This window comes from Hippocampus guttulatus, chromosome 10, assembly GCF_054856545.1.
Source record: "Hippocampus guttulatus isolate MCC_2025c chromosome 10, RoL_Hgut_1.0, whole genome shotgun sequence".
NCBI lineage: Eukaryota > Metazoa > Chordata > Actinopteri > Syngnathiformes > Syngnathidae > Hippocampus > Hippocampus guttulatus.
This window is the reverse complement of record NC_141270.1, coordinates 15,310,989-15,415,984: the sequence shown is the minus strand read 5'-3', so window position 1 is coordinate 15,415,984 and position 104,996 is coordinate 15,310,989. Positions and strand designations below refer to the sequence as shown.

Below are 104,996 nucleotides of genomic sequence, written 5' to 3'. Positions count from 1 at the left end.
TCAAGCATAAGGAAGTTTTTTCCCCTTTCAAAATTGCAAAAACATATCCAGATATCAAAGCTTCTCTTTCAACTGGGCCTCGTGCAAACCATGGCCATTTAAAGTGTTTACTTCTATCCCGTGACTGGCAACTTCCCACCTAGCATTATTTTGCTGTGAATTACATGAGAACTTGGTTGAAGAGCAGTAATCGAAGTCAAGAAATCATAATTTTCATCTTGTCTTTGCTCGTGAACTAAAATGTCCACAGATCTACAACTGTCATGGGAGCGGTTTGCAAGTGTGAAGCAGTTGGGATGAAAATCAACTCTTGAAAATCTGAGACTATGGACCTCAGTTGGAAAAGGATGGGGTGAAGTATCGGGGGTGATATCCTGCCTCAGGTAGAGGTATCTTGGGATCTTGTTCACAAGTAAGGGTAGGATGGAGCGTGAGATCAACAGGCAGTGCAGCATTTGCTGTGATGCGGAATCTATATCGATCTGATCTGGTGAAGAGTAAGCTCTTTGTTTCTACCATCACTCATGGTCGTGAGTTTTGGGTCGTGACTAAAAGGACAAGATCCCAGATACAAGTGGCCAATATAAGTTTCCTCTGCCTGGTGTCTGGGCTCTCCATTAGACATAGGGTGAGAAGCTTGGTCATCCAAGAGGGATTTGGAGTTGAGTCGCTGCTTCTCCAAGTTGAGAGGGGCCAGATGAGGTGGCCCGGGAGTCTGTAGGATGCCTCCTGGACGCCTCCCCCGGTGAGGTGTTCCAGGCCCATCCTATCAATAGGAAGGCCTGGGACGACCCAGGACACATTGGAGAAACTATGCCTCTTAGCTGGCCTGGAAACACCATGGGATCTCATGGGTTGGAATAAGTGGCTGAAGAGACGGAAGTCTGGCTTTCCATGCAAAAGCTGCTGACCCCACGACCCAAATTAATGGTAGAAAATTGGTGGATAATTAATGCAGCAGTCATTCTGACACTCATGTATTTACTCTTTACAGGACATCATCTGCCAGAATGATCACTTTGAAAATGTTCACCGTTGTCCTTCTGCTTGTTAGTAAGTCAGCACACTCCCAATTAACATGGAACAAACAGTAAGTAAAAAGTCAGTATATAACACTGCTGTCAACACATTAACACAGGGAGCATCAGCCTTCCAACAAGGAGAAAACGGTCAAGCCTGACTGAGGAGAATTTAGGACCAGAAGCCAACCATTGGAGCCAAGGACAGCCTGACATTCAAGCAGACGACCGAGATGCGACATTTTTATCATCTGAAGCAATCCAGCGTATTCTTAAATTTCCCTCAGAGACTCCAAACCACTACGACACAACAAATAGAAGGTATACCGATGACACGCTAAACCATGACATCACAGGAAAGAAACTTCCCCCTTGCTCACACACACAAGACCCCACACATGAAGAAAATATCTCTTGGCCGCATACTGAAGACTCGACCCATGAAGAAGAAATGCCATGCCGGCATGTCCGTGACTCCACACATGAAGCACAAACTCCTTGCCGGCATACCCCTGACTTCACTCATGAAGAACAAGCTCTTTGCCGGCATAGTCGTGACTCCACCCATGAAGAACAAACCCCCTGCCAGCATAAAACAGACTCTAGTAAAAAAGAACAAAAACCTTGCGAACATACTCCTGAATTCAAACATGAAGAACGAATGCCTTGCCGGCATAACCATGGCGACAAAGATGAAGATAATGACTCAGTTTATTATGAAATTAAGCCTTGCCCGCCTAAACATTACACAACACATACGACTCCATATACCAGTGACACCACAAAAACGACACTTTCTAGTGATGCTACAGAGAGCAGTGAAAGCACATTTTCAAGTGAGAGCACGCTCTCCAGCGAAAGCACGCAAAGTAGTGATAACACCCCCTCGAGCGATAGCACCCTTTCCAGTGACAGCACCCTCTCAAGTGATAGCACCCTTTCCAGCGATACTACGCTGAGCAGTGGCAGCACCCTCTCAAGCGATAGCACCCTTTCCAGCGACATCACACTGAGCAGTGACAGCACCCTCTCGAGTGATAGCACACTGAGCAGTGACAGCACACTCTCGAGCGATAGCACACTGAGCAGTGACATCACCCTTTCAAGTGACAGCACCCTTTCCAGCGATACTACGCTGAGCAGTGGCAGCACCCCATCAAGCGATAGCACAATGAGCAGTGACAGCACCCTCTCGAGTGATAATACACTGAGCAGTGGCAGCACACTTTCGAGCGAAAGCACGCTTTTCAGTGATAGCACACTGAGCAGTGGGAGCACACTTTCAAGTGATAGCACCCTTTTCAGCGATACTACGCTGAGCAGTAGCAGCACCCTCTCAAGCGATAGCACACTGAGCAGTGACATCACACTTTCAAGCGATAGCACATTCTCGAGCGAAAGCACACAAAGAAGTGACAGCACCCTTTCAAGTGATAGCACCATTTCCAGTGACAGCACACTGAGCAGTGACAGCACCCTTTCAAGTGATAGCACCATTTCCAGCGATACTACGCTGAGCAGTAGCACCACCCTCTCAAGCGATAGCACACTGAGCAGTGACAGCACACTTTCAAGCGATAGCACCCTTTCCAGTGACAGCACACTGAGCAGTGAGAGCACACTCTCGAGCGAAAGCACACAAAGCAGTGACATCACCCTTTCAAGTGATAGCACCCTTTCCAGCGATACTACACTGAGTAGTGACAGCACACTTTCAAGCGATAGCACCCTTTCCAGTGACAGCACACCGAGCAGTGACAGCACCCTTTCAAGTGATAGCACCCTTTCCAGCGACAGCACACTGAGCAGTGACAGCACCCTTTCAAGTGATAGCACCCTTTCCAGTGACAGCACACTGAGCAGTGACAGCACACTCTCGAGCGATAGCACACTTTCCAGTGATAGTACATTGAGCAGTGGCAGCACACTTTCAAGCGATAGCACCCTTTCCAGCGACAGAACACGAAGCAGTGACAGCACACTCTCGAGCGATAGCACACTGAGCAGTGACAGCTCCCTTTCAAGTGATAGCACCCTTTCCAGTGACAGCACACCGAGCAGTGACAGCACCCTTGCAAGTGATAGCACCCTTTCCAGCGACAGCACACTGAGCAGTGACAGCACACTCTCGAGCGATAGCACACTGAGCAGTGACAGCTCCCTTTCAAGTGATAGCACCCTTTCCAGCGACAGCACACTGAGCAGTGACAGCACACTCTCGAGCGAAAGCACGCAAAGCAGTGACAGCACCCTTTCAAGTGATAGCACCCTTTCCAGCGATATTACGCTGAGCAGTGGCAGCACCCTCTCAAGCGATAGCACCCTTTCCAGCGACATCACACTGAGCAGTGGCAGCACCCTCTCAAGCGATAGCACCCTTTCCAGCGACATCACACTGAGCAGTGACAGCACCCTCTCGAGTGACAGCACACTGAGCAGTGACAGCATCCTCTCAAGCGATAGCACCCTTTCCAGCGACAGCACACTGAGCAGTGACAGCACCCTTTCAAGTGATAGCACCCTTTCCAGCGATACTACGCTAAGCAGTGACAGCACACTTTCAAGCGATAGCACCCTTTCCAGCGACAGCACACTGAGCAGTGTCAGCACACTCTCGAGCGATAGCACACTGAGCAGTGACAGCACCTTCTCAAGCGATAGCACCCTTTCCAGCGACAGCACACTGAGCAGTGACAGCACCTTTTCAAGTGATAGCACCCTTTCCAGCGACAGCACACAGAGCAGTGACAGCACCCTTTCAAGTGATAGCACCCTTTCCAGTGACATCACACTCAGCAGTGACAGCACCCTCTCGAGTGACAGCACACTGAGCAGTGACAGCACACCCTCGAGCGATAGCACACTGATTAGTGACATCACCCTTTCCAGCGATACCACACTGAGCAGTGACAGCACCCTCTCAAGCGATAGCACCCTTTCCAGCGACAGCACACTGAGCAGTGACAGCACACTCTCGAGCGAAAGCACACAAAGCAGTGACAGCACCCTTTCAAGTGATAGCACCCTTTCCAGCGATATTACGCTAAGCAGTGGCAGCACCCTCTCAAGCGATAGCACCCTTTCCAGCGACATCACACTGAGCAGTGACAGCACCCTCTCGAGCGATAGCACACTGAGCAGTGACAGCACCCTCTCGAGTGATAGCACCCTTTCCAGCGATATTACGCTGAGCAGTGGCAGCACCCTCTCAAGCGATAGCACCCTTTCCAGCGACATCACACTGAGCAGTGACAGCACCCTCTCGAGCGATAGCACACTGAGCAGTGACAGCACCCTCTCGAGTGACAGCACACTGAGCAGTGACAGCACCCTTTCAAGTGATAGCACCCTTTCCAGCGACAGCACACCGAGCAGTGACAGCACCCTTTCAAGTGATAGCACCCTTTCCAGCGATATTACGCTGAGCAGTGGCAGCACCCTCTCAAGCGATAGCACCCTTTCCAGCGACATCACACTGAGGAGTGGCAGCACCCTCTCGAGTGATAGCACACTGAGCAGTGACAGCACACTCTCGAGCGATAGCACACTGAGCAGTGACATCACCCTTTCAAGTGACAGCACCCTTTCCAGCGATACTACGCTGAGCAGTGGCAGCACCCCATCAAGCGATAGCACACTGAGCAGTGACAGCACCCTCTCGAGTGATAACACACTGAGCAGTGGCAGCACACTTTCGAGCGAAAGCACGCCTTCCAGTGATAGCACACTGAGCAGTGGGAGCACACTTTCAAGTGATAGCACCCTTTTCAGCGATACTACGCTGAGCAGTAGCAGCACACTCTCGAGCGATAGCACACTGAGCAGTGATAGCACCCTTTCCAGCGATACTACGTTGAGCAGTGACAGCTCACTTTCAAGCGATAGCACACTTTCCAGTGATAGTACATTGAGCAGTGGCAGCACACTTTCAAGCGTTAGCACCCTTTCCAGCGACAGCACACAAAGCAGTGACAGCACCCTCTCAAGCGATAGCACCCTTTCCAGTGACAGCACACCGAGCAGTGACAGCACCCTTTCAAGTGATAGCACCCTTTCCAGCGACATCACACTGAGCAGTGACAGCACCCTCTCGAGTGACAGCACACTGAGCAGTGACAGCATCCTCTCAAGCGATAGCACCCTTTCCAGCGACAGCACACTGAGCAGTGACAGCACCCTTTCAAGTGATAGCACCCTTTCCAGCGATACTACGCTGAGCAGTGACAGCACACTTTCAAGCGATAGCACCCTTTCCAGCGACAGCACACTGAGCAGTGTCAGCACACTCTCGAGCGATAGCACACTGAGCAGTGACAGCACCTTCTCAAGCGATAGCACCCTTTCCAGCGACAGCACACTGAGCAGTGACAGCACCTTTTCAAGTGATAGCACCCTTTCCAGCGACAGCACACAGAGCAGTGACAGCACCCTTTCAAGTGATAGCACCCTTTCCAGTGACATCACACTCAGCAGTGACAGCACCCTCTCGAGTCACAGCACACTGAGCAGTGACAGCACACCCTCGAGCGATAGCACACTGATTAGTGACATCACCCTTTCCAGCGATACCACACTGAGCAGTGACAGCACCCTCTCAAGCGATAGCACCCTTTCCAGCGACAGCACACTGAGCAGTGACAGCACACTCTCGAGCGAAAGCACACAAAGCAGTGACAGCACCCTTTCAAGTGATAGCACCCTTTCCAGCGATATTACGCTGAGCAGTGGCAGCACCCTCTCAAGCGATAGCACCCTTTCCAGCGACATCACACTGAGCAGTGACAGCACCCTCTCGAGCGATAGCACACTGAGCAGTGACAGCACCCTCTCGAGTGATAGCACCCTTTCCAGTGACAGCACACCGAGCAGTGACAGCACCCTTTCAAGTGATAGCACCCTTTCCAGCGACATCACACTGAGCAGTGACAGCACCCTCTCGAGTGACAGCACACTGAGCAGTGACAGCACGCTCTCAAGCGATAGCACCCTTTCCAGCGACAGCACACTGAGCAGTGACAGCACCCTCTCGAGCGATAGCACACTGAGCAGTGACAGCACCCTCTCGAGTGATAGCACCCTTTCCAGCGATATTACGCTGAGCAGTGGCAGCACCCTCTCAAGCGATAGCACCCTTTCCAGCGACATCACACTGAGCAGTGACAGCACCCTCTCGAGCGATAGCACACTGAGCAGTGACAGCACCCTCTCGAGTGACAGCACACTGAGCAGTGACAGCACCCTTTCAAGTGATAGCACCCTTTCCAGCGACAGCACACCGAGCAGTGACAGCACCCTTTCAAGTGATAGCACCCTTTCCAGCGATATTACGCTGAGCAGTGGCAGCACCCTCTCAAGCGATAGCACCCTTTCCAGCGACATCACACTGAGCAGTGACAGCACCCTCTCGAGTGATAGCACACTGAGCAGTGACAGCACACTCTCGAGCGATAGCACACTGAGCAGTGACATCACCCTTTCAAGTGACAGCACCCTTTCCAGCGATACTACGCTGAGCAGTGGCAGCACCCCATCAAGCGATAGCACACTGAGCAGTGACAGCACCCTCTCGAGTGATAACACACTGAGCAGTGGCAGCACACTTTCGAGCGAAAGCACCCCTTCCAGTGATAGCACACTGAGCAGTGGGAGCACACTTTCAAGTGATAGCACCCTTTTCAGCGATACTACGCTGAGCAGTAGCAGCACACTCTCGAGCGATAGCACACTGAGCAGTGATAGCACCCTTTCCAGCGATACTACGCTGAGCAGTGACAGCTCACTTTCAAGCGATAGCACACTTTCCAGTGATAGTACATTGAGCAGTGGCAGCACACTTTCAAGCGTTAGCACCCTTTCCAGCGACAGCACACAAAGCAGTGACAGCACCCTCTCAAGCGATAGCACCCTTTCCAGTGACAGCACACCGAGCAGTGACAGCACCCTTTCAAGTGATAGCACCCTTTCCAGCGACATCACACTGAGCAGTGACAGCACCCTCTCGAGTGACAGCACACTGAGCAGTGACAGCACCCTCTCAAGCGATAGCACCCTTTCCAGCGACAGCACACTGAGCAGTGACAGCACCCTCTCGAGCGATAGCACACTGAGCAGTGACAGCACCCTCTCGAGTGATAGCACCCTTTCCAGCGATATTACGCTGAGCAGTGGCAGCACCCTCTCAAGCGATAGCACCCTTTCCAGCGACATCACACTGAGCAGTGACAGCACCCTCTCGAGCGATAGCACACTGAGCAGTGACAGCACCCTCTCGAGTGACAGCACACTGAGCAGTGACAGCACCCTTTCAAGTGATAGCACCCTTTCCAGCGACAGCACACCGAGCAGTGATAGCACCCTTTCCAGCGATACTACGCTGAGCAGTGACAGCTCACTTTCAAGCGATAGCACACTTTCCAGTGATAGTACATTGAGCAGTGGCAGCACACTTTCAAGCGTTAGCACCCTTTCCAGCGACAGCACACAAAGCAGTGACAGCACCCTCTCAAGCGATAGCACCCTTTCCAGTGACAGCACACCGAGCAGTGACAGCACCCTTTCAAGTGATAGCACCCTTTCCAGCGACATCACACTGAGCAGTGACAGCACCCTCTCGAGTGACAGCACACTGAGCAGTGACAGCACGCTCTCAAGCGATAGCACCCTTTCCAGCGACAGCACACTGAGCAGTGACAGCACCCTCTCGAGCGATAGCACACTGAGCAGTGACAGCACCCTCTCGAATGATAGCACCCTTTCCAGCGATATTACGCTGAGCAGTGGCAGCACCCTCTCAAGCGATAGCACCCTTTCCAGCGACATCACACTGAGCAGTGACAGCACCCTCTCGAGCGATAGCACACTGAGCAGTGACAGCACCCTCTCGAGTGACAGCACACTGAGCAGTGACAGCACCCTTTCAAGTGATAGCACCCTTTCCAGCGACAGCACACCGAGCAGTGACAGCACCCTTTCAAGTGATAGCACCCTTTCCAGCGATATTACGCTGAGCAGTGGCAGCACCCTCTCAAGCGATAGCACCCTTTCCAGCGACATCACACTGAGCAGTGACAGCACCCTCTCGAGTGATAGCACACTGAGCAGTGACAGCACACTCTCGAGCGATAGCACACTGAGCAGTGACATCACCCTTTCAAGTGACAGCACCCTTTCCAGCGATACTACGCTGAGCAGTGGCAGCACCCCATCAAGCGATAGCACACTGAGCAGTGACAGCACCCTCTCGAGTGATAACACACTGAGCAGTGGCAGCACACTTTCGAGCGAAAGCACCCCTTCCAGTGATAGCACACTGAGCAGTGGGAGCACACTTTCAAGTGATAGCACCCTTTTCAGCGATACTACGCTGAGCAGTAGCAGCACACTCTCGAGCGATAGCACACTGAGCAGTGATAGCACCCTTTCCAGCGATACTACGCTGAGCAGTGACAGCTCACTTTCAAGCGATAGCACACTTTCCAGTGATAGTACATTGAGCAGTGGCAGCACACTTTCAAGCGTTAGCACCCTTTCCAGCGACAGCACACAAAGCAGTGACAGCACCCTCTCAAGCGATAGCACCCTTTCCAGTGACAGCACACCGAGCAGTGACAGCACCCTTTCAAGTGATAGCACCCTTTCCAGCGACATCACACTGAGCAGTGACAGCACCCTCTCGAGTGACAGCACACTGAGCAGTGACAGCACCCTCTCAAGCGATAGCACCCTTTCCAGCGACAGCACACTGAGCAGTGACAGCACCCTCTCGAGCGATAGCACACTGAGCAGTGACAGCACCCTCTCGAGTGATAGCACCCTTTCCAGCGATATTACGCTGAGCAGTGGCAGCACCCTCTCAAGCGATAGCACCCTTTCCAGCGACATCACACTGAGCAGTGACAGCACCCTCTCGAGCGATAGCACACTGAGCAGTGACAGCACCCTCTCGAGTGACAGCACACTGAGCAGTGACAGCACCCTTTCAAGTGATAGCACCCTTTCCAGCGACAGCACACCGAGCAGTGACAGCACCCTTTCAAGTGATAGCACCCTTTCCAGCGATATTACGCTGAGCAGTGGCAGCACCATCTCAAGCGCTAGCACCCTTTCCAGCGACATCACACTGAGCAGTGACAGCACCCTCTCGAGTGATAGCACACTGAGCAGTGACAGCACACTCTCGAGCGATAGCACACTGAGCAGTGACATCACCCTTTCAAGTGACAGCACCCTTTCCAGCGATACTACGCTGAGCAGTGGCAGCACCCCATCAAGCGATAGCACACTGAGCAGTGACAGCACCCTCTCGAGTGATAACACACTGAGCAGTGGCAGCACACTTTCGAGCGAAAGCACCCCTTCCAGTGATAGCACACTGAGCAGTGGGAGCACACTTTCAAGTGATAGCACCCTTTTCAGCGATACTACGCTGAGCAGTAGCAGCACACTCTCGAGCGATAGCACACTGAGCAGTGATAGCACCCTTTCCAGCGATACTACGCTGAGCAGTGACAGCTCACTTTCAAGCGATAGCACACTTTCCAGTGATAGTACATTGAGCAGTGGCAGCACACTTTCAAGCGTTAGCACCCTTTCCAGCGACAGCACACAAAGCAGTGACAGCACCCTCTCAAGCGATAGCACCCTTTCCAGTGACAGCACACCGAGCAGTGACAGCACCCTTTCAAGTGATAGCACCCTTTCCAGCGACATCACACTGAGCAGTGACAGCACCCTCTCGAGTGACAGCACACTGAGCAGTGACAGCACCCTCTCAAGCGATAGCACCCTTTCCAGCGACAGCACACTGAGCAGTGACAGCACCCTCTCGAGCGATAGCACACTGAGCAGTGACAGCACCCTCTCGAGTGATAGCACCCTTTCCAGCGATATTACGCTGAGCAGTGGCAGCACCCTCTCAAGCGATAGCACCCTTTCCAGCGACATCACACTGAGCAGTGACAGCACCCTCTCGAGCGATAGCACACTGAGCAGTGACAGCACCCTCTCGAGTGACAGCACACTGAGCAGTGACAGCACCCTTTCAAGTGATAGCACCCTTTCCAGCGACAGCACACCGAGCAGTGATAGCACCCTTTCCAGCGATACTACGCTGAGCAGTGACAGCTCACTTTCAAGCGATAGCACACTTTCCAGTGATAGTACATTGAGCAGTGGCAGCACACTTTCAAGCGTTAGCACCCTTTCCAGCGACAGCACACAAAGCAGTGACAGCACCCTCTCAAGCGATAGCACCCTTTCCAGTGACAGCACACCGAGCAGTGACAGCACCCTTTCAAGTGATAGCACCCTTTCCAGCGACATCACACTGAGCAGTGACAGCACCCTCTCGAGTGACAGCACACTGAGCAGTGACAGCACCCTCTCAAGCGATAGCACCCTTTCCAGCGACAGCACACTGAGCAGTGACAGCACCCTCTCGAGCGATAGCACACTGAGCAGTGACAGCACCCTCTCGAGTGATAGCACCCTTTCCAGCGATATTACGCTGAGCAGTGGCAGCACCCTCTCAAGCGATAGCACCCTTTCCAGCGACATCACACTGAGCAGTGACAGCACCCTCTCGAGCGATAGCACACTGAGCAGTGACAGCACCCTCTCGAGTGACAGCACACTGAGCAGTGACAGCACCCTTTCAAGTGATAGCACCCTTTCCAGCGACAGCACACCGAGCAGTGACAGCACCCTTTCAAGTGATAGCACCCTTTCCAGCGATATTACGCTGAGCAGTGGCAGCACCATCTCAAGCGCTAGCACCCTTTCCAGCGACATCACACTGAGCAGTGACAGCACCCTCTCGAGTGATAGCACACTGAGCAGTGACAGCACACTCTCGAGCGATAGCACACTGAGCAGTGACATCACCCTTTCAAGTGACAGCACCCTTTCCAGCGATACTACGCTGAGCAGTGGCAGCACCCCATCAAGCGATAGCACACTGAGCAGTGACAGCACCCTCTCGAGTGATAACACACTGAGCAGTGGCAGCACACTTTCGAGCGAAAGCCCGCCTTCCAGTGATAGCACACTGAGCAGTGGGAGCACACTTTCAAGTGATAGCACCCCTTTCAGCGATACTACGCTGAGCAGTAGCAGCACACTCTCGAGCGATAGCACACTGAGCAGTGATAGCACCCTTTCCAGCGATACTACGCTGAGCAGTGACAGCTCACTTTCAAGCGATAGCACACTTTCCAGTGATAGTACATTGAGCAGTGGCAGCACACTTTCAAGCGTTAGCACCCTTTCCAGCGACAGCACACCGAGCAGTGACAGCACCCTTTCAAGTGATAGCACCCTTTCCAGCGACATCACACTGAGCAGTGACAGCACCCTCTCGAGTGACAGCACACTGAGCAGTGACAGCACCCTCTCAAGCGATAGCACCCTTTCCAGCGACAGCACACCGAGCAGTGACAGCACCCTTTCAAGTGATAGCACCCTTTCCAGCGACATCACACTGAGCAGTGACAGCACCCTCTCGAGTGACAGCACACTGAGCAGTGACAGCACCCTCTCAAGCGATAGCACCCTTTCCAGCGACAGCACACTGAGCAGTGACAGCACCCTCTCGAGCGATAGCACACTGAGCAGTGACAGCACCCTCTCGAGTGATAGCACCCTTTCCAGCGATATTACGCTGAGCAGTGGCAGCACCCTCTCAAGCGATAGCACCCTTTCCAGCGACATCACACTGAGCAGTGACAGCACCCTCTCGAGCGATAGCACACTGAGCAGTGACAGCACCCTCTCGAGTGACAGCACCCTTTCCAGCGATATTACGCTGAGCAGTGGCAGCACCCTCTCAAGCGATAGCACCCTTTCCAGCGACATCACACTGAGCAGTGACAGCACCCTCTCGAGCGATAGCACACTGAGCAGTGACAGCACCCTCTCGAGTGACAGCACACTGAGCAGTGACAGCACCCTTTCCAGCGATATTACGCTGAGCAGTGGCAGCACCCTCTCAAGCGATAGCACCCTTTCCAGCGACATCACACTGAGCAGTGACAGCACCCTCTCGAGCGATAGCACACTGAGCAGTGACAGCACCCTCTCGAGTGACAGCACACTGAGCAGTGACAGCACCCTTTCAAGTGATAGCACCCTTTCCAGCGACAGCACACCGAGCAGTGACAGCACCCTTTCAAGTGATAGCACCCTTTCCAGCGATATTACGCTGAGCAGTGGCAGCACCCTCTCAAGCGATAGCACCCTTTCCAGCGACATCACACTGAGCAGTGACAGCACCCTCTCGAGTGATAGCACACTGAGCAGTGACAGCACACTCTCGAGCGATAGCACACTGAGCAGTGACATCACCCTTTCAAGTGACAGCACCCTTTCCAGCGATACTACGCTGAGCAGTGGCAGCACCCCATCAAGCGATAGCACACTGAGCAGTGACAGCACCCTCTCGAGTGGTAACACACTGAGCAGTGGCAGCACACTTTCGAGCGAAAGCACCCCTTCCAGTGATAGCACACTGAGCAGTGGGAGCACACTTTCAAGTGATAGCACCCTTTTCAGCGATACTACGCTGAGCAGTAGCAGCACACTCTCGAGCGATAGCACACTGAGCAGTGATAGCACCCTTTCCAGCGATACTACGCTGAGCAGTGACAGCTCACTTTCAAGCGATAGCACACTTTCCAGTGATAGTACATTGAGCAGTGGCAGCACACTTTCAAGCGTTAGCACCCTTTCCAGCGACAGCACACAAAGCAGTGACAGCACCCTCTCAAGCGATAGCACCCTTTCCAGTGACAGCACACTGAGCAGTGACAGCACCCTTTCAAGTGATAGCACCCTTTCCAGCGACATCACACTGAGCAGTGACAGCACCCTCTCGAGTGACAGCACCCTCTCGAGTGACAGCACACTGAGCAGTGATAGCACCCTTTCCAGCGACAGCACACTGAGCAGTGACAGCACCCTCTCGAGCGATAGCACACTGAGCAGTGACAGCACCCTCTCGAGTGATAGCACCCTTTCCAGCGATATTACGCTGAGCAGTGGCAGCACCCTCTCAAGCGATAGCACCCTTTCCAGCGACATCACACTGAGCAGTGACAGCACCCTCTCGAGCGATAGCACACTGAGCAGTGACAGCACCCTCTCGAGTGACAGCACACTGAGCAGTGACAGCACCCTTTCAAGTGATAGCACCCTTTCCAGCGACAGCACACCGAGCAGTGACAGCACCCTTTCAAGTGATAGCACCCTTTCCAGCGATATTACGCTGAGCAGTGGCAGCACCATCTCAAGCGCTAGCACCCTTTCCAGCGACATCACACTGAGCAGTGACAGCACCCTCTCGAGTGATAGCACACTGAGCAGTGACAGCACACTCTCGAGCGATAGCACACTGAGCAGTGACATCACCCTTTCAAGTGACAGCACCCTTTCCAGCGATACTACGCTGAGCAGTGGCAGCACCCCATCAAGCGATAGCACACTGAGCAGTGACAGCACCCTCTCGAGTGATAACACACTGAGCAGTGGCAGCACACTTTCGAGCGAAAGCCCGCCTTCCAGTGATAGCACACTGAGCAGTGGGAGCACACTTTCAAGTGATAGCACCCCTTTCAGCGATACTACGCTGAGCAGTAGCAGCACACTCTCGAGCGATAGCACACTGAGCAGTGATAGCACCCTTTCCAGCGATACTACGCTGAGCAGTGACAGCTCACTTTCAAGCGATAGCACACTTTCCAGTGATAGTACATTGAGCAGTGGCAGCACACTTTCAAGCGTTAGCACCCTTTCCAGCGACAGCACACCGAGCAGTGACAGCACCCTTTCAAGTGATAGCACCCTTTCCAGCGACATCACACTGAGCAGTGACAGCACCCTCTCGAGTGACAGCACACTGAGCAGTGACAGCACCCTCTCAAGCGATAGCACCCTTTCCAGCGACAGCACACCGAGCAGTGACAGCACCCTTTCAAGTGATAGCACCCTTTCCAGCGACATCACACTGAGCAGTGACAGCACCCTCTCGAGTGACAGCACACTGAGCAGTGACAGCACCCTCTCAAGCGATAGCACCCTTTCCAGCGACAGCACACTGAGCAGTGACAGCACCCTCTCGAGCGATAGCACACTGAGCAGTGACAGCACCCTCTCGAGTGATAGCACCCTTTCCAGCGATATTACGCTGAGCAGTGGCAGCACCCTCTCAAGCGATAGCACCCTTTCCAGCGACATCACACTGAGCAGTGACAGCACCCTCTCGAGCGATAGCACACTGAGCAGTGACAGCACCCTCTCGAGTGACAGCACCCTTTCCAGCGATATTACGCTGAGCAGTGGCAGCACCCTCTCAAGCGATAGCACCCTTTCCAGCGACATCACACTGAGCAGTGACAGCACCCTCTCGAGCGATAGCACACTGAGCAGTGACAGCACCCTCTCGAGTGACAGCACACTGAGCAGTGACAGCACCCTTTCCAGCGATATTACGCTGAGCAGTGGCAGCACCCTCTCAAGCGATAGCACCCTTTCCAGCGACATCACACTGAGCAGTGACAGCACCCTCTCGAGCGATAGCACACTGAGCAGTGACAGCACCCTCTCGAGTGACAGCACACTGAGCAGTGACAGCACCCTTTCAAGTGATAGCACCCTTTCCAGCGACAGCACACCGAGCAGTGACAGCACCCTTTCAAGTGATAGCACCCTTTCCAGCGATATTACGCTGAGCAGTGGCAGCACCCTCTCAAGCGATAGCACCCTTTCCAGCGACATCACACTGAGCAGTGACAGCACCCTCTCGAGTGATAGCACACTGAGCAGTGACAGCACACTCTCGAGCGATAGCACACTGAGCAGTGACATCACCCTTTCAAGTGACAGCACCCTTTCCAGCGATACTACGCTGAGCAGTGGCAGCACCCCATCAAGCGATAGCACACTGAGCAGTGACAGCACCCTCTCGAGTGGTAACACACTGAGCAGTGGCAGCACACTTTCGAGCGAAAGCACCCCTTCCAGTGATAGCACACTGAGCAGTGGGAGCACACTTTCAAGTGATAGCACCCTTTTCAGCGATACTACGCTGAGCAGTAGCAGCACACTCTCGAGCGATAGCACACTGAGCAGTGATAGCACCCTTTCCAGCGATACTACGCTGAGCAGTGACAGCTCACTTTCAAGCGATAGCACACTTTCCAGTGATAGTACATTGAGCAGTGGCAGCACACTTTCAAGCGTTAGCACCCTTTCCAGCGACAGCACACAAAGCAGTGACAGCACCCTCTCAAGCGATAGCACCCTTTCCAGTGACAGCACACTGAGCAGTGACAGCACCCTTTCAAGTGATAGCACCCTTTCCAGCGACATCACACTGAGCAGTGACAGCACCCTCTCGAGTGACAGCACCCTCTCGAGTGACAGCACACTGAGCAGTGATAGCACCCTTTCCAGCGACAGCACACTGAGCAGTGACAGCACCCTCTCGAGCGATAGCACACTGAGCAGTGACAGCACCCTCTCGAGTGATAGCACCCTTTCCAGCGATATTACGCTGAGCAGTGGCAGCACCCTCTCAAGCGATAGCACCCTTTCCAGCGACATCACACTGAGCAGTGACAGCACCCTCTCGAGCGATAGCACACTGAGCAGTGACAGCACCCTCTCGAGTGACAGCACACTGAGCAGTGACAGCACCCTTTCAAGTGATAGCACCCTTTCCAGCGACAGCACACCGAGCAGTGACAGCACCCTTTCAAGTGATAGCACCCTTTCCAGCGATATTACGCTGAGCAGTGGCAGCACCATCTCAAGCGCTAGCACCCTTTCCAGCGACATCACACTGAGCAGTGACAGCACCCTCTCGAGTGATAGCACACTGAGCAGTGACAGCACACTCTCGAGCGATAGCACACTGAGCAGTGACATCACCCTTTCAAGTGACAGCACCCTTTCCAGCGATACTACGCTGAGCAGTGGCAGCACCCCATCAAGCGATAGCACACTGAGCAGTGACAGCACCCTCTCGAGTGATAACACACTGAGCAGTGGCAGCACACTTTCAAGCGAAAGCACGCCTTCCAGTGATAGCACACTGAGCAGTGGGAGCACACTTTCAAGTGATAGCACCCTTTTCAGCGATTCTACGCTGAGCAGTAGCAGCACACTCTCGAGCGATAGCACACTGAGCAGTGATAGCACCCTTTCCAGCGATACTACGCTGAGCAGTGACAGCTCACTTTCAAGCGATAGCACACTTTCCAGTGATAGTACATTGAGCAGTGGCAGCACACTTTCAAGCGTTAGCACCCTTTCCAGCGACAGCACACAAAGCAGTGACAGCACCCTCTCAAGCGATAGCACCCTTTCCAGTGACAGCACACCGAGCAGTGACAGCACCCTTTCAAGTGATAGCACCCTTTCCAGCGACATCACACTGAGCAGTGACAGCACCCTCTCGAGTGACAGCACACTGAGCAGTGACAGCACCCTCTCAAGCGAGAGCACCCTTTCCAGCGATATTACGCTGAGCAGTGGCAGCACCCTCTCAAGCGATAGCACCCTTTCCAGCGACATCACACTGAGCAGTGACAGCACCCTCTCGAGCGATAGCACACTGAGCAGTGACAGCACCCTCTCGAGTGACAGCACCCTTTCCAGCGATATTACGCTGAGCAGTGGCAGCACCCTCTCAAGCGATAGCACCCTTTCCAGCGACATCACACTGAGCAGTGACAGCACCCTCTCGAGCGATAGCACACTGAGCAGTGACAGCACCCTCTCGAGTGACAGCACACTGAGCAGTGACAGCACCCTTTCAAGTGATAGCACCCTTTCCAGCGACAGCACACCGAGCAGTGAGAGCACCCTTTCAAGTGATAGCACCCTTTCCAGCGATATTACGCTGAGCAGTGGCAGCACCCTCTCAAGCGATAGCACCCTTTCCAGCGACATCACACTGAGCAGTGACAGCACCCTCTCGAGCGATAGCACACTGAGCAGTGACAGCACCCTCTCGAGTGACAGCACACTGAGCAGTGACAGCACCCTTTCAAGTGATAGCACCCTTTCCAGCGACAGCACACCGAGCAGTGACAGCACCCTTTCAAGTGATAGCACCCTTTCCAGCGATATTACGCTGAGCAGTGGCAGCACCATCTCAAGCGCTAGCACCCTTTCCAGCGACATCACACTGAGCAGTGACAGCACCCTCTCGAGTGATAGCACACTGAGCAGTGACAGCACACTCTCGAGCGATAGCACACTGAGCAGTGACATCACCCTTTCAAGTGACAGCACCCTTTCCAGCGATACTACGCTGAGCAGTGGCAGCACCCCATCAAGCGATAGCACACTGAGCAGTGACAGCACCCTCTCGAGTGATAACACACTGAGCAGTGGCAGCACACTTTCGAGCGAAAGCACGCCTTCCAGTGATAGCACACTGAGCAGTGGGAGCACACTTTCAAGTGATAGCACCCTTTTCAGCGATACTACGCTGAGCAGTAGCAGCACACTCTCGAGCGATAGCACACTGAGCAGTGATAGCACCCTTTCCAGCGATACTACGCTGAGCAGTGACAGCTCACTTTCAAGCGATAGCACACTTTCCAGTGATAGTACATTGAGCAGTGGCAGCACACTTTCAAGCGTTAGCACCCTTTCCAGCGACAGCACACAAAGCAGTGACAGCACCCTCTCAAGCGATAGCACCCTTTCCAGTGACAGCACACCGAGCAGTGACAGCACCCTCTCAAGCGATAGCACCCTTTCCAGCGACATCACACTGAGCAGTGACAGCACCCTCTCGAGTGACAGCACACTGAGCAGTGACAGCATCCTCTCAAGCGATAGCACCCTTTCCAGCGACAGCACACTGAGCAGTGACAGCACCCTTTCAAGTGATAGCACCCTTTCCAGCGATACTACGCTAAGCAGTGACAGCACACTTTCAAGCGATAGCACCCTTTCCAGCGACAGCACACTGAGCAGTGTCAGCACACTCTCGAGCGATAGCACACTGAGCAGTGACAGCACCTTCTCAAGCGATAGCACCCTTTCCAGCGACAGCACACTGAGCAGTGACAGCACCTTTTCAAGTGATAGCACCCTTTCCAGCGACAGCACACAGAGCAGTGACAGCACCCTTTCAAGTGATAGCACCCTTTCCAGTGACATCACACTCAGCAGTGACAGCACCCTCTCGAGTGACAGCACACTGATTAGTGACATCACCCTTTCCAGCGATACCACACTGAGCAGTGACAGCACCCTCTCAAGCGATAGCACCCTTTCCAGCGACAGCACACTGAGCAGTGACAGCACACTCTCGAGCGAAAGCACACAAAGCAGTGACAGCACCCTTTCAAGTGATAGCACCCTTTCCAGCGATATTACGCTGAGCAGTGGCAGCACCCTCTCAAGCGATAGCACCCTTTCCAGCGACATCACACTGAGCAGTGACAGCACCCTCTCGAGTGATAGCACCCTTTCCAGCGATATTACGCTGAGCAGTGGCAGCACGCTCTCAAGCGATAGCACCCTTTCCAGCGACATCACACTGAGCAGTGACAGCACCCTCTCGAGCGATAGCACACTGAGCAGTGACAGCACCCTCTCGAGTGACAGCACACTGAGCAGTGACAGCACCCTTTCAAGTGATAGCACCCTTTCCAGCGACAGCACACCGAGCAGTGACAGCACCCTTTCAAGTGATAGCACCCTTTCCAGCGATATTACGCTGAGCAGTGGCAGCACCCTCTCGAGCGATAGCACACTGAGCAGTGATAGCACCCTTTCCAGCGATACTACGCTGAGCAGTGACAGCTCACTTTCAAGCGATAGCACACTTTCCAGTGATAGTACATTGAGCAGTGGCAGCACACTTTCAAGCGTTAGCACCCTTTCCAGCGACAGCACACAAAGCAGTGACAGCACCCTCTCAAGCGATAGCACCCTTTCCAGTGACAGCACACCGAGCAGTGACAGCACCCTTTCAAGTGATAGCACCCTTTCCAGCGACATCACACTGAGCAGTGACAGCACCCTCTCGAGTGACAGCACACTGAGCAGTGACAGCACCCTCTCAAGCGATAGCACCCTTTCCAGCGACAGCACACTGAGCAGTGACAGCACCCTCTCGAGCGATAGCACACTGAGCAGTGACAGCACCCTCTCGAGTGATAGCACCCTTTCCAGCGATATTACGCTGAGCAGTGGCAGCACCCTCTCAAGCGATAGCACCCTTTCCAGCGACATCACACTGAGCAGTGACAGCACCCTCTCGAGCGATAGCACACTGAGCAGTGACAGCACCCTCTCGAGTGACAGCACACTGAGCAGTGACAGCACCCTTTCAAGTGATAGCACCCTTTCCAGCGACAGCACACCGAGCAGTGAGAGCACCCTTTCAAGTGATAGCACCCTTTCCAGCGATATTACGCTGAGCAGTGGCAGCACCCTCTCAAGCGATAGCACCCTTTCCAGCGACATCACACTGATCAGTGACAGCACCCTCTCGAGTGATAGCACACTGAGCAGTGACAGCACACTCTCGAGTGATAGCACACTGAGCAGTGACATCACCCTTTCAAGTGACAGCACCCTTTCCAGCGATACTACGCTGAGCAGTGGCAGCACCCCATCAAGCGATAGCACACTGAGCAGTGACAGCACCCTCTCGAGTGATAACACACTGAGCAGTGGCAGCACACTTTCGAGCGAAAGCACGCCTTCCAGTGATAGCACACTGAGCAGTGGGAGCACACTTTCAAGTGATAGCACCCTTTTCAGCGATACTACGCTGAGCAGTAGCAGCACACTCTCGAGCGATAGCACACTGAGCAGTGATAGCACCCTTTCCAGCGATACTACGCTGAGCAGTGACAGCTCACTTTCAAGCGATAGCACACTTTCCAGTGATAGTACATTGAGCAGTGGCAGCACACTTTCAAGCGTTAGCACCCTTTCCAGCGACAGCACACAAAGCAGTGACAGCACCCTCTCAAGCGATAGCACCCTTTCCAGTGACAGCACACCGAGCAGTGACAGCACCCTTTCAAGTGATAGCACCCTTTCCAGCGACATCACACTGAGCAGTGACAGCACCCTCTCGAGTGACAGCACACTGAGCAGTGACAGCACCCTCTCAAGCGATAGCACCCTTTCCAGCGACAGCACACTGAGCAGTGACAGCACCCTCTCGAGCGATAGCACACTGAGCAGTGACAGCACCCTCTCGAGTGATAGCACCCTTTCCAGCGATATTACGCTGAGCAGTGGCAGCACCCTCTCAAGCGATAGCACCCTTTCCAGCGACATCACACTGAGCAGTGACAGCACCCTCTCGAGCGATAGCACACTGAGCAGTGACAGCACCCTCTCGAGTGACAGCACACTGAGCAGTGACAGCACCCTTTCAAGTGATAGCACCCTTTCCAGCGACAGCACACCGAGCAGTGACAGCACCCTTTCAAGTGATAGCACCCTTTCCAGCGATATTACGCTGAGCAGTGGCAGCACCCTCTCAAGCGATAGCACCCTTTCCAGCGACATCACACTGAGCAGTGACAGCACCCTCTCGAGTGATAGCACACTGAGCAGTGACAGCACACTCTCGAGCGATAGCACACTGAGCAGTGACATCACCCTTTCAAGTGACAGCACCCTTTCCAGCGATACTACGCTGAGCAGTGGCAGCACCCCATCAAGCGATAGCACACTGAGCAGTGACAGCACCCTCTCGAGTGATAACACACTGAGCAGTGGCAGCACACTTTCGAGCGAAAGCACACCTTCCAGTGATAGCACACTGAGCAGTGGGAGCACACTTTCAAGTGATAGCACCCTTTTCAGCGATACTACGCTGAGCAGTAGCAGCACACTCTCGAGCGATAGCACACTGAGCAGTGATAGCACCCTTTCCAGCGATACTACGCTGAGCAGTGACAGCTCACTTTCAAGCGATAGCACACTTTCCAGTGATAGTACATTGAGCAGTGGCAGCACACTTTCAAGCGTTAGCACCCTTTCCAGCGACAGCACACAAAGCAGTGACAGCACCCTCTCAAGCGATAGCACCCTTTCCAGTGACAGCACACCGAGCAGTGACAGCACCCTTTCAAGTGATAGCACCCTTTCCAGCGACATCACACTGAGCAGTGACAGCACCCTCTCGAGTGACAGCACACTGAGCAGTGATAGCACCCTTTCCAGCGACAGCACACTGAGCAGTGACAGCACCCTCTCGAGCGATAGCACACTGAGCAGTGACAGCACCCTCTCGAGTGATAGCACCCTTTCCAGCGATATTACGCTGAGCAGTGGCAGCACCCTCTCAAGCGATAGCACCCTTTCCAGCGACATCACACTGAGCAGTGACAGCACCCTCTCGAGCGATAGCACACTGAGCAGTGACAGCACCCTCTCGAGTGACAGCACACTGAGCAGTGACAGCACCCTTTCAAGTGATAGCACCCTTTCCAGCGACAGCACACCGAGCAGTGACAGCACCCTTTCAAGTGATAGCACCCTTTCCAGCGACATCACACTGAGCAGTGACAGCACCCTCTCGAGTGACAGCACACTGAGCAGTGACAGCATCCTCTCAAGCGATAGCACCCTTTCCAGCGACAGCACACTGAGCAGTGACAGCACCCTTTCAAGTGATAGCACCCTTTCCAGCGATACTACGCTGAGCAGTGACAGCACACTTTCAAGCGATAGCACCCTTTCCAGCGACAGCACACTGAGCAGTGTCAGGACACTCTCGAGCAATAGCACACTGAGCAGTGACAGCACCTTTTCAAGTGATAGCACCCTTTCCAGCGACAGCACACAGAGCAGTGACAGCACCCTTTCAAGTGATAGCACCCTTTCCAGTGACATCACACTCAGCAGTGACAGCACCCTCTCGAGTGACAGCACACTGAGCAGTGACAGCACACCCTCGAGCGATAGCACACTGATTAGTGACATCACCCTTTCCAGCGATACCACACTGAGCAGTGACAGCACCCTCTCAAGCGATAGCACCCTTTCCAGCGACAGCACACTGAGCAGTGACAGCACACTCTCGAGCGAAAGCACACAAAGCAGTGACAGCACCCTTTCAAGTGATAGCACCCTTTCCAGCGATATTACGCTGAGCAGTGGCAGCACCCTCTCAAGCGATAGCACCCTTTCCAGCGACATCGCACTGAGCAGTGACAGCACCCTCTCGAGCGATAGCACACTGAGCAGTGACAGCACCCTCTCGAGTGATAGCACCCTTTCCAGCGATATTATGCTGAGCAGTGGCAGCACCCTCTCAAGCGATAGCACCCTTTCCAGCGACATCACACTGAGCAGTGACAGCACCCTCTCGAGTGATAGCACACTGAGCAGTGACAGCACCCTCTCGAGTGACAGCACACTGAGCAGTGACAGCACCCTTTCAAGTGATAGCACCCTTTCCAGCGACAGCACACCGAGCAGTGACAGCACCCTTTCAAGTGATAGCACCCTTTCCAGTGACATCACACTCAGCAGTGACACCACCCTCTCGAGTGACAGCACACTGAGCAGTGACAGCACACCCTCGAGCGATAGCACACTGATTAGTGACATCACCCTTTCAAGCGATAGCACCATTTCCAGTGACAGCACACTGAGCAGTGGCAGCACTCTCCCGAGCGATAGCACCCTTTCCAGTGACAGCACACAGAGCATTGATAGCGCCCTTTCCAGCGACAGCACACTGAGCAGTGACAGCACACTTTCAAGCGATAGCACGCTTTCCAGTGATAGCACACTGAGCAGTGGCAGCACCCTCTCAACCGATAGCGCCCTTTCCAGCGACAGCACACTCAGCAATGACAGCACCCTTTCAAGTGATAGCACCCTTTCCAGCGAGAGTCCGCTGAGTAGTGGCAGCACCCTCTCAAGCGATAGCACCCTTTCCAGTGACAGCACACAGAGCAGTGATAGCGACCTTTCGAGTGATAGCACCCTGAGCAGTGACAGCACCCTCTCAAGCGATACCACTCTCAGCAGTGACAGCACCCTTTCAAGTGATAGCACAGTCACTGAAACAGTAGCAGAAGTTGCAATCCGAAGATCAGCAGAGACCGCCGTGGCAGCATCCACAACTGCTGCATCAGCAGCAGCATCATTGGCGAGCTCAGCTTCAGCAGCAACAGCTGCGTTATCAGGAGGATCAACACAAACAGAAGTAGCTGCAAAAGATGCTTCATTTCTTGCAAACGAGGCAGCCACTGCTGCATCTTTATTTTCACAAGGCAAAATAAGTGCAGCTGCAGCAGCAGCCGCAGCAAACAGTGCAGCAGAGGCGTCTGAAATTTCTGCAAAAAGAGCACAAGAAGCTGCGGAGGGAGCAAGCGGGATGTTGGCCCTGATTGCACTCCAATTCTCTGAAGCTGCGCAAAATGCAGCTACCATCGCGAGTTCAGCTGCAACTACAACTGCCTTAGCAGTGAATATTACAGCTTGTTGTGCTGCTGCAGAAAATGCAGCATCTATCATAGAAGATGCAAGAATTGCAAACCAAGAGGCTGAGATGGCAGCACGAGAACTACAAGCTTTACTCAATTCAGGGGACTTTCCGGTAGATGTAGAGGCCAGCATAAGACAAGCTATTGAGGCAGTCAAAAGCTCAGCTTTGTTGGCAGAACAAACAGCATCTCAGGCTCGAGCGGCACTCGACACAGCAGAACGAGCTGCGGCACCAACTGATGGCGATACAGAAGCTGAATTAGCTGGTGAATTATCTCTCCTACAAGTACAAATTGCAGCACAAAGCGCAGGCGCAGCGGCAGAAGTTGCGGGAGCACCAACAGCAGCTATCCAAGCTTCAAGAGGAGCCTCCCTGGCAGCTGCGGCGGTGTCCCTCGCAGCCTCAGCCGCAACAGTTACCCGGGCAGGGAGTGGAGCGGATCTCGACGATCTTATCAACATCGCCTTTGACATCGCAGAGGGAGCAAATCGTGCGGCTATATCAGTTTCAAATGGAGAGGCAGAGCCGCAAGAGGCTAGAGATGCCGCAGCAAGAGCGGCAGACGTGGCAGAAGCATTGGCTGAAGCGGCAGAAGCAGCATCATCGTCAGGAAGCATTGATTTGGAAGCGGCACAAGTGTCGCTTAAATCGGCGGCGGTGGCCAGACGAGCAGTGATGGCAGGACCAGATGAATTTTCCAACACCGCGACACAATTTGTGGTGACATCCAGAAATGCTGCAGAATTGTTTGCACGTCAGATGTCATCTATGCTGACACCTGAAATGTTTGCAGCAATTCAGTCTGCAGAAGAGGTTGCCTTGCTGGCAGAAGCAACAGGAATTGTAGCAGGAACTACAGACAATTTTGAAGCCACAAGACTCTTAGCGAGATCTGCAAGTACAACCACACAAACAGCGAAAGAAATGATGCGAGACCTTCCGCAAAGAACGGCACTTAGCTTAGCACAAGACTCATTAGTGGTCGGCTTGACAGCTTCAGCTGCAGCTATAACTGCAACGAGCTCGGCAGCAGCAGCACCAGCCGGGCCAGGGGCAGAATCAGCAGCCAGAGCCGCATTAACTGCCGCAGAGGAAGCGGCGAGCGCCGCCACCTCACTGAGTAATAGTGAATTTACCCTGAACTCCACAGTGAAGGCTGGACTTGAGGCATCACTCAAAGCCAAAAATGCAGCTGACGTAGCCATCGCAGCATCACAAAATGGCTCGGCTCTGGACATGCAGTTGGCCGCCCTGGCTATGGAGGCAGCTGGAATAGCGTCCAGGGCAATAGGAGCTGCACAAAACGTCACCTCAGCAGAAGCAACGACGCAAGAAATAATGGATGCTCGCCAAATGGCCAAAGAGGTTGATGACGACTGGAGAGCATTGACGACGAGGGTGCAAAACATGCTGACAGGGACCTTGCAGGAATGCTCAGGGGGGTTAGTGCACCAACTGGCGATCTTGACTGTGGCGTCCACAGGGCAGGTGTGCACGGACTTTACCAGACAGGTGGCAGAGTTGGCTTTGACGACAAGCACGGCGGGCCAACCCCTTAACTCCGAGACGGACGCGATGCGAGCTCTGGCGTCTGCCACAGCCTCGTCCGCAAATGTTGCAGTGCGAACGGCAAACACAGCGTTGGCCACAGCTACGCAGTCAAACAGAGCTCACGTCCAGATGTTCTCACTTACCACCATTCTCGCCACCACAGTGCTCACGCTGATATTGTGAAGTGTTTAAATCATTTAAATTAAGGACTTTTGAATTTAATGAACAAAGCCATCTATTTATGCTTGTAATATAATGTATATTTCATATATGCACCTCATCATTTATTCAGTTATACTTGCTAAAGATAAATGTAATTATCTGTTGTCATGAAAGTTAGAACAAACAAAAGAGTGAAACACATGAATTGCGCTTCAACTAATGCTGTGACTCACTACAAAGAGTGTATTGCAATTGTGTATAAGATGAAAATCTTACCAAAGTCATGAGTGAAAAGTTTGACTGTTTCCAACACGTGAGCAAGCGGAAATCCACGCGGAGCTTCTTAAAAGGATTGTGTGTGTTTGCAAATAGACCACTTGAAAGGTGGATCATTGCGGTATGGTGAGATATCTGGTCTGTTTCACACGTTTGCATTTTTGGTTGCGTTGTTGCACTATTGTTCCTTTCTTGACCCAACACAATAAAAAATACTCGACTGATTGCTTCCTTCCTGCCTCTGCATCCACACCACAGCGACACTACTGTAGCTCTAGCTATACCAAGGCTTGTTAAGCTTTTGAAAAGGAGAGCTATTTCTTGAGAACCAAAGAATCCTTGCATAAGACATGGCAGAGAATTGTCAGTGAAAGTGTAAGGCTGGGAAAATACAGAAAGACAATGGGACTCTTTTTGTCCTAATTTTGCCCCTTTCTGACCAAGGATGTCAATGCCAGAGTAGCTTCTGTCTTAGATTGTCCTATGAGATGATCTTTCTGTCTTAGGTGTTTTAAGAGAGGATCTGTTCCAATAATCGTGTCTGAAATAAGGTCAGGGCCAACCATCCTATTATTACGGCTTTCAATATTTACGAGCAAAAATCTTCCTGTGTGTAGGGAAAGCCGACGACACTTGAGTCCTGATAATGAACTGTTACGTGAGTGGACTGTAGCCAGTCAAAGAACCACCTTAACTGATGAACATGGAAGCTGCGGTATATAAAATATATACACATATTAATATTCATATATGATAATATCCATCCATCCATCATCTGAGTCGCTTATCCTCACGAGGGTGGCGTCCGTGCTGAAGCCTATCCCAGCTGTCGGCGAGCAGTAGGCAGAGTACACCCTGAACTGGTTGCCAGCCAATCGCACACAGGGACGAACAACTATTCACACTCACAATCACATTTTGAGAAGATTTAGAGTGTTTAATTAACCTATGACACATTGCACCATTTATAATGGTGCAATGATTTTCTGCACCAACTACCCAACTGTTATAGTATTGTATTCTACCACTGATCACTTTAGCTCTGCTTGATACTTTGCACTTTGTCTCACAGCTGTCATTGGGTGGTACCACCGCATAACGGTACCCTTACATTGCGGAATGTCCTTCCATACTTATTTGTCATGTCCTTGTTTATGATGATACAAGTGTAGCCTGTACTACCGGAGACAAATTCCTTGTGTGTTCTACATACTTGGCCAATAAAGATGATGCTGATTGGGATGCTGATTCTGATAACAGATAGCTGGTTTTGCCTGGTCATGCTAAGGTGCAGCTGAGAGTTATTTCACTGGGATGGAAAAAGTATAAAGTGTCTTGTAATACGCCAAAGAACAGTGAACTGCCCGGCTACCACATCAAAGATCCATTCTGACCAGTAAATAGTTGTAAATTCAATTATCTGTGCTCTGTTATTAAACTCATTTGAGTACCGCAGAAAATTCATCCCCACCAATAAGTTATCTTAAAAACTGAATTTACCAGTGGTGTTTACAGCAAACAGTAGCTGTACGGACACAGCCAACCAATGGGATGCAAAATCTTTTTTTTCTTTTTTTTAATCATAAAAACGCTCCTGTGAGTGGAACTATATTACTTTGTTGAAGCTGTAATACATCCTTCCTTATAACAGACACAAGGCGATTTTAGAAATGACGGCAGCCCATTGCTCTTGTTTCTCGAGTGTTATTTTCTCGTCAAAGATTAAAGCAAAAGAAAACAAAAAGCACCATGTAATGCGAACGGAATTTGCTTGTAATGTGACATGCATGCACACAAAATAATGTCACGTGGGGCAGTATGTTTAACACGAAAGGAAGCACGGCCCCTTGTGTCCTGACGCGTTTATGGCAGTTGCGAGGATGTCATTTTGTTCACCAGATCATTTCATGCCATCTTATTTTGGCCACTGACTGTTTTCTACTTCTTCATCCACCAAACAATGGTAATTTCTGTAGACTTGATGACCTATAGTTCGGATGAGCGTGACTGCAGCAGACATACAAATCTGATTTACCGTATTGGCCCGAATATAAGACGGTGTTTTTTGCATTGAAATAAGACTGAAAAAGTGGGGGTCGTCTTATATTCGAGGTCTAGACATTATACCCATTCACGACGCCAGATGGCACCAGATATCAAGGAAGCAAATGCTGAACTTGACTCCCCAGGCCAAAGTAAACCCCTGCCACGAAGAATACAAATAAAAATAGCGGGAGCACGAAGAAGAAAAATAAAAAATAGCGGTAAGAAGGAAAAGAGAAGAAAATAATAGAAGAGATAACAGAAAATGGAGAAACGTAGTGGCAATCTGGAGAAGTGGGTCGAAGATCAGCCAGGTTAACTGGCAGCTGAGGAGAAGTTATGATGTAATTTACATTTCAAGAACCAGAAGCCATTCATTTACGAATGTGATTGCACTTTAGATTTGAATGAGGCAAAATAACATTATTTTTCTCTCAAATACTGTATATTGTTATAATCATTAGTTTCAGATGTACTGTAATTATTTTCTGTATAAAAATTAATTTGGTGTTCAAAAAGTCTTTTTCAAACTTGAGTCTTGAAAAAGAGGGGGTCGTCTTATAATCAGGGCCGTCTTATATTCGGGCCAATAATGTTTGTGTCGCCCTGCAATTGGCTGGCAACCGGTTCAGGGTGTCCCCCGCCTACTGCCCGAAGACGGCTGGGATAGGCTCCAGCACTCCCTGCAACCCTTGTGAGGATAAAGCGGACCGGAAAATGGATGGATGGATGCTTGTGTTGTGGTTTGAATGTGGAGATATGCTCAGTGCAGGTGCAGACATATTCCTGTAAGATACAGGGCCTCTGGTGGCGCACCTCAAAATCCTGGAAATTCCAACACTCTTTATCTTTATCGATTTACCGTATTTAGTTATTCCTCACTGTTTGTAGTCATGTTTTTGTTTTGTTTCGTTGCACTGACAACACTGTACATTTAGGGTCATGGGAACGTCTGTGTAAAAGTCCTAATCACATTCACAACTGTCGCTGCAATTGATTGATTTATCTATGTGCACATATGTAAGGGTCTGTGTGTGCATGTGTCCGCATGTGGGTGTGGTTGTTGCTCAACTGCATTCTATAGATTAAAATTCCATTGTTTCATGTGACGAAGCCTCAGGTACACACCCGCGAGAGCCATCAATCAGGGAACTCAACAGCCAAGATTTCAAAATGAAGAAATGCTTTTATTGTCAAACGCCAATATGGGCGAAACATACAGAGGATCGAGCAAAAAGAAGGCAAGGGAATGAACAGATTATGCGCGGGGTGCCTCGCATCGCCCGCAATTGTGGTCGCTCTTCGGATGAGGCGGGTGTTGAATGTGTCAAATGATTTTTTTCCAGCTGTGCTCACAATGCGCTGCAGGGCTTTTCTTTTGTAGTCAGTGCAGCTCCCGCTCCACAAAGTGATGCAGATGGAAAGGATGCTCTCTCTGATTTCTCTGCCGAATGTAGCGGAACCATGCTCTAACTTGTTCCTTCATTCTACAGAGGGGGCAGCATGAGCCATAGTGAACACAGCTGGAATTGAACTTGTCACTCGTGGACCATCGGTGAGATGAGTTAACCTCCACTACACACTTAATTCTTTAGTTAACAAACCCATATGATGACAAGTAGGATTTGATCACATTTTTATTGAAATGAATAAAATATTAATGTAGATGACAGACCAATAAAACAAAAACGAAAGGTTTAAAAAAAATCAGCATGTGAGTACCCCTGAGATATCTTTTAAAAAGTATTTTAAGTTGGAAAAAAAAAAGAAAAGAAATAAATAACGTTCTACGGGTGAGGCGCTTCATGGTAAGCTGATTAAAAATACCTCAAAAGGGTCCCAATATTTTAACAGGTTAAAAAGAAAACTGCGAGGAATAAAACCATCGCTGTGAACATGACGACGAGTAAAAAGTTCTTTGTCGGGTGATGTCTAGCTCCTCTACAAAAAGCTTATACAGGACTGTGACATCATTATTGAAGTTTTGCATCTCCTGTTCAACTTGAACACGAGGCTCTACCGTGAATCACAACTATGGTGACCTGTATCTCTATTACACACATTAGTTTCCAAGCATCTCCTTCTAGTGGATCCAGCCTGCTTGCTCACACATTCATATGTACTCCACCAAACACACACATGCAGGTTTCAGTCAGATCCGAGTCTTTCCGACATTCCGCTGTGGCATGGGCCCAGCGCGTGCACGCGGCCACACTCGCTCACAGTTTGGCTGCCATGAAGTTGATGTGAGGCCTGACCAGAGGGAAAAGAGGCAAGCTCCTCTTGAACTCTGTCATGTCCCGGACCAACGACGGCTGCGGAAACACATCAACAGTTCCATCTTTAAAGATCCTCTTTTCAAGCGTACTCCTGACATACTGTTGTCACCCGACATGTAATCAAAAGATTGGAGAAGGTGTTAAGAGTGCATTTTAGCTTCATCCCAAAGGTTTACCTGAAAGCCCATTATCGTTAACCACAAAGTCCCCTAACCCGAAATCTTTGCGGCACAATGAGGAGGACACACTCTAAAACCGACTTGCAAGTTAAATATTTCTCTATGTTATTGATAAATTGGCTGAAATATGAAGTTTGGTCGGCAAATTTAAATATTCAAAAATAGTATTAAAAAAAATCTGGTTGCACTGGAGCGAGTGGATGAAAATTGTAGGTGCATTGTCAAAAATTTTAAGGGGACTCTGGAGCTCTGGACAAGTTTCTTTATATGCCTCATTTCATTCACAAGGTAAACTCATTGGGCTTCACATAATTAAGAGTAAAATTGTAAAAAGCAAACAAAAGAAAATTGGACATTTCAATTCAAATTAAATAAAAAAGTAGCTTTCTAAAATTGCTAAAATAATTTACAGCGCAAGAACAAGATTTTGGAATAGATGATTGTAAAAATGCTTTTGGATGACCTTATAGTATAGTTGTGAGAAGAGAGCATCGTTTGTATCCTAGATTTAAAAGCATTTACACTTCATTCATTGACATTATTCAGTCTGATCATAAAGGATACCGGCAAATGGGCAATTCTACAAAAGTACAGAGAAAAACCTGAAGACAATTGTTTATACTGTACATCTTTCACAAGTGGACTTTGTTAGACTGTGTACTCTATTTTGGGCCTGGTGGGAGTAAATAAGCATAATACGATGAAGAAGCTTCGCATGCACTCACTCATTCATACATTGGTGTAAATAGTGTTCACCTGGGGCAAAGAGGGTGCCGGGGCCAAGTTGACATCATTCTGAGCTGGAAATTCTCCAACGAGGGGACCTAGGAGACACACGGTAAGGTGAGCCCAGACCGTGCTGTGTGGTGTTCTTCCAATTGGTCACGAGACAGCAGATACTTACAGGTGTCCATCTCTCTGGACAGCACGTGAACTGACATCTTGTGTCTTTTGGGAGCGTGCAAGGTCAGGCGCTCCTTTTGGGGGGGATACAAAGGATCAAGTTAAGTCTGATTCTGATCTATGGGGATTTTGTTGCGTAATTTGTGAAAAATACTGTATGTCCTCTGGACTGAAGAATTTTATTGGCTTCATCTAAAGTGCAGCCACAGAAAAGAACTGTCACCAAAAGCAAACAAAAAATGCATCAGAGGGCAATTTGCTATGCATTTTTTCCACTTAAAATGTGATTAAAAAAAAGACACACTGATCTTGTCCATTTTTTGGGTGACAATTTTATACCCAGTTTTCCTTTTTATTTTACTTTCCCAATTGTTAGACTGACATGCACATACAATATACTACTGCTTAATGAATGATGGGTGTAAATGTCTTACTGTATTGTGAGTCACAAATATTGCTGTTGACCCCATGATTTAGTATCTGCCCAAAATTACTGACAGAACATCCCATTTTATGGCATTACAATAAATACCAGGTTTAAAGTGTCAAACTCAAGATGATTTGAATGTTTACACCATCGTTAAGTTTGGCATTGACCAACTTCTGAAGTAAATTTGTGGCATGTGGAATAAATGCACACACACACACACGCACACACACACACACACACACACACACACACTAATCACATTTTTATTTATGCTTGAAGCCTGAAATGTGGCAATAGGTTAAACAGTTCAAGGAGGGCCAAAAATGTTCCCAACCAACAGTAGATAAAATCCTCCTGTGTAATGTTGTCATACAGTAGCCTATACTGTACGATGTCCTCTCTTTTCTCTCTATGTCATTTCAAACCGTGTTCCATCCAGAGTGCAAAAAATATTCATCTCAACACAAATGATTATAGAGGGAGGGTATCATCAATCTCGCGGCTTCCATAGTGAAAGTGTTCCAGCATGAACGAGCATACAGCTCCACCACATCGCAGCAGCCACAGGACAGAATGGATAGAATTTATAAGTAAGATTTACTTACGCGGTAGAATTGCGTGATGTCATCTTTAGTTAACGTCTTCAGGTGGGAAACCTCAATATTATCTACGGCACAACACAAATATTAGAGTGTTCATTCAGGCACAATCTTGGCGGTCCTGCAATCATTCTGTTTTACACTGGGTCAGGATTCTGTTACCAGATTATTTTGTGATTAAAGAGATACCAAAATAAATACATTTAATTTGACCTACAAAAAATAATGTGGGTGCATAAATATGCACACTCTCAAGATCATGCTGCACTTTATTGCAGCACCTTTGGCTTTTATCACAGCATGCAGTCTTAGGGCTAAGAGTCTATCATTGTTGCACATCTTGATGTGGCAACTATCTGAACACTCATCTTTGCAAAAACACCCCAAAAAAGTGAGATTGCGAGGGCGTTTCCTATTCACGGCCCTCTTTCGATCACCCCACATATATTTGACCGGATCTAGGTTTGGACCAAGACTGGGCCATTCCATAACCTCAATCTTAAAATTACAGCTCTTTTTTTTTATTTTTTTAATATGTGGGTAAACTAAAACTGACCCCTCCACCCCCCTCAAATGAACACAATCCATTTTATTTTTACACAAAAATACAGTCATACCTCGGTTTTCGACCATAATCCATTGCAGAAGGCTGTTCAAAAACTGATTTGTTCGAAAACCGAAACCACGCTTAAAAAAAAAAAAATCTTGACTGAACACGTCTGTTCACAATGGAACGCTACATGAGGAAGCGTCACTTCCTCATGTAAGGAAGGCGAGAGGAGTCAAGTGACGCATTCAAGTGCGCTCAGTTTGTTCGAGAACCGAAATTCGGTCGTCATCCGAGGCATAAAAAACTCGAAATTTTTGGTCGAGAACAGAGACGTTCGAAAACCGAGGTTTGACTGTATACAATATTTGGTACATGAAGCAACCTCGAGCCTCCCGCCTACTCGCTCCATCCACCCACCCCTCTATGCATAGCTATGTGTTGAGGAGGAAAAAAAAAAGTTAATGAGGCAATTAGAGTAACTTCAAAGACGCCGCTATTTTACTCAACTCTGCAAGCAGCTCATCATATTGTGCGCTGTTTAAAGGTCCCCTCAAAAAGAGGACAAGAGCACATTACCGGTGAGAGACAGTATTAGCACATATTGAAACAGCGGCTTTTTAAAACCACGGTAATTCGTCAATCCGGTTATCGCCCGTGCCTACTTGTCTTATTGTAACACATTGTGACACTACCTGTGAAACAACACAAATAGGTTGTTGTAACTGCGCATGAAGTAGTTCTCACAACTAAAAATAAAAAAAACTATTAATCATCGCATAAGAGGAGAGTGGCTGACTTTGTCAAACCTCTGCAGAGATGAGATCGGTGGAGAAGATCGGTTTCATTTAAGGGGTTGGCTGATTGCAGATGCCCCAATAATAAGGAAATATGGGTGCCGATCGCAACTGATTGATTGGTGCAACACAAACTCTAATACGTCAGACGAGCAACAATATCAGAGATGATGATTCTAATTCGACTACTCAAATATGAGTCAGATGTAGCCGTGAGGTGAGGAGCAGCTTTGCAGCAGCTCACCTCGATCAAAATTATACTGTTGGGAAGTGATCTCCGCCCAGTACTTGGCACACTCGGCAGACAGCTTTTTGGGCTTGTCCAGGCGGCGGATGGCCAAGGCCTGGATGTGTTTCTGGAAGGCTTCCTTGCTCATCTCCTCCACTGATCTCTCCATGGTGCAAAGGAAGGCCTCGATGCGGCTCTCCAGGTAGTGAGGCGCCTTTTCTGACTGGATGATGAAGCGAAGGCCTTGGACCCCGTTGGCCCGTCTTGGCCCGCTGAACACAATGTAGCCTTTAAGGGCGCAAAGGAGAAATTGGGTCAGGGCTCAGCGTAACGCAGTGTTATCACCAATCAAGGCCATTTTCAACCCTGATCTTGTATTTTCCCACAAGGTAGTCGAGGTGGCTGGCTGAGGTCTTTGATCGTAAATATGAAGGGTATTCAATTCACTTCCATTCCTACGGCTATGACATAACCTGAATTTTTACGCAAGGTGGCATGCATCAGTTAACCACGAACCTACGCTAACAATAGTCACGTCATAATTACAGTAAATATTGAAATGAAAATCACTTCTTGGCCAGCGGTTTGAACATTAAACATTTTGTCTTTGTACTGTACCGGTATTCAATTAAATATAGATTGAACATGATTGCAAACTATTGTATTCATTTTTTTATTTATGTTTAACACAAACTTCACTGGAATGAATACAAGAGAAAATTGACACAAGAGTGTCAGGGTGTGGAAGTATATAATCCCGATACAAACCAAAAGTTGTAAAAATATCACGGTTAAGGGTAAAGTATGAGCCTTAATGGAGACTTCTTTCTTCTTACTTTTTTCTTTTCTGATTGATATAAAAATGATTTATTAGATACAATCACATAACGGGGTAGGACTAGATAAGTTTTTTACTTCTTCCTACTCCCTTGAACATAATAACTGTGTTGAATGAAGATTGATTTCTTTCTTTTTACTTTTTTTATCTACCTTATTTTCTGTCAAATTATTACTGTATATATGTTTTATGTTCAATAAACAAACAAACAAACGAATGTACTTTGTACATATTAAATATACACACACCCGCATGCACACACTCAAATGCATAGAGGCCATTCAATGAATGGATAGCGTCTCACCCAGCTGCTCTTTAGTTCTCAGCGTGTTGAAGCACGGCTCGGAGATGATCTGACAGTATAGCTCCAGCAGCATGTTCTCATGGGTGGTCTGCATGTCAGTCTGGTAGTAGATCTCGATGCCGCAGTTGTTGTGCACTTCATTCCTCTGCTGATAAACATACCAGCCACCTGCCAGCAACATGACAATGTTCACTTTTTTTTGCACCAGTGGGACTATCAAAAAGAAGCAATATGCTCTTCAAGTTTATCGTACCTGTGTTGCTTATCAGTGCATCCGACAAGTATATAAAGCTAGCGTTTGACATTTTATGTTACAGCCTGGAAAAAATTTCAACCCTTCAAATTCTACACACAACACATGTGTGTATGACAAAGTAAAAATGTTTTTTAAATTCTTTTTAATGTTTGCAAATGTATTGGGAAAAAAAACCCCTCCAAAGCCATCACATGTACTGTAGATATGTATTCATAGCCTTTGCTCAACACTCCACTTTTGGCAGTAATTCCAGCTTCTTCAGCACTCATCAGGTTGGACGGGGAGCATCACAGCACAGCTATTTTCTCCAGAGACGTTCGATCGGATTCAAGTGTGCTGGCTGTGCCACTCAAGGACATACAAAGAGTTGACCTGAAACCACTCCATTATCTTGGCTGTCTGCTTAGGGTTGTTGTCCTGTTGGACGGTAACCCTCCCCCGGTCTGAGCAAAGCAGGTTTTCCTCCAGGACGCCTCTGTACATTGCTGCATTCATCTTTCCCGCAATCTTGACAAGTTTCCCAATTTTTCCAGCTGAAAAACATCCCCACACCATGCTACATTGTAGGCATCCCGCGCGTATTAGTCAGGTGATCAGCAGTTCCTGGTTTTCTCCAACATGATGGCTGTCATTGACATCAACAAACTAAATTTTTGCCTCATCAGATCAGAGAATTTTCTCTCTCGTCATGATCTCCATGAACTCCAGGGGGCCTGCCATGAGCCTTTTACAAAAGAGTGGCTTTTGTTTGGCCACTCTGACATAGAGGCATGATTGAATAGAGTGCTATCTGTCACTCTCGATAGAGAGAGAGAAAGTGAGGGAGAGAGAAAGAGGGAGGGAAAGAGAAGGGGGGGAGAGAGATTGTATTTGTTTACTTATTTTTTCATTTAGCTCCTTAATTTTCAGTCAGTCGCTGATGATGTAGTGCTACACACGTCGGACTCATGTGCGGGCAGTGTGGGATCGGTTCCCACTCAGTGACGGTGTGCATATGGATGTGAATGTGTTCGGTGCTTTCTACCGTCTTTGTTACCGATTTGTTTTACTGTTTATTGTTTTCTTATTGTATATGTTAAATTTCTCCATGTACAGCACTTTGTATGTAGCGATGGCTGTTCGAAAGTGCTCTATAAATACAATTGAATGGTTGTTTGTCTCTCAATGTGCCCTGCAACTGACTGGCAACCAATTCAGGGTGTAGTCTGCCTTCCGCCCAAAGTCAATTGGGAAAGGTTGAAAATGGAAAGGTTGAAAATGGATGGATGGCTCTTTACCGTTCATTTGATGGTGGCCAAGTATTTATTAATCTTTATTTTTAGCTTATTTTCTCTTGCTGACTTCTCAGCTTTCTGATTTTAAAAATGTTAAAAGTCATAACTCCAGTGTCACCTCGCGGCAGACTCCACGCCGAGAGGTGTGCTTGGTCTGCCTGCAAGGATGACATCCTGCCATCCGGGCAACTGGGTGAAGGGGCTTTTCTGGAAGCGCTTGTAAATGCATTGAAAAATGCGCTTCAGCAGTTTGTTGTGGATGCACTTTTTTATTTTTTTGAACAAACGAGGAAGTGTGGATGGAAATATTTTTCTATACGGAGAAGGGGAAGTGTATATATATTTTTAAGCCTGGCTACATATAGACCAGGCCTTCGGATGATATGGCCACTAAGAGCTGTTTCTGTACTGTGAAAAAATCAAAAACCTAATTGAAATTCATCAAAAAGGCTCAGCATTAACAACCACTTTCCTGAAAATCTTGGTGAAGAAGGGAAAATTTGAGGTGGGTCTATAAATTTCCAACAAGGATATATCCATTGTTTCGAAGGGGCTTGACGGTGGTACAACGCCTCCTTTTCTGGCATTAATGTAAAAGAAATGCATGAACAACGGTAGTGCTGGGTTAGAATTTGCTATTGCCAGTTTGGTTCAGCAGCTGTAAACAAATCCACACACTTACTAACCAGCTCCAAAGTAGCCAACGCCTACACCTTTTTGGTATGCATTGTATATGTACTGGCTGTGTTGTAACAAGTCCTGGTGACCACAAACCACAATGATTATTTTGCCCGACAGTGTTTGTTCAGTATCTATGTTTTATCTGCCCTGTATTCGACGGAGTAAGCACACTAGGGAATGGGACGATTCCCTTAACTCCCGATCCGATTCAAATCACAATACTAGTGATAAGTTGAATCATGTACGTCAATCAATGCAGCCAGATGAAAGTCAGTCACTCTTACTGACATTTATTTCAGAAAGAGCCGGCTGCGTGGCTCGGGCACTGGCTTACTCAGATGCCGTAGGGCAGGGGTGTCCAAAGTCGGTTCTCAGGGGCGCTGTCCTGCCTGTTTTCCAGCTTTCCCAGGAGCAACACACCTGATTCAAATAATCAGGATCATTCTAATGCTGCTTCAGAGCTGGCTGATGATCTGATCATCTGAATTAGGTGTGTTGCAGCCCAGAGAGATGGAAAACAGGCAGGACAGTGGCCCTCCAGGACCGCAGCTGGACATGCCTGCCTTAGGGTGACTAGGCTGAATGCTTATGTCCCCTGACTCCGCACAACAAATTGACTCCGCACTGCCATCTGCCGGAAGAAGATGGTACCTTCACGTTTGCCTTTGAGAAAAATGAGAATCGATTCTGTACTTTGACATACATTGGTATTGAATCTTGGCATGTAAAATCCCGATTTATTTTGCACACCCCTACTATCGAAGCTGTTTGGCTACATACATACTCTAAGGAATCAAATTAGTTTGGTGAACATTTTTTTAGATTGTTAATATGTATCTGAACTGAGATTAAGGAATTACTACCATGAGAGCTATGAACTAAGGTGGCTTCAGACGCCACCAAATCACAAACATCCTCGTCATCGCTTCTGCCTATGGACACATCAGGTTCCTCATTCTCCTTGAAGCTGTGCGCTGTGTGCCAAACCAACATTAAGTTGTTTGCTGTTCTTGGTGTATGCATTTAGAAAAATATATGATGTATCGATGCATCAATGAGTCAAAAACATAATAGAATGGGCACTCAGAAAGCAGTCATGGGTATTTTTACAGGTTGTGCAGGATCAACATAACATGCCAGCATGCATGTGACTTGAGGAGCATTTTTATTTCCATGAAAGCAGTTCCGCAAATGTTATAAGCATTTCCGACGGATGCAAATCTTATTTTGTATTTTTTTGCAAAACCTTAAAAAACGTGAAAAGTTTTAGTTTTGTACTACATTAAAAAATAAATAAATCACAAACAGGTGAGTACGCAAATGGTGCTTTTGCAGAACCGGCAAGGGTTGGCCATGTTGCTTTTTATGCATCACTTGTTTCGGATATTATTAAATTGCACAAATTTTGCCAGCTTGAGGCTAGTGAGTGTATATCAGCTATTTTTCCCTTTTTATTTTTATTTTTTTTACATTGGCAGGCAGTGACTTAGCAGAGCATCAGTGTTTTTACATCTTGTACTCCTGCCACCTGGAACCACGCCCGTAAACCTCTCTGCATCCCTCGGTGAGACACAGGATTTTTGCTGATAGCCCCACATGACCCTGGTTTTCGTCTACAAATCACTCGATGTGCATAACATAATCAGGGCGGTAGCACAGGTGACTTGCTAAGCATGCGTGTGTGTACCTGCCAAGAGGAATGTGTGTACCGGCACTTGTTTTGACTGAATGAAATCAATTCGCACTAGGTGACCACAAGTCTCCCTTCAGGTGGAAATTAGAAATGTTCAATTTGATTGAAGCCTCTTCCAGTGTAAGGACAACATGCGCCTGCAAGAAGGGCGAGGCCCCTTCTGTGTGGTTGCGGTGGAGCCTGGCTGGGTGTTGATTACGAGTACCGGTACTTAAGCGGAGTGTGAAGGAGTACAAGACCTACCGTCAGGAACCTGCACCTCTCTGTAGCGTATCAGTTGGCTGGGTAGGAGAGGCTTTGTGCGTGCGTGCTCAATGAGAGTGTCCTCCACCATTTGTATCATCCCAAGTGCAGACTAAAACAACATGACCAAGAGGACAGGAAGAAATGAATAAGTATCTAATGGGAAAGCAGAAAAACATCGAGCAGCAAACACTATGCCCACATTTCATTCTGTTCCTTAAATAGGTGCCTGTTTTTTAAAATATTTTTTAAATAAATAAAAAGAAATGTTCAGAATAAGGAAAGTTGTTGTGTCTATCTACAGAATATATATGCACTCACACTACTTGAAATGGTTTTAATAAAAGATGAATGCATCCATATTCATATTCAGGGTATCTAATGTACATTTTCACCATGCGCTATTGGACCTTTACATTTTACACCCAGGCCAAAATACAGCATTGTGCACAGTGGCCCATTACTTAGGATTATTATACGGGCTGCCGTGGCTCACAAGATAGAGCGAAGGGTCCCGCTGTTAGAATTTCACTATGTCCAAGCTATGTGTTGGTGTGTCCTCGGGGCAAGATGTTTACTTCACCCACCTTCCCTCCAGTGCCACTCACACTGGTCTACGGGTGGACGTAAATGTTTTGTTGCGGTTGGAGAGGCAGTAGGTGCACAATGGCAGCCACGATTCAGTCAGCCTGCCCTTGCCTGCATGCGTATCTAACCGCAACCAGCGTGTGAATGTGCGAGTGCATGAAAAAAAAGTATCCATTGTGGTCACTTTCAGTGTTATAGAAAAGTGCCATATAAATCGGATACAGTACTGTTGTCATTACAAATTGTGGTGTTGAATTGGATAAAAGCTGAATACTGACAACCAAACAGAGAAATACAGTAGTCAGTCAGTTCTTCTGTAGCAATGCAGATAACATTACCACGATAAATTGTGTTCATTTTAACATTTCTACTTCAGATGAATTTTATATGAATATCCCATTTGCTTTTGAAGGTTGTCTATCAGGGGAATTTATTAGATTACTGTATTTTTCGCGCTATAAAGTCACACCTAAAATCATTCAATTTTTTCAAAAGCCAACGGTGCGCATTATAATCCGATGCGCCTTGTAGTGCGGAAAATACGGTATTCTTAAATGGTTTTCTCGGACTTTCTCCACTAAAATATTATTTTCCACAATATTGCTACTTAAACAAACACCAGAAAGTGAATCCATTTTCTTTAAGGAGTAAAACACAAACAAACCTCCTTGGTGATGTTACCATGGAGAAGGGCTTCAATATGTAACCGTGACAACAGCTGAGGTATGAAAGCCTTGAGCCGCGGGAGAGTTACATCTGGAATACAGATCACAGCTATCATTCGAAGAGCAACGTCACAATGAAATGACTCATTTTCGGCCAAAGAACAAGCGGTTAAAGAAAATTCAGCTCAACTTTTGCATTTGAAGATGTATATGAGGGGTCTCAAACTCAATTTACGTGGGGGGTGTGGGAAATAGAATCTGAGAGTGTCTGGGCCACATCAAGTGTTCCACAAAAAAGGGGTTCAGGTATTAAAAAAAAGACGATAGTAAGCGTATATTAAGCCACATTTATAGCAGAGAATTCCATTTGGTTATAGGAGTAAAAGGTCAGGTATTACCACATTCCCGAAATTTGAAAATGTCACTCTAAGTTGGTGTCTTTCTTGTTATATATATATTTTTAAATATGTTGAAAAAGTATCATCTCACCCTCGAGAGCATCTCTGAGTTCATCTTTGGTCCAGGCCACCTCAGTCATGAGTAGACGAAGGTAGTACATGGCGTGCTGGTGCGGTTGTTCTGCTCTGAAATTATTCAGAGACCTCATGTACTGCAGAAAGAAATGGAGAAAAAATGTGAGCACAGCCAACACTGTGGTTTAAAATCTCCTAGAGCGGGCTGGCTAGAACACAGCAATGGTGTTTATGACAATAGTGATTACCGCTTCCTTGATGATGTCGAACCGCTTCTCATCGATCTCAAACGTGGCCATCTTCTCAATGATCTTCTTCAAAAGGATGTCCTGCTTGTCATTGTAACCTTTAACAGAAAGCTGGCGCAGTGACAGAGTAGATGGTTTAACAGGATCACTGTGGGTGTCAAATATTGGATTTATTCATTTAGGAATATGATGGTCATCTCCTGGCCTATGAGGGACTATTGGGTCTGGAGACAAGACAGGGGATGAACAAAATGGCCTCTCAACACCTGATGTACACAATCTGTTGAACGGGAAAATAAGTCTCTCATTATCAGATTGTTTTTGGATACCTAATCTTGTTATAGTCAAATATATAACTTTCAACATAGTTGTATTCCGGTATAGGGAGAAAGGAACATCTATTGCAAGTAACAGTGGGGGGGTTTTTCCTATGCAAATGCACAATTTAAAAATGGCAGAAGCAAGGAGAGAAAAAGGGTGACTGAAACAAGATAAAGTGCCATCTACATCCTTCAAGACCCATCCTGATTCAGCAATCACACCAATTTCTACCCACATCACAAAGTCCCTTGGATGACAGACATGCAGTAAAAGTCATCGCTAATATCATTAACCTTGACAAATGGCCACTCTGATACTGCTGACTGCAATCTATTCGACACAGCTCACAGATACACCAACAGACTGTCCCCAAGGAGAGACCACCATCATTTTGAGAGGTTGTTAATTATCAATACGAGCAAACACAGATTATCGCAGGGGTGCCCAAATCCGGTGCTTGTTTTGCATGTTTCCCTCATCCAACAGACCCGACTCAAATGAACAGTTCATCAGCAAACTTTTCAGAAGCCTGATAACGATCCTGATCATTGGAATGAGGTGTGTTGGAGGAGGGAAACGTAAAACAGACTGGATAGCTATTCAGGACCGCATTTGGGCAGCCTTTGATTAGCGGGAACGGATGACTCCAAACAGTGCAGAATGTTAGTGATAAAGGGGACAAGTCTGTTGTAGCCAGGTAAAAACATTTTATTGGCATTTGTTAATAGTAAAACCGCAAATTTCAAAATTTTAAGGAGCTCTTTGTCTTGTTAGGTGTGGAGAATGTGCCGAACCAAGAAAAACAAATCGCAGTTACTTGTAAGCAAAGTGAATTAAGCAGGTTTGAATTCTAAAAAGGAAAACCAAAACAATTTCAATGCTAGTTTTAAAATGTTTTACAGTACATTGATGGTTAACCTTTTACAATTGTGTGACCATTGATGTTAAAAAAAATTGATTCTTTACGACTGTAAAAGATTGTGTTCTCTGATGTCAAACGTTGCCTGTACATACAGTTAAAGTTTTTGACACATTATTTCTACTTATGTAATGATCAAAACATCACAATATATATGAACCTCCTGATAAGATAATTATCACAATATTGTGGGGAAGTTGACAATATGAGATCACAATTCTGGATAAAAACTCAAAATACTGCTAAAAAAAAAATCCCAGGATATTAGGAAAATCACAATTATGTTTTTATAGATAACAGTAGCAGTGACAAAGAAATAGGCTAGCCAGTGATTTTATTGTCATGTACAGTGTTCCTATTGCCCCAGCGGCGCAAAACATCATGGTCTACGTACGTCACAATGCTGTGTTTGGCTGAAGCAGGTGAAAAGTAAGGCAGAGATGTGCTACTTTTAATGTAATATTGGAATGTGACGGCGAGGATACCATTACAACTTTAATTCCACGATATAGCCTTTATTGTTACATCCCTACTATTAACACCTAAATTGGAATATCCCAGAAAAGATTGTGTTCAACCACAGAGGTTGCACTGTACTACAAACCACGGTAATACAATGTGGGCAAGTATCCTGTCTGAAGTACAAAAAAACTCAAAATGACATGACATCAACCAAAATTTTTGTACTTTAATCTGAACCCAGAGCCTGAACCTCCAACTGGATTTTAGCTTGAGTTTAATTCCTACAACCTGGAATTGATTCCACTGTAGGTTCAAAACTTTTCATTTATTTGAATATGTTTACAAAGGCCTTTGTGTATCCAGTATTATTTTGCAAAAAAAGTTTGCTTATAATGCTGTGAGGGACTGAAAGCCCCATTTTTAAAATACATGCTGTAATGCAACGGCCAGCAAAAACTCATTACAGAACCTTCCAGCTTAGAAATCATTGCAACTAAAACAAACCAAAGTGAGCAGGGACAAGCAAGCAATTTTACTTTCACACTTGAAATGCCTCAAAAAGGACAGTCCACAACACTTGCTCCACTTCTCTGCAGGACTCAGACGTCTTACTCACGAGGATGGCATTCATCCCAGAGGCTAGGCCATATACCAGCCCTGCCAGGCGGGCTGCATATGTATACTCTCTTAAATCATCCTTCAGTAACCTGAGCAACAGGTAGGTCATATTGCAGTGCAGTGGATTTGCATATAAATAGCGACTACAGAAGGGAGGGGTGGGGGGTTGGGGGGGGGGACAAAACCAACAAAAGACAGTTGATGGGAAGGAGAGTCATGACAGGAAGAGTATGTATATGCAGCCTCATTACTGGCTTTGTGTCCCGCATAAACATCTGGAGAAGTCTCATCTTACTTTGTTAGATTCACAGCACAGGTATAACAAAAACAACAACAACAATGCTGTGCCTGACGTTGTGAGGCACAAGGGAAAGGATTCATAGGAATTAATGTTTTGGGGGAGGTGAACGATTAAAAAGGGGGAAAAAAGGATTGATGAAGGATGAACAGATGTGCATAGAACAAAAGCTATACTGACACTAGCCAGGTCTAGTTTGTGGAGATCAATTGTGTACTTTAACTATCACATGGCAGTTTTTGGGTGTAATAGAAAAAGTATGTTATTTTTCACAATTAATGCCATTGAGGTCTGGCTGAGCCACGATAGCCCAGTCGAGGGAAGTGTAGGAGGTTTGGGATGTAGCACGAACCTTAGAGTGAGGGAATCTGAATACTTACATACATCCCATAGACGGTATTCTGAAGGTCATAGTTCAAACCAGCTAGTTCGGCTGCATATGCATACTCGTTGAGGGAGTCTTTTAGGAGCTCCAGGTATAAATAAGCCATGTTACAATGTAATGGGTCCACATATGCAAACGGGCTGTAGAAAAATAGCAGAGGTCAAAGAAAGAAAGTGCACTGACTACAATGCTTTGCTAGGAAAAAAAGAATATGAAGACAATGTAATCTTATTAACTTTAGCACTGACAATTTGGTTCCACATTAAAATGTTGCCTGCTATGAACCATCCAAAACTAAAATGATCAAATAAAAAAATATATACTTGATATTAAAGTCATCAGTTGTTAAATCTAGAAAAAATAGTCCTGCTCATCCATGTGAAAGCTACATTTTGAACGCAACAGTAAGTTTCCTTGAAATTATTTTGATACTTTGGGAAATATTTATTGCCGTAGTACAAATATTGTTGTCTCGTGTCAGCATTTGTATGAAAACTGACATTCCAACAGACTGCATAGAAGAAGAAAAAAAAGTGCTGCAAAATTAGCGCTTGTCTGCTTTTGCTTCTGAACTTCCCATGATGCAACGTTCTGGGATATTTTCCATGGGTAACGTTCTCCGATTTATGTTACGAAAACAGAAAAGAGGAGCGAAAGCAGTTTTTTCTGATGCTATTATGACCAACTAATCCGTAATTGAACTATTTAATGTTTTCATAGAAGAAGCGGTAATTTTACTGGGTGGGTACTTTGCTATTTGTGACATTTCCATCAGCAACTAAGTTATTACATACCTGAAGAACTCAAAGTTCATACATGCTTTGGGAAGAAAGAATTTGTCATCCTGCTTGAACCACACCTTGCTCATTGCCGTGTCCTAAAAGAAGACCGCACACGTTTCATTTTGATGCACCGTGATCAGAAATGCAGAAACACAGAGAATCCAGTTTCAGTTCAAACAAATTGTGCAAATTTACTTTGATGAATAATAAAATATACCGTCTGCATTATTTTAGCAAACAGCATCCATCACTCATTGGATTTTTTTTAATGTAATCTGCAGTTAAAATCAGACTGCTTGAGTAAGGTATGAACATATGAAAGGTGGCTTTGATGTCAAAACAGCAGCAAACCCACTTGCCTTGATTAAAACAGGGACGGCAGGAGAGTCTTTCTCAAGAGGGTAAATTTCCAAGTTGGTCGGAATGAACTCATTTTTCATTGGTAACTTGAACTTGCCGTTGAGGTCCGCACCGGCCCATTTCTGAAACCCATACACGACTTAACCTGATGTCATTCATCAAAATCATTTCTCTCAAGAAGAAGAATTCCACTGTCTGCATAGTGATTTGCTCGGCACTGTATTTGCAGTGATTCACCTTGATGGTCTCCTCAGAGATAGCCTCCTGTTTGTACTGTGTACCATACCATTCTTCTGCCTTGTCCGTCCGTCCGTCAAATGATTTTGAAACCAAAACAACCCTGGAAAGAGAGAATACTTTCAGAACTGTGTCATTATAAGCAATTCAGTGTTGCAGCCAGATTAGCAGGAAAGTGGTAGAATATATACATGAGTATATATCTGTCTACATGTGCTGCTCCGCTGTTTGTGTTCCAATAGCTATTGCATAAAGGGTACGATAACTATGACTAAGAATACTTGTCAATAGCGATTTGCAGTAGACGTTGGCGTTAAGCTAATGGACCATTCTTAAGGCAACATTGCCTTGTTGTTTTAAATACCTGTAATTGGTTTATTTTGACTGTAATCTTCAATTGGGAATGACTGAATAAAGTTATTGACGCCTCAACAATTTTGGGCATCGTGCGGAATAAAATGTTCTTTTGAACCACAGTTTCAACAATCACGCAGGGGCACAAACAATTGTTTCTATGCTCTAGAAACAGGTATGTTTGTGCACAGACATTGGGTTGCATACTTATAATGGCACTTGGAATGTACAAATGGTTACAATTCTAAGGGCCATGATTGACAGCGGATGTACAAAAGAGTTTTTTCGATTTGTAGAAAATGGAGGTAGATTTTTTTTTCTCAATTCTAAGTATTCTTGCACCCACCGGACATATTCTGGTCTCAGCTTGTCCAGCACCATCTCAATTAAGTCTGGCCTGAAGTCTTCTAAAAGATACTCTGCAGCTAGAACCTCTTCAAGTGGGTAATACTGAAAATCACACAAAATATTAACATAAACACATTTGTGTCACACATCCTGGGAGTTAAGAGCAGCATCGGGGGCTGGTGACAGTCAGGACGTGAGCCACAACAAGCTGTAACATTACTTGATGAAATCAACTTTTGCACAAAGAGAGGACACCTACATGTAGCAAACCAGACACCTTGGAGGTGTAGCCACGGGGTCGCTCCTTGTCTTTAAACCTGAAGGCTACCTTGTTTAAATCCTGCAGAGAAAGACAGAATTGGGAGCCATAAACATCGATAGCTCACAATCACAGTATCAGTGAGATTAAACAAACTAAGTTTGTTTGTTTTTTTAAAAATCAAAACAGCATTTATTAAATAATGTGTATAATACTGTCGTTACTTTGCACTCCTGAAACACCCACTCCTGAGGTCCCTCTGTGCGCAGTTTCTGGATATACTGGAACATGTGAAAGATAATGTCCTCCACGTGCACTGTTAGGGACATCCACATGATGAGGTTATTTACAATTCAGATTCTTCCACAAACACCACACTGGAAAACACTCCATGAGCAAATATCAAGAACTACTTACAAAGGCCTTCTTCTGTCAAGTCTACATTGATGATGAAGAACATGAATCCTCTGGCTCCTTCTTTTTGACCTCCAACAAGTGTATTCACCCATCCTGAACACAATGACAATATCACTGCTTATGTACTCACTTTTGATGTATCGCTATGTGGACATTTCATGTTCCCTACCTTTACTTTTTAGTTCGGATAACAAACTTCCAGGTCCTTCATGACCTATCAGATGTCCCAGATAATGCCCTGGGTTTGACTTATAGTATTTCTGCAGGTCTGGGATGGGGAACGTCACATAGAGATTCCTTATGTCTTTTATGGGCACCACTTTGTAGAATTGCTGGAACAATAAACAGGAAGAGAAATCGATTTTTTTTAATTCATCTGAAAACAATAAATATAGACATAAATCAACAGCACGGGTAAACAACAGATGCTGACTTTTAGATATTCATCTTGAAAGGGGTGATCAGGAAATTCCGGGATCGGCACATTCTTGTTCTCTACTTCTGCAAATAACTTGACCACCATAGAAGTCAGCTCATCTAGCGATTCTGTGGGTAAGAACATGATTTAACACTTAAATTTGTTGAAAAAAAAAAAACTGTTTGACTACATTCTTTCAATCATTCATTTACCGAACCACTTATCATCTTCCCTCAACAGAGTATCAACAAAGTGATACTCTGTGTATTTTCTTTCAAATAAATTATCATAAAATGCCATTTAACTTGTGAAACATGAACTTGTCCCTCGAGCCTTTATTTTAGGATATTCATTGGTTTGCATTCCATCAAGAGGCGGATTGAGGTAAAGTTATTTTGATATTAAAGACAGAGCACACCTTGCATATGAACACCGACCCAACCCTTTGCACTGTATAGTAGTGCAGTATTTTTTTTTAATTCACTTAATTTGTTCAAACATTCAATGAATATTTATTATCTACCTTCCAACTTTAGGAATTAAAAAGCAATAAAGATACGGGCAGAAATTTACGAAGGCAGGTCGATTAATAGCTAGGTATCATTAAAAAAATCGTTGTAAGACGAGTTGCTGTAGATATTGTGCTGTAAATCACTTAACACATTTGTCTCTTACAAAAAAAAAAATCTAATAAATAAAATAAATTAAAAATCAATAAAAGTCTTCCTCCGTGTTGCTTTACCTCTTCCTAAAACACAGAGGCCCATTAGATTAGAGGAGTAATATGTAGAGTGAAACTCAAGGAGTTCCTGGCGGACATCAATGCCGTCATTATATGGTCTCGTCTCAAGGGTCAGCTTGTTACCTAGAACAGAGGAGTACAGGTATATTGTATTTATTTCTTGAGCACACTGAAATGAGAGGAGGTGAACTAATATGTGTCTTTACAGGGGTTTAACACACAATATACATTAGAATGCAGTGTTTTGACTAGTAGGGCTGGTATAGAACTTGATATTGGGAAGATTTTTGGGGGGGGGGGGGGGTGGGGGACTTCCCCATTGTTAAATTGTTAAATCTTCTCACACAAAGCTGTTTTGGGACACCTTAAAACTATGGATCTGATCTTCATAATGAAATTGCTATGTCATTTTCAACACCGCTAAGCGCTTTGTTACAGCTGCACACATTCACAACCACACTAAGCCGGAACCGATCCCACGCTTCTTGGTCACAAATCAAGCAAGTGGACCACTACACCATCAGCAATAATGAAATTGTAAATAGCAAACTGGCTTCAGAAATGATAATAATCAGTCCAACTGGTGCAAATCTCTGCTGTAGGAGAAAAAGGCAAGAACCAAACCTATCTACAACACAAAGGCGGTATTAACTTTCTTCCAGGTGGTCTGTATGTACCATATTACTGATTGAACACAAATAAAAACAAAATACAATGAATTGCAGACCATGTTCAACCTTTTTCGAACAAGACATACTGTAGGCTCAAATATCTTTGTGCTTCTCAAAATCTTTATTGCTGTTGATTTTTCAATTGCAACCAGCTACAATGGGCAAAGGTCTTCAAAGCAACAATAGAGTGGCTACCTGTTCCAAATTTACTGAAGGGGTGATTTGGGTTTCCAGTGGCCTTCTCTAGTTGAAAGAGCCTCCAAGCATCGTTCATCAGGTTCTTGTCATGCTCAGAGTCCACAGCGTTCACCTCGCGGTCTTTACAGCTCTCGTCAAACAACGGGCAGAGGAAGAACTGGGCAAACCTATACAGATTACAACATGACAATTGATGCGATCACCATACAGAAGACACTTAATAACAATAATACTAGTATATGTTAGTAATAGCGTATAGCTGGGAATGCCATTTTAAAGCACTGAAGTGAAGATTTTTTTTTTTTAATTATAAGACAAATCCTTTTTGTGAAATAAGGTTGACAGCAACTCTGCTTGTACATAAAAAGTGCAGAGAAAAATTAAGGAAATGAAAAGCAAATATTCTCTTTCAATGTTAATTGTAAATTGACATCATGTGGTAGACATAATTAATATTTCATTATTAACTGTAGCCTTCACTATTATTTTCTCAGGGCACCAGATGGGCCACGCATCTCACCAGCAGTGGACAACAATTAGACGATTCCACAAACAGACGCCAGCTAGAATAACCTTCATTTATAAAGAGGGTAATCCACTCTGTTGAGTGAGTGCTTTTTCACCACGGCTGATACATGATAGATATGACAACAGTCCCCTGTAAAGTGAGGAGCGTCACCTTCACTCTAAGAGTAAAATGGTTGGTTTCCAGTGGGGGTGGGAGCTCCATCTGTGGTTAGAAAATTGTGACTCTTAAAAAAGATGGTCTGGGATCGTGGATTCAAAGTGGCAAAATAAAGACAAAAAAGAACAAATGAATAGAGAAAATATTGACCTAAGATTCATTTTTGCACTTCACCGATTAATTTTTAAAATACTGCATTGAGATTGCATGTTCCAAGTTCATATGAATTATGCTACCGGAGCAATCTGTATTAAAACAATACTATGACAAAAATGAACAAAATACAACAATAACAAACAATGAGGCACCATGCTTGTTATTGTTTGTTAATAATTTGGCTGGTTCCTGGTTCACGGAAGATGACAAACAGACAAAAGCTAGAGGTGACATTTGCAAGGGATTCTTTATGGAGACTAAATAGTTTTTGAAAGATGAAACATAATCAAATATCAAATACAATTTTTAAATAGCACAGCCACCTTATCTATATCTGTGAATGCAAACACTTTGTTTTTCTACTTTTTTATTTCTCCCCACAATCTTGCTGCTGTAGACTGTAAATGTCCCCAGTGTGGGACAAATAAAAGATATCTTATCTTATCTTATCTTATTTATCTGACCTCAGATAAGCAGTAGAAAATGGATGAATGGATGCATGGATGGAAATGTAATCAAATAAATAGTCGATTACCTATCCAGAGCTCCTTGTAAGTGCTCATGAGACACATCAAAGTAGTAGTTAGTGTGCTCTCCACTGGTGAAGGCATTGGAGCTGCCAGCATGCTCACTCAAAAATTGGCTGTACTCATTCTCTTTCGGGTACTTCTTTGTCCCCAGGAACAGCATGTGTTCACAAAAGTGCGCCAGGCCTGCGATGTTCACCGGGTCAGATAACGAACCTGAAATTTGAAGGTAAAATGAACCCCGAGATACAGTCAAACAAGCTGTGGATGCATTTTCAATTTGAATATACTGTACATGGAATTAGTTGGTTCTGTAGGTACGTCTTTATGATGCACACCCCTAATATGCTACACTACAGCACACTTACATACAAATATAGATTTTGTGACTAAGCTTTTTCCATTCCAAAACCTAACAGAATGCATATCTAAAACTAAAAATTGACAAACGATTAACGCCTACTGAAGCGCCTTTATTATGGAATGAGCAATAAACCTGGCGGTTATATCGCACATCAATCAATATACTTCATTTCTTACCGATGTGGACATCCAAAGCAGCGGAGGATTTGTCTGTTGTTGGGTCACTGATGAGCATGGCCCTCAATCCATTGTTAAACTCCAAGCCCCTGTAAACTCGCTTGTCCTCAGGAGAGCGAACTATGTCTGTGACCACACTTTTCAGAGCTGGGTCAGTCATTCTGAGTGGATAGGATGGCACCAGCCTAGAATAGAAACAATGACAATGTACAGTATTAGCACATACATTCATACATATACAAAGCCAAATTCCAATGAAGTTGGGATGTTGTGTAAAATACATCTTTATCTGTAATAAAACATGAGCAGACTACAATGATTTGCAAATCATTTTCCATCTATACTTAACTGAAGACAAGACAAAGACAAGATATTCAATGTTTAACCCTGGAGAACCCACAGGGTCAAATTTGGCCCCTTTAAATTCTGCTACTCAAATGCTGGCCTTAAATCCCAAAGGGTCAGATTTGGCCTTAATCCTAAATTAGCATTAAAACATTGAATATTTGAAAAAAAAAAACATATTTTGGTGTTCAGTGAACATATAGCAGTCATTTAATGTATAATTCATCATTTTCCAAAGAAGAAAAAGGTTATTGGGTTCTCCAGGATTAAACTGATGAACTATGCTTTTTGTATTGTGTTGGAGTGTATTTTGGCAAATATTCACCCATTAATGGATTTCATCTTCTGTGGTCCATAATACATTCAAAAGATTCAGAGAACCTGGGGAAATCTCTGCACTTAAGCGGCAAGGCCGAAAACCATCATTGAATGCCTGTGACCTTCGATCCCTCAGGCAGCACTGCATTAAAAACTGGCATTATTGCCATGTAGGAACACTTGAGAAAACCATTGTCACTGAACACAGTTTGTCACTACATCTACAAATGCAAGTTAAAACTCTACCATGCAAAGTGAAAGCCATATATCAACAACACCCAGCAACGCTGCCGGGTTCTCTGGGCCTGAGCTCATCTGAGAAGGACTGAGGGAAAGTGGAAAACCATGCCGTGATCTGACGAGTCCACATTTCAACATGATTTTGGAAATCATGGATGTCATGTCCTCTGTGCCAGATCATTACCAGCGTAAAGTTAAAAAAGCACCACATGTGATGGTATGAGTGTGTGTTAGTGCTCATGGCATGGGTAACTTGCACATTTGTGAAAGAAGCATTAATGCTGAAAAGCATACTACAGGTTTTGGAGCACCATATACTGCCATCCAAGCATTTTTTTCTTCCAGAGACATTGGTGCTTATTTAAGCAAGACAATGCCAACCCACATTCTCCATGTTACAACAGCCGAGCTTCTTCTAAAACAGTGTGAGTACTCGACCGGCCTGGCAGCAGTCCAGACCTGTCTCCCATGGAAAATGTCTGGTGAATAGGGCAATGATAGGGCAATGCTATTAATGTTTATTTCGCACCACAGAGTGTTTTAGTTTTAAGTTGATAACTGCACAATAACTGTTCTCTTGATGACATTATCTTAGTTAGTTGTTTTTTTTTAATGAGTTTAGTTTTGCTTAGGGATTATACAACCCATTCACAATGACTGCAATTATAAACTTTTACACTTAAATTTACTGTGAAGGGATTCCATTTGTACCATGAGAGAAAATGTTAGGCCCCTGGAAAATAACCCAAACAGTTCATACCTGGCCAGATAACTGTCAAGTTAGTAACTCTATGTGTATGAAAGACAAGTTATTTGTACTGCACCTTTCACGAAGAAAATAATTCCAAGTGCATTACATAAAACATTAAAAGCATTACAGAAAGACAAAATATCAAAACATTATGAGAAAATCATCTAAAATTACATTAAAATTATTCAAATGCATTAGTCTTGCATTAGTCTTGATTAGAAAATAACGTGCAAATGGGGATTAAAACAGGACAATAAAGGTTAGATTCATGAGAATTCTACAGTTAACAATATTTTTTTCCAACCCTGCCCTGCGATTGGCTGGCAACTGATTCAGGGTGTCCCCCGCCTACTGCCCGGAGATGGCTGGGATAGGCTCCAGCACCCCCCGCGACCCTAGTGAGGATCAAGCGGTTCGGAAAATGGATGGATGGATGGATTTAAATGACAGTTTCAGTAGACCTGAGGTATTAGGGACTTTATTCCATAGGTGAGGATCATTCTAACTATGGACACTGCAACAGCATACGCCTTCAATTAATACTTATATTTCATAATTTAAGCACTTTTCATGACAGAGAACTGTAATGTTGGGATGTTGGGAGCCATCCACTGTGGAGTGAGTGAGTAAATGAGTCATCGACAATGAATGTTGGGCCATCACGCGTGAAACAATCGTGACTAAGCAGCAATCGCATTGTATTACACAGTTCTGTGATAAAAATGTGTATAACACACTGATGCTTTAGAATGTTTATACCAAACTCGATATATGACAGACAATTTAAGAAGCAACATTGCAATGCTTAAGATGGGTCGCCGAGGTCAACCACCCGGCTTAACGGCCCAGACCGGTGCCTTCCATTAGTTCAGTAGCAAGGACGAGCTAGCTTGACTCGATGCGTTGACAACACACTTACGTCTTCGAACTGCATAAGTCACCAGTCAACACTTACGTAATTTCTTTGCTGAGATGGGGACCGCTTCCAGCTGCTTGTAAATAGATCGTGCACTGCGCCGTTCGTTTGATGCACTTGAACATACTTTGCACCCATGAACAACAAACCTTTCCTTTCACACCACCATCTTAATTCAGTCAGAAGCAGTCGATCTCAGATGTCAGCGAAAACTTGTGAAATATGTTAAATCGCCCAACATTTACTTTTGTAACGATTAGGTATAACTTTAAAGGACATTAAAATTTGTTCCTAACACGCGCAAAAATTATGAACCAATACATTGTTGTTACTGACGCGTATATCGATTACAAAGCCTGTACGTCGAGTGTAATGGACAGGTCTGGTTTCAAAGCTTTGTCTTATCCTGCGTTCACCGGCATTTTCACAGCTGCCAGCAGACAAATGGTCACGTACTTCTTACACACAACGTGCTGTTTTAACATAACGTCGTCATGAATTTCGTAGTATGTTGCGACACTAATCGAATAAAAAGGAGCTTAGTCTAAATAGGCAGCGTTGACAACATTTGCGTTCTTATTACATTAAAAAATCTTGGTTTCTTTTCATTCCTTTATATATTTGACTTGCAGAAGTCTGCAAAATTAGCACATCTTACTACTGTATACATTTTCTCAGTATCTCCAAACCACAGCGTCAAAATAAAAAGACAACAATAAAAGAAACATTTCCGTTCATTGCAACAAGAATAACTACAGTATAAAATTATTACACGTTTATTTTAATCTTCTGATAGTTTCTTGATGCAGTAGTTAAATAATAACCTGGTTTTACTTTATCTTCAACATACGCAACCATCTGACGTCAACACTCGCAACCACTAGATGGAAACATTTCTTTACTCTCACAAATCAAGGTCGTTTTTCCACAAATCAAACTACATGTACAGTATACTCAAGATAGTCTCCGAGACAACCGTGGAAAAATTCTGAAGTGATTTACTGAAACATATGCAGAGAATGATTATGATAGTAAACAGATACAATAAACATGTATCTGTTTGTAAACCCACAAACCACACGTATTTGTTTTTGTCTTCAAATAAGCACTGTCTCATTAACCGACAAAATACCCATTAGGTTAAAGTACAAAGGGCAAAATAATGTAGGGCAGGCAGAGTTAACGTGTGTTTACTTTGACAAGGCTCACATTGTCATGTCATTTACTTTGCTCCTCCTCTTTTAAAAAATACATTGCTATCAGCTCTGTTATGCTGGAGAGGACAGTGGACAAGACCTCCTGACTGAGTGAGAGACCACCTGAGCAGGAATGGAAGAATCAACCGAGAGCCTGAAGAAGAAAAAAGTTGTGGCAGTGGTGGGAGGTGGACTGGTAAGACAAAGTGAAAGTAAATACCCATTGTTTCTTAAGCTTCATACTGACAGTACCAGAGCAACGTTTGAAAGTCACACAGTGCTTTAATGCTCCTAGTAGCCTACATTGTGTGCCAAATCCACCCAATTTATTTAAAAGTACTGTAATAGTAGCATGTTAATGAGTGTAATTAGCATGCAATGCCAGCCGTTCATTTTATGATTGCAATGAAGTGAGAGAAATTAAATGGAGCCTGGTTCACACTGAGCCAGGAACATTCATTATTGGTGTTACTGAGAAACAAATGTAACATGAGAGTTGAATAAGCATGTAAGAGTTATATGAATGTATAAAAACCAATAAATATTGTCCATTTCATCTCATTTTTGGAAGTGACGAGAACAACTATCTTTTGTTTTAGGTTGGTGCACTGAATGCCTGCTTCTTCGCCAAAAGAGGTTTTGAGGTGCATGTGTTTGAAACACGGGATGGTATGAGCAAAACTTCATCTGATAATATGACAAAATGGACAGAATAAAGTAAATGCATGAACTTTTGGCCAGATATTCGGCAAGCAAAAATCGTGAAGGGGAGAAGTATCAACCTGGCTTTATCTCACAGAGGCCGTCAGTCACTCAAGCATGTCGGAATGGAGGGGAAGGTTTGTTGACACACTTTAATGCTATAGAAGGACATCGAGAACTGGCACGCGGGGACATTAGCATGGCAGCTATTTTCTTAGAGCTCAATTAGATTTTGGGTAATTGTATGTTACTATACACATAGACAACCAACCTACACACCGATAGACAGTTAATTAAGCATATTTTTTAAATGTGGAATTATAAACCCACAGAAACATAAGAGAACATGCAAACTCAACGCAGGAGGGTCCAAATTGAGATTTGTACCCTTCTTGATTGTGAAGCAGATATGCTAACCACTATTTCACAATGTCATTTAGCTTATACAATTTATATCATTTAGATCAGGCGATTTCATCAGCCTTTTCAAACAGACATGCTCCCATATCCACAGGGATGGCGCTACATTGGGATAATGGGGGCTTGACCCCTTCAGAAATGTGTCTAGACATTGGGCTCAATGTGGCCGATCCTGATTTTCATACAAGCGTAAGCTTGCTGCACAAGTTTGCCAATTTGGGAGATCACCTTCACCAAGCTGGGTGTTCCAGCAAAGTGAATGTCTTTCCTTATGCACCAATGCGAGTGACAATTATGAGAGAATGTCAAGCGTTTTTTACCAGCTCATTCCATATACCTGCCAACATCATCTATGCCAGTCATGAAAATAGAGCCCATAATGACATTAAAGGAAACATGTTAAAACTCAAAACTTAACTAACACTGAACAACTGAACTCATCTTTGAAAACAAAGTCATTTCAACCTCAAAAAATACTGCCACCGGACTTTTAAATGTACCTAATACACAACCCCAGGTTCTAAAACATTTGAAGACATTGGTCAGATGACCTCCCGTTAATTTGTAACATGGTATGTCATCTGACCTTTCAACCAGAAATGCTTAAAGCACTGTTGTGCGCAAGGTCCACTGATGATGAAGAATTCTTGGTAGAACAAATTCATAGATCTTTTTGTGTTGAAGCATCTGAGGCATGAACATCAGATACGTGAAGATATGCATATAATCACTCCAAGTAGCATTCATATTTCAATTTTGGCTTTGAAACATGAAGTCAGAAAATCAGACTTTAGTGATGAAAGGAAAACAACTACTTCTACTTACGAACGTCTCTTCATTTAACATTTTCAAGTTACGAAACGTCTCAACAGGAAAATATTGCCTCTTGTTTCGAAAGAAATGTCAATATACGAAAGGTGAAAATGCAGTTTTACCAGTCGGGCGATCGCTCACTATGCTGATGTTTGCCTTGGACATTTTCGAAGGATTGTTAAAAGCCGACAAAAGCAAACGTCCTTGGATCAGTTCTTTACAAAACGCCAGGCAAGAATCACTCCTGAGAGGGTACATGAACTAAAGAGGGCAAAAAACTATGAGGATGCAGTTAAAAGTTAAATAACCATGATTTTTATTGTTTACTCTGTTCTTTATTTTTTTACATTATGCACAACTCTAATTTATTGTGCAATAATCCAATTGCAACAGGTTTTTGTTACATATTTTGATGCATTTTTATGCTTTAGGAAACATTTATGTCTGAAAATGTTTTGGAGGGGGTAGAGGGGGCTTGGAACAAATTAGGGCATTTACATGGAAAACGCGTCTCTACTTAGAAAATTTTGTACTGAAGAAATTTCTTCCAGAACCAATTAATTTTCGTAAGTAGAGGTACCACTGTATTCAACGTAACCTTGACCTGTGTGATGAAGTACTTGCTCTCGACACCTAATAACTGCTTGGGCCACCCCTCAACAACAACTGACATCAAGGGCCCTAATTGAGTTGACTGACACCTACGACCTTGCCGTATAAACAGGCGTAACCTAATTTTCATGTTAGCGCAAGTGTAGTCCAGCATGTTTGGGGCCATGATACGCCTCTCTGGGAGTTCGGGTGCATAGAGTTGCCTCGCCCCCGACTCATCTGACAATTTGGTAGAAAGTCGTTTGTGCTCCACGCAAAAATTGGTGCATTGTCATATTTGGGTAATCTTTGACTGATATTTATTTATTTGTTTGATGATCTTAAACAATAAATGGGGAAACTGCAAAAAATGAATAATTTGAAAAGAAGGCAATTACTTACTTGTTCCCTTAGAGTCGACCAAGCAAGGAAATATAGTCAAATGCCAATCAGTATTTCCTACTTCAGTCTTGTACTCAAAAATGTACAGTTTAATTAATACAAAGTCTTATTAAATTGATATAGTGAGTACAATTTGATTAGACTTTCTATCATAACGTGCTGCTTTATCTTTTAGATTGTTTCCCAGGGAATCCCCATGCATGCAAGGATGATCCATTCACTAAATAGTGTGCAGTCTCCAATTCCGTATGGCAAAAAGGGCCAGGTGAGTCTTTACAATAGTGTCAGTGTCCACTTTTACCAGTAGAATCAAGGCACTGCTCTGATAATTTTTTCTTCAAATATACAGTAGAGTATCTTGAGACAAATAAGTATTCTGTCAAAATATCTTGTCTGCTTTACATACAATGATTTATTCTATTCACAACATGACAATGACACTGTTTATCATCATTTCTGCATATTCATTGGATCTCACAAGCGCCATTGCCGTCGTGGAATCCATTCTTCATTGTTACAATTTACCTCATGCCTCGGTTACAATTTACCTCGGTGGCAGTTTAAAGATAAAATATTTTCACTTTTCCCTCATTTGAGCATGCATGTACAGTACATGCATGTTAAATGAATGAACATGGAATAATTCCATACATATACACACAGAGCTGGTTTGCCAAACTTACTTTACCACTCTACTGTCACTATATTTGTTCATAATTAAAAAACATTAAATGGCATTTATGCTTCTAAAAATGATTGTTTCTATGTTACTGAGGACACAAACATTGAAATTATTAATATATGAAGCCCAGAGGCATCTGGTTTTCCATTTTCAGTGAACGGTATGCTGCCTATTTGTTGAGCTGCAGCTGCAGAACTGCATAATAATGAGACAATGTTTTCACTTTAGTACATCCTGTCAGTAGACCGAGCCAATCTGAACAAACAACTGCTCATAGGTAAGACCGGCTTTCCATAGTTCTGCTGAAATAATTCAATGCATTAACACTGAGCAGAGAAATGTGACAAGACTGCAGTCATAACAGTGAGCAAATTAGTGTAGCCCTTTCAAATCAAAGCGGCACTAAGCGCTAAATCTGTGAACCCCTTGCGAAACATATAGTATGGTGGCTGATTAAACTTTTTAAATTATACAGTAGGGCCCGACCGATATGGATTATTTGAGGCCGATGCCGATTTACTGTATAAAATCCAATTTAAAAAAATCCTCACAATGTATTTCGATTGGCGTTAATTATATGCAGATTTTAGGTATCCGTGGGCCCTGCGGGAGTAAATCCATCTGAATCGCATATCGTCACGAGGGTCATGGGCGTATTGGAGCCTATCCCAGCTGACTTTGGGCAGTATGCGGGATATACCCTGAACTGGTCACCAGTCAATTGCAAGGGACACATAGACGGACAACCATCCACGCTCACAACCACACCTAAGGACAATTTATGGTGTTTAATTCACCTCCCATGCACGTTTTTGGAATCTGAAGAGGAAACCGGAGTACCCAGTACTGCACCCAGTTTGTTAATAGTTATTAATTATTTAGGAATATTATACTGGTGTATACAGTGTCCCCTCAATTTTTGCTGGTGATAGGTTCAAAGGCCCCCGTCCACATATTGATTTTTTTTTTTTTTTTTTTTTTTGCAAAGTAGAGATCGACTTATTTATTTTGAGGGGGTTCACACCTCTTTTTGTAATTATGCTGAGCTGTTTTAAGACAAACTCACAAAAACATAATTATGAGCCAATGTGTCATTTCGTTTGCTGTCAGAGGCTTTGAGTGCTCCACTCACAATTTCTGAACACAGCCGTTTAGAGTCCAGTTTGTACTGCCTGTATTGGGCTTTAATTTTTCTTGGACTCTGAATTTTAAAAACGTCTGAGTTTTCGAACGGTCTGAGTTAAGCAGTGTGCTTGGAGAGTATTTCCGAACGCACTCATGATGAAGGAACAGGGTTGTGGGGGGCGTTGAGCTCTAGGGCGTGTTTGGAAATCTTCGCTGAGCGTGCCGTGTACTGCTTCAAATCCAACCGTTGGGAAACTCGAAGAGCGTTGTGCCATTTGGTTATACAGGGTGCACCAAAGAGTACCAGTGCACACTCTTGGGCTCTAACTGGGGACACGTTGTGCCAGAGTGTCAGTCCAGTCTAGATGGAAACAGTTCAACTAAAAGCTACTGATTGGTTTAAACATACATAGGCTATGTTTGGAAATTAATGAGAGTGGAGCGTGCCCCTCAGAGTGAATTTCCGAGTGCGACCCTAATGTTCATAGTCTCCATTTTTGTAAAACCAATTTCCCCTTCAGGAAAATCAATAAATGAATAGATAAATCAACATCTGCGATTGGCCTGCAACCAATTCGGGGTGTCCCCCGCCTACTGCCCAAAGACAGCTGGGATAGGCTCCAGCACCCCCTGCGACCCGAGTGAGGATAAAGCGGTTCGGAAGATGAATGAATGAATAAATAAATCAACATTTCTTGACTGGTCCGACATAAAAGGAAGAAAATGGCAAAAAAATATAGCAAATAATGAGGTAAAACTGCAATCGATGTGCTTATGGTCATAAACAAAAATCCGTGACAAAGTGACTCTGCAATAAACGACCCATGAAGTAGCGAGAGAACACCGTACTAACAATATATGTTCAATGCAGACTGTAAAAGCAAAATCCCTGATTGCACGGAACTATTCATTTTATAGTTCTTTGAATTCAAGTTTAAAGCATTACGTTCAGGGTTTATATTTATTTATTTATTTATTTTAATCAGTGAGAAATAGATTTCTTTTATGAATGTAGTGCCTCAGTTTCTGCTGCGAGATAATGTGTGACAGCATGGATTTGTCTTTTAATTAATCTTGATCTTATCAGGACAAATCTGACTCCTGCATCTAAAACATGCATAAATATATTTCTAAACCATTAATCTGCATACTAACACATGCACTGGAAGTATGCTGCTGTTTTGTTTTTTAAACAAGCATTAAAATGTATCCAAAGTTGGATGGATATAATTATGCCATGCAAACTTTTTTTTAAAAAACATTTTACTCCAACAGAGGCTGAGACATATGCAAACACCAAGTTGAACTTTGACCACAAACTACTGGACTGGAGTGCTGAATCAGGGCTAATGACCTTTATCAGGTAAACCTTTATGTCATTGACACAAATGGGAACACACATATGATGAGATGCACACACACGTGTATACTACTTTGTATATTCAGGCTAATGTGGAAGAGTGTGCTGCTCATTTGAATTCTTTGTTTTAACTCTGGTATTAGTCGCATTCATTTACCTCCACTGAGTGTATGTGGCCTTGGGCATGTTTATTCTCTGGAGTGGGGCACTCATTCAGTGGTATTTGAAGCGTGTAACATTTGGCAGTAGACTTCTAATTGGTTGTTTTGGAGGTAAATTCAACATACAATTTATAACCTAATTAACAATGAGGCACCTCAAGGTCATTTTTCTCAAGGGAATTCCATTGAACACAGCACTGATTCATTAAAAAAAAAAAAAGTTCATCCTTTTAGATCCTGCAGTGGGCTCATAAGTGACAAAAGCGCTATATAAGTGGCAGCCCATTTACCGTGTCTGAAGGCCAATAATGTAGTTGAATGAGCCATGAGCCACCCTCACTGCCTTTGATTGGTTCCATTCTTTACCACACTTACTTTATTCAGCCAAATTCCTTTTCATCCATGTCCCACCAAGTCAGTTCAAGTCTGCCTCAAGGCTCTCTCCTGGGCCACCTACTTTTCACTATTTAACTCCTCCCCCGTGGCACCATTTTCCGAAACTGTAATATCTTCTTTCAAAGCTTCACGGATGAGACCCAGCTCTATTTCTCCTGCAGCATTTCACTCTATCCCTCCTCTGTCACCTCCTCTTTATCTGATTCACCTATAACTTAATGAAGCTGAACAGCGATAAAACAGAGGTTTCTCTGTTTGGTACAAAATACATATCCAAAGTGGGCAGTTTTCCCATTTCTGTTGGCCACTCTTTAGTTTGCCCTTCTCTTCAGGCCAATAATCTGTGTGTCATCCAAGACAGCATATCAATAACAGCCTAGCGGCGCAACATCAGTCGACTCTACCCCTCCCATTTCCCCTCACCCACCTCCATTCTTGTACACAGCCTGTCCCCTCCCATCTCGACTACTATATCTCTCTCCTCTCTGGCCTCCCCTTCAAGTCCATCCATAAGCGTCAACTGGTCCAGAATTCAGCTACAGGAGTCATCACAAGAATGCCCTCCTCCCATTACATCATCCCTTGTTCTCAAGCAACTTCACAGGCTCACAGCCAAATTCCATATCCAATTTAAGCTGCTCCTTCTTACCTTCAAAGCCCTTCATAAACTTGCCCCTCCGTACCTGTCTGGCATCCTCCACATCACCTTTCCAGTCCGCGTCCTCAGATCCTCCTCCTCCATCCACCTGACTAATCCAGGTGGGGGGTGTTTCCGTCAGTTGTCAGGAAAACATGGGTCCGTCAGTGACGGACTAAGAGGTCCATCGGTACTTGACCCAGTTAGTGATGATCACACTGACGGAAGAAAACCCACTTCCATCAGTTTTCAGTCTCCAACACTGTCTGATCATTGTGATCGGTCAAATTTCATGTATGCATGCCAAAAATAGGATTCACATCATCATCAAAGTTATTTAAATGAACCACAGCTTGGTACAATCTTGTACTGGATCCCATTATTGTAGATTTTGCGGGTGTATATCATGTGGTGACCGATGGGAGTGTTTCCATGGTTCCCTGTGCTTTTCAGGCCGGACGGATCCACAAAGCAGATTGAAGCAGACCTCATTGTGGGTTGTGATGGTGCCTTTTCAGCTGTTCGCAAGCAATTTCTTCGTCAAAGCCGGTTTGACTACAGTCAGACTTACATCCCTCATGGCTACAAGGAGCTCACCATGCCGCCTGTCAATGGAGAGGTCAGTTCTGCTTCTAGTGCAATAATCAAACTTCTCAGACTCAAGTGCGTTCGTGTCCATTCTCAGTTTGTCATGAAGGCCAATTATCTCCATATTTGGCCCCGGAACACGTTCATGATGATTGCGCTCCCCAACTTGGTGAGTGGGATTTATGTTTCTCTCTTTATTTGCATACACTTAGCATAATCAGTTCTGAAACGTTCGAGTGATGATTGGCCCTCAATGATGCCCTCTGTCGGTTAATTAGCCTCATTAGCCATTTCAGACTTAGGGAACATTACATTGCAAAACTGTTGTAGCACCTTGTGATTTAACCCACTTCTTACACAACAGTGTTATCCGCTATGTCACAACTCCCCCCCCCCCCTTCACCCCCCATTGAAACCCTTCTCTGTCTCTCCAAAATGATTTTTCTGCTTGGCTGAGTCAGCAACTGCTCCTTTACTGTGTCAAGGGAGACAAGGTTAAAGCAGAAGACTTAAAAGTGCATCAGCCCTGTCACTCACTGTTTTTAGCCTCTAGAATGTCTTTGGCGTAAGAAAAAAAAATAAGATGAGCAGTTGCTGCTTTGGTTGCATGGTAACAAGGACAATGAAAATCAGTCCTGACATGAAGATGCTGATGGCAACAACTGCTGTGATAATGGCAGCCATTACTTACACCGGCTGGGGGCCTATAATTATTGGCATTCAAACTGAATAGTTAATTTTATAATTAATTAATTTTTGCAGGTAAAATACATGGATCCGAGCCATGTATTGAACCTTATAAACAAATATACAGGATGTGGTGTGAATTCATGAAAAAAGTGAAATCAAGTACAGTATATCCTTCATGTCCAGATAATTCTGAAGGCATCATGGCTTTATAAGATTGCGGTTGTTTTTTTTTTGGGGGGGGGGGTGCGGTTGTCAACACTTTTTTCACCTTTAGGATGGACTGAATACTGAAATAGATTGGAACACACTAAGCATTTACAGTTGATTTATAGTAGGTTTTCTTATTCAAAGGTTTTCTTATCTTATCTTATAGTAGGCTCTTCAGCAATTCCTTTCCATCTCGTATCATCACCAGATTTCACAAAGGGCAGGTAGGAATTTAAAATGTCATGTGCTGCTAATTAGTCCTGCCGGTGTTACCGTTTTCTTTTTCCAGAGCTGATGTGGTCAAATCAATGCCGTGACTACAAAGCACGGTTTTGAATACCATGATACTAAAATGCCATTCAGTCGAATGCTGACCACTGGGCGATCAAAAAAAGTTGAATAAGTTTTCATGGGTCAGTTTGGGCTGTAGATTCGGAGTTCAGAGTGTGGGCAGTCAGGGTTGATCGACTAAATGTATTTTGTAGTTGAATTAAAGGTGATATTGTAAAAGTCGAGTCCAAGATGATTGTGTCAATCATTGAGATTTTTTTTTTTTTATTCAGCACTGTACAGAGGTCCCCAACCTTTTTGGTAACACGGACTAGTTTCACATGAATTTGTATTTTGACAGACTGCGACAGAAAAAAACCCACAATCCAAATAAGTCACAACCAGTCACAACATGCGAATTAAAAACACATGTATTTTTATAAAACAATATCCTATTGAGTAATATGTTATTTACAATACATAAATGAACCAATTATTTAATTTAATTCACCTTCCTTCCTAGGAGTATCGAAGAGGAGTACAGAACGGTTGAGGCTCTCCTCATTGAAATCAATTGGCCGAAGAGTCCGCCCAAGCCAAATAAAATATCAGCCACAATTCATATTTGTAGTATTCCCGTATTTTTGTTGACTTTCGGAATGTCAGTGTTGCCTCTTGTAGAGTTACCTGCATATATTTTCCATGTTTGAAATCCGTGCATGTGGCTTGATTCATGTTTTTCGTCAGTATAAACGCAGCCATACCGGAGAAAAGAGAATTTTGTATTCTGGGAGCACCTGACAGAGAGTAATCTCCCCGAATGAAAAGATCTGAAATCCATGTGAATCTTTTTTTTTCTTTATAGGACAAGTCTTTTACCTGCACTCTCTTCATGCCCTTTGAAGAGTTTGAGAAGATCACCACGGGAGATGAAGTCATTGAATTTTTCCACAAATATTTTCCTGATGCCATACCATTATTAGGAGTGTAAGCGACTTCCTCACCTCTACCTCTCTCACTCTCTTCCCTCCCCGACTTTACCGTTTCATCCTCTTTTGCTATTATTTTCCCATCCAACCAAGCCATGCCATCCCCGGATATTTCCATCTCATCAACTCCACCCAGACAAGCACAGCCCGTGAAGTGTGAAATTGAAGTCTGACTCTTACGTGTCTTTTGTGCCACCCAGTTTTAATTGAAGGTGAAGTGTTTGTTGTGGCTGACAGATAGAGAGCACGAAAGCATGAGCTCCACCAACGCTCCGGGCTTTCTCTCACTCACCGGCTTCATTTGGACCATGGGGAGCAAACAACTAAATGTGTGCTTTAGTTGTTTTAGCTTACTCAGATGGGATGACGATGCAGTAAAAGCCAATACAACCCATGTGACCATTGTTGACAAGAATGTCGCTGTGCAAGCAAACAGACAAAATACAAGTTCAATAATATATATTTTTCCATTTATATGTCCCAGTGATGCTCTCAAAAGAGATTATTTTCGATTGCCTGCCCAGGCCATGGTGTCCGTTAAGTGCTCCCCATATCACATTGGGGACAAATGTGTCCTTATGGGCGACGCGGCGCATGCAGTGGTGCCTTTCTACGGACAGGGAATGAATGCTGTAAGTGACACAGAGGGAATGGACGCATATGGAAAAGGAATACGAATATACATTTTTTTTCAGCCGTTTGTTTTGTAGGGGTTTGAGGATTGCATTGTCTTTGATGAAATCATGGAGCAGTTCAATGAAGATTTCAGTAAGTGCACGTGAGATGCTCAACGGTGGTGGGATCAGGTCCAAGAAAGAGTTTTATGGCTGCTTTGTGCACAGGTGCTGTGCTTCCCGAGTATAGCAGAGTGCGGGTTCCGGATGACCATGCGATCGCAGACCTGGCCATGTACAATTACATTGAGGTAATACTTGTTTGCGTATGACGTCATATTTTAAAATGTAACACAGCTGCAACGAAAGAGCTGGTCAAATGGTGACCAGGGGTGGGAGAATATTGAGACATTTATTCACATGACCGATACCGCGAAGGATCCCAGGCAGCCCACTGGCATTATTTAGTAATTTTGCAATCAACACTACATTGCGAAGAAGTGTCATACCAAATAGCCCCATGCTTTCTGATAATGAAAACTGAACTCATTAAACCATGAAAAAATAGTTGCAATTTGTTCTGTTGCTCTTTAATGAACTTTTCATATTCAAGTCAAATTGTCTCTTTGTCCGAGATTTTCTCGGACAAAGTTAAAGAAATGACTCGGCACACAGGAAAATTGTCTTCAATATCGGCGGGAGCGGATCTCTGAGAGCGAACGACGGTTAGTTGCTCCGCGATCACACTCGAGCTCCCTTCCCGCCAATTCAGGCTTTTATTGTAACATACAAGGAAAACACTGCCCCCGATATTTGCATACCGCACCCACGGTCCGGCCCCTCGGTAGTGATGGGTTACCTGTGTTAAACATTGAACCACCATCACATTGGCGCCTTTTCTGGCTGGTCTACATCGAATTAGCATGTTGTAGACTTTGCGGATGGCCAATGTCGTCTGGGCGCGACGGGTGTTCTCAACTCGTCTTTTGTTGTTCAACCGCTGTTCCCGAATTATTCATTCCCCTTTTGTGACCGAGTTTCGCCCTCTCCCCCGTGATCGCCCACCGGTATTGACGTGCTAATTGTGGACTTCAACAGCCCTCTGGCTTTGTGCACAGGAATTTGGGGGTGCTGGATACGCACCCAAACGTTTAGATGTGTCCAGATTAAATGAAACTTTAAACATGATACAATTTTGCTCATAGATTCCTCTAACACTCTTATATTCTGTATATTGCACTTTTGAACTTTACGGAAGGTAATGGAAACAAATGTTGGATCATCTCTGAGTGCAACTACGGCATGGATCAAAACATATAGTCACCATCAAGCTTTAATCCAAAGTAACTTTGTTTAAAACAGTCCTTCTATACAGATAATGATATGCTGTTGTCATCTGGGGAAACAGCAGATGTTGCTAAAGTGGATCTGATTTACTGCAATGAATCTAATGACTCTCTATGCTAATTTGTGCAATGCATACCTTGGAGACGGACTGCAAATGATCTGAAATTTTAAATCAGGAACGTTGATACCTACTGACTCAAACATTGTGAAAATAATGGACAACGAATATATGACAAAGAGGAACAAATATAATTGAGACTTGAACACTGAAATAAGCCTCATCTCATTTGATACATCGATTTGCACATTCACATTCATGCTCTCATAATGTAGGCCTCTGTTTCTGTTATTCGTGCAGATCGTTAAAGTGACAATAAGCGGTACCTTAAAGAACACAACTGGATCCGAAATTTAATTTCTCATTGATTTAAATGATTAGAAAAAAGTGTTTACAAACCCACTTGCTGTCTGTTTTGCAGATGCGGGCGCATGTCAACTCCAAATGGTTCCTTTTTCGAAAGCATGTTGATAACATCCTCCACTTTCTCATGCCAAAGACAATCATCCCACTTTACACCATGGCAAGTACAAAATATAAAACATCACTTGGAATTCTATGTGCATTTTCATTCCAAGACCAAATAATCAGCAGTCTTTATTTTCCTCCACCCGGATCAGGTGACATTCACAAGAACACGTTACCATGAAGCTGTGAATCACTGGCACTGGCAAGACAAAGTAAGAATGAATTCCATACACCCTCAAGTTATGGCACCCACTGATAGACTCCGCACCTCAATTAAGTACTGGATGTGTGGTGACAATTAAAGTGCTTCACATCAAATGGGCGTACAGAAAAAATGATGGTGCTTCTTGGGTGGCTTTAATTACCTTTCCTATAGCCACTTTTGTGCCTCACAGTACATTTGAATTCCGTAGACTGCACCCCAATTCGCCTTGGGCGTGTAGCTGCATGGGCTCTGTAAAGAGCTCATGCACCTCACCAGTGAATTCAACAAAGAACAAAACTGTGGCACAGTGTTGTATGTGCGGAGAAAGAAAGACAAACATCATTTTCTGCCAATACTTCTCCCATTTAGTAGTATTCCAAATTGGAACACACAGCAGCTTGGGTCATGCCATTGAGGAAATTAATACATTTGGACGCAATTTCAGGAAATTCAGTCGTATTATATTCCAGATACACCCTGAGATGGGAAGAGTGTGCGTGTATTCAAACATCTTGGCACATTTCAGGGAGTAGATGTGCATGTCACCTACATTTGCACAAGTCAACTGTTTGAGCTCATCCTTACTTGATGGATGCCAATAGATGAAACAGGGATATATCCGCCCTTTTGTAAATTGTTTGATCTCGTAATGATATGGGCAAAGGGCTGAATGACTAAGGCTCTATATCACGCGGAATGTAGTTTTTTTTAACCTCTTAGGTGTGTTAGAATGCTAAAGTCCTCGTCCCAAAACACCCTCAAAGTAGTGTTTTCCTCCATTTACCCATCTCTGAGCATTCCTGCTCCTTACTGCTCTCCTAGCAGACAAGTTACATTCCAGATTGTCCCAAGGTGTGATAGTTGTTCATCAATGTGTGCCCTGCGATTTGCTGGCAACAAATTTGGGGTGTACCCAACCGACTGCCCAAAGTCAGCTGAGATAGGCTGCAACACTCCCGCGACCCCGTGAAGATAATCAGATGAGAAAATGTAGCCCTTCACATTAATTGGCCCCCTAGAAGTACAATTTTCACTTTCAAGAAGGTTGATGACCCATGATGCATAAGGATCTTCCAAGACAACACAGATGGATTGATGAATAAATGCATAATATTATTCCAGTCCCTGGCATTTTTGCAATAATACGTTTATGATGACGTCATGATGATGATCTCATACGTACGGAACTTGATGTAAATTTTGTAATGTTCAAGTACACTTCAAACTAAATCATTGGGAATATAAAATTCAGGAATAGGCACAAAGTTTAGCCTAATGATTTGAGTGTGACACTTCATATTTTCATGAAAATGACATAAAGGGATTCAAAATCCAAATATTGTACTCCTCATCCTATATTTCTTTTTCAGATGATAAATCGGGGCCTCTTATTTGCTGCTACAGGAGCGATTTTGGGAGGCTCTTTCCTGTTCATTAAAAATCCCCCACATATCAACAAGTTCAGCATCCCCACTGAGAAAATATGGAACAAGCTTGCGGCATTTTGGACCTCCTAAACACTTGGCAACATCTCTCACATCTGACTGCAGCAATTAAAACATCACTTGCAGTGATAAATGTATTGAATCAAACTGCATTCACGGAGACGAAGTAAATCACGCTCAATTAAATTCATTATTGTGAGTCATTATGTGGAAACTTTTTTGGAATTATTTGAAAAGAGTAATTATTATGAAACAAAGGCTGGATACAAATACAAAAATTGTCACCCTCTTTAATAAGGACAGCCTCAGAGATATACAGTACCTTTACCCGTCACATAAAACTCATGATTTATTGTACGTGTATATATATATATACCGGTATATATATAACATTTTAGCTCAGAAGGTGCACTCAAACAAACACTCTCTGCCTTGACTTGGAAGGATTCTTCCGCAGCTCTGTTGTCATGGTGATGTCGTCCACATCTTCAAATTCAAGGTCACCTTGATGACCTTTTGGAGCTCGCAACGAGGGGGGAAAAAAATCATATGGAGCCAGTTTGGGTGAAGAGAGAGGTTGTTCGATGTTCTTCTCAGTCAGAATACTCAGGGCAGTGCGAGCAGGCACATTGCCATGGTCAAGCTGCCGCAACTCTCTCTTCTTCTCACACACTGAATGAAGCAAACGGCAGAACACCTTTGTAGATGTCCTGGTTGATGACATACTGTATGTATGTAAAAGCATGTGGGAAAACGTTCATCGACCGTAGTCTGCTGAGGTAACAGTTATACAGTGTACTTCAAGGCGATTTGGTTAAAGGTGAAAAAAAATAGTTTCTAAACATACAGTATTGTTTTCTGATACACAAAAATAACTCTTATGCCCACAAGAGGCTTTCAAAGAGAATTCATCACAATTCATCAACCTGATATATCATTCAGCATTCAGCACAGAAAGTTATGAAAGGAATGTCTGACAACACCTTGAGGTGCAAGTTTTCTCTCATCTTGTACAATGTACACAGTGCCCCTCATACATACTGTATAATTCTGCCACTTTCAACAGTGGTGGCCTTATTCACACTGGAGAGATTTCAAATTAAAACACTGAAAGCATGGGAGTCAGGTCATCAAAAATAGTATCTCTTTATTGACTCAATGTATACAGTTTATTAGTGTTGTGCCGGCATATATGACTGAAAGCAAAGGCTGATTTTATATCCAATTGCTAAACCATATTTTAACTCAATTGCTGCTTGACAAAGACTGACACTACATACTAATATAGCAAGAAAAAAGATGTACGCTTTACAGCACATACATTATATATTATCACAGGTTAGGAGAGTAAAAATGTTATACCTTTTTTTTTTTTTAATCCTGCCATGTATCTAAGGTGTTATGGGGATATGATGAACTTGCACAGGGTGAAGATTTCCAAAAAAGCCCAAGTGAAGGTGTTGATTTAGTTTCATATATGCCAGGTCGTAAGGCATATTTCCGCACAGGATGAGAAGTCGAGTCTTGGGGGATCACAGCGGCCTCACTTGAATGACATTCACAGAGGACTCTGCAGGGGACGTCACGTCGAAGCGGTGGAAATCATCACCGGTAATGATGAAGACGATGGAGGAGGAGCTGAAGGTCACCCTCTTTTTGGGTCTCTTTCTGCTGCCGCATGAGCTTGAAACAACAATGGGCTTAATGGGGCGCTCGACCGGAGCCAAGGGGCGCTCTTTGAAGCTGTGCTGCAGCCAAGACAACCTTGAGCACAGCAGCTGCAGCAAACAGCGACGGAACTGTGAGGCAAGGAGGAGGAAAGGGAGGAACGTCTGGTGCTTAATGTGACAATGACATTCACCCCCCTCATTTGTATGCCACGCACATCAGACATCTCTCTTTAAGATAACAAATGAAAGTGAGAATTCCCCACCCACATTCCATTGTGCCTGTTTACTTAAAACATTTGGTGTACTCTTGTTTTCTGCGTCAATCACAAGTGGGGAACAAACAGCTCTTTCGATGAAATGACATTGATTTGCTCTACTTCAGTGGCATAGGTGACGTCGGGTTGGTGGGTTTTGTAAACCCATTGGCCCTCTTGTGCCCCAACATTTTTAATGTAATGTTACGGCGGTTGACCCTGGTTGAGAGGATATGAGCCCCCCCCCCCCTCCATTTTGAACTGACCCATGCGTCTATTGAATGTGATTGGCTCAGACGGCTACAGTTATTTTTCTGGAGAAAAAGCAAGGTAGAGTACATATGTAATTGCAAAGATGCTTAAAAGACAGAAACCGCCTGAAAAGGAGATGTGTGGTTCAGCTAAACGGAGGGCAAAAAAAAAAGTTAATTTAGGATGCGGCTAAATCCACAAAACTGATAAATCTCTTATGTCGTGGTGGGAACAACCAGGCCAGGGTCGACGCGGGTCCGAGCAGCAGCACGGCCACAGCAGGTAAACAAGTACTGTCTGGTGTAACACGGTGCTGTCATGATTTCAGACTTGAAACTAGGTGTGTCACAAGAACCCACACGACCGGTAATCTTAACGTAACCGCACCTGGTAACGCTCCAGCTGCTTGGCGTGGCCACAGTTACAGTTGAAGCCCATAAGCATGACATACCATGTGTCTTTCTCCGGTCAGTTGTCATGGGGACAAGACGCGCGGACGGTGGTGCACATTTAGATCATAATACATCCTTGGTTTGGAGCAGAGACAAAACAGCTCATAACATTCAAACCTGGACACTTAATAGAGTGTTCACACGGCAACTTTTACTCCGGTGGAGCACCGGGGCTGCCCCCCGTAGAGCATTCACACGTACAAAGTTATACCGGTGTAGCTCCTGAAAACAGCTTAAACCGGAGCAAATTTAACCCTGCTCCAGGAGGTGGTTTAAAATTTTACTCCAGAGTAAATGCTAGTTTGCGGGGCAGCACCGATATAAAATGGGATGTGTGAAGGCTACAGGGGTCGACTCGCTACGCGTAAGGAGAGTTGATTACATATGGGTATCGCATAACTTGCATCCTGGATATTTAGCACTTCGTTCCTTTCTCTCTCTCATCCTTTTACGGTGTCTGATAGACCACAGTGTTGATTTGTCTGGAGAAGTATAAACCATGGTTTTTCAATAGGCGGGGAAAAGGAAGTACACTTTAAGCATGCGCATGTTATCGTATTGCACGGTCGCAGAAACTGCCACGTGAACGCAAGTGGGGTTAACACGCTTCTCTTTAGTAAGTAGCTTTATACATGTGAACGCTCCACAAAATTTACACCGGTGTAAGATATATCGCAACAAAATACATCCGTGCAGCACCAATGCAACGGTGCCCTGTGAACACCCCTCATGATTATTCTTTCACCAATTTTTAATCAAAGGGGGTTCACTCTCTCTCTTGTGTGCTTGCTGATGTGACAAACGTCCTAGGTGCCGATAACGTTTGAAAACAGGTGACTTTCTTAACCCAGCTTTTACTTTGAAGGGAGAATTGCAAAATCTCTGTTGAATTTAGCTTGGAATTGCCAACATGAAATGTAGGTTTTCAAGACCGACGAGACCGGCATTACTTTTAAAGGGACGGCTCCCTTTAACGATGTTGTTGATACTATGCTAGGATGAAAAAAAGAAAAACAAAGTTCTCGGATCAGTCAAATCATGGCAGATAAGTTCTGAACTGGTTTATTTTGTATTTTTTCAATAGCCCTTTTTGCTGTCATGCAGCTGCACTTTCATGTTAATCACTGTTTACTCAAGGTATTCTTAGATTTCTAGGCCGAGTGGGGGAATGGCACCTTGAGTTGTTTTTTAGAGTTTAGTTTAGTTTTATTTTGTGTGTTGTATTTATTTTCTGTTTGTAAAGGGACTGGGGACAAAGTGGGAATGGATGGCAATAATACAAAGCAGCTATTGCAATTCTCATCACTGTCATGGTCTATTCCTGACTTGCTTATTCTGTACTTTTTTGGGGCTTTTTTCACTCCTTGATTTGCGTGTGCAATGTCGGGATCCTTTGACCTCAAAACCCATGTGGAATACACCCCAGCTCAAAATCCAAGTCTCTGGAAAGCGAAATTAATCAGGAAGCGCAATAGCTCATCTCTCGCACCCCAAACAAATTATTCAATTATAATGATACCACACCATTTGGGGGGGGCTCTCATTCCAGAATACAGATTTGCTCCCGCACACAATGACAATTTATAAAAGTTGCTGAATACACGATTACCAACCTTGATGCTCATGAATACATAGATGAGGGGGTTGTAGGCTGTGCTGGACTTAGCAAAGAAGGAGGGGATGATGGCCACAGTGGGCGAGACCATGCTCTTTCTGCCAAAAGCCACCATCATAGACACAACAGCGTAGGGTGTCCAGCAAACCAGGAAGCAGGAGATCATGAGGAGAAACATTGCGGCGACCTTCTTCTCGTATCTCAGGATCTTAATGATTTGAACAGTCTGAAGATCCTGGATGGTGCGCAGCTGATGAAAAGAGAACAAAGAGCAGGAATCACTTCATTTGTGGTTAGGATTTGCACATTTGCCTTATCATTGTGTCGGGCTTGCTCACTGTGTCCCTAAAAATGTTACGATATTGTATGGTGGTTAATTGATAAGTAAGGTGCCTTTAAGCATGAATCAGAATGGTTGTCCGTCTTTACTGTGCATGTTATCAATGTGATTGACAGGTGATCATTTTTCTTACATTTTTTAATAATGCATAATTTCAGCTTTTTTTTTATCCATCTAGTCATTACTAATTAGAATCTACATTTTGTATAAATGCGACAACTTGAGGTCTGTTGTGAGGGTGGAAAAAATCAACACCTTTTGTTAGAGCCATAAGGAAAATTTGGTTAAATTATAGATGTAGCTTTTTGAATAATTAGAATTTAATAGATGCACGCAGTTTGGTTTATATTTGATATTTTATTTAGAACAAATTTATTAAGAATATCGAAGTATCTGGGCTCCATTGGTTGTCCTGTTTTTAGTCTGTTAAGAGGCTAGATTTATGTAAGCATCATTAGGAAGACAGTAGGGCATGGAGCAACACCTTTTTTTGACCGTACTTTGTGTTTGCTTATTTTGTACTTCATGTGAAATGATTTCGTATTTCGTTTAAGTGTATTGTAGAAGTTTTATTTTTTTCATTTTGATAAAGCCTTAATTTGTGTTCAAGAAAATAAAGCGAATCATTTTTTTTTGGATCAACGATGGCGGCCTCGTGTATTCCTTGTCGTCGTCGTGGAAAGGAAAAGCCCGTCGAAGAAAAGCACGAGTCCAAAACCTACATGCCCTGCTGACGTAGCGACAAAAGGATACCAAGTTGCCGCTACACCTTTTTTAAAAGACGAATAAAGAAAAGGGGAAAAAAACATACCGGTAAAGACAATGATACGGATAAACAAAACAAATACTGTATGTCAAAGTTGCCCTTTTTTCTTATTTTTATTCCCTTTCTATGAACACTCAGTATGGAGGTGTGTTGAACCTGAAATCTTCTCCATCTGTAGTGAGATTTTCCTGGCACCAAAAATACTCTGGGTTCAGAATATGTTTTTATAACCTCTTCCAATTGCTGAGGTGTGCGATGAGCTCCTCTCATGCATCTGATAGCTTCAGGGACTTAACCGCCAGCCTGGGAGCTTGCAGCCGGGAAGCGTAGTAGCTCTCACTTATACAAATTCTTAAACCATTTCCTCGAGGAGAGGAGATCTAACAGCCTCCACCTCCATTATTGCTGCAGGTGACCGATGTTTCACCACTTTCATACTTCGGCTGCCCAAACCGACAGAATTCACAGATTTGCAAGATGCCCACACAATACAGAATTCTATCAGAAATCTGCCAAGTGCTTTTGGAGGAATTATCAAGCTTAACACAAATATGTAATTGTAATCATCACATCCCACACACTTGTCCCTTTCATTACCAGGCGACAGACGAAATTAAACCCAGAAGGAACAAAAGCTTATTATTATAATAGAGCTGGAAAAGAAAGGCAGCACTTAGGGCAGTCAGTGAAGGTCACAGCTCAGGAGAGCCAGCACAGGATTATTAGGAAAATGTAACACTAATTCCACCATCAGGTATAGTATATTTTTTATCAGGAGCACAGTTCATTCGCTCATGATGAAGCAACTACTCGACAAATACTTTTTATTAGTGGCATTGGATCAATTTTCTTTTAATTTTGGGGAAAATGAAAAATTATTTGATTCCGTAGTTTACTACTGGTACTTGCAGCCAAGAGCTCTCCGTTTTGCCCCAGTTAAGACAGTCAATATTATTAAGCCCATCCTTGTCTCATCAAAGGAGATTCCCATTTTCTCATTTTTGAATCGTCTGGAAATCAGCCTTGACAACTGCGTTTGTGTGAGCAGGTTAGGAATGCAGTTGAAACTCTGGAGTCAAAAATTGCCGTCAACAGTAGCTGCAAACATGTCCCTATAAGCAATTAGAAAAAGAAAAAACGCCTCATATGCTTGCAAGTGTGATTGCAAAAAGGAGTCTTTCAGCAATGCCTCAATGACTCGACCTGAGGAGAGCACAGACCTCTGTCAAGGCTTGAGTTTTTAAAGTTTTTTAAGATGACGGGGAGAAAATGTGTCGAGTGCGTGCTTGGCTGTCTTCCTTGTTGGTTAGCAGACTACTTACTTCTTCAAGCAGGATGTTGAACTAATGGGTTGTGCTATTATGCTTTTGACGGGGGGGACAGGTAAATTTTTGCCATAGAGACTCAAACAGTGAAAATAAACACATTTATCCGCTCCTTTATGCAGTTCCCCTTCAAAATAGAATTAATTCCTCCTTAACCACCCTTCCCAAATGTTTTGAGGGATTTTTTTTAACCTGGTGAACTGCATCTATCATCACAAAGACGAAGCAAGACCCCCTCTGCACAATACTCAAAGTAGTGGCACAGTCAGTGAAAGCCCCTTGCAAGAGGTGGTTAAAAGAGAGCATTTAAAAAAATATGGAGAGTTCATGATAATACAGATCACTCATAAGAAATGTGATGGTGGCCATTTATCTAATTACTTATTTTCACCTTGGAAGGAAATTAATTTTCATGTTCCCTTTACATGAATTTGGATGACCTCATCCCACTCCCCCAAAAAATTACAATGGTTATTCTGACTCATTCATAATTGACGCTGTAGTATTACATCAGATTACGAAAAAACCCCCCCCCAACATATTTACTAACCATTTGTACTGTATATAGGATGTTTCCGTAGCAGTAGATCATGATGCCAACAGGTACGAAGAAACAAGCCAGGAGGAAGAGAAGTATGAATGAAGCATCATTTGGGTCCTTCGATGCCCAGTCCAAGGAACATCCCAGCTGGTGGATCTCCAGTGTGTAGCGGTTCCAGCCCAGTAGAGGAGCCCCAGTCCAAGCCAGGGAGTAAAGCCAGATGTGAGCAATGGCCCGCCATGCCCAGGGAAAGTCTACCACCTGGGCATGGACCACACGGATGTATCGCTCATAAGCCAGCGCCGCCAGCGTCATGATTGATACGATGCCTGATGATGGGAGAGTGACAGACCAGAAGTTAGCATGTGTGGTTGGCAGCTTGTTGTAAATTCTTGAAACATTGCACATTTGTGGCCTATATTTCTATTGTAAAGCTTCTATCTTCAGTGAGTGCCAGCATCGATCTGCCTGGCATGGTTTCATAAAACAGTATCTACAAATCTATCTATCGATCGATCGATCTACAGGAGGATGCTCGCTAAACTAAAAGTTATGATGGACAGTCCCCTTCCAGCCCGCCCTGACAGCACTGGGTAGCTCCTTCAGCCAGACACTGTTACACCCGCGCTGCAAGAAGGAGAGATACCGCCGCTCATTCCTACCGACTGCTGTCAGGCTGCCCAAGAAACATACGTGAAATCCTGTAATCCTTGTAAATAGCACAGCCACCTTACGCTGTGTTTTCTATGCTATTGCTAATTTATTATATTTATTCTACAAATATATGCTAATGCTATATTTTATATTGCACATATATTGAACTGTGTACAGTTCTTTTCTGAAACATTTATTTTGTGCAATGAAACACTTTATTTTTTTCTCTCCCCCCCAGTTTTGCTGCTGTAGACTGCAAATTTCCCCAGTGTGGGACAAATAAAGGTTATCTTAACTTTATCTTATCTATCTATCTTTATCAGTGGTCCTTAACCTGTGTTCAATCGAACCCCAGGGGTTCGGTGAATCATCTCAGGGGTTCGACGGAGCCTCTGCCATGGAGGTAAAGACACACCCGACTCAAGATATCAATTCGTTATGACACGCCCGGTTGGCCACCGCTGGCTGCAGATGATCACCTTACATCGCTTGTCCAATCAGTGCTGCGGGAAATTTAGTTCGCTCAGTAGTCACCGCGTGACTGTTGTGATAGTACATCATACAATTTTTAAAAACTATACTTGGGCCATGTAATTTTATTTACGATTTTCTGTTTTTAATAAATGTGTTTTTTTTAATGTCTTGAATTTATAAAAAATCTAATTTAGATTTTTCACTAATGAAGGGTTCGGCGAACATGCATATGAACTGCTTGGGTTCGGTACCTCTAACAAAACAAGGTTAAGAGCCACTGATCTATCCATCTATCTAAAAAATATATACATACATATATATATATATATATATACATATACATATATATATACACACACACACACACACACACACATACAATTACATGCCCTAATACCCTTGTCAAAGCTGTCATAATTCATTAATCCCTTCATTCATGAATGGTAGGCTGAGTCAACGTCAATAATTGGACAGACAAGCTTTGCAGGGAGTTGCCCGAGTACATCTTCCCACATAAAATGTCAGCAGCATGGACGTTTCGCCAGACGTGACACAGCCGTTATTGCTGCAGCTCCCCTTGTTTGCCTCTGTCAGTCAACAACCTCCACTGAGTAATACTTTGGATGTGGTGCAAGGAGGATATGGCATATTTGTCAACACAGGACATGTTTCCCTCACTTGGAAGGACACCGAAGAAGGATGCCAGCTGTATTTTTGTGTGAGCCAAATCTGCAGGACATTTCAATGTCACTGCATTGAAGACACACACAATTCATTTGATGAAAAATGTAAATTAGAGATCCACTTTCAACCAGCCAATTGCGAGCCTAGCTTCTCATCCCTTTCCGTGTCTATAATACAAATCACACAGGTCTGTGTTTTCAATTATGAAGTCAAGTGGACCGTGGCTTCCATCTGTAAATTAAAGCACAAAAGAAGCAACCAGCGCGTAGCACGATGACTCTGCTAATAAATAATAGTTGTGGTAATGGGGTATCATCATACATCAGTCCTCCTCCTGAACTATAACTCCTACACAGTCTGGGCGTATTTGTCAGGATGAACCCTGTGCATTAATTCATACTTCACTGCCTCACTGGAAGCACGACGAACGTATCTAAAGTATTCCTAGGCATGAAATAATACAATGAACGTTTCCTACATATTAACGTAACAGCTTTACTTTTGCATGGAGCATGCTTTAGTCTAAAGATTTTAAGATGTAACCTTCTCCAATCTTCATTAAAAAGAATAATAATAAATCATTTATTAATATCTTGAAGGTCGTTTTCAGTGTGGCTCTACAGTGGAGTCTAAACGCCATTCACAACAACATTTTTGTGGAGGAGGAGCTGTCACGAGAAGAATGAGCACCGGCTTTGACCTTCGGTTCTTTCAGATCAGCACAAAAAAACCCCAAACAACAACAACTTGATATTTTTATGTCAAGTTCTGAAACAACAGGACATTCTGCTCCTTTCACACACCACTGGCTTACTTTTGTGTGTGTGTCGATCAAACAAAAACATTTGTGAGGAACTGCTGGACAAAAACATGAATCAAAGACAGGGTTTTTAATTTTGTGCGTTTTTGTGGTTTGTCAATTTCATCCAACTTGCACCATATAACAGATAGCTTTCTATATGACAAGCACAGACTAGAATATTTCTGGAAATAATAAAACGAAGAGGAAATGTGGTCTAATAAATCCATTTATAAATAATAATAATAATTACAAAGAGAGAGCATATTATATTATTGGTTGTATATTATTATTGGTTAGTATATTATTACTAACACGGGTTTGCTCCTTTTGTCTAATTTAAAGGCTTGAACCTTAACTATCAGGAAAAAGAGCTTTTAGGCAAATAATACGATAGACTGTCGAAGGATATGACTCTTACCGAACAAACTGTTACTGAAGCCGTCCCACACGCATGTTGCCTGGCTCCAAATCCAGCCGCCTTTGACGCACGAAACAAATGTAAAGTTTATTCCGATGACGGAAACCAGCAAATCACTCAAACTTATGTTTACAAGTAACAAATTGGTCGGCGTCCGAAGTCTCTTGAATTTGCAGTAAAGTAGAATGACCAGAACGTTGTTGCAGAAGCCAAACACTCCGATGGTTCCGATGGTGAAGGCGAGAAGTTTGTAGGTGCCAAAAGCAAACAGGTCGCGTTCGGCGCTTTTCTGGGCTCTGGTTTCATTGTAAGGATTCATTGCGGGGATAAAAATGTGGTTTCGTGCATTGTGGCGGCTTGGGTGTGCGGCTGCAGCGCGCGTCCTGCACAAAGCACGCTCCCTGACAACGAGCGCGCGATGCTCATTCAAACAAACCCAGCACGCCTCCTCAGAAATTGGGTCAATGTCACATGACACACATCTGTGATATTACGTATCCCGTCACATTTGGAGAAAAATACACTCAAATGAAAAGAAGAATTAGTTACAATATTTGAGTACTCAGAAAAGATTGCCTCCTAGTTATTAACTGTGGACAGACACACTTAGACTGCAGTCTTATGAGATTCAATAAAATAATTGGATAAAAAGTAGACAGTGGGAAGAAAAATATGTGTATTGATTTGTTGTAAGTTACTATCTATTAGTCTTGAATGTTTATTTCTTTGATGAAATTTCACTGCTAATTTGAAAACAGATGTGTATAATTAGCGTGAATAAATGTGTGTAGCGTGTATGTTTACTTGAACATAGTCTAGTATCCGCGTGCGAGTGAGTGAACGAGTTGTGCATCGGGCTCTACTGATATACTGTATATCATTATGCGCAGATGAAGATGAAGATGACACGACACAAAGCAAATTTTCAAATGGTCAAATTTTCTCACCTTACCGGTACTGAAAAATGTGTGTGACATCTTAACTTGCCTCCATAGAAAAGTCAACATGATGTATGGACAATTTCAGGAGAGTGGTAATAAATTTAGGTGGGCTGCAAGATGGCAAACTGAGTCACGAGAGGCTGACTGATATGAGAGGTGACACCCAAAGGACCATGTGCAGTTTAACAACCATTTGAGTGTGTGGGAGATCTGTGCAAATATGTCAGCTTCCGCATTGCGGATAGGCTGTTTCACATTCACGGGGTTTTAAAATGAACATCACAAGGACTTCTGGTGACTTTGTCGCATGTCTGTTATTTTGGTGACCTTTTGAGGAGCTCCCTCCATTCTCCAGGTGCCTCATTTTCTCTACAGTGGAAAGCCACGTGGAAAAAGGTTGGAAGCCTGCTGTGACGTTATTTACGCCCGACCTCATTTTCATGAGCCGTCGGGTTGATTCAAAATAGCAGATCCTTCTTGAGTAACACGTAATACAGCGGCCTTGAAATACGTGACACAGAATCTTGGAATCACACATACAAACCCAAGCCAACACAGGTCAGTCATATAAATAATATGTAATCTCATTCTGAAGTGTCCTCAGTGTACTGAATGACTACCTGCACCTGTATGTACTATACTCAAATCTAAACTACAAACTACTAAACTCCTTGGAGTATAATGCTCTTTCCCAACCTTGACTCCTTCCGAGATCCTCCACAGCTCTGTGGTCATCTTATTTCATCAACCTCTTGAGTTCCATTGACGACTCTCTTGCGCAGTCAGCAGCTGTCCTGTCATAACTCTATGACTATGAAGCAAATGCCACACGATCTCTTAGTGGGCGTATTTGTGTTAGATATTGGTCACATCTGTCCTGGAACTTTTCTGACTTGCCTAATAATCATTTATGAGTGTCATTGTCTCCACCGAGGAGGTTACATTTTCATCCCGCTCGTTTGTGTCTTAGTTATCTGGATTGCGCTGAATCTTTGTCATTAAAAGCAAAGGTTTCATTGAAACATTAATGTTGTGTTCTGCCAGCATGCATTAGTATTACGAGCTTTTTAATTTTCAGTGACGAAAACATGTATTTTTCTGGCAAAATTGTAAGCGGTTGTGAAGTTGTCAGATTTGATGCAGAGCCACACTCGGACGGTATCTCGTCAAATTGAGAAACTAGCCTATTCTTTCTTGAAAACATGTCTTCATAATATGAACGTGAATTGTGCTAATTCTAATACGTATAGCATCTGTTCATCTTATTCTTTTCCCTACATTTGCGACGACACCCATGCCCCTTTTCTTTGGTTAATAACAGGCTAGGAATGGGATAGTTCTAGATTGACTCCAGGACTGTCATTACGTGTAATCTCTGAGCAGATGCTGCCAACGCTCTTGAGAAGAAGCCTTTATAAACAAGAATATTCACATTATGGTTTCTAAACTGAAAATGCACTGTTGGATGCTTTGGACAGTTTAATAGCCGCTTTTAAAACATGTCAACAAATCCAATGCTTTGATATAATTTGGCCAGCAGGCACACACCTCTCACTTTCATTCTTCTGCCTTTGCTTGGTGTGTTTGATTCACCGCAAAGAGCATATTGCAGACGTTGTGTACATGCCTGCAGGCTTGTTCACATATTACACTTTTTTTAAATGCATAAGTGCACATCACCACAGGGAAGAATAAAGTTGGTAAATTTGTTGACTTGCTATATTGGACTCATTGGTGCAAATTCATATACAGAGAATATAAAACACAGCACATTGCAATTGTTGCAATGCAATGGACAGTATCTGTTGCACCGAGCGTCATAAAAATAGAGGGATTTGATTTTCAAAGAATAGTTTGTACATATGGTGGCAGTCTTAAATAATATTTTTAATGATTAATTAATAGCTTTTCTGGAAACCAACAAATGAATAAATAAGTTAAATACACACTCCTAAATTATAATGAAATCAGGCACAGTAAAAGCAATATAAAGCTTGTCATGTTCCCAAATTTCTGAAAATAAATCAGGAACAGGACCTCTGAAGAACTATTCATCTACATGTCAATACTCCATATTTGAAACGAAAGGTCATTCTAGTTATTCATCTTCATATTTCTCCATTTGCATTCTTACCTTTGAAAAAACATTAAACTCACACAGGAGTGTGATTATTTTCATCGCTTGGAGTCACTGATGCTGGTATCATTGCCAGATTGATTTTTGTTTAAAAAAAAACTTGGCTAAAAATCTGCTGTAAAATGAGCAGCATGTTCGAGTCGCAGGATGTCGACAACAGACATCAAGGATTACTCTGAAATCAAATGGAGATGTAATCTTCCGCCATGTTGACACAAAGAAAATGCTTGTTTGAAATGGATGAAGACACATCTGCACTTTCCTCAAGCGATGATTGAAGCGCCAAAGTGCAATCGATTAGTGCGTATTAAAAAAAAAGTCTCACTATTCCTTTTTATCCGTCCAAGTCAAATGCCATGTAGCCTTCCAAGTGCAGGCATAATTAACATCTCATCAGTCCAAGATTGCTGTCCCAATTTTACAACAGCAAAACAAAAAAAATGTCAATAAATTATGCAAATAAAGCTTAAATGGAAGTTAACCAGTGACCATTATTTAAATGGCAATGGCTTCATTAGATAATCACAATCTCCCTGCAGCCGTTATTATTAGATCACACAAAAAAACAAAACAAAACAAGATTTTGTGCTATCACTGACTTCGGAACGGTCCATATTAACCTCCACCCGACTAAGGCTCCAGTTCGAGATGAAGACAAAAGACCGCAAAGCGAAGGTGCTGCCACTACCTTGCGCCACTGTCGTAAGTATCGTAAGTATCGTGTTCTTTTAATGATGAGTATGAGGATTCTTGCAAAATGAAGACAGGCACGGATGTTTTCCGATGTAGGCTAAGACTTCTGTCTTGCTGCTCGATCCAATTACCCAAACATATGAAGAAGCTGGGAGATTATTGTCAATGTTCAAAGTAGCCGGTACATGTCAGAAATATCTGCCTCTCGTTCAGTGTTTTTGTATGGAACAATAGTCTCCCTTTTGGAAGCCTCCATGATGAATTTTCATCCTGTCTTTTCATCAATTCTGGAGGCATGCATGAGTTCTTGAGACTGTCACCATTGTGCCATATTTTCTGAACCTCAGGATTGTCTTCATTGTGTTGCCTGGTATACCTGCATAATATCTTTGAAATTCTTTTGTACCATTCACCTGACTGATTTCCCTCTGCTGCTGTGGAAGCTCTCTGCACACCATGGCTTGTGCTTTAGAAAAGAAAAAAATGTCAGGAAAATCAAACGAGCAGCTGAACTTTACTCGTGCTTATTCGGAAGCCTTTCAGAGAGCCACAATTTTTAAAAAAAGAGTTCTCTGAAATACACATTCTGTAATTGTTACTGTTGAAAAGAATCCCTTAATCTCAAAAGGACACTCATCTGCAATGTGATATGACAATGGTGAGACAGATGATACACGGGGTTTCATTGGCTTCAATTCCCAATGCAGAGACCCCCACATGGCTGGAAAATGTAGCCATTTGATGGGTTGAAACCAGAGGAGACCGTGAAAGGACTGTGACAGAGAGAGGCCATCCAATCTTGTCTGAGTCAACATCTCCTCACTGTGGTGACAGATTTCCTGCTTAGGTTTATTTTGGGTAAAGGTCAGGTGGAGGAATATGTACGGTCAGATATCCAGTAAATTCTGAGGAGAATTCGTGGCTTTCACTTAAATATGGTATGTTTAATTGCTAATTTGATCTCCGTAGGAAGCTTTCCGTGTTCATTGAAGTAGTATTGGGAATTTAAACGAATCAGTCTAATTTTGTGTTTGACTGAAAGTAATTAGAATATCTTGGTAATTTTACCCTCAAATCTAGACTTTAAAGTCTTCATTGCTCTTTTCACAACTCTACAGCTGTGCTTGATATTGATGCGTTTCAACTGCCAAAATCAGGTTCTGTGCATAGAAGTACCGGTAGTTACTAATTTGTAGTAGAAAGTCAGCCAGGGCTCTGTGCATCCACCATACTTGTATGCATGATGTAAATGACTGCTCTTAGATTGGTCAGTGTTTTCTCATGTATATGGGGCTACTTTGGTATTGGACTGATGCACTGTTACTGTGTATAATTGTCTAACTAGAAATAAATCCACATCAATGAAAACATTGGCTCACTTTGTTTGCTGAAACACTTTTGTGGCTATGACAGTCAACCGGATTTTACATTAATTAAAAGGCAGTATCAGCAAGTTTATATTTGATGTGAAAACAGGGCCAAAAAGCATTATCAGTGAAATACATGCATTCGATCGTCAGGCTCAGAGATCAGGGTCAGTTCTATCCCATCAAGATGTTAGTGTGGCATAGGTGGGTGCAAAGAAAGACAAATCACAGGACTAAAACAGCCATGCAGGTTGGAAAAAAAAAAAAAAGTAAAGGCATCCGCTTTCACACCAGACCAAGATACCTGCGTTAAAAATAGGGAAATGAATATCGCCTCTGCTTGTTACTGAATGGATGGATGGATGTTGGGCAGCTATCTCAGTTTGCTTCAACAGAAAACAAAGAACAAAAAGAAAATAGGACATGCCAATGTCAACGGTGCTACGAAACTTGCTGTAATAATGAATTATTAAATGATTACCACTGCTGTCAATTGTAGAAACCACCAATACTATCAAAACATGCAGTTGCACCAGCATGCAAGTAGGTGCGGTACATTATCTGGAATCTCAGAATCAATATTGATCTAAAATATGATTAAAAAAAACATCCCAATAAAATGCATCAGACTCATCAGAAGTACTGGAATTAGATGCAATGTGCGCAGATCGATACAGGCTAGCTTTTTCAAGGAAAACTCCAAAAAATAAGTGGGTGTAAAAATGCTGACGTTACAGCTGTCTGGCCCTCCGAAGTCAATTTGCAGAGTGATTGGTTGAAGAAACAGTTAAATCATCCAGACTATTGAAACCGGACGGATTAGTTTGGCATGGCAGCACATCACAAAATCGAATACTGTATCTGCATGCTAGAAGCAGAGCAGCTAAGCAAAACGCATATTAGAATTCAGGTTGTAACTGGAGGCCAGTGCTTCTGATAGTGCTTGGGTCAGCAGAGAAGGCCTGACGGTCCTTCACTCACCCAATATATCGGCCAGATAATGGACACCAGGGTGTTTAAACACTAAAAAACCAAAACAAACAAAAAAATTATTTTTAGTGTTCTTTCATACCTCTAGTGTGCTTTCTCTGGTCCAAATGTGTTTGTTCACAGCAACGATGTCAAGCCCTGGTTCGATTTGCACTCAGAGAGCAAAAACTTCTCGTGCTACCCAAAAAATGATCTCACTTTCTTTTTCCCGTGGTCACACGAATGTAAACAAGAAGACATTTTCTGGACAGAAGTAATAAGCGAACAAATCAGCACAAAGAAACATGAAATGGAGAATGCCATTCACCCAGATGCAATATTGTTAGGCAGACATATATCAGGTCGAGGGATGAAATTTAAAATGGTCCTGGCATCATTTCAAGCACAGCGGCTTATATCCTGGTGTGAATGTGGGACTGCTGTGTTAGGAATAAGAATTACATTCCCCTTACTATCAAAGCCATGACAAAAATTGAGGGTTTCAGCTCCGCTGGAAAAAAAAAAGATGTTTTTGCAGGCAGTTGCTTGTCTGTGCTGAAAAATAAATGCTCGGTGTGATAACACTGAGGATAGAAAAGATGAGGTTTTTTTTCCCTTTCTTTGCCATCGGAGACCCGCTTGCTCCAAAAGATGCATCATGTTATACAGATTGACTTTCTATCCAATTTACACTGTTGTTGCTTCCATTCTTCGTTTTTTTGCGCTAATATTACAAATCTTTTTGTGAACATGAAAAGGAGGAAAGGTTACAATGGCTAAATGTCTTTGAGCTATGTTTTCCATCGTTTATTTTGTTAACCTATTTAGCGATTCATCTCACAGCATCCTTCATGTATAGTATGTCATTTCAGAATGAGCTTTAGTTTCTGCCAGGTTACCTTTTTCACAGTAATTACCAAAAGTCACCCAGCTCGATTGCTATTCAGACTCAATTTGAACAGTTTAACAGATCTATATCTATATGCCACAGTCTGTCATCTTCTGTCAATAGCCTTCGAGCTGCCTCGGACTCAGCACGCATTAAGATGATTTGCTAAAGGTTTGCGCGTGCAAACGGGTGTGGAAGCTGATCAACGAATACAATTCGCAGAGGTTTCTGCTTATGCCAAGCGTGTTTAAATTGCCACCGTTGTTTTTGTGCAGCGTGGGTGGAAATATGCAAGCAGATGAATTCGGCTCATGCGGTGATTTATCAAACAAGAATTGCATTGACCATCCTTAATCCTTTCATGCGCCCTGCAACCTGAGAACATGATAAAATGTCCACTGTGGTAACCGCTCTCCTTGAAAGGGTTAAGTACCAAATCTGAAAGTTAGTTGCAAAATGGTAGGTAGGTGCATGAGTCCCGGCATAATGTCAGCAAAATGAGTGGAAGCGGGAGAATGGATCTTTTCTAGTCATGTAAACATTTTTGAAATGCCAACAAAAATGATGGCAACATTTCATCCTTTCAGTGGTGCAGTTTTGGAACTTCGAAGGGTTGACTTAGAGGCCGTTATAAGGAGTCATGCCATATCAAACATCAGAGACAATTGTTGCCTGCTTCTCCAACAGCAACTTTTCACTTGTACTGTCCAAAGTTTTAATCGCAGTGGTACGCACTCCACATCCAGTTGCAACACACGCAGGGCGAGTTAACTCAAACAAAGAATGTTGTTTTGTGCAAGTACTGTCTTTGACAAAGTTATCTCAGGAATCCATTTATTTTCTGTAACGCATTAATATGTTTGCCCACACTCACACTTCTATCACTTCAACTTTATTTTGCGCTTGTGACGCTCTCCCGATTTTCCATGTAAAAACCACACGAGCTATCTAAATGGGCAAAGACTTCTTTTAAATCCGGTGGTCTTAATCACTTTTTCACCTGTAGCCAACACTGTTCACAATCTGGAAGAGTGCATGAGAAAATTGAGTGCCCACAATTTGGAGACTTGGTAAATCAGGCACATAGTGGACAGAATGGAATAGGACATTTCAGCTCTCACCTGCCATTATGCTTCCAGCCCCATTAGTGACATTAGTGAAATGTTTTTGAGAAACCTCTCACTGTCCTTGACAATCTGGCTGCCCTTGAAGTTTTCTCATCTATCCATTAATCCATCTTAATGCAAGGTGCTGGCTAAAAGGCTCGGATAAAATATGCATCTTTCCCCAGGTTATTTTCCTTCACGCTGTGCTGGAAGGATCACAGACTTATCCTGTATGGGTTTTTTTGGAGACATGCGCAGTTAAATGTTCATATTGTGCCATGCTTACACTTGTCGGACTGAAAGTATTACTGATATTCATGTGGAAGTATGTGATCATGTGCACAAATACAAAGTACAACGACCATAACTGCATGTGTCGGTGTAACAAATTAGGATTATTCACAATACTATATCGCTTTTATTGTATTGATTGTATTCAATCCTCCCTTCCGCCCTTGTGTCCCTGGCCAAAGCCGCACCCCTCACAGACGTGCATGATACATGCACTGTACTTGACTTGTCGTGTACACCAGCTGACGTTAGGCATGGCTGATTATTTATGTTGGAAAGTTTCAAGGAAAGGCAAGGCAGTTTTATTTTAGACAACTCAATGTGCTTCACATTGCTCAGCCTTTAAACAGCAGTTTACACACAAACAACACTCAGAAGCAAATCAAAAAAACTCAAGTAGCTTAGAAAAGAACCTATATTGATGCTATTTAAACATATTAACAGAAAACTTTAAAACCATTTCTAAGTAAAGTAATGAAATAAAAGTAGGTTTCTGAAATAACGACAAGGAAAGAAAACGTTAAATTGTTTAGAGGACGTTAATCAATGGGTGGGGAAAAGCAAAGATTTTAACCTGGATACTCTTGGCTCCTGATTTTCATCCCAGCACGAGGCTACCAATGTTGCCAACCGGTCTCCATCAAGCCGAGTGGGCAGGGGCAGCAGAAGTTGTCTCTTGGCGCTATGCCTGGCTGTGTAACACAAATGTGGCAGAAAGTTGACGTAAACATACAGTAACACCTGCTCAGACCACGTCCAACACTGGTGCAGAGTAAGTAGACAGTAGTCTACAGTCCCTTAGCCAATCAGGATGCAGAACACAATGCACTGTAAAAAAAAAAAACTAAAATAAAAATAATAATTTAAAAAACGGATGTAAAAAAAACAGTGAAAAACCGGGAAAGATGAAGCGTGTTATAGCAAGGGATGACTGTATATGAATAAATTTACTGTAATCACCTTACTGGGCGACTCGGTGAGCCCTGCGAATGTGCGTAGGCTACTTTTTTCTATGAACCATTACATTGAGAATATTATGGACTCACGACTGCAAAAGAATGTGACTGTTTTTAACCTTTGCAGCATTAACAGTCCATTAGTTGCGTAACTACCCAGTGTTCCAATCTCTGCATGATACGGTAACTTGACAAGTCTGCTACAGATATTGGTATACAATGTATTTAATTTATTTCAGTCAATGCCATAGCATCACAACTGTCATAAACGTGTCAGAGAAGTTTGTCAAAACTAGAAATAATTATTTCCTCAAATTAAAGCGGTGAAACTTTTCATTTTTGCTTGTGCACAAATTATTACATATATTTAATGCCACCTGCTTTTCTATTTGATTCCCACATCGCTTTTCAAAAAAACAGAGATGGACAGCCCGCCTCGGATAATTACTATAAGCAATTAGCAACTGACACAGAAAAAGGAATTGAAATGGCCTCCCTCTCAATTCAATGACATTTTGTGGCTGAGGTCTTTTAACATTTTAACATTTACTTCTTCCTATTCCTTTGAACATAACAATTGAGTTGTATGATGACTGATTTCTCTTTCCTTTTTACCATTTCACTTACCTTACTTTCTATCAATTTATTACTGTATATGTTTTTATGCTCAATAAACAAACAAACAAACATGTGGCAATTAGCATCTGAACAATGACTCTCACAGTCCCTCCCAGAAAAATAAAAAATTGTAGATTTCATAACGTTCAATGAGGTAAAGTTTGTGATGACTATTTATAAAGGGTAGTCATATAAGAAATTGCTCAAATGAAATAAAACTGCTGTTTTAGTCTCCTCCCCATCTTGAGTGGAGAATAGTTTAAAAAAAATCTGGTAATTTCCCAGCAAAGTGAAAGTTCCTTTGTTTTAAACATGTAAATACCCATCACACCCACTTTGTGTCTCATTGGAACAGCGAGAGGCAACCGAGTTCAAAATGTCGATAGACTTGTGTGTGCGTATGTTGCACTAGCTCGGTCGCAACAAGTATTCAAGCAAAACCAAACAAAATGAAAACAGGCTTGCAGACATCACATAATTATACACATATTTTCCCCCAAAAAAATTTCATTGGGAGGTGACTTGGAATAGCATTACCTTTACACGTTTTCATGCATTACATTTTGAATAAAATTTAAAATATTTAGGAAAAAAACCCAACAATAAATGTTCCGTTTCTCTTTCAGAGGTGGTTATCACAAAGCTTGTAGTGATGCATACACAGTGAAATATATTGCTCTGATAATAATACATCAAGGAAAACACAAATATTTCATTACATAAACAAGTGCGCAGATGCACATATGTGGACGTCAAAAAGAGGCTCAGTAGAAGAGCAGGGCTCCTTTGGTGTTGCTGTGAAATGACATCACCTTCTATCTGAGATAAAAATTCAGTCGAAATGATGTAACAATGACACCGAAAGCAGCAATCAAATATCTCGTACTTTTGATATGACATTCAGCATGCAGAAGTGATGTCAATATATGGTCAGGATTAAAGCCTTGATCAGGCAACGTTAGCCATGCGGTTATGTTGTTTCAACAAGAATTTGACATTTGAGAACACACCAGATTGTGTATATTGTGTGATGATGGTAAAATATGTCACCCCTGTCTTATGTATAATCAATAAGAGCTCTTCTTTTAATTGCTTTCCTCCTTGCACCATTTTATTATCTTGACTTTTGGCGGCAGGACGTCTCTTGTAATTTCAGGTCAAGATCTCGGCCCAGCAGTAGAAAATGTATGCTTGGTATGGAAAAAAGATATACATGTATACACACACACACACACACACACACACATAGATACATATATACATAGGGCACAGCTCTCATCTGCATAATATTTAACCTGTAAAATGTTTTTTACTGTTTTGTGTTCCATTTTGTACATTGAGCAACCATTACAGAATGTCTGAATGGTGTTTGTGTTTGTGACCGTGAGTGAATCATGTGTGCGGTGTGCCAAAGTGGGACAGGGGTGCAGTGAGAGGATAAGGTAGGTATTTCAAGGTCAGCGAGGAGGATGGAGCAGAGAGAGGGAGAGAGGAAGAAAACAGTAAAAAGGAACACAATTAACCAAATTGATAAGATGGATTTCTGATGTTTCAAATCAAGCAGAAAGCTGTGGACCGGTGGGCAGTAAACAGCTCAAGGTTACATTTTTTTTCTTGAAACAAAACTGCACATTAAAAGGAAGCAAGCGCAATTGGAAAATGTATTTTTCTTTATATTAGATCTGATCATCTGTCTCACTTGCTGTTTTCTAAAATGTTTTTTCTTTTGCCTCAAAGCCGAGCCAAGTTTCTGCTCTTATGGCTTTTATTTCTTCTCATCTTTTCTGGTTCTATGAATTGGGTTCATCATCACATTTTAGTAAAGGTAGGCTTTGACAGAAGGTAGACAAATGACAGGGAAGGGTTGGCATCTGTCTGCGTACCACTTTGAATGAGACCAAACACAGGCCCACGTCCATACACAACCCGGCAGAAGCTTGAGAAAGTGTTTTGTTTACCTCTATAGTGCTGTTCTTCTGCAAAGTCAACCTGTCAAAGCTGTGAGCTGAGCGGTATTTACGAAAGCATCCCCATGGGGGACGAATCGAAAAATACTCTTGCTACTACCACATCAAGTTGACAAGATGGTAAAGGATAGGGAACTGCTGGGTTGTCATATGCATGAAATTAGCATCCAAGAGATTGATTGCCTTCTTTATCCCTTGCTACACTTTTTAGAAGCTGCCTGTGCCTCCTACGCCGGAATACATCTCCAAACATAAACATTTTGTTAAATTTAATATTTTGGATCAGTATGGATAATGGATAGGTGGATTTTATTATTTCATAGTTGATATTTTTGGGTTAAAAATACTAGCGTTTTGCTCTTATTAGTAAAACATTTAAAAATATAGAGAAAAATGGTGGGATTTTGTTTAATCTGTAACGACCTATCATGGTCTAATTGAAAGTAATGTTAGGTACGAATACGTCAGTGTTGGTGGCAATGGCCACCCCGTGTCGATTGTATGGCTCCCCCCACACCAAGGTGAATTTTTTTATATCTATAATTTTATTGCCATCATCACATAAATAAGTATTCTTATACCCCTTGCTACTCTGTCACAAGTTATTTTTATGAAGTGCATATGGAAGGATAGTTTGTAGATTGTAGATAGAAGCAGCTTTCAGGTATAGTCTTCTCTCAGTCACGGAGTATGACTGGAAAGTCACATCTTGTACTCTGGGTAAATTCTTACATGGATGCTGCAGACTGCGTGCGTGTGCTGCATGCCAATGATTCTTGTGGCAATCACAGCAGTCCAGACAGAGCAGGTACAGTATCTGTAATGACTGTGTGAGTCACCACCGAGCTATGGGGATTTAGCTTTTCATTAATTGGAATGTGAAAGCCCTTTTTTAATACAGTAGATAAGAGTAAAATCTTCAATTTGACTGTGATGTAAGCAAAGGACCTGCCTTGTCTATTTGTTATTACTGTAGCCAAATGATTTTCTCATTTCAGATGTGCAGTTTTTTTCTGTAATGGCAAAATTATGTCTGATATCAGGAGTGGCTGTATTGACTCTATCGTACAACTGTATAATGGAGCTATCAGTTGTCTATGCCTACGAGGGAAATCAGGTTCTAGTCACGACCAAAGAGTCAGTCTAGTCAGTCACGACCAAAACTTTTTTTTTTCACTACAATGATGTGACTGAAAATTTGGTGTATTAAAGTACTGTGAACTGTGACACAGATCTGAGCTATTCTATTCGCTGAACTGAGCAGAGGTGGTGCCTTGCTCATATTTAGAATTTGTATTCAGCAGACATATTACCCTCATATATGTTATGTGGAGCAACATATATGAGGGTAATTACAATTTATTTTCATGTTCGGCCCATAACCTAAACTGAGTTTTGGTCTCCCGTGCAATTGAGCGTATCACTCCTGAATATAACAATAGTGTGCACTGTGTGTGACCAATCACAATCTAGAATTCATACAATGTGTTGGATCGTTGTGTTGCTGTCATGTTTTTTTTTGGTTTTGTTTCTGTTGCTGTCACATTGTTTGGTTTGACTGTCATTGGGGTTTTATTGTTTTGTTAGTTTGTTTTATTGGAGTTTTTCAGGACTTTGCGTTTTGGATTTAGTTTTTCCAGTGTACCCCTGCAAATGTTTTTTGTTAATACATTTTGTTCAGTACTCCCTGGTTTGCGTCCACTAACATCACAATTATTAATTGTGAATATTAATCTTTCCATAATCATCCACAGGTTTACAGTGATCTGTTTGGGGTAAGTTACCACAAGCTTCTACACTGGTGACACCTTTTGAAAGTGACTCATCTGTATCATCATCGACTGTGAAAACATTTGTGTCTCACAGTCATTTTACTCCTCCTGGCACGCTCCTGTCCAAAGTGTTGGGTTTAATTTACACCTGATGGTTGATGGCGGCCTTTTGGCTATAGATGTGTTTTTGGACTTATTTATATGAGGTGAGTAACTCAACCATTCAGTGCTTAAGTATCATTTGGGATGTGTGGCCCACGCCCAGTCGGCTAAGAGGTCACAACTCTGAGTTTCTGATGCAAGATAACACCACTGAATGGTGACGGACAATATGAAAGCTTGAATGAAAAATATGTCTCCAAAATCTCATCGCGTGAAAGGCCCATTTGGGTTGAGTTGCGGATGTCAATTCTCATTTTTCCTGCTGCAATGCACCTGGAGGGCAGGAGAATTTGACCCCGGGGTGGACAGTGGACACTTGGGGATTGGCTGTGCTTGTCCAAAAGAGTTTAGATAAGTGATTGTCTGTGTTTCTGTCGTTCCCTCGGGTGCTGCTTGTCCTTTTTACGTTTTCACAGCAGTCTGGTAGGTTTAAGGAAAAAAAAAAACTTCCCAACCTTCACATGCTACGGTGTCAAACAGGGCACAGGAACTCAAAAAGGCAATGGAACATTTGTGACCATGTTCATGTTATCTTTCCATGAAAAATGCAATCTGCAGAAGGGCAGGTAAATAAACTGTGTGTTATGATGGGAAAAAACATGCAAATGCTTCACGGTAATTGATGCCAGAGGGAGTCACGAAGAAACCATACAGCCATTTCACAGACAGCAAAGAGTCCTTACCAGTGTTTTCTTTAAATTGGAATACTATCGCCCAAAGTGAAATTTTGATTGGAGGGGCACATCCTCCCTTTCTCTTTGCTTTAGTTCATTCAGCGTTGGGAGATGGTTTGTGCTACAAAATTTCCTCTCCAGTGATTTGAGCAAATTTGTTATTTCAGAAGTGCATATCAAGCTAAGAAGTAGCTCTCAGCGCCCTCATCATTTTGGTGATTTTACCCTTTGTTTGAGGTGTTGAATGCTGTAATTTCAGCTAGGATTGCCATTTTCATTCCTCGAGCTAATTTGGTGCTCTGTGTCCCACCTCACGGGAGCACATATGTGCATTCATTGAGCAAATGCATTCCATCATGCAAAAATGTGGCCGTACAAACAGTGCATGTACTTCTTTTAGCGAGGTGGAACTCTGGAGCATTGATTAAAATTGATATCATCGTTGTAAATTCCTGATTGACTGAAATAGCTCTTTACTCATCTGCTTCTATTTTGTAGCAATTAAGTTTGCTTTGCACCAACACAGGGGGATTACTTTTTGATTGCTTCTTTCATTTATGAAAGAAGACAGCTGGACACGTTGACAGCAGATTTATTGGTAAGAATAAATATGTGCAAATCCATTGGCAGTGCTGCTTGGCAGTGATAAAAATCCCAGTCAGTGTGCAAGATGGATTACACTGAAAATACTCAACTGGGGGATAAGCAGGGTCTCGTCCATGTGCATCTTGTACATCAATTGTAGAACACGAGTAGCTAAGCGCCTAAAATAAGTTGGTTGAAACTCATCTGTGTCTAATGCTAAAAAATAAAATCATGCTTCTTGTGATAAGGACATGTTTCCTTACCCCAGGAGCCATGCAGGTACAAGTATGGAATCTTAGTTTCTAGTTTACAAACCTATACTCATCAATCCTTTGACTTTTGGGTTGAGTGAACGCTGGCGCGTTTTGGCTGCCGCTGCTCAACCCGTATTATTTTGTGTTTTTTGTTATTGTAAAGTGTCCTTGGGTGTCTTGAAAGGCGCTTATAAATAAAATCTATTATTATTATTATTATTAATGGTTTATTAGAGTTGCTGCTGTCATAGCAACAGTCTCCTTTGGTGTCTCTACACTCGGCAAGTAGTTGTCGTGTTTTAAATTCAACAGAAGCAAATGTAAAAAATGTGACAACTCGCAGGCTAGTCTGCCTTTTGTCTGATGTCAATTGGGATAAGCTGCAACTCTTTGGGGCAGCACAGTGGTCGAGGAGTGAGCATGTCGGCCTCACAGTGCAGAGGTGCAGGGTTTGATTCTGGCTCCGGCCATTCTGTGTGCAGTATGCATTTTATCACCATGCCTGCGTGTGTGTTTTCCCCAGGTACTCCGATTTCCTCCCACATTCCAAAAATATGCATGGTAGGTTAATGGAACACTCTAAATTGTCCCTAGGTGTGAGTGTGAGCGCAGATGGATGTTGGTCTCTGTGTGCCCTGCGATTGTCTGGCAACCAGTTCTGGGTGTACTCCGCCTACCATCCGTAGACAGCTGGGGTCGGCTCTCGCATGCTGGATGGATGGATGGATGATTGGATGCAACTTTTGACTCAGGAATGGCTTTTCAACAGGATACGTTGAATAGAAAATGGATAGAAGGTTGTAAGTATGGATGCATGCCCATTCATAAATTTCATGATGCTGCCTACAAAACTCACCAAATAACTGACTGGTTAGTGGATTTACAGATTGTCTACTGGCCGGATGGCATGATTCTCACACATAAGTGTGTACCTTGTATGTACTTGCCTGCACCTGAAAAACAGATTTAGCCTTATACGTCAATCCCATAACCACCTTTGAGTGCATTTTTATTTCTGGTTCCTGACATCCAGTCGTGTGCAGAAATGGCATAATTAGATAGTTTTAAAAATACCAGTTTGCCTTTTAAAAGAGGCCTGATGAAACCATCAATCAAGGATAGCCAAAGACGGGTAACTATACATTACCTTATGATAGTGATTGATGACACCGCAGTCACCAGGGCTCAGCAAGACCGATGAAAGTCTTTGCCACTCCCAATGTTACTATAGATACTCTGCTTGATGGGTGGGATTGATGGTGTTCTAGTGACTCTGCCATTCCCAGCTACCCTTAAAGACATTTCCGTGAGTGAAGCTAAAAGGTTAATGGCATTCCGTCCCATCCTATAGCAAAGCGAGGCACTTAATGATTGACTGCGAAGCAATGCCGAGTGAATACATGATGACTTCCAACAGGGAACACAGTAGCTGTCCCAGGGAGCATAGGGTGCACACTGTGAAACTGTTAGATGTCTGTTCCAGCTGTCTTTAAGCAGTAGGTGGGGTACACCCGGAACTGGTTGCCAGCTAATTGCAGGGCACACATTTGCGCTCACAATCACACCTAGAGACAATTTAGAGTCTTCCAGTAACCTGTCATGCATTATTTTTGGAATGTGGGAAGAAATCGGAATACCCAGAGAAAACCCACGCAGGCACAAGGAGAACATGGAAACTCCACACAGGAAGGCTGGGGTCAGAAATGACCCTTGCACCTCTGCACTGTGAGGCCGACGTGCTTACCAGTCGACCACCGTGCTGCCTACAATTTCTTGATTAATAATAATGGGCTTTGTGTCAACATGCTATTAGCAAATGTCATGTGACTATATTTCATGTATTTTTGAAATCCATAATATTCATAATGTTATGTTCAATGTAATTCTCTTCCATTCTAAAAACTCACTTTTGTTACTTTCATTCCTGTGCCTCAGATGAGTGCCAGCACAATAAAACAATATAAAAAACAGAGTCACTGCTTCCTCATTTAAGTGATAATGACGCAGCATTTGGAGCAACTTGGGGGGTTCAGTATCTTGGTGAAGAACACTTCAACAAGGTCGCAATGGCCGCGACAGAACCCTCAACCTCTGGTTTGGGAAACGATCACCATACTCCTGAGCCATGCCGACCAACTTCATTTAGAGTGAGTTTTTAGATAATTACAGTATGTACATTGGTTATGCTCTGATTTATACAGACAAGGCAGTAACCTGCATTCAAATTGTGTTTACAATGTAGTCAACAGACACATAATCCATGTTTGGGGGCGTTTAAGCTCCTAACCCCCAATTTATTCTTGCTTGTGTAACCTTCATTGTGTATGTTATTGATCCACTGGGGATTTGTATGCCATGCACTGACCAGCGCCAAACACTTGACTCTCATCACAGTCTGGGCAGTAACATGTTCCTGTCATGAAAAGTCACCAGGGACAGAGACAGATAGAAGCTCCGAGCATACAGTACAGTGTAATGGATGACAAACACACACGTGCGCGCACACACCCATGCACACCCATGCATACAATTTTGGCATTGAAATGTAATCGCCATATAAATGCAACCACTAGGTGGCACATAAGAATAAATATTCAACATTAGCTTTGTACAGAATTTGTTCGAGTAACATTTTCCAATTTCCCTAGATGCATTTCTTATGTCCGTTTTCTTTTTATCTACATTTCATCTGCATTACAGATGTGCTGTCCTAACACTGCAAAAAAATTAAACATGATGAATTAAAAAAAAAAGAAAAGAAAAATGAGGTAATCCCTTACATATATTTTATACACACTAATATTTGAGTGCGGACTGATTTTGACTGTAAATAATTCATTTAGTACAGGAGTCACCAATCTTTTTGAAAATGAGAGGTAAATCATGGGTCGAGATGTGTTGGAATGACTCCCTATTTGATACACGTCTGAAATAACATTTGCTCAAATTACCTTTAATGACATCTATATGTGTTAGTTATAATAATGATGTACATTTTTCAGAAACTGATCGGGTTAATGATGACTCATTATAATTAGCAAAAAGAAATATCTGCAACACTTTTTAGAATTAAATCTCTGCCAGTGTTCAGAGTGCTCCATAAACCTCCCATGCATGTTTTTGGAATGTGGGAGGAAACCGGAGTTCCTGGAGAAAACCCACACAGGCAAGAACATGCAAACTCCAGACAGGAAGGCCGGAGCCCTAATGGAACATTCTAAATTGTCCCTAGGTGCGAGTGTGTGCATGAATGTTGTAGCCAGTGATTGGATGGCAACCAGTCCAGGGTGTTCTCCGCCTACTGCCCAAAGACAGCAGGGGTAGGCTACAGCATGTCCGCGACCCTCGTGGGGATAAAGCGTTTCACAGAATGGATGGATGCATAAAGTTAACTCCATCACATAAAGTTAAAGGTAACCTGAAGCCGAGTGGGAGGCGGGGTAAATCCTGGTTTGGTCCCCAGCCAGATACCTAAATCAATAACAATTAATTGTTTTTACTGTACAAAATACCTAGTGTTGAACATGGTGCAGTAAATCTGCACAAAGAACAAAGCACGACACTGATTCAGTCAAACAGAATCAGGACTATCAGCACCTAAATTCTAATAAAAGCATTTCAGTGATGGAAAATGAATTGTGTTTGCTTCACCCTGACTTATGAAACACAAGGCAAGCAATAGTTTCGCATTTCAAATTCATTTTGGAGAACCTTCTCAACAATACGGTAACTTAATGATTAAACAAGGGCCAAGTGCAGCATGTAAACAATTCATTAACTCAAGGATGAGATGATAGAGCCGGGCACATCATGAATATGAATCACATATGTATAACCTCCATGAATAGTTTTCCAAATTACCCTCAACAATCTTATTGAGAACTGGGGCATGAATGCGCATGTAATGACACACTTTATTTCCTCTTTGACACATTGCAGGAGTTGTGGGGAAATGAAATCAGTGAGACATTAGTCCAATGGGTTCAGAGCATAACAATGGGAGAAAAAGAGCTCCGGTTTGTTTGCAGCATGATGCCATCCATTTGTTCATGCCTGTAAGGAAACGAACTGCTCTGTAGCTCTGCAAACCAAAGCTGTTTCTTTAGATGGCAAAAACGCTAAGTACCGAACCTTCGCCTCTTCCCAAAATCCCTCAATTGAATATACCGTATCTGTGTTCTCATTGATTATAGCCGCGTTCCGAACCAGGGCTACATCAGCAAGGCAATGAGTTCATAACAGCTGTCTCAATTTGAAGGCTATTTCACTGGCATCTCACATCCGCCCTCCAAAGAATACATCCGAATTGTAACACAGCTTATCGATGACATCTTCAAATAATTGTTTGATGATTAGAACGTTGGGCAAAGTTAATGTAATATGCAACTCTGAACAGTAACATTAGTGGGAACACGATGAGAGGTGTGAAGTGTTATGGGCTCATATGGATCTCTTTATTTCAAAATAAAACTTAATCTTAAATTGCTCCGGTTGGGCTCCTCACAATGCAAGTCAAATTTCACAAAATCATCATGCACTTTAACTCATTTTTAAATTAGGGAGAAGCAAAGAAAGACATGAACGACTTGCAAAGCACACACCCATAAACGTCATTGGGGGGGGGGGGGGGGTGTCCCTCAAAATCTGAAAAGTACATGTTCCAGTTTATAAAGGGGGACACAAACAACATCACAAGCCCCTGAAAAGTGAAAATCGTGACCAGGGAACCAAGACAGCTGTGTAATATCTCATGGTGGCATGATAAAGACTAGTGGTCAAAGAATTCAGTGCTGGCAGTGTGCCACCCAGTGGTTCCCCACATGTCAGCAAGTACACTCCAGTTGTACTTTCTTTTTAGCTCACAACCACATAATAGAGTAATTACTTGCCACAAACGTTTGGGTTTCACACAAGACAAGAACCAAAAGACTGTGGTATTCAGCATAGGAATAGTTACTGTATAATTAGATTTCACGGGCACTTATATGTGCAAAACATTTTGAACACAGTGGATGAGTTTTCTTGGTCTTTTGTTGCTTCTTACAAAACTGAAATAGGATTCTCACGAGTTGCTTTTCTTGGACATGACTAATGAGAGTGAACTGTCACTCAGAAAGTTTAATCCTCAAACAATTTTGACATCGCTTTGCCTGGCACTGTTTTAGTGGTTTTTACAGTTTGATGTACAAGCAATTATTATTGCTTTGTTTACAAATAGTTTCGTCTGCGGAGTGCCTTCGCACACATCAAGTGTGAAATTAAATGCAAGTAAATATTTGGATATCTGTCGATTTCTGAAAATGTGGCTATAAGTGAGCCATCCTGAATTTGACTAATTGTGTCATCACAATTTCGCAAATAAACACAATAAATGCACACACTGAGTTTCTCCATCCATTAATAGGGGTGACCCCCGTCATCCCTAGCTCCGCCCATAGTTGTCAGGATGACAAAATGTATACATACTGTACTTGTATGTATACTTACAGTACATATTCAAGTCAAGTCAACAGTATTTATAGAGCACTTTCAAACAGCCATCGCTGCATACAAAGTGCTGTACATGGAGCAATTTAACATGCACAATAAACAGTAAGACAAATCGGTAATAAAGGCGGTAGAAAGCACCAAACAGTAAAACCAAGAACAAATCTAAGTCATGCTGAGTCGAATGCCAAAGAATGCAAGTGAGTTTTGAGGAGGGTTTTGAAGATGGGCAGCGAGGAGGCTTGCCGAATGTTCAGTGGGAGGTCATTCCAGAGAGAGGGACCAGCAATATTGTGTTGGATTACTAACGTTTCACTTTCATGAGATGTACTGTATAGTGACCCTTTGGGATTATGAAGCAACAAGGTACAACTGATGTTGGGGACTCATAATGGTAGCCATCTACAAAGTCCACAAATCCATTTTGTCTGGCAGTTTACAGAAAAAATCATCCAAACTAATTGGGGAAAAACTTCATCATGCAACAGGACAATGAGCCAAAACACACTGCCAACACAACAGAGGATTTCATCAGTTGGTAAAAAGTGCAAGGTGGTAGACGGCCAAATCAGTCACCTGACCTTAACCCAATAGAGCATGCATTTTCCCTGCGAGAGAAACCCTCCAGGGGGTGCGGGGGGGGGGCTGAAAGAGGCTGCAGTAAAGGCCTAGAAAAGCATTTCAAATGAAGATAGCAACAGTTTGGTAAAGTCACTGGGTCTCTGACTTGATGCAGTTATTACAAGTAAGAGTTACGCCATCAAAGAAAAACATGTTCTTCACTTTATGTTAATTTAATTCTCAACTCAACTGTATTTATAGAGCACTTTCAAACAGCCATCGCTGCATACAAAGTGCTGTACATGGAGCAAATATACATACATACAACAATAAAACAAGTTAATAACAAAGACAGTAGAAAACACCGAACAGTAAGACTAAGATCAAGTCTGAGTCATGCCGTGTCAAATGCCATAGAAAACAAATGCGTTTTGAGACAAATTTTAAAGATAGGCAGCGAGGGGGCTTGCCGAATAGTCAGTGGGAGGTCATTCCAAAGAGAGGGACCAGCAACGGAAAAGGCTCGATCCCCTCTGAGCCTCCGCTTGATTCTATGTACTTCTAATCATGTCTGGTCCGCAGGTGTGTCGGGGCGGATAAGCTCAGAGAGGTAAGGTGGCGCGATGCCATTTAAAGATTTGAAAACAAATAAGATCTTAAAAAGAACTCTAAAATGTATCGGGAGCCAGTGAAGGGATGCCAGAGTAAGAGTTATGTGCTCCCTCTTACGAGTACCAGTCAAGAGGCGAGCAGCAGCATTCTGGACCAGCTGGAGACGCTTAATGGAGGATTGGCTGACTCCAAAGTAAAGTGCATACAGTACAGTAATCCAGCCGGGATGTAACAAAGGCATGGATTGCTGAATACATCTAGATGTAAACACAATGAAGTAAAAGTTGGAATTCTGAACTTTTGTCTTTTTGATCTGAATCTCAAATGTCTTCAGTATACAGAAAAACAGGAAGTGATCTTGTCATTCTGGTACTTTGAGTGAGGACTGGACAGTAAAAGCAAACTTAAGACAGTGGCATGATGGTAACCACATATTTGAAGCCCATCCATTTTTCTCAGCTAAGTGGCACTTATCCCAGCCGACTTTAGGCAAGAAGTGGGAAACACCCTGTGCTCAGTGGTGGTTCAAGACCACTTTGACTGAGGGGCGCTGGCTGAGGCCAGGGTTTTGTAAAATGGGTATATTCAACACACTTCTAGCTCACGTTAGTTAACCTTACCACAACACAAAACCAAGCAAGCCCGCAACAGGAGCCTGTTATAAGAAACGTTATTTTTATACCATTGCTCCCCCCCCCAATGGTTTAAAATGAAGTAGGGGAGGTGGGGGTTGATGTCCTATTCCTGCACCATAAAAACGAAAAACAAAAAGATTTGCGCCAGATGATGTTCAGAGAGCTAAATATTTTTTAAAAAGTTGTGAACGCCACAGAGAGAGAGAGAGAGAGAGCAAGAGGGACTTGCTGCACTGAAAAACATTACATGTTGAATTTACTCCATTTTCTTTGACCAAATGAGTGCTCAAAATAAAATCATTTGGATACAGACATATTTTTCAGTAGATGTATAGTCTACTTCAAAAATATTTATCTCGAAGCAGATGATTTTATTTTATGCAACCACTTGACAAAATACGATGTAGTAAATTCAACACAAACTCTTTTTAGTGTAGACACTGGTATTCACATAGCCGTAAAGAGGGACAGATGAGAGTGAGGAGGCCGAGAGTGACATACAGTGTAAGCAGAGTGTACGTAAGACAAAGTCACAGAACATTTAAGATTAAAGATGTTTATTGGTCATATGCACAGTAAAAACAAAATGGTCGAACTCACCCCATATTTGCTTGTGAACAATTGAGCCTTTCGGGGATGCTCTTTTAAAACCCAATCACGACATTAACCTGTTCACCTGTGGAATGTTCCAAATCAGTGTTTTATTTGGAGCATTCCTCAACTTTCCCAGTCTTTTGTCATATTTGTCCCACATTTTTGAGAACCTGTTGCAGGCATCAAATTCAAAATGAGTGAAACTTTGCAAACAACAACAAAAACAATAACGTTCATCAGTTTGAACATTAAATATCGTTTCTTTATTTGTGTATTCAATTGAATATGTGTTTAAAAGGATTTGCAAATCATTGTATTCATCCATCCATTTTCCAATCCGCTTACCCTCACAATCGTCGCGGGCATGCTGCAGGCTATTCCACCTAATTTACCGTGCATGTTTTCGGAATGTGGGAGGAAACCAGAGCACTCAGATAAAACCCATGCAGGCATGGGGAGAACGTGCAGAATCCACAAAGAAAGGCCGGGACCTAGACCTGAAACCATGACCTATGCACTGTGAGGCAGACGTGAGAACCAGTCTGCAACCATGCCGCCCAGAAATATCAAAACATAATCAAAAACATTTCTGGCAGTTTCAATCAAAACATTATATATGTAGCCAGATTGTAAGTGTCCTCTATTTACTGTGATATTTATTTCTTGATAAAGATTTTATGAAAACATGTTGGACGACAGACAATTGCATATGAATTTGGCTTTCAATAATTACAACTCAAAGCATGTATCAAACGCATCTTTAGACTCAGGCTTTAAATTGAATGAATGAATGGACTGTACTATACTGCATATGAATGTTGTAAAACACGAACAGTAGAGGGCGCTGCTCACCAGTCTGACAAAAAAAAGTACAGTAATTTGTGGCATTTTGACTTTTAAACTGTCATCAGTCGACTCTTCAGATACAGAACAGGTGTAGCCAATGAAATTAAATTTTGTATTCAGTCAATTACATAAGGTTTATGAACTGTTCAATTTATGTTTCTTACTAAAAAAAAGGCAAAATATGTTTACAACAATGAGGTTTTGTAATATTTTAGTCAAATCGCTTCACAAAACAATTTCCGGACGAATTCTAAATACCACAATCAACACAGAGCAGTCCAATAAGCAATTGTTGTCGGGACAAGTTGGAATCAAAGAGCGGCATTTGGAGTTGAGGTTCTTTGTCAGGATGATTTAATAGCGTTTTATTTTCTCTTTACTTCCTGACAACATGAGATACAAGACAAAGACTGGATTTGTATTTTGGACTCATGAACTGTAACTAAAAAGCTAAGTTTGGAAATATTTTACTTCCACAGTTGCATGGGGTTTTTTTGGATCTATTTTATTGTTTGTCTCGAAAAGATTAAATTGACAAGTTCTAATTTGACAAAATCTGTAAAGAGGCTTCTGTCGACTGATTAAGTAGATCAAGGACAGGGAGAAACAGAAATAACAAGACAAAGTCAGATGGGTACAGGTAATAGAACAACAGGTGCCAACATCAGGTCATGCCCTAGTCCTTAACTACGTGGAGAGAAAGATCGTTATACTGTAACAAAGTGTATGTACAAAATGACACCAAACAAAAGTTAACCGTCTTCTTGTTCATGACATCGCACCAATTTCAACTCAACTTGAGTTAGCCAATTGCAACAATGATGTACTCTCTTACATGGATTTTTTTTAAAGCAAGCAACTGCAACGGACAATGCAAGACCAAAAGTGAGCTTGATGAAACTGCTGAAAAACTGAGACCTGGGGCCCTATTTTGGTAGACTGGCGCATAGTGTAAAAACGGGCAGGTCAAATGCGGTGCTGGATCTCATGGTATTTAATTTGTAAATACTGTATTACACCAGTGTGGCACAAGCCCTCGGAATCCCTATAGAACAATTTAGAATGATTATTTCTCAAAAGTATTTTCATATCACACAGTCACTTTTGGGGGTGCTGGTCATACACGGACGCGCAACTGGGAAGTGCAAGGCTCCAATTGCCTACGTCACACACACGTCCCGTCAGAAAGGGGAGAACAGTGCCAGTTTAGATGCTAGTGTCATGCACAGGTATCTCTGAAGGCCATAAACTTGCACTTATCCATCTCTGCCTTGAAGTGCCTAAAGTCGTTCTTAATGCATGCTCAGCCTCCATCCAAGTTATTCACACTGCTGATAGCAGGAGGTCCAGATGTATTGGCCGACAGTGAAGCGAAGAAGCTTAAGTCTTGCTATTACAGTATATATTTTTGACTTCCACAATGTCAAATGCAAATTAGTTCATTTTAAAGACACTCTAATTTAGCTTATTGTTTCAGGCACAATGTAACCCGTGACAGCAGATTATCAGTTGTTGTGTTAAGATACTGTGACATGAATCGGTAACCCTTCTTTATAATAAACTGAATTTGAAAATGGAATCTTCCAATTCAATTTTCAGCCCTAATTCAACTGTGCAAGACTGTTTAAAAGCTCTTTCAAACAATCATAAAATAAAATCCCACCAGCTGCTGTTTAATGTTGATGGACAAAAAAAACAAAACTGTCTTGAATCTTTCATCTGATGTGTTTGCATGGCTGGTGGGTGACAAAATATTAACGGAGGGTCTGGGGCACTCAGTTAGACAGAGGGATCACGTATGGAGTTGGGAATAAGGAGAATCAGAGTGGGGTCTTACCTTAAAAGGCAGAATCCTGAAGCTTACTGTCCATAAGGTAAGGAATGTACTCCTCTGACCTGAACACTAGACATGTGTATAAATTGCATGTTTTACTGCACTGATATTGGTACAATATCCCATCTGTAAGATATGAAGCAGAAAAAAAACATACCATAGTGGGAATTCACCATGCGAAACATAAAATATGTTGGTGCAAAGCCTATTGGAACAAATTAATTTTTGTCCCAACCCATACAACCAACACAGTTCTGTGGTTCTCACCGAGTGATATGCAAGTGTATGCAGCCCAGCAATATATATTAACAGGAATGTGAGTTTTGAATCCCACATTGTCACCAGAGAACCTTGTTAGGACACAAGTCAACACGCATGACTCAGCCTTGTCATTGACTATTGAATT

General features: G+C 43.4%; 4 protein-coding genes across 6 annotated transcripts; 2 read left to right on the top strand and 2 right to left on the bottom strand.

Annotated features, from left to right (window-relative positions):
- Nucleotides 1-722: 722 nt before the first annotated feature.
- On the top strand, nt 723-25,715 carry LOC147199427 (uncharacterized). Its single transcript, XM_086122477.1, has 4 exons — nt 723-745; nt 19,539-21,205; nt 21,762-21,765; nt 22,467-25,715. Exons 1-4 carry the CDS (start codon nt 723-725, stop codon nt 25,234-25,236), a joined length of 4,464 nt encoding a protein of 1,487 aa, XP_085978603.1. The 3' UTR covers nt 25,237-25,715.
- A 2,985-nt stretch (nt 25,716-28,700) lies between these two features.
- On the bottom strand, nt 28,701-53,197 carry ide (insulin-degrading enzyme). Of its 2 annotated transcripts, XM_086121355.1 has the most exons (26): nt 53,067-53,197; nt 50,458-50,642; nt 49,926-50,133; nt 48,547-48,716; nt 47,681-47,803; nt 46,954-47,066; nt 46,690-46,852; nt 46,521-46,613; nt 46,328-46,419; nt 46,104-46,184; nt 45,843-45,946; nt 45,143-45,245; nt 44,905-45,027; nt 44,558-44,640; nt 43,759-43,903; nt 40,761-40,871; nt 40,529-40,649; nt 40,039-40,130; nt 38,787-38,898; nt 34,640-34,807; nt 33,513-33,785; nt 31,931-31,992; nt 30,897-30,969; nt 30,749-30,816; nt 29,758-29,849; nt 28,701-29,021 (listed from the first exon to the last, which is right to left on the bottom strand). In XM_086121355.1, exons 1-26 carry the CDS (start codon nt 53,150-53,152, stop codon nt 28,919-28,921), a joined length of 3,147 nt encoding a protein of 1,048 aa, XP_085977481.1. In that variant the 5' UTR covers nt 53,153-53,197; the 3' UTR covers nt 28,701-28,918. The 2 variants fall into 2 exon arrangements, with proteins under 2 accessions (XP_085977481.1, XP_085977480.1); XM_086121354.1 differs by lacking the exon at nt 28,701-29,021 and having other exon boundaries at nt 29,154-29,849.
- Nucleotides 52,503-68,599, top strand: kmo (kynurenine 3-monooxygenase). Of its 2 annotated transcripts, XM_086121356.1 has the most exons (16): nt 52,503-52,600; nt 54,291-54,419; nt 54,823-54,892; nt 54,965-55,062; nt 57,327-57,416; nt 58,062-58,110; nt 60,234-60,321; nt 61,966-62,131; nt 62,198-62,269; nt 64,133-64,254; nt 64,741-64,888; nt 64,967-65,024; nt 65,099-65,181; nt 66,697-66,798; nt 66,896-66,955; nt 68,319-68,599. In XM_086121356.1, exons 2-16 carry the CDS (start codon nt 54,357-54,359, stop codon nt 68,463-68,465), a joined length of 1,416 nt encoding a protein of 471 aa, XP_085977482.1. In that variant the 5' UTR covers nt 52,503-52,600; nt 54,291-54,356; the 3' UTR covers nt 68,466-68,599. The 2 variants fall into 2 exon arrangements, with proteins under 2 accessions (XP_085977482.1, XP_085977483.1); XM_086121357.1 differs by lacking the exon at nt 52,503-52,600 and having other exon boundaries at nt 53,912-54,435.
- A 916-nt stretch (nt 68,600-69,515) lies between these two features.
- On the bottom strand, nt 69,516-79,028 carry opn3 (opsin 3). Its single transcript, XM_086121358.1, has 4 exons — nt 78,641-79,028; nt 75,618-75,937; nt 72,635-72,886; nt 69,516-70,192 (listed from the first exon to the last, which is right to left on the bottom strand). The coding sequence occupies exons 1-4, from the start codon at nt 78,957-78,959 to the stop codon at nt 69,926-69,928; spliced, it is 1,158 nt and encodes a 385-aa protein (XP_085977484.1). The 5' UTR covers nt 78,960-79,028; the 3' UTR covers nt 69,516-69,925.
- Nucleotides 79,029-104,996: the final 25,968 nt, after the last annotated feature.

Bases quoted from the DNA above. Each gene is read 5' to 3' on its own strand.
- ide (XM_086121355.1), bottom strand. From the start codon at position 53,152: ATGTTCAAGTGCATCAAACGAACGGCGCAGTGCACGATCTATTTACAA. The intron at 48,717-49,925 runs GTAATCGACTAT...TAATCTGTATAG, and splicing joins TTACAAGGAGCTCTGGATAG to GTTTGCCCAGTTCTTCCTCT. The intron at 40,872-43,758 runs GTAAGTATTCAG...TCACTGCGCCAG, and splicing joins ATACCGTCTATGGGATGTAT to CTTTCTGTTAAAGGTTACAA.
- kmo (XM_086121356.1), top strand. From the start codon at position 54,357: ATGGAAGAATCAACCGAGAGCCTGAAGAAGAAAAAAGTTGTGGCAGTG. The intron at 62,132-62,197 runs GTCAGTTCTGCT...GTCCATTCTCAG, and splicing joins TGCCGCCTGTCAATGGAGAG to TTTGTCATGAAGGCCAATTA. The intron at 62,270-64,132 runs GTGAGTGGGATT...TTTTCTTTATAG, and splicing joins TGATTGCGCTCCCCAACTTG to GACAAGTCTTTTACCTGCAC.
- opn3 (XM_086121358.1), bottom strand. From the start codon at position 78,959: ATGAATCCTTACAATGAAACCAGAGCCCAGAAAAGCGCCGAACGCGAC. The intron at 75,938-78,640 runs GTAAGAGTCATA...TCCCATCATCAG, and splicing joins CTTCAGTAACAGTTTGTTCG to GCATCGTATCAATCATGACG. The intron at 72,887-75,617 runs GTTAGTAAATAT...TCTTTTCATCAG, and splicing joins TCCTATATACAGTACAAATG to CTGCGCACCATCCAGGATCT.
- LOC147199427 (XM_086122477.1), top strand. From the start codon at position 723: ATGCCTCCTGGACGCCTCCCCCG. The intron at 746-19,538 runs GTGAGGTGTTCC...CTCGAGTGATAG, and splicing joins CCTCCTGGACGCCTCCCCCG to CACACTGAGCAGTGACAGCA.